A 144,179-nucleotide genomic window follows, 5' to 3' on the forward strand; every position below is an offset into this window, starting at 1 on the left:
AAAAATTATGACTAGTATCGCACTTCAAATGCCAAGTCAAGACTTTCGATCCCAAAGGTCCCACCCACAAAGTGCTAGGTAGGGTTTCGTTACGTTAAAAATTATGACTAGTATCGCACTTCGGATGCCAAGTCAAGACTTTCGATCCCAAAGGTCCCACCCACATTTATGGAATGTTAGCGTTAGCTAAAAGCCCACGTAATAACAATCTAGGGTCCTCACCCTAATGATCGGATGACCAAATGCCAGATTTTCGCAAGGAAATTAAAAATCCTAGGGCCAAACATTGTCGGCCTAGTATGGTTAGGGTTGGCTTGGGTCAAGACGACTCTCAAACCCTACATCTTGACCAAAGGTATTCTCCACCAAGGAGTATCGGTTGATGAAAGAATTAATCCCGCAAGTCAGATGCGACTCCTACGCAACAGGTTGCAACGTCATGGCTTTGTGTTTAAATCACAAGATAAATTTGCCACTCCTTGGAACAAGGTTGGCAGGTTCCAAGTACAAGTTTAAATTGCAAGAAGATGAGTAGTCATCCTGCTACATCACCCTTCTGTGAGGTTGAATTGCCAAGTTAGGGTAACTAAGAATTGCCTAGCAAGCAATTGACCAATCAAGTTAGGGCGATAAGGTTGCCTAGGATTTACTGTCTTAGTTTAAGGAACCTAAGGTGTTTGTTGATTTGGGTTAACAGGGTATAAACCCTAACCCAAAGATAAAAGGGTAAACAAGCAAAGAAACCCTTGGGAATCTTGCCAAGTCACAATTAATCCTGGATAGAATGGTGGATGCATTCGGAGAGAAAGATTCACACCTTAGCAATTGGCCAAATAAATGACCACTGGATTGATTGTGTTTGTATAGTTAGGAGCATTGTTTGTACTTCTTTGCTCAAGGAACTAAAGATGGAAAGATAATTAATGCTTCAGGTTGAAGGCCTGGAGGGAGAGGTAGCATCAGTTAACCCTGACTGTCTACCTAACCCTATCCAAGGGGGTTTTAGCCGCACCGAGTACATGGAACGAAGCCGCCATGAGAGGTCTCTCCGGGTGCTACTTGGAGCAGGAGGATGCTTGGGTACCAGGGGGGCTCTGGTCGTAAATCCCTTGCCTCCGGGTCCTGCACAAGAGGCCGACATGACTCAAGATTGGATCTCAAGGCCCGCATACTAGTCTACGGGTGGAAACTTGGAATAGCGATCCCTGAGGATTGCTGGAATAGCCTTCGAGCGGATTATGGAATTGCCTTCAGGCGGATTATGGATTAGCCTTCGGGCGCTGGATTATATGATGTATTCCAAAGACTGATAAATAAGATCAATTGTTGAAAAGGAACTTGCTTGACATTGTTTTTCTATATCAGTGCTAAGATTACGTGAAGGAATCAGTGATTAATTGCCTAATTAAGAAAGCTATTTTTGTGTGTCAAACTAAATGTGGTAGGTAATTAGATAACTAAAGCAACCTTGAGGAAAGTGTGGTGGATGTGACCATGGGTCCATCCTATGGAAGGGTGGTCCCGGTTGGCTAGGAATGTTTCTCGAAGGAAATTGACAGCAAGGAACGATGACCTTGAATCTAGAGTACTAGAGTCCCGATTTATGTTGTTTCAGGGGAATGGAATGGGACTATGCCTTACGGGTAGAGAGGTCAAGCTTTGCATCTTTCTCATTTCCCATTCTCCTTGAACCAACTGCAGCATGAATGCGCTTCGACCCTGACGTTTCTATGTAAAGTAGTTCGACGCTAGTTACTTCTGAGGAACTTGACCACTAGGAAAACCATGATTCAGGTCGGTCCTAAGTGGGAACGGCCAGAATGCTTCTGCTTCGTGGTAGACTCAGGAAGACCTAGATCGCAAAGCCCGTGAGATCCCGTGGGAGTGTTAGGCGGTGCTTTCTGGACTCTCTTCCCGATGGGTTGCTAAGACATGTCCTACAAGTGAATAGGCAGACACGCTACAGTTGGTATCAGAGAGAACCAACGAGGATCTAATAATTTCATGGAAACTTAATAAGGAGAAGTAGAGCAAATGTTGCTATTAAGAACATTTTCTTACTTACTTATCGATGCTGGCCTGCAGAGTCGCGAAGCATGGAACAAATTCTTGGTATTCCAAGTTATGTTTATGACCGTGATGCATGCCTCGGATTATCGTCAAAGGCTAGATATGATAAATATCCTAGACTGCATCTACAATCCTTCATCCCTGTATGTGGAACGGAGATGGACGGGTGATTAAGGAATTTATTACATAGCTACCCAACGACTTGCATACCTTCAGACCAACTTGAAGAGAATCAAGTGGATGGAGGACTTAAAGATCGTGAAATTGTTCATCTTTGTGGAAGCTCACGCAAACGCAACCCTACATGTCGGCGGTCAAAAGTTCAAGCAGAACACATATGTATACGAGAAAGTGTCCTCAAATAATCCCTGATGACAGAATCAAGGTGTTGGGACGTTATGAGAAGAGCGTGTATCAAAGGAAAGGATACCCCAAGCTTCCTATGACCTATCGATTCCTGAAAATCCATGACCCCAATCCATACTATTACTCAACTCCCGTAGCTGAATGTAACACAATATTATTCTCCCTAAATTAATGTATCAGCTTGTTCCATCTTTCCAAAAATAATTGTACTCGAAAGGGCTATGCCCATATGAATGAAATAGACTTTCTTTATCAATGACTGTCTTGGCTGTAAGTATTGGTAACGGAGTTAAGTGATTAGACCACTTGGCTGAAAGCTGGAACTGGGCATGTAATGTAATGTGAGAAACGTTTAGAAATTTTTAACGTAAAGAATTTCAATGCCCATGCACAACCTCAAGTGCAGATTCCTAGTTCGAACCCTACACCAAGTACGGCTGTAATTCAGGAGAAGAAGTTTTTTCTCAAGCAAATCAAGCCACCAAAATTCGATGGTAAGGGAAGGACCGCCCAAACTAATGCCGAGATCTGGATCGAATCCATGGAGGATTATTTCAAAGCAGCAGGTACTGCACCCGCCAACCAAGCAATGCTTGCCAAGCTGAAGCTTACCAGCGAAGCAAGACTTTGGTGGAAGCAATGGTGCAGAGACCAAGGGATCTCAGAAGGGTCAGTTACTTGGGAGAAGCTTGAAAGAGCTGTGTGAGGGAGATATCTACCACTTGCCTATCGCACGTAGAAGATGAATGCGTTCTATGAACTGAAGTAACTTGCTCTATCTCTTGATGCATACTATTGAAAGTTTGTCTCTCTTTTGAAGTATGTGCCACAAATAGATATGACACATCAGGTGTCAAAGTTTTGTGCTGGATTAAACCCACCTGTAAACACCCGCCTCCAATCAATGCGCCCAACAAACCTTCAGGATGCACTCATTCAAGCTCCGCCCATAATACAGGAGGTGCAGACCATGCCGCGAAATAACAAGACTTGGCCTTACAAGGGTCAGAACAAGGGAGTGTATAAGTCTCAAGCCAAAAGAATGTAGGGACAAAATCCGGGACAAAGGAAGAAAGCTAGGACCAACACTGTCAATAATTTCATTCCTACCCAAGGTAATGGCCGCAATCTCCGTTGTTTCCATTGCAACGAGCTTGGTCACTTTAAAAGGCAATGTCCTAGGCTTAACGGAGGACAACGTCAAGGGCCATTCCCAAGGAACCGTCCATGGACAAGGAGCCACCACCAAGGCCAGAGGAAGAACCTCCAGTATTGCCAACAAGGAGTTGGGTGACGAAGAAGACCCAACCATGGAAGCAGACTTTGACAGGGTAACAGTTCATGCCGCCCTTCACAAGAAAGGCCCAAATCGCCAATTTTCAATGATTCAGACCCCATCGGATTATCAAGGTAAAAGCTTCAAAACCTTGATTGATTGTGGCAGTACGCATTCCTTCATTTCACCAGTCTGTGCAAAAAGATTAGGAATAGCCACAATAGATGCACCTACCTTACTTGTGGAAATAGCAAATGGTCATGAGGTAACTTGTACCAGGCAAACTACTAAGGTGAAATTCCTACTGGGTGGAAAGTCGACTTCGATCAAATTCAGGGTTATGAACCTAGGTGTCCACGAGTGTTTGCTCAGAATGGATTGGCTTAAACCTAATGATGTCCACATTTACTGTGGAAAGGGCCAAGTTTCCTTTCGAAATTCTGAAGGGGAATTGGTCACAACTCAAGGAGAGGCTGGGAAGCTAAAAATTCAACTGGCCAAAGCATCTCGGATAATAAAAGGAGTTAGAAAGGGGCTACCTGTCTATTTGATTAAGCTAAATAAGATAGATCAAAATCAGGAGTCTAGGAAAGAACCTTCATGGCTAAAGGAGTATGCATACGTATTTCCTGAAGAGCTGACAGAACTTCCTTCTCAAAGGGAAGTCAAGCTAGTGCCAGGAGCTGCACCAATCGCAAAGAGGCCATATAGAATGTCCATCCCGGAAGTGATTGAGCTAAAGGAGAAACTCAAGAAACTGTTAGACCATGGCTACATCCGTCCTAGCAGTTCACCATGGGGAGCTCCAGTGCTATTCCAGAAGAAGAAAGATGGAACGCTTCGGTTATGCATTGACTATAGAGAGGGTTGAATCAATCAACCATTAAGAAAAAATACCCCATTCCAAGAATAGATGAACTTCTTGGCCATCTTCAAGGTGTGAAGATCTTTCTAAGATTGATCTCAGGTCTAGATATTATCAGATAAGGATCAAGGAAGAAGATATCCCAAAGACAGCATTCAACACAAGATATGGACACTTTGAATTCCTAGTCATGTCATTCGGGCTGACAAATTCTCCTACTACCTTCAACAGGCTCATGTAGGATATCTTTAGGCCCTATCTCGATGACTTTGTACTCGTTTTCTTTGATGATACCCTAGTCTACTCCAAACAAGAAGAAGATCATGAACCCCAGCTTCTCATTGTTATCGAAACAATGAGCTCACACAAGCTTTATGCCAAGAAGAAGAAGTGTGCATTTTTCAAGCGACAGATTGAATATCTGGGATTCATTGTATCGGCAGAAGGAATTTCAGTAGATCCGGCCAAGGTCAGAGACGTTCTGGAGTGGCCAACACCAACAACTGTCAAAGAAATATATAGTTTTCTTGGATTGACAGGATGGTACAGGGTCTTTATCAAAAACTATTATTTGATTACAGTGCCACTGACCGATCTACTGAAGAAGCAAACATCAATTGTATGGTCACCTGCTGAACAATCTAGCTTTGACAAACTAAAGAAAAGCTTGGTATCAGCACCTATCTTGAAACTTCCTGATCTTAGTAAGGAGTTTGAAGTAATAACTGATGCTAGCACACTTGCCTTAGGATGTGTGCTTATGCAAGAAGGTCATCCTGTAGCATACTCTTCAAGGAAACTGAAGAGCCATGAAAGGAACTATGCTACCCATGATCTGGAGCTGTTAGCTGTCATCCATGCTCTCAAGCTTTGGAGACACTACTTGCTGGGTAACAAGTTTACCTTAGTGACAGATCATAAAAGTCTTAAATGGATTTTTACCCAGAATGAGCTCAACATGAGGCAATGTCGATGGATTGAAGTGCTGGAGGAATATGATTTTGAAATCAAATACTGGCCTAGAAAGGAGAATGTAGTTGCTGATGCACTCAGTTGGAAGGAATTTTTGAATTCTCTGATTTTGCAAGATCCATCAATAGCCAAATCTCTAGCCACAAAAGTATCCATGCCAAACAACCCAATACTTGAGCTAGCTAGAGAAGAGGCATGCCATGATCCAATCTATCAAAAATTGCGAAGGGAGATCCCCATCAAGGATCAAGACCCGAAGCTACAAGCAAAGTATCTTGATTTCTCTATCAATAATGGACTTGTCTACTATAGAACGAGATTATGTATATCGGCAAGCTAGTCACTCAAACAAAAGATACTTTGGGAAGCCCATGACTCCCCTTTCCAGGACATCCTGGCTATGCCAAGACCCTCAATGCAGTTAGAAAGAGCTATTATTGGGAGAGGCTTAAAGGTGACGTTATCAAATATGACACTGAATGTTTGTCTTGTCAACGCATTAAGGCTAAACATGTCAAAATACCAGGGAAATTGCAACCACTTGACATTCCCCAAATGAAATGGGAATTCATTAGTATGGATTTTGTTGTTGGCCTACCCCAAGTTCAGGGAGGATACAACTCCATTATGGTTGTGGTGGATATGCTTACTAAGGTTACACATCTTATTCCTATTAAGACAAACTATAAAGCCTCAGACATCACAATGTTATTCATCAAGGAGATATTCAAACTGCATGGGTTACCCAGAAGAATCATTAGTAATTGTGACTCTCTCTTCACGTCACACTTCTAGAGGGCTATCTTCGAGGCCATTGGGACTCAACTCTATTTCAGTACAGCTTACCATCCCCAAACTGATGGTCAAACAGATCGAGTCAACCAAGTCATTGAGAATATGCTAAGGGCACACTACTGCTCTGAACCCAAAAAGTGGATTCAATATTGGCCATTGGATGAGTTTGCCTACAATGCTTCCTACCAACAAAGCATTCAGATGACCCGTTTTCAAGCATTGTATGGGCACGACTGTCAAAGTCCTTTAAAATTCTCGGATCCAACCTTGAGGGTTGAAGCTTCAAGACAGAAGTTGGAAGATATGGATGACCAAATCAAGTCAATAAGACAAGACATACAAGCCTCCAAGGACAGACAGAAGGCATACACGGATTTGAAACGTCAAGATAGATCCTTCATTAAAGGTGATATGGTCTTCATTCACATACGACCAAAGAAGAGTTCCCTATCCTTGGGTGAATGCAAAAAGCTAAGTCCAAGGTATTGTGGACCCTACAAGATCCTCAAGTTCCTAGGGCCTAATGCCTACAGACTGCAACTCCCTAAGAACCTAAAAGTCCATGACGTATTCCATATCAGTCTACTGAAGAAGTATGTACCTAACCCTAGTCACATGCTTGATGATCAACAAGTTATAATGCCTAGCCAAGGAGTCCTTGAGCTACGGCCTGACAGGATCTTAGATGTTAGGGAGAGGCATTTGAGATCCAGGACCTTGAGAGAATACCTCGTCCAGTGGAAAGATTATCTCGAAGAGGATGCCACTTGGATGGATGGAAGTACTCTCAACCAACAATACCGCCAGTTCCTCTCGAGATGACGACATCTCGGTTCCTCTAAGGGGGAGAAAATGTAATATTTTCACATGAAATATTAACAATTTTTTATCCTACACACACCACGCAGCAAGAGCAGTTTAAAATAATCTCCCCGCAACTAGAAGAACCCTGGGCTAAATGCTCCACCCTCACGCGTTAATAAACTCCAGCCGCGTTATGCAAAAGAGGCCAAAGCTTAAAACCCGTAGGCCACATGAGAACACCCTTCACGGGAAAAGGTAAATGGATAATGGATAAAATTTGTGCAAATTTTTTTACTATTAACCTCTCCCCTTTAGCCGTTGCATGGCTGGGGAGAGGGAGTGGGAGAGGAGTGGTGTGGAGTAGGAGAGCACGGGGGGAGGAGGAAGCACGCAATTAGCCATGTGTATGGCTATCTCCCCCCCTTATCCCTATAAAAACACCCCCTCCCCAAGCTTGAGCGAGGGGGGAGAGAAGAGAGAGAGGATCGTGAGCTACCGTGCTGCTGCCATTGCCACTGTGTAGTCCGCCAGGCTGTGCTTGCATCATCGCCATCGCCATCATCATTATAATCTTCATCCTCATTAACTTCATCGTCATCCTCTCCATCATCACGTTTTTTTTCTTCCCATGACTTCTGGCATGCTGTCCAAAAGCTTAGAAGCTTCTTTGGAAGCTTCCACTAAAGGCTTCCATAGTCCTCGTTCCCCCGTGTTTCCCCAAAAATTTTAAAACCAAGTCCCTAAGGCCTGTGTCCTGCGTAGAAGGAGGAGATAATGGACAGAAGTAGATTCGATACGTAGAGTGACTTAGAGGAGAGTTGCTGGAACGAAATTACTACATCAAATGGCCCGCAAACAAAAGACGTGAGGCGCACACGCGGGAGCTTCCACTCCAAGTTCGTGTGTAGATAACACCCCGAACCTCAATGCCCATGTTGTTAAAATTGATTCCGCATGAAAAGAATGCACTAGGCATGTCCAAATTCTTGTAGGCAAGTTCAATTACATTTGGAAATTTTAATTGATTGCCCGATTTTCAAAGATTTAGTTGCATGAGGTGCATTTGAAATTGCTTGCACTTTCAAGCTGCAATCCTTTTGCATAGGTTAAAAGGTGGATTTGTCTAAATGCATCCTTGATTTCCTCGCGAAAAATAACAGCGTATAATGCATTTAGATATTAATCTCCTAGTTGTGATTCGTATGAGATAATCATTGACATCCATTAGATGTTATCCAAGTAGTTGCATTGCATGAAAGGGGATTTATGTACCTTGTAAATTGCATGCATTGAAAATTACATCCAAGGTTGGGTTAAGTGTCGAAGGATGAATTAATTCAATAATGGTCTCGTCCTATTCGTTCATGCATGGAGTCTTTCCATCAAAGTTTGTATAAGAATGCAATTTCATATTATACCTTGAATTCAATGCATTAAGCAAAGGGTTATGAGCATAATTCTTGATGAAATTCAACGTAGGTTTTATACAAGTTAGTCGTAAAATGTCAATCATTATAGTTTATGCAAGGAAAAAAAATGGTCAATGTACATTTTATAGTTGCATAGAGGGAAGAAGCCTTTGAAACACATACTTGCATGGAATGTTATATCTTGCAATTATTTACAATTTTTAGGAAAAATATTAGCGTCTCTAAGAAAAGATCGCCTCTTGTCGCAAGATAATTAGATCGATTTAGGTAAATCGCTTGTGATGGCATAACTCACATGGGATTCATAAAAGCATAGTGCGAGAAGCACCTCAAAGTGCTAGGTAGGGTTTGGTTACGTTAAAAATTCTACCTAGTATCGCACTTGGGATGCCAAGTCAAGACTTTCGATCCCAAAGGTCCCACCCACATTCACGGAATGTTAGGGTTAGCTAAAAGCCCATGTAAGAATGATCTAGGGTCCTCACCCTAATGATCGGACAACCGAATGCCAGATTTCGGCAAGGAAATTAGAAACCCTAGGACCAAACGTTGTCGGCCTAGTATGGTTAGGGTTGGGTTGGGTCAAGAAGATTCCCAAACCCTACATCTTGACCAAAGGTATTCTCGACCAAGGAGTATCATTTGATGAGAGAACTAATCCCGCAAGTCAGATGCGACTCCTATGCAACAAGTTGCAATGTCGCATGGCTTTGTGTTTAAATCACAAGATAGATTTGCCACTCCTTGGAACAAGGTTGGCAGGTTCCAAGTACAAGTTTAAATTGCAAGAAGATGAGTAGTCATCCTGCTACATCACCCTTCTATGAGGATGAGTTGCCAAGTTAGGGTAACTATGAATTGCCTAGCAAGCAATTGACCCCAATCAAGTTAGGGTGACAAGGTTGCCCTGGATTTACTGTCTTAGTTTAAGGAACCTAAGGTATTTGTTAATTTGGGTTAACAGGGTATAAACCCTATCCCAAGGATAAAAGGGTAAACAAGTAACAAAACCCTTGGGAATCTTGCCAAGTCGCAATTGATCCCAAATCGAATGCTGGATGCATTTGGAGAGAAGGATTCACACCTTAGCAGTTGGCCAAATAAACGACCACTGGATTGATTGTGTTTGTATAGTTAGGAGCACTGTTTGTACTTCTTTGCTCAAGGAACTAAAGATGGAAAGATAATGAATGCTTAAAATGAAGGCCTGGAGGGAGAGGCAGCATCAATTAACCCCGACTGTCTGCCTGACCCTATCCAAGGGGGTTGTTAGCCGAGCCGGGTACGTAGATGGAACCCTCGCAAGAGGTCTCTCCGTGGGTGCTACTTGGAGCAGGAGGATGCTTGGGTACCAGGGGGGCTTGGGTCGTAAATCCCTTGCCTCTGGGTCCTACACAAGAGGCTGATGTGACTCGAGATTGGATCTCGAGGCTCGCATACTAGTCTATAGGCAGAAACTTGGAATAGCGATCCTTGAGGATTGCTGGAATAGCCTTCAGACGGATTATGGAATTTCCTTCAGGCAGATTATGGATTAGCCTTCGGGCTGGATTATATGATGTATTCCAAAGACTGATAAATAAGATCAATTGTTGAAAAGGAACTTGCTTGACATTGTTTTTCTATGTCAGTGCTAAGATTACGTGAAGTAATCGGAGATTAATTGGCTAATTAAGGAAGCTATTTTTGCATGTCAAACTAAATGTGGTAGATAATTAGATAACTAAAGCAACCCTGAGGAAAGTACGATGGATGTGACCATGGGTCCGTCCTACGAAAGGGTGGTCCCGGTTGGCTAGGAACTTTTCTCGAAGGAAATTGACAGCAAGGAATGATGACCTAGAATCTAGAGTACTAGAGTCCCGATTTATGCTATTTTAGGGGAACGAAATGAGACTATGACTTACCGGCAGAGAGGTCGATCTTTGCATCCCTCTCGTTTCCCATTCTTCTTGAACCAAGTGCAGCATGAATCCACTTTGACCCTAACGTTTCTGCGTAAAGTAGTTCATTTGGGGCTCGATGCTAGTTACTTTCGAGGAACTTGACCACTAGGAAAACCCTGATTCAGGTCGGTCCTAAGTGGGAATGGCCGGAATGCTTCCGCTTCGTGGCAAACTCGGAAAGACCTAGATCGCAAACCCCGTGACATTCTGTGGGAGTACTGGGCGGCGCTTTCTGGACTCTCTTCCCAATGGGCTGGTAAGATGTGTCCTACAAGTGAATAGGTGGACACGTTATAGGTCATTCCTTGTAGATATCCTTCGCACTAGCGACGCTTTTTGGACTCTCTTCCCGATGGGCTGGTAAGATGTGTCCTACAAGTGAACAAGTGGACACGTTACAGGTCATTCCTTGTAGATATCATTCACACTAGCCCATGATATCAATTTCAAATCAAAGGTAAGATTGGTATTTGGTGGAATGGCTGGGGGTGCACCAGGTTCACCATAGGCAAGCTCAAAGAAATAATGAAAATAGCTTGCTTTTCAATGCCAATCCTTCATAGGTTCCTCCATATTGTGAGGCCCCATAAGAATGAGGATTTATACTAATTGAATCATCATTTTAGACAACAATGCCCATGAGGTTTGAACAACAACCATCAGTTGAAGATCAATTGTGACTTACATTACAAAATCATGGAATGAGGTACTAGACAGCCAATTATATGTGTGTTACCCTGAAAAATCATTTTGAGTAGTAACCTTGTCAAACTTTGAACATGTTAATCTAAGAAAATCATTAATCATCATTTAACTGTCCTTGAACTTCCACTTTCAATCTTTGCAAATACATTGTCTTGTGTGCTCAAAGGGCTTCAAAACAACTTTGAAATGCCTCATAAGGTTAGCAAAAAAGGCACTTGTAAAAGATGTGGTCCAAATCCACCTTGGACAGTAGCAACAAACTTATCTACAATAGATTCATCACAAAGACAATTACCAGGTACAGATACTACTCATTCAGTAGATAATGCCGGTATTACTTCATCAACTTCTGCTTCATGTATCATTTCATCAACTTCTTCATCAGTTAGCTTCTCCCCAAGATTTGTCATCACATGCCGAAGTTCAGCCAGCTAAAATAAAACCATTTTGATCCTTGTCAAAACATCATGCCAAAGCTTAGTAGCTGAAATAAAACCATTTTGATCCTTGTCAAAGACTTTAAACGCCTCCTTCATCTCTTCTTCAGAGTCAATGTTCTTCATCTTCTAGGTCATGAGGTTGAGAAACTCAAAGAATTCAATGGTGCCATTTCCATCTACATCAACCTCATTAATCATCTCCTACAACTCTGCTTCTATAGGATTTTGTCCGAGGGAACACATAACTGTCCCCAATTCTTGAGCTATGATGCTACCATCTCCATCTTTGTAAAAGAGACTGAAGGCCTCTTGAACTCAGCAATCTGATCCTCGATTATTAATAGCTAGAAATTTTGCATATTCTATTCCAAGCTCTACATAATCTATTCCAAATTTTGCATATTTTGTTCCTTTGCTTGTTTTGTACAAAAGTCCCCTCCAACTATGCTTTCCAACACCAAGGATTTGCTAGAACGAGCTGTGGCTCATCACATGGAGCTCCTTCATTCACACACACGCTTCTTTGCAAAATAGCTGCTCTAGTTACTACTATAGGATTGTCCTCTAAAACTAGTGTACATGTGTCTTCAACAACTTTCCACAAATTCCCTTTTGAAAGTGGAGGAAGAGCTGTCCAAGTTCTTCTTCCATTTTTGCCTCCAAATTTAGAATAAATCTTCAATGCTATTGCCTATTTGTAATGAGGTTGTTAGAGCAGCATAGGAAGTTGCACCTCTTGCAAGCTCAAAATGGCTATCATCACTCCATGAATAATCATCAAGATGGCTGTCTATTAGAAGCTTATGATGTCAAGAATGCATTTCTTGTAGTTATCACCCACAATGAGTAAGTGATTTATATAGTATAAGGGATTTCCTCCGTGAAAGCTTGGAAGAGACCTCACAGAAGAAGAGGAAAATGCATGTTCTTAAAATGTAGAAGGAAAAATAGTCTCCTCTAAGTCCTCTGAAACTCTTCTTTAACCAAGAATCCTAAAATTTACCTTAAAGTTAGTGGTGCGATGCTAAATTCGATCATCCACTACCATATATGTCCCAAAGATCTCCAAATTTAGTTTTCTTCCAAATATAGATGTCCTGCAAGCCACTGCTAATCACTGTCCTTGTCTAGTAGTAGCTGTAGTACTTGTTTGAAATTGGTTTTTATAGTAAAAAATTGAATTGAAATAGAGAAAAATGGATCAAAGACCAATGCTCTAATACCGTTTGTCAAGAAGTGAACTAGAGAGAGAAAGAGGAGAGAGAAGATTGTATGAAGAGAGAGATGAATAAGCGCAAAAGTGAGAGAAAGAGAGTGATGAGGAGAGAGAAAGACATGAAAGAAGAAGAGAGATGGCTGGAAGCCATGAAAGTGTCAAGAATCACATGGTGGGGGGATTTTCTTGAGCTACTGCACCAAACACACACCATACACACAAGAGGAAGCTCACTCAAGAACGCAAGAAGAGAGATGGAGGCCAGAACGTTTTCTTGCTGGTTTCTTCTTCTTCTTTCACACACTATACAATGTACACAAAGTATAGATCAGATACAACATAAAGAATAGTGGCCTACTAAGTCAAATAGTACATAACAGACTATACTAATCGACTGTCGCTATGTCTTTACTAGTTGTAGGTAGGTATAACAAACTAAATATAATAAGTGATAAGTCAATGGCCATGTCACTGTCATAATGACCATTGATGTGCTAAGTGTAGATGTGCAAACCCATCTAGCCAGAGGCTATATATCACCAGTGTCCGCACATGTCAAGCTTTCCATCTCAACACTCCCCCTCAAGCTCAACTCTATCTCTACAACTCCAAGTAATCTTCAAACGTTTTGAAGATTCTCTGCACCCAATGCCTTTGTGAAAATATTAGCTATCTAATCCTATGTGCTGACATATACGAAGTCAATCTCTTCTACAAGTACCTTCTCTCTCACAAAGTGGTAGTGCACCTCAATGTGTTTTGTCCTAGCATGGAACACTAGATTCCTAGCTAATTGTATGCTGCTCATGTTGCAGCACTCAACTTCACATTTTGCTCCAATGATACTGAAAGAGGCATGCATGTTGTCATAGCATACTTGGATAACATATCCAAGCCATACTACCTTTGGGATATCCATATACCATCATCACATCTGATCACCTCAATACCAAGAAAGTATCTCAACTCGCCCAAATCCTTCATCTCAAACTTCTTTTTCAAGAATTCGTTAACTTCAAAAATCCCATTGTCACTATCACCTATAATAATCAAGTCATCTACAAGATGACTATGATGACCAAACCTGCATCTCCCCTTCTCACATAAAGTGAGTGATCAGCATCAAAAATACAAAAGCCAATATTAACAAGATACTCTCTGATCTTGTCAGACCAAGTTGTAGGTGCTTGCTTCAACCCCCCATAGAGCACCTTCTTTAACCTACACACATATGTGGGATGCTCTAAATCCTCATAACTTGCTAGCTGCTCCATATACATCTCTTCTTGCAATTCACCATGCAAGAAGGCATTCTTAACATCCATTTTCTGCAAACATGCTGTCAAGGCAATCACACATCTAACAATTGTCATCCTAGCAACTGGACTGAATGTCTCTTCATAATATATGCTATATGTTTGAGCATAGCCTTTTGCAACAAACCTAGCCTTATACCTACTAATTGAACCATCTACATTATCCTTAACTTTGTAAACCCACTTACAGCCAATAGCTTTCTTGCCCTTAGGCATGGGTACCAAATCCCAAGTCTTATTGCCTTCTAATATGCAGCCATTCCCTCATCTATTGTTGCATCTCAATGAGCATGACCAACAACATCCTCAAAACAAGTGGGCTCAACATCCTCAAATACCTTCACCATATAAGCGTAATGGTGAGCTACATAACCTTCAAAACCAAATCTTTTAACAGGGTATCTGACCCTACTATAGACTTGCGTACCACTAGATCACTCAATGGAGCTTTTACATTACTATGTGCTCTATGTATACATGGTGTCCTAGCTAAAGGAATACCAAGCTCATCATCCAAACTCTCTCAACCACTAGAATCTCCATCAAATCCCAAATGGCTAATAGATACATCATTACCATCCAACACTTTCTTCTTTACTTTGTCTTTACCTGCAACACTTGTAGATCCACCTAAAGATGTGGGGCTACTCCTTAGTCTCCCAGACTATAAGGTGCCTGCTCATTGGCTATCCAGGTATACTTTTAGCGGTCTATCGAGAAACAAATCTAAGCATCGCTGCCTAGCACTCCCATGGAATGTTTTGGATTTTGTCGCCTAGGGTTTTCCGAATCCGCTTCGCAACGGAACGTTCACAGCCAACCCACTAGGATTGAACTAAATTTTGGGCTTCTTGTGGCCAAGGTCTCCTAACAGCATTCTAGCGTCAGATCCTGGATATCCTACTTTACGTGACATTCTTCGCTTGGGAACCATCGTCCGCAAGGAGACTCAAGAGATTAAGAAGTTAGAATAGATTTGAGATGGGAGAGTGTAAGAGAAGATGGGTAAGTTGAGGATTGAAATAGAGGGAATTGAGCTAATTCTCTTTCTTGCAGCCTCTCATGGTGACTCTTCTCTCTCTCTCTCTCTCTCTCTCTCTCTCTCTCTCTCTCTCTCTCTCTCTCTCTCTCTCTCTCTCTCTCAAGCTCCCTCTCACAATCTCTTGGAGGGGTATCCTTCTCTCTACCTCTCTCTCGTAGCCTCTCAAGGTCTCCTTATGCTTTCTTGTGCCTCCATATGCCTCATATTTATAGTGAATTAGAGAAGAGGCTTGTGGTTGAGAAGAGGAGCTCTTTTTGAAGGGGGATCTTGGAAAGATCAATGATGTGATGCTCAGATCATAAATCTGATGGTTTCATTAGCTCTGAAAGGGGGTAAAACCTCCAAGACGCTTAGTTAGAAAGCTCTTACTTCACTCCTTCTTCTTTTCTTTGTTCGAAGTGTTGTTTTCTATCTGTAGACTTCGATCGCGGTGCACACGATTCCGCAAATCCATCTCTTTATTTTTTTTCTTTTTATAAAGTCTCCAAAACTAACTGAAACATCACATCGCCAATTCTTGATGATTCAAAAACCATTGGATTACCAAGGTAAAAGCTTCAAAACCCTGATTGATTGTGGCAGTACATATTCCTTCATTTCACCAGTCTGTGCAAAAAGATTAGGAATAGCCACAAAAGATGCACCTACCCTACTTGTGGAATTAGCAAATGGTCATGAGGTCTCTTGTACCAGGCAAACTGCTAAGGTGAAATTCCTACTGGGTGGAGAGTCGACTTCGGTCAGATTCAGGGTAATGAACCTAGGTGTCCACGAATGTTTGCTCGGTATGGATTGGCTAATACCCAATGATGCCCACATTCACTGTGGAAAGGGCCAAGTTTCCCTTTGAAATTATGAAGGGAAACTAGTTACAACTCAAGGAAAGGCTGGGAAGCCAAAAATTCAACTGGCCAAAGCAACACGGATAATAAAAGGAGTTAGAAAAGGGCTACCGGTCTATTTGATTAAACTAAATAAGCTAGATCATGATCAGGAGTCTAGGGAAGAACCTTCATGGTTAAAGGAGTACGCAGGAGTATTTCCTGAAGAGCTGACTAAACTTCCTCTTCAAAGGGAAGTCGATCATGAAATCAAGCTAGCGCCACGAGCTACATCAGTCGTGCAAAGAGACCATATAGGATGTCCATCTCGGAAGCGATTGATTTGAAGGAGAAACTCAAGCAACTGCTAGATCAAGGCTACATCCGTCCTATCAGTTCACCATGGGGAGCTCCAGTGTTGTTCCAGAAGAAAAAAGATGGGACACTTCGGTTATGCATTGACTACAGAGGGTTGAATCAATCAACCATTAAAAACACATATCCCATTCCAAGAATAGATGAACTTCTTGACCATCTTCAAGGTGCAAATATCTTCTTTAAGATAGATCTTCAAGGCTACATCCATCCTAGCAGTTCACCATGGGGAGCTCTAGTGCTGTTCCAGAAGAAGAAAGATAGGACGCTTCGGTTATGCATTGACTACAGAGGGTTGAATCAATCAACCATTAAAAACAAATACCCCATTCCAAGAATAGATGAACTTCTTGATCGTCTTCAAGGTGCGAAGATCTTCTTTAAGATAGATCTCAGGTCTGGATATTATCAGATAAGGATCAAGGAAGAAGATATCCCAAAGATTGCATTCAGCAAAAGGTATGGACACTTTGAATTCCTAGTCATGTCATTCAGGCTGACAAATGCTCCTACTACCTTCAATAGGCTAATGCAGGATATCTTTAGGCCCTATCTTGATGACTTCGTACTCATCTTCTTTGACGATACCCTAGTCTACTCAAAGCAGGAAGAAGATCACGAACCCCAGCTTCGCATCGTCCTTGAGACAATGAGAGCACACAAGCTTTATGCCAAGAAGAAGAAGTGTGCATTTTTCAAGCGAAAGATTGAATATCTGGGATTCATTGTATCAACGGAAGGAATTTCAATGGATCCGGCCAAGGTCAGAGACGTTCTGGAATGGCCAACACCAACTTTCGTTAAAGAAATACATAGTTTCCTTGGATTGATAGAATGGTACAGGGTCTTTATCAAAGACTATGCTTTGATTGCAGCACCCCTGATGCCTGATCTACTAAAGAAGCAAGTATCAATTGTATGGTCATCTACTGAACAGTCCATCTTTGACAAACTAAAGCAAAGCTTGGTATCAGCACCCATCCCTGAAACTTCCTAATCTTAGTAAGAAGTTTGAATTTATAACTGATGCTAGCACACTTGTCTTACGATGTGTGCTCATGCAAGAAGGTCATCCCGTAGCATACTCTTCAAGGAAACTGAAGAGCCATAAAAGGAACTATGCTACCCACGATTCGGAACTGTTGGCTGTCATCCATGCTCTCAAACTTTGGAGACACTACTTGCTAGGTAACAAACTTCACCTTAGACTGATCACAAAAGTCTTAAATGGATTTTTACCTTGAATGAGCTCAATATGAGGCAACATCGATGGATCGAAGTGCTAGAGGAGTATGACTTTGAAATCAAATACTGGCCCAGAAAGGAGAATGTAGTTGCCGATGCACTCAGTCGCAAGGCATTTCTAAATTCTCTGATTTTGCAAGATCCATCAACATCAAGATCTCTAGCCACAAAGGTATCCATGCCAAACAACCAAATTCTTGAGCTAGCTAAAGAAGAGGCATGCCATGACCCAACCTATCAGAAATTACTAAGGGAGATCCCTATAAAAGCTCAAGACCCAAAGCTACATGCAAAGTATCAAGAATTCTCTATCAATAGTGGACTTGTCTACTATAGAACGAGATTATGTATACCAGCAAGCCAATCACACAAGCAGAAGATACTTTGGGAAGCCCATGACTCCCCTTTCTTAGGACATCCTGGCTATGCTAAGACACTCCATGCGGTCAAGAAGAGCTATTATTGGGATAGGCTTAAAGGTGATGTTCTCAAATATATCATTGAATATTTGTCTTGTCAACACATTAAGGTTGAACATGTCAATATGCCAAGGAAATTACAACCACTTGGCATTCCGCAAATGAAATGGGAATTCATTAGTATGGATTTTGTTGTTGGCCTGCCCCAAGTTCAGGGAGGATACAACTCCATTATGGTTGTGGTGGATATGCTCACCAAGGTTGCACATCTTATCCCTATTTAGACAAACTATAAAGCCTTACACATCACAAGGTTATTCATCAAGGAAATATTCAAACTGCATGGGTTACCCAGAAGAATCATCAGTGATCGTGACTCTCTCTTCACCTCACACTTCTGGATGGCTATCTTCGAAGGCATTGGGACTCAACTCTGTTTCAGTATAGCTTATCATCCCCAAACTAATGGTCAAACAAAACGAGTCAACCAAGTCCGTAGCCATAGGCAACAATCAAGCATTGTAGGCAAACTCAACCCGTGGCAAACTCAACTCCAAGGGGGTTGAGTCCCAATGGCCACGGTTATCACTACGAGAGGCTTGGTCGAGTCCCAATGACCAATCGAACAGGGTCATGGTTATCGCTACGAGAGGGTCAAACTGATGGTCAAACAGTAGCGATATCAAACTCAACCCGTTGCACTCCTTTAAGCTTTTCGGATCCAACCTTGAGGATTGAAGCTTCAAAGTAGATGCTGGAAGACATGGATGACCAAATCAAGTCAACAAGACACGACATCGAATCCGCCAAGGACAGACAGAAGGCTTACATGAACCTGAAAACGACAAGATAGATCCTTCATTGAAGGTGATATGGTCTTCATTCGCATATGTCCAAAGAAGAGTTCCCTATCCTTGGGTGAATGCAAAAAGCTAAGTCCAAGGTATTGTGGACCCTACAAGATCCTCAAGTGCCTAGGTCCTAATGATTACAGACTGCAACTCCCTGAGAACCTAAAAGTTCATAATGTATTCCATATCAGTCTATTGAAAAATTATGTGCCTAACCCTAGTCACGTGCTTGATGATCAACAAGTTGTAATGCCTAGCAAAGGAGTCCTTGAGCTACGGCCTGACAGGATCTTAGATGTTAGGGAGAGGCATTTGAGATCCATGACCTTGAGAGAATACCTCGTCCAGTGGAAAGATTACCCCAAAGAGGATGCCACTTAGATGGATGAAAGTACTCTCAACCAACAATACCCCCAGTTCTTCTCGAGATGAGGACATCTCGATTCCTCTAAGGGGGAGAGAATGTAATATTTTCGTAATGAAATATAAAATGAACCTAGATCCCGCACACCCTGTGAAAAAGCAACCCAAAGTAATCTCCCGCAACGATAAATGTTGGTGGCTAAGTGCTCCCTTCGCGTGCATCAATGAACTCCAGCCCGCGTTGTGCATAAGAGTCATGGCTTGAAAATCGCGAGCCACCGTAGGCCTACGCGGGAACACCCCTTCAAGGGGAAAAAGGGATAATGGATAAATTTTTGGCATATTTTTTTAATGGATAAACTCCCCTCTCCTTTAGCCATTGCATGGCAGGGGAGAGGGAGTGTGAGAGGAGTGGATGTGGAGTAGAAGAGCATGGGGGGAGGAGGCATGCAACTAGCCATGTGTGTGGCTATCCCCCCCTTCAAACTATATGACCCCTCCTCTCAAGCTTAGGAGAGGAAGGAAGGATCGTGCCATGCTGTTGTTGCCTGAGGACCTGCCCGCCACCATCCGCCAGGCTGCCATGCCGCTGTCGTTGCGCCACCAGGCTGCCGTCGTCTCCATCCCCATCATCATCATAATCATTATCGTCATTGTCTTCACCTCCATCCTCATCATTTTTCCAATTATCATTTTCTCTCTCCACGTCATTTTCTTGTAACAGAAGCTTAGAAGCTTCTATTAAGGCTTCCATAAGCCTTTTTCTCCAGTGCCGTCCCCGATTTTTCTAAAAACTGTGACTGCAAGGCTTGGGTCCTACGTGGGAGAGGAGATCTCAGACTGGGAGTCTTCGAAACGCACAAGTAAACCAAGGGGGAGTTGCTGCGATGAAATTCACTGCATAAATGGCTCCTAAGCAAAAGTTGCGAGGCACACACACGGGAGCTTCCAGCTCGAGTATGCAAGTGGACAACACCCCGAATCTTAACGCCCAGGTTCCGATAAATTTCCTACATGAAAAGGATGCATTTAAGCATGTCTTTAATTCACGTAGGTAAGTTTGATTACATTGGAAAATTTATATACTCGCATTGAATTACCAAGTAAGTTGCATGACGAGTACTTGCATGGTCATGGTAGTTGCATTGTTGAACGTATATTGCATAAGTTAAAAGGTGGATTTGTCTAAAGGCATCCTTGTTGCCTTGCAAAAAGAACAGCGCATAATGCACTTAGGTAATAAATTCCTAGTTGTATGAGATAATCTTAGACGCCCATTGAATGATGTCCAAATAGTGGCAATGCATGGAAAATTGCACACGAAGATGGTTACATTTTAGGTCGGGTTAAGTGATAAAAGGAAGGATTAAATCAAGGATGGACTCATGGCATTCGCTCATGCATGGCGTTTTTTTAATCAAATCTTGAATGCATCTTCATTAAAAATATTAAAGCTTTGATTTCGTTGCATCAATGTAGCATAGGGCAAGGAAAAGTAACGATCATTGTAGATCTTATAGCTGCATAGAAGGAAAAGGTCTATGGACTTGAAATCGCATATTTGCATGGAATGATGCATCTCACCTATCTTGCAGTTATTTACATCTTTAGGGAAAGTAATTGTGTCTCTGAGGAAATATCACCTCTTGTTGTAAGACAATTAGATCAATTAGGTAAATCGCTTGTAATTGTGTAACTCACATGGGATTCATAAAGGCATAAATAGTTAGTACGAGGAACACCTCAATGTACTAGGTAGGGTTAAGCTATGATAAAATTCTGCCTAGTATCACACTTGGATTGCCGACTTAATACTCCCAATCTCAAAGGTCCTACCCACATTCACGGAATGTTGGGGTTAGCTAAATGCCCATGCAAGAATGATCTCGGGTTCTCACCCTAAGGATCAATTGACCAAATACTAGACCTCCATATGAATTTAGGAATCCTAGGGCCAAAGCGTTATCGGCCTAGTAGGGTTAGCAGTTGGATTGGGTCAAGTAGACTCCCAAACCCTACATCTTGACCAAAGGTATTCTTAACCAAGGAATACCGTGTGATGGGGGAAATAATCCCACAAGTTAGGTGCGACATTTATCTCGTGAAAAAAGTTGCAACATTGCATTGTTTTGTGTCTAAATCACAAAGTAGAATTGCCACTCCTTAGAACAAGGTTGGCAAGTTCTAAGTACAAGTCTAATTTTCTAAAGGATGAGTAGTCATCCTACTACATCACCCTTCCTTGGGCTGATTTTCCAATCTAAAGAAATTATGAATTGCCTAGCAAGCAATTGACCAATCAAGTGAGGACAACAGGATTATTGATCATAATATATGGAAACCTAAAGTATTTGACAATTTGGGTTAATAGGGTATAAACCCTAACCCAAGGAAAAAGGGGTAAACAAGCAACTTAGCTTATGAAACCCTTGGGATTTTGCCAAGTTGCAATTGATCTCACATCGAATGCTGGATGTATTCAGAGAGAAGGATTCACATCTTACCAGCTGGCCGTACAAATGACCACTAGAATGTTCTTGATTGTACACTTAGGTGCACTGTTTGTACTTCTTTGATCAAGGAACTAATGCTGGAAAAATAATTAATGCTTCATGTTGAAAGCCTGGAGGGAGAGGCAGCATCAGTTACCCCCAACTGTCTGCCTGACCCTATCCAAGGGGGTTGTTAGCTGTGCCGGGTACGTGGACCGAACCCGCCACGAGAGGTCTCTCCGTGGGTGCTACTTGGAGTAGGAGGACGCTTGGGTGCCAGGGGGGCTCTGGCCGTAAATCCCTTGCCTCCGGATCCTGCACAAGAGGCCGATGTGACTCGAGATGGGATCTCGAGGCCCGCATACTAGTCAACGGGCGGAACTTGGAATAGCGATCCCTGAGTATTGTTGGAATAGCCTTCGGGATGGATTATATAATGTATTCTAAAGACTGATCAATAAAGATCGAATGTTGAAAAGGAACTTGCTTGACATTGTTTTTCTATGTCAGTGCCTAAGTTACGTGAAGGAACCAGTGTTTAATTGGCTAATTAAGGAAGTTGTTTTTGCTTGTCAAACTAAACATGACAAGTAATTAGATAACTAAAGCAACCTGAGGAAAGTGCGGTGGATGGACCTTGGGTCCATCCTACGGAAGGATGGTCCCAGTTAGTTGGGAACTTTTCTCAAAGGAATTGACAGCAAGGTAATCGATGACCTAGAATTTTCAGAGCTAAAATCCCGATTTATACTATTTTAGGGGAACGGAATGGGACTATGCCTTACGGGCAGAGAGGTCGAGCTTTTCATCCCTCTCGTTTCCCATTCTCCTTGAACCAAGTGCAGTATGAATCTACTTCAACCCTGATGTTTCTACATAAAGTAGTTCGTCTGGGATTCGATCCTAGCTACCATTCTAGGAACTTGACCATTAGGAGAACCCTGATTCAGGTCGGTCCTAAGTGGGAATGGCCGGAATACTTCCAATTTGTAGCAGACTTGGGAAGACCTAGATCGCAAACCGTGTGATATTCCTTGGGAGTGCTAGCCGGTGCTTTCTAAACTCTCTTCCCGACGGGCTGCTAAGATGTGTCCTGCAAGTGGACAGGGGGACACGTTACACACAAGCACATCTTCTATGTGCTTGAAATGAGACATACTCTTCGTTGGAAGTAGCCATATAAAAATTTTCTTATTTGACATTCTCATGATAGGATATCATCTCCAAATGACTAGCAAAGTGTTGATCTTGAATGTGCTAAAGAGCACAAGTACCAAGAAGCGCTAACTTAGTATCAAGAGATACTATCTTAATGAGCTTGGTGTTGATGATGATCCTCTTGTTGAGTTGGCTCTTTGCTTGGCTTAAGCAGCTTGATTTTTTTCTTCCCTTGTTGATTTGAATGGGGCAGTGGAATAGATCAAAGTGACAGTGGATGTTTTGAGTCTCAAGGAATGAGCAAATGAGGTGGAAGAAGAACTTGATGTAAAGATGAACCTTTTGAGAAGTTGGCTATGGTTGCCAACTCTAGGGTTTCTGGTTTTTTCTTGATTGCAGTAGACAGAGTGAAGATTTTGAGCTCAAAATTCATCAGGAGGAAGCTCACATAGTAGGCTTCAAATGCCCTATATGCACAAGGTAAATTGTAGCATGTAGGTGCAGATCCAGTCATACGACCGTCAGCAGGCGCACTTGAGACAACGACAAGAAATCCACAAAATGCTGAGCTTAAGGACGAGTAATATTGGATTGTGATGGGCCAGGGAGGAGCACCTTGACCTAGGGCAGATATCCCTAGAAGAGAGCTTCAAGTGTTATGTCCTAGATGAGGAGATTAAGAAGCTCCATCACAGGTATGTGTTGTTTTGGCTATGGAAAATGCAAGGTTAGGATGAAGATGAAGTTGAAAATGAAGACTTGAGTTGAGTTGGGCAGAGCTAGGCAAAGATGATCAGAGGTGAGAAGAGACCAGAGAGGCAATGCCATGCTCATTTGATCTCTAATAACATGTCAAAATATGTGGGATCTAGAGCATGGCAGTGGCTATGGTGGATCGAAGATGAAGATTAAGCTCATGATGACACAGACAAGACTTGACTTGTTACACAATTGAATTAGGTTCCAAGATTGAGACTTGGACTCATAAACACAATCTTGTTTATAAGACTGACAATGACCAAGACATATTGAAATGGTAAGCATCATGATATTTCATTCATCATATATGTGAAAAAGCGGTAGTCAAGTACAATGCTTTATAGTTGCTAGATGGGTAGTAGTTTCCCTCTCTATGCATATGGGATTTAGTCTTCCTGCATGTCCTAAGCCCAGAATTGCCTCATACAAAGAGGCTATAGTAGAGGTGTGATTGCAAATATCTCAACAGGAAAGACAGATGGCAAGTTTCTAACCACACTAATGACAACTCCTGTGACATTGTCATTGGGGGAATTGATTAGGCAAAACTCCGCACTTTGGCAAGAATTGAATTGATGGTGGGTAGAACACAGTAAGGAACATAAGCCACAAGACTTCCCAGACCACAATGTTGTGATATACATATTAAGCCTAACACAGAATCCAATGTCTAAGTCCCCACAAGTGAATGCCTTTTGGGAGGGCATTGAGATACACGTAGTCTTACTGGTCATTGGCTTAGGAGATACTACACAAAAGGGGATATTAGACACAGAATCAGAGGTTAGTGTACTTAATCATGCAATTTTGCAAGCTTGGAGAAACCCATAGGTGGAAACCACATGGTCCAATTCTCTATGAAGTTCATAGTTATGAAGAAGGGAGTGGATTATGATATCCTTCTAGGTAGGTCTTGGATGAGGAATGCTAGAGTGATAGAGGACTAGGGTAATGGCGTGATATTTTTGGGCAATAGATCAGAAGTAGTTTTAGAGATGGACACTTGGAAAGCCTCACCAATGGACTCAAATGCTGTCTCTACCTTGCTACAGGGTAACTTGAGGCATAGAAGTGATTATGGACCTCTAATAAGGTATATTCCTTGGCTTGAGGATGAGTGATATTAGATGCACATATTGCCAGCCATTGTTCTCCCATTCTTAGAGGATGAGGATGGATACAAGAAAGCTGTAAACTTAGCTAGGTACCCTAACAATGCCACTACTTCCAACCTAACAGTGGTACCCTTAGACATGATGGCTAGGATTTCCATCAGCCACAACCAACGCCAATCACCTATCGTGTCCTAGCAAACACATTAGAACTTCACAAAATCCTTAAGTACATGTCAAGGGTAAGAAAAGGAGTTTCCAAGGTAGATTGTGATCAAACTTGGCTAGAGTGCCTAGAGGTGGTAGACTATGAGCAAGCAAGATTAGTTCATCCTTGCACCACACCATTATTTGGAATAGAGTCAGCTTTAGAGTTGAGAGCACCAAGGGAGACAACCTCTTCTAGTGAGGATGATGAGTACAACTTCAAGTTAGAGGCGAGCTTTGATAGTGACCCCAAAATACATTGAACACCTGGTATCCATCAACGCACCAAGGGGGACCTTCTAGTCCACCTAAGGTGCAAGAGGCTAAAGGAGGAGAAAAAGAAACATTCAAAGTCGTCAGAAGTTGAACGATAGAAAAAACCCCAAGACTTGCACAAGTGCTTCAAAAAGTATAAAAAGGGTGATAAAATAGTGGTGCTAATGGGAGCCAAATGGAAAGGATAAGCAAGTGAACCCAATTGAAGGACCAACCAAGGTTAAGGAGGTCAACTTGGTGAGAGAGAAGGACAAGCTTTGACCCATGTACATAGTGGATGACTCAATCAAGGAGGAAGATAATGATCTCATGAATCTCTTAAGGGAGTTTGTTGATGTGTTTACATGGTCCTTGGATGAGCTGATGGGAATAGATTCAAACATAGTGACTCACAATATTCCTATGACTCCCAAAGTAGTACCATTAAAGAACCTACCATACACAATGAACCTGATGTATGCACATGCAGTAAAGGAGGAGATTGATAAGCTATTGAAGATATGATTCATTTATGCAATAGAGAATAGAGACTGGGTGTTTCCCATAGTCATAGTCATGAAAAAGAACGGGAAGATTTGAGTGTGCATAAACTATAAGAAGGTCAATGTAGACACCAAGAGAGACAACTATGTGTTACCATATACAGAGCACATGCTAGAGATAGTGGTAAGAAAGGAAGGCTATAATTTTTGGGATGACCTCTATAGCTATAACCAAGTGCAAGTCCATCTGGACGATAGACATAAGACTGCATTCACCACAAAATGGGGGTTGTTTGCATACATAGTCATGCTATTTGGATTGATAAATGCTCATGCTACCTTCCACCGCCTCATGTGTCCCATCTTCAAGGACATGCTCATGAAAGGATTGGATTTTTTTTCGATGATCTGTGCATCCACACCAACTAGGAAGAGCACTTGGAAAAGTTGCAAATAGTCTTCGAACAATGTCAGCAATATAGTCTATCACTAAACCCCCTAAAGTGCCATTTTTGGGTGAAGCATAGTTGTATTTGTAGGGCACAGTGTGTCAAGGAATGGGATAGCCATAGGCTTCTCTAAAGTCAAGGTGATTATAGATCTTCCCCCTCCAAACAATTTCAAGGTGATTATAGATCTTCCCCCTCTGACCAATTTCAAGGGAGTTCAATGTTTCTTAGGCCACACAGGATACTACCCGTGGTTTGTACTGAACTATGCATTGATTGCTAGACCTTTGTATAAGATATTGATAGTACTCAAGTGGACCGAAGAATGCCAATAGGCCTATGAAAGGCTTAAAAAGGCTCTAACTTCAGCTCCTATCTTTAGAGCCCCATGTTGGTCCATTATCTTTCATGTGTACATTGATGCATCAAAATTTGGCATGGGGGTAGTGTTGTGCCAACCTGGCAAACATAACCTAGGCTATCCAATAATCTTTGCTAGTAGACAACTCACTAAGATAGAAATGAAATACTCCACAACAGAGAGGGAAGGGTAAGCCATGGTTTTCACCATAAAGAAGTTTAGACACTATATTCGAGCGACACCCTTTACATTCTTTGTGGATCATCAAGCATTGCTTTATCTTGTAAACAAACCTTGCGCAACATAAAACATTGCTCAATGGTTACTTTTTCTTTTGGAATTTTATTTCTCTGTGGTCATGTGCAAGGGAAAACTGCATTATATGGCGGATCATATGTCTTGCATACCCATAGGAGAAGTTGCAGGAGAAGGAATCAATGATGACCTATCGGATGAGCATCTTTTTAGAATGTCCAATGAATGAGATTTGTTTAGACTAGACCTGACACCATATTGGTCTGATGACATAGTTCACATCCTTGAGAACACATTGATGGAATGACCCATAGAAAAATCTAGGTTAAAAATACTAATATTGAATATTGAACCTTATCAATTGATTGCAGGCCAACTATGTTGGTTAGGATAGGATGGACTCTTAAGGAGATGTGTCTGTGAATAAAAAATGTATGATGTAATCAAAGAAGCACATGGTGGGATTTCTAGAGGGCACTTCAATGGAGACACTATAGCACATGTAAGGTGCTCTAGTCTCAATTGTGGTGGCCAACACTATTTCGTGATGCAGCTAAGTTCATGAAGCATTGTGATGAGTGCCAACAGACCAAAGTTCCTACTCATAAGGACAAAATGGAGTTGACCCTAGTGATCATGTGCCAACCATTTGAGAAGTGGAAAATCGACTTCATTGGTCCAATTAGCCCTACAACACTATACTTCCAAGCCAAATACATCATTGTTGCCATCGACTACCTCACACCAAGTTAGCGGAAGCTCAAGAAATTCACAAAAATAATGCTAGGACCATGGCCAAGTTCCTTTGGGAGCAAGTAATCTCATGGTTTGGTTGCCCAATAAAGTTGGCTAGTGTCCAATGGACACACTTCATCAATGAAGTGATCGCTCACTTGTTATCCACCTTCTTAATAATCCATAAAAATTCCTCAGCATATTATCCTCAAGCAAATGGTCAAGCCGAATCCATGAATAAGATCTTGGTGAGTGTTCTAACAAAAGTGGTCTCTATTTTATGCAATGACTAGGACACCAAGCTCATGGCAGCTTTATGGGCATATAGGAAAACCTACAAAACAACCATAGGACCGACAGACTCCATTTAGATTGACGTATAGAACTAAAGCTATTCTACTAGTGGAATTCTTTATTCCAAGCTTAAGAATAGTAGCCTAGGAGAGATGGGAGGGCCAAGAAGCATGGACAAACCAGTTAGTAGAGTTTAAACATCTAACCGAGACTCATCTCATTGCAACTCATGTCCTAATATGTGAAAAAGCACAATGTAAGAGTTGGTTGGACAAACATGTCAAACAATAAGACTTTCGGCAAGGAGACTTAGTCTTGTTGCACTCTCCTTAGTCTTGTTACACTCTATAAGAAACACAAGCAGAAAATGAAGTTCAAGGAACTAGGACCTTTCAAGGTTTGCAATGTCAATATAATGGAAAATGTGGAACTTGAAACCCTAGAAGGAGAGCGCATAGCTTTTTTCAATGGAAGTTGCATGAAAAACTATTACCCTCTATCAAATCCACTTCATTGTAATATTCATGTCCCTTTGCTTCATATCAAGAAATGAATTCAAGCTTGAGGCGTTTTAAAATTTACTCGTTGAGATGTCACATAAGTGATCATAGTAATTTTCTTAATATCGAGTCTCGCATTAAATTAATTTTGCAATCGGACATGAGAAGACACCTCAATGTTCCTAGCCAACAAAAAGCAAAGACGTCTTGTAAAATAATATTACGACCATATAAATTTTCTCACATTATATTTGATTTGGCATTCCCAATTCCATTTAATACATCGAGGATTGCATTGATTTCGTAACCGCAAGACAAATCACAAAAGCCTTAATAAGTAGAGAAAGAATGTGCAAGAACGAGCATGATATTGAGTAAGTAAGTATCAAAGAGTATGACATGACTTTATATACTAAATAAGTCCTGAAGTAACTAGACCAAAAACTACCAAAAGAAGTCATTTTGAAGAAAAAAAGACGTTTTTGAGAAAATAGGCCAAAATACATTGTGTTTTTAATGCCTAGAGGGAGAGAAAGTATTAAAAAATAATCCCCATACCACCATCCAACAAGTAAGTAATCAAAATGAATATTTAATGAAGCTCAATTGGCCCTTGACAAGTAGCCAAAAGAATCAATCGACTGCATACTCCCCCTCCTCATGCCTATACATACACCTCCTCTCCTTCACAAAAAAAAACAAGAAGGAAGACCTCCTGATGATTGAAAATTTTCTCTACTTCTCTTATCCATTGAAGCTTGAGCCTTGAAAGAGGAAAATACCCCCCTTCTACCTCATTTTTATTTTCTCTACCCCTGCTATGCCTTCGCCCCATATGACCATACCGCTAAGCAAAATGTTGCCAAAAAATTTTCGGATGACCACCAACTCTCCCTGAACTACCACGTCAATTTCGCCTAGGCTTCCCATCATGTACGATGAACCTTTTGAGGACTCAGAAAGAGGGAGTTAAATATACTTCTTTCCATTCTACTTGAAAAGAGGGCTACAACATAGTAGGCTTTTTCCACTCACTTCTAATCCATCTCATGGTTCTAATATTGGATTTAAGGACAAATTATTGTCATATTGTAATATCCCCACCCCTCTGCACATAGGAATCCCCCCCCATAATTTTCAAAGTTAGTTGAAAATTTTTCCCCTCTTCCCCCCTTGTCATCGCTAAACAAGTGGCGAGGGCGAGGAAGAAGTAGTTGATGACGAAGAAGAAAAAGTAGACGTCAACAAAGAAGGAAAAGAAGACGATGATAAGCATGATGAGGGGGAGGCCACATGGCTTACCATCCCCCAGACCACCTTACCAATCCGCACGCCACCTTCATGCATCCGTGAGTCGTGGAGATACCACCACCACCACTCCACTTCCTCCCCACCTCGCCCACTATAACCACCCGCCCCCCATCTGTAATATTTCCGCTCAGAAATATTTTTGAACCTGACTTCCCACACGCCTTGTAAAAACATGTGCAAGGTTATCTCATGCATCGTAATTACCGGCAGCTTAGTTTGTACCCCGCACGAGCAAAAATTAGGCCTTCGCATTGTGAAATTGAGACCGGGGTTGAGACCGTAAAAACCCATGGGAAAACACCCTTTTGGAAGGGAAAAAATGGATAGTGGTTAAAAAAATAGGCAAATTTTTTTATTATTATCCCTTTCCCCCTAGCCGATGCATGGCTAGAGGAGAGGGAGTGTGGGGAAAAATGGACTAGGTAGAGTGGTGTGGGTTGCCGGGGGGGGGAGCCATGCATGGCCACGTGGTGGCTACCATCTTCCCTCCCCCTAAAGCTATAAGAACCCCCCTTAGCCTTGGATTTAGAGGAGAAGGCTACCGCGCTGTGTACGTCCATGGAGGTCACCGCCCAGACCAGTCTACTGACAATGCCACCTTGGGCTGCCATAGTCCATCAGGCCACTGCCATTTCCACTGACATAACCATCATAATATTTCTCCCACCTCCCCCCTCCCCCTCGATGTTAATCTGCCATTACCCTCCCTCTTCCATGTAAGCTTTTGAAGCATAGAAGCTTCCTTGTAAGCTTCCATAAGGGGGCTTCCTTAAGCCTTGTTCTTACAGCCCTTCCCCGGTTTTAAAACCGGGTTCGTAAAACTCCTATTCCTACACGAGGAGAAGGTACCAACCTATAGGCAGTCGCGGAGAGCAAGAGTACAGGCTAGAAGGATTCCGCGGAGTTCAAGTCATCATCGATGGCTCCCAAGAAGACACAAGGTGCACCTGCGGGAGGTTCCTCCCCGAACCTACACGTGGACATCACCACAGATCCACAAGCCCAGGTTCCACGAATTTATTCCCACATGAAGAAATGTTTTAAGCACGATTAATTCCATAGGGACAATGTATTTTATGCTTATTGTTAATGCATGTGGTAGTGATAAAAGTACATTTGATAAATTATCTCTTTGAATGATAGACAAGGGTTGGTGCATGTCATGCAATTGGATCGTTTGCATTTCTAGAGTTGTCTGTCTTAGGAGATTAGCTGCAAGTTGCTATTTTGGTGAATTTACAAAGTAAAGAGTCTAAACGCCTATTGCTTAGGGCAAAGGATGAAATTGTTAAGTGCATTTTTTGACTGGCCATGGAAAGAATAAGCATATGTCGCATTTTAGGCAATATCTTCCTTGTAATGATTCGCATGAGGAAAAGTTTTTAACACCTGTAGGATGTTATCCGAAAAGAAATTGCAGTGCACGAAAATGATTCTATGGACTTACATGTGGCATATGCTTGTAAAATGGAATAAGTCAACACTAGTCCTACAATATTCACTTGCATGAACTTCATTAACTACGTTGTAGTTAGGAAAGGATTGCATGTTGCATATTCGTGGTGCGTAAATTTCATTTTATCGAGTTACATTTAGAAAGGATTGCATGGCTTATCATGTTGAGATATCGAGCTCCACTCGTGATATGCCAAGGTGACCGTTGTGCATTTATGTCACCGACTTGTTAGCTGCAGATCCGGTTGGTACACCGCCCATGAATAATAGCTAGATGACAGCTATCCTTATCTACTCTAGTTCGTGGCTCAGTTAGCATGCCACCTTAGTTAGTTGAGTTTGGTTTGAGACCCATATATAGAGTTCTTCTATTTCTCTGTACTAGAGTTCTTTTTGGCTTACACAACTAAGAAGAGGAAAACTGTTTTTAGCCTCCACCTTTGTGTGTATTCTCCCATTGTGCAAGTGAGAAAGCTACAAGTGAGACTCCTTCCTTCTCTCCCACAATCTTGACATGGTATTAGATCCTGGTTCGTGGTAAGGTCAGATTGAGACGCCCTTCGCTATGTAGCAAGAGGGCAGTATATGCCACAGGCAAGGGCTTTAGCCCTTGCTAGCCTTGTTTTTTTGAATTGAGGCCATTTCGGGGCCTGTTTTGGAGGCGGAATTTTTTCACATGCACTCAGGAAAAGGCCCTGTTTTTTGCTGTGCGACCACTGTTCTATAGGTCGGTGAAAAGTTACCTTAGAAATTGCATCGTATGCCTGTGCGCAAAAACATTGGGAGTTATAGAATCATCCTTGTTTCCTATTGATGCAAAATCGTTACTAGGAAGTGACTGTGTGGTCAAATACCACTTTCGTCAATTTTGCAGATTTGCCCTTGTGAGGCTGAAGCTGTGTTTTTTGCGGTGACAGAATTTTTTGCAGTGTTCTATAATGGCGCCTGATTTTCTTTCACAGATTGTCACTGAAAAGCTTGACAAGAACAACTTCCAAGCATGGAAGTTTAGAATGACGAATTTCCTTATGGAAAAAGGATATTGGGAATTCGTTGCAAGAAATGAAGAACCAGTTCTTCCTGATGTTCCCAATCAACAGCAAATGCAGGCATTTAAAGGATGGCATGAGAGAGCCAGAAAAGTTATGTACTGGCTGTCTATCAGTATTTCAGACTCTATGATTGTGCATATTCAAGATGCAAGTACGCCAAATGAGGCATGGGATACTTTGTCAAAAATGTATAGCACAAATACACAAGCCAGGAAAATGTAGCTCAAGCAAGAGTTGCACAATGTGCAAAGAGAAAGTATGAGCATCAATGACTACCACATGAAGGTGAAGAAGATTGCAAATGCACTTGCTTCCATTGGGTTGCCAGTGGAAGATGATGATTTAGTTTCTGTGACCTTGAATGATCTAGGAAAGGATTATGTACAGTTCCGAACATTGATTTTCGTCCATGAAAGATTTCCTGATTTTGAGGAGTTGATTGCTCTTCTAATTTATGAGGAGCAGAGAAATGGTGGTGCATCTTCTTCAGGAGGAACTTCAAAAGAAGCTGTCTTCTACTCAAATACTAGAAGAGGTAGAGGCAGAGGTAGAGGAGGCCGATCTGGAGGCTGTGGTAGAAATCAGAATATGCAGCAAACTCAAGAAAACCAGTCCTATGGAGGAGGACCTGATAACTCTAGAGGCAGGGGGAGCCAAAGAGGTTGTGGTGGATGGCAAAGAGGTCAAAATGAAAACAACAATGTTGAATGCTACTACTGTGGTAAAGTGGGTCATATGGCTAAAGATTGCTATAAAAAGCAGAATGACATCATGAATGGAAAATTGCAACAAGGAAATTATGCATCTTCTAGTAGACAGGGTGATGACAGAAATGAGCATTTGTTTATGGTGCAGCACATGACCAATTCTGTGACAAGTGCAGAAGAAAGCAACGATGTGTGGTATGTTGACTCAGGTGCATCAAACCACATGACAGGTCATGCAGAATGGATGCAGGATGCAAGGAAAATGGAAAAACTAGGATTTGTGGAGACTGGTGATGATACTCCACATCCTATTGTGCAGATTGGAAAATTTCCTTTGTCTATGCAGGATGGGAAAAAGAAATACCTGTCGAATGTATTTCATGTCCCGAATATCACCAAGAACCTGGTTTCTGTTGGTCAAATGGTTGAGCAAGGCTTGCAGGTCACATTTAATTCTCATGGATGCTTTGTTGAGGATATGAAAAATAAAGGTCGCTTGATTGCAAAAGGAAATAAGAAGGGCAGAATGTTTACATTGGATGCAGACATGCCTGAATTGAGTACAACAATGTTTGCACATGGGACCGGTGTAGTTGCAGATATTGATATCTAGCATAAACGCATTGGTCATGTTAATGTACAGCGACTTAAATCAATGCAAGCCCAAAATATTGTTGCAGGATTGCCTAAATTCAAGGTTGCAGAAATGCATAAGGTATGTGAAGCCTGTCAATTTGGCAAACAAGCAAGGAAACCATTTCCTAGATATGTTCAAGAGAGTAAGAAGCCATTGGAATTAATCCACTCTGATGTGTGGACTACTAAGTTGCATCTATTGGAGGCTGTCATTATTTTGTCACTTTTATTGATAACTATAGCACAAAAGTTTGGGTGTATTTTATGAAAAAGAAAAGTAAAGTTTTTGGGCATTTCAAAACTCTTAAAGCTATGGTTGAAAAAGAAACAGGCCTGCAAATAAAATGCCTAAGGTCAGATGGAGGGGGAGAGTACCTCTCAAATGAGTTTGCAAGGTTCTTGCAGGAGCATGGCATAAAGCAGCAATATTCATGTAGTCATACCCCACAGCAAAATGGAATTGCAGAAAGAAAAAACAGGCATATTGGAGAGGTATCTCGTGCCATGCTCAATGAAAAAGGCCTGCCAGATTTTTACTGGGCTGAGGCAGTTGCTACAACAGTCTACATAATGAACAGGACTCCCACTGCAGCAATACATGGCATGACTCCAGAGGAGAGGTATACTAGTAGGAAACTAGATATTTCTCATTTGAAAATTTTTGGTTGCATTGCCTATGTTCATGTGCTAGATGAGTTGAGATCCAAGTTGGATCCAAAAGCTGAGAAGTGCATCTTTATTGGTTACTCTTTGCAGAAGCAGAAAGGGTATAGATGCTATAACCCTTCTACTCGTAAGTTTATAGTGAGCAGAGATGTTGTTTTTTATGAGATGAGTAGCTGGTATAAACCAGTAAATGTGATTGATGATGTAGATGCACAAAATGGTAATGCTGCACAGAATTCACAGCAACAGTCACAAAATATTAGTGGGCCTGGAGTGTCCTCTAGCAGTGGTTCACATTCTTCGCCATGGACAGGCAGATTGAGATCAGGAGAATCTCCTCAAAACAATGCAGATAATGGTATGCAGGTTTCACGAAAAGGAAAAGAGAAGGTAGATCAGCCCATGTTTGATGTGAATGCAGGTCACTCTTATATGGATGGTGAATCCAGTGGCTTAGAACAGAGCATTGATGATGAGTTGGGTATTCATTCTATTGTTACACCTAGAGTAAGGAAGACCAGGGATGTTTTGAGAGCACCTGGGAGTGAACCTACTTTGCGCAGGTCTACCAAAGCTAGGTATCCTGTGGATAGGCTAAAATATGATGGATTACAGCCATTCACTATGCCTATATGGTCAAAGTGATATAGGAACCAGAACCCACTTCTTTTGAGCAAGCCATGGGAAAAGAAAAATGGAAGAAAGCCATGGATGAAGAAATGGATCCCTTGGAAGCAAATTCTACATGGGAATTTGTACCTTTGCCTAAAGATAAGAATGCAATTGGTTGTAAGTGGGTTTATAAGGTGAAGCACAATGCAGATGGTTCTGTGAATAGATACAAGGCAAGATTAGTAGTCAAGGGGTATGCACAAACATATGGCATTGATTATGAAGAAACATTCAGTCTGGTTGCAAGGATGGCAACTATAAGAGTAGTCATTGCTATGGCTACATCAAAGGGATGGTCTTTAGATCAAATGGATGTAAAGAATGCCTTCTTGCATGGTGATTTGCAAGAAGAGATCTATATAGAGCAGCCACCACGTTATGTGCATGTTGTTCATCCTGAGTTTGTTTGCAGGTTGAAGAAAGCCTTGTATGGCTTGAAGCAAGCACCTAGAGCATGGTCTGACAAGATAGGACAGTATCTTGTCACTATTGGCTTTCAGATTTCCAAGGCAGATTTCTCACTTTATGTGAGAAAAACAGAGAAAGGTATTATGCTGCTTGTCATTTATGTTGATGATTTAATTATCACAGGTAATAGTGATGAAGATATCCTTCATGTGAAAATGCTATTGAAGCAGAAGTTTGAGATGAAGGATTTGGGAGAGCTGTGTTATTTCTTGGGCATTGAGGTGATTAGATCACCAAGTGGGATACGGCTCTTGTAGAGGCAGTATGGATTGGACATGCTGTCCAAATATGGGATGATAGGCTGTAAGCCTATTTCAGTTCCTTTGGAGCAAAATGTGAAGCTGCGCAGATGCAAGTGAGCTTCTAGAAGACCCTACTATGTACAGATCCATAGTAGGAAGTTTGATTTATATACCAGGCCAGATTTGAGCTATGCTATTGGATTGGTAAGTCAGTTTATGCAGGCTCCAAGGAAACCGCATTTGGATGCGGCTAGACGCATACTCAGGTATGTGAAGTCCACATTGTAGTATGGACTATTTTATGAGACTGGGGTTCAGATACAGTTGCATGGATACACTGATGCTGATTGGGCTGGTAGTATTTCTGATAGATGATCTACCAGTGGATATGTGTTCTCTTTTGGGAGTGCTGTAGCCACTTGGAGCAGCAAGAAACAGCATACAGTTGCCTTGTCGAGCACAGAGGCTGAGTACAAGGGTGCAGCAATGGCTGTATGTGATGTAGCTTGGTTGCATAAGCTACTTTATGATATGCATCAGCCTACAGATGAGCCAATTGTCATTTATTGTGACAACATGAGCAGTATACACTTGGCAAATAACCCAGTCTATCATGCTAGAACAAATCACATTAAGGTGCATTTTCACTATGTGTGGAAGAGGGTTTTACTAGGTCTTATTGATCTAGTTTATGTCAGCACAGATGATCAAATAGCTAACATATTCACAAAGGCATTGGGTATAGAGAAGTTGCGCAAGTTCAGAGACCTGCTTGGTATGCAGGAATTGGGATTGAGCTCGAGGGGGAGTGTTGAGATATCGAGCTCCACTCGTGATATGCCAGGGTGACCGTTGTGCATTTATGTCACCGACTTGTCAGTTGTAGATGCGGTTGGTACACCGCCCATGAATAATAGCTAGATGACAACTATCCTTATCTACTCTAGTTCGTGGCTCAGTTAGTATGCCACCTTAGTTAGTTGAGTTTGGTTTGAGACCCATATATAGGGTTCTTCTATTTCTTTGTATGAGAGTTCTTTTGGCTTACACAACTAAGAAGAGGAAAACTGTTTTCAGCCTCCACCTTTGTGTGTATTCCCCCATTGTGTGTCAAGATTGTGGGAGAGAAGGAAGGAGTCTCACTTGTAGCTTTCTTGCTTGCATAATGGGGGAATACATACAGAGGTGGAGGCTGAAAACAGTTTTCCTCTTCTTAGTTGTGTAAGCTAAAAGAACTCTCATACAAAGAAATAGAAGAACCCTATATATGGGTCTCAAACCAAACTCAACTAACTAAGGTGGCATACTAACTGAGCCACGAACTAGAGTAGATAAGGATAGTTGTCATCTAGCTATTATTCATGGGCGGTGTACCAACCGCATCTACAACTGACAAGTCGGTGACATAAATGCACAACGGTCACCCTGGCATATCACGAGTGGAGCTCGATATCTCAACACTCCCCCTCGAGCTCAATCCCAATTCCTGCACACCAAGCAGGTCTCTGAACTTGTGCAGCTTCTCTGCGCCCAATGCTTTCGTAAATATGTCAGCTACCTGATCCTCTGTGCTGACATAAACTAGATCAATAAGACCTAGTAAAACCCTCTCCCGCACATAGTGATAATGCACCTCAATGTGCTTTGTTCTAGCATGATAGACTGGGTTATTTGCCAAGTGGATACTGCTCATGTTGTCACAATAAATGACAACTGGCCCATCTGTAGGCTGATGCATATCATAAAGTAGCTTATGCAACCAAGCTACCTCACATGTAGCCATTGCTGCGCCCCTGTACTCAGCCTCTGTGCTCGACAAGGCAACTGTAGGCTGTTTTTTGCTGCTCCAAGTGACTGCAGCACTCCCAAAAGAGAACACATATCCATTGGTAGATCGTCTATCAGAAATACTACCAGCCCAATCAGCATCAATGTATCCATGCAACTATATCTGAACCCCAGTCTCATAAAATAGTCCATACTTCAATGTGAACTTCACATACCTAAGTATGCGTCTAGCCGCATCCAAATGCGGTTTCCTTGGAGCCTGCATAAATTGACTTACCAATCCAACAGCATAGCTCAAATCTTGCCTGGTAATAGTCATGTAAATCAAGCTTCCTACTATGCGTCTGTACATAGTAGGGTCTTCCAGAAGCTCGCCTGCATCTGCACTCAGCTTCACATTCTGCTCCAAAGGAACTGAAATAGGCTTACAGCCTGTCATCCCATATTTGGACAGCATGTCCAATCCATACTGCCTCTGCAAGAGCTGTATCCCACTTGGTGATCTAATCACCTCAATGCCCAAGAAATAACGCAGCTCTCCTAAATCCTTCATCTCAAACTTCTGCTTCAATAGCATTTTCACATGAAGGATATCTTCATCACTGTCACCTGTCATAATCAAATCATCAACATAAATGACAAGTAGCATAATACCTTTCTCTGTTTCTCTCACATAAAGTGAGAAATCTGCCTTGGAAATCTGAAAGCCAATAGTGACAAGATACTGTCCTATCTTGTCAGACCATGCTCTAGGTGCTTGCTTCAAGCCATACATGGCTTTCTTCAACCTGCAAACAAACTCAGGATGAACAGTATGCACATAACCTGGTGGCTGCTCCATATATACCTCTTCTTGCAAATCACCATGCAAGAAGGCATTCTTTACATCCATCTGATGTAAAGACCATTCCTTTGATGCAGCCATAGCAATGACTGCTCTTACGGTTGCCATCCTTGCAACCGGACTGAATGTTTCTTCATAGTCAATGCCATATGTTTGTGCATACCCCTTGACTACTAATCTTGCCTTGTATCTGTTCACAGAACCATCTGCATTGTGCTTCACCTTATAAACCCACTTACAGCCAATTGCATTCTTACCTTTAGGCAAAGGTACCAATTTCCATGTAGCATTTGCTTCTAAGGCATCCATTTCTTCATCCATGGCTTTCTCCCATTTTTCTTTTCCCATGGCTTGCTCAAAAGAAGTGGGTTCTGGTTCCTGTATCACTTTGACCATGTATGCATAGTGAATGGCTGTAAATCCATCATATTTCAGCCTATCCACGGATACCTAACTCTGGTTGACCTGCGCAAAGTAGGTTCACTCCCAGGTGCTCTCAAAACATCCCTGGTCTTCCTTACTCCAGGTGTAACAATAGAAGGAATACCCAACTCATCATCAATGCTCTATTCTGAGCCACTGGATTCACCATCCACATAAGAGTGACCTGCATTCACATCAAACATGGGCTGATCTACCTTCTGTTTTCCTTTTCGTGACACCTGCATACCACTATTTGCACTGCCTTGAGAAGATTCTCCTGATCTCAATCTGCCTGTCCGCCATGGCGAAGAATGTGAACCACTGCTAGAGGACGCTCCAGGTCCACTAATATTTTGTGACTGCTGTTGTGAATTCTGTGCAACATTACTGTTTTGTGCATCTACATCATCAATCACATTTATTGGTTTATACCAGCTACTCATCTCATCAAAAACAACATCTTTGCTCACTGTAAACTTACGAGTAGAAGGGTTATAGCATCTATACCCTTTTTGCTGCAGAGAGTAACCGATAAAGATGCACTTCTCAGCTTTTGGATCCAACTTGGATCTCAACTCATCTGGCACATGCACATAGGCAATGCAACCAAAAATTTTCAAATGAGAAATATCTGGTTTCCTACCAGTATACCTCTCCTCTGGAGTCATCCCATGTATTGCTGCAGTGGGAGTCCTGTTCATTATGTAGACTGCTGTAGCAACTGCTTCAGCCCAGTAAAAATTTGGCAAGTCTTTTTCATTGAGCATGGCACGAGATACCTCTCCAATATGCCTATTTTTCCTTTCTGCAATTCCATTTTGTTGTGGGGTATGACTGCATGAATATTGCTGCTTTATGCCATGCTCCTGCAGGAACCTTGCAAACTCATTTGAGAGGTACTCTCCCCCTCCATCTGACCTTAGGCATTTTATTTGCAAACCTGTTTCTTTTTCAACCATAGCTTTAAGAGTTTTGAAATGCCCAAAAACTTCACTTTTCTTTTTCATAAAATACACCCAAACTTTTCTGCTATAGTCATCAATAAAAGTGACAAAATAATGACAGCCTCCAAGAGATGCAGCTTTAGTAGTCCACACATCAGAGTGGATTAATTCCAATGGCTTCTTACTCTCTTGAACATGTCTAGGAAATGGTTTCCTTGCCTGTTTTCCAAATTGACAGGCTTCACATATCTTATGCATTTCTGCAACCTTGAATTTGGACAATCCTGCAACAATATTTTGGGCCTGCATTGATTTAAGTCGTTGTACATTAACATGACCAATGCGTTTATGCCAGATATCAATATCTGCAACTACACCGGTCCCATGTGCAAACATTGAAGCACTCAATTCAGACATGTCTGCATCCAATGTAAACATTCTGCCCTTCTTCTTTCCTTTTGCTATCAAGCGACCTTTATTTTTCATATCCTCAACAAAGCATCCATGAGGATTAAATCTGACCTGCAAGCCCTGTTCAACCATTTGACCAACAGAAACTAGATTCTTGGTGATATTCGGGACATGAAATACATCGAACAGGTATTTCTTTTTTCCATCCTGCATAGACAAAGGAATTTTTCCAATCTGCATAATAGGATGTGCAGTATCATCACCAGTCTCCACAAATCCTGGTTTTTCCATTTTCATTGCATCCTCCATCCATTCTGCATGACCTGTCATGTGGTTTGATGCACCTGAGTCAACATACTATACATCATTGCTTTCTTCTACACTTGTCACAGAATTGTTCATGTGTTGCACCATAAACAAATGCTCATTTCTATCATCACCCTGTCTACTAGAAGATGCATAATTCCCTTGTTGCAGTTTTCCATTCATGATGTCATTCTGCTTTTTATAGCAGTCTTTAGCCATATGACCCATTTTATCACAGTAGTAGCATTCAACATTGTTGTTTGCATTTTGGCCTCTTTGCCATCCACCATGACCTCTTTGGCTCCCCCTACCTCTAGAGTTACCACATCCTCCTCCATAGGACTGGTTTTCTTGAGTTTGCTGCATATTCTGATTTCTAGCATGGCCTCCAAATCAGCCTCCTCTACCTCTGCCTCTACCTCTTCCAGCATTTGAGTAGAAGACAGCTTCTTTTGAAGTTCCTCCTGAAGAAGATGCACCACCATTTCTCTGCTCCTCAAAAATTAGAAGAGCAATCAACTCCTCAAAATCAGGAAATCTTTCACGGACGGAAATGGATGTTCGGAACTGTGCATAATCCTTTCCTAGACCATTCAAGGTCACAGAAACTAAATCATCATCTTCCATTGGCGACCCAATGGAAGCAAGTGCATCTGCAATCTTCTTCACCTTTATGTGGTAGTCATTGATGCTCATATTTTCTCTTTGCACATTATGCAACTCTTGCTTGAGCTGCATTTTCCTGGCTTGAGTATTTGTGCTATACATTTTTGACAAAGTATCCCATGCCTCCTTTGGCGTACTTGCATCCTGAATATGCACAATCATAGAGTCTGAAATACTGATAGACAGCCAATACATAACTTTCCTGGCTCTCTCATGCCATGCTTTAAATGCCTGCATTTGCTGTTGATTGGGAACATCAAGAAGAACTGGTTCTTCTTCATTTCCTGCAACAAATTCCCAATATCCTTTTCCCATAAGGAAATTCGTCATTCTAAACTTCCATGCTTGGAAGTTGTTCTTGTCAAGCTTTTCAGTGACAATCTGTGAGAGAGAATCAGACGCCATTATAGAACACTGCAAAAAATTCTGTCACTGCAAAGAACACAGCTCAGCCTCACAAGGGCTAATCTGCAAAACTGAGGAAAGTGGTATTTGACCACACAGTCACTTCCTAGTGACAATTTTGCATCAACAGGCAACAAGGATGATTCTGTAACTCCCAATGTCTCTGCACACAAGCATACGATGCAATTTCTGCAATAACTTTTCACCGACCAGTAGAATAGTGGTCGCACAGCATAAAACTGGGCCTTTTTCCTGAGTGCGTGCAGAAAACTTCCGCATCCAAAACAGGCCCCAAAATGGCCTCAAATCAAAAAAACAGGGTCGCCGAGGGCTAAATCCCTTACCTGCAGCATATACCGCCCTCTTGCTTCACCGCGAAGGGCGTCTCAACCTGAGACAATGCACTCTTGCAATTTTCGACTGTGCTACCTGCAGAGATCTGCTCCCACAAACAGAAAATGAAAGCAACACTGCTCCTCTTACCAGAACACCGCGAGCTTGGCTTGCTTTCTTGAGCTCCTTACCACGAACAAGGCTCTGATACCATGTCAAGATTGGGAGAGAAGGAAGGAGTCTCACTTGTAGCTTTCTTGCTTGCACAATGGGGGAATACACACAGAGGTGGAGGCTGAAAATAGTTTTCCTCTTCTTAGTTGTGTAAGCCAAAAGAACTCTCATACAAAGAAATAGAAGAACCCTATATATGGGTCTCAAACCAAACTCAACTAACTAAGGTGGCATATTAACTGAGCCACGAACTAGAGTAGATAAGGATAGCTGTCATCTAGCTATTATTCATGGGCGGTGTACCAACCGCATCTACAACTGACAAGTCGGTGACATAAATGCACAACGGTCACCCTGGCATATCACGAGTGGAGCTCGATATCTCAACATTGTGCAAGTGAGAAAGCTACAAGTGAGACTCCTTCCTTCTCTCCCACAATCTTGACATATCAAAGCATGAAACTCAAATGCCTAGACAAGAAGGTTGTAGGCATGATTCTTTGATGTAAGTCCTAGTAGGTCCTATGACAGTTATTATGCAAATTATCATGCGTTTTGACTTTTAGCAAGACAAGAGAAGGTTATTGCAAACCTTGTGGTGCGTAGAAGCAATGAATCGCATGTTTACATGTATTGTGACATTTTGCAACTATTTTTCTCCTTTAGATCATCTCTAGGAAAGGGCCATTCTTGTCGCATGACAAGTAGAACAGTTTACCCAAATCACTTGTGATATTATAACTGTTAGGGTTTCGTATAGGCATAACGAGTCGACACGATAAATACCTCAAGTACTATAGCTAGGTCTTGGCACGTTGGAAGTGCTGCCTAATATCGCACTTGGAACACCAAGTCGAAATCCTCAAACCCTAAGGTCCTACCCACATTCACAGAATGTTTGGGTCAATTGGACGCTCATGCAATTAACGATCTAGGGTTTCTACCCTAAGGATCGTTCGACCTAATGATAAAACTCGGATTGAGTTTGGAAACCCTAGGACCTGAACCTTGTCGGCCTAGTAAATTAGGATTGGGTTGGATAAGAAGACACCCTAAACCCTGCTTCTTGTCCAAACATAATTCCTTGACCAAGAAACGTTGTTCAATGGGTGAAATGATCTCATCAAATGGATGTGACACTTGTGCAACAAGTTGCAATGTCGCATGGCTTTGTGGTTTAACCACAAGATAAATTTGCCACTCCTTGGATCAAGGTTGGCAGGTTCTAACGCAAGTATAACTTGCAAGAGGATGGGTAGTCATCCTGTTACATCACCTTCTTGGGGTAATTTGCCAAGATAAGGGAAGTTATGTATTGCTTGGTAAGCAAAGGATCAATCAATTTAGAGCAACATGGTTGCTAGGATTTACTATTAATTTATTAAATGTAAGGCGTTGGTTAAGTTGGGTTAACAGGGTATGGCCCTAACCCAATGACAAAAGGGTGAACAAACAAACCCTTGGGGGAGCTTGCCAAGTCGCAATTGATCCTTTCCTGTTAAGACAAACTATAAAGCCTCAGACATTGCAAGGTTGTTCATCAAGGAGATATTCAAGCTACATGGGTTGCCCAGAAGAATCATTAGTGATCGTGATTCTCTCTTCACATCACACTTCTGGAGAGCTATCTTTGAAGCCATTGGGACTCAACTCTGTTCTAGTACAGCTTACCATCCCTAAACCGATGGTCAAATGGAGCGAGTCAACCAAGTCATCAAGGATATGCTAAGGGCACATTGTTGCCGTGAACCAAAAAGGTGGATTCAATACTTGCCACTAGTTGAGTTTGCCTACAATGCTTCTTACCAACTAAGCATTCAGATGGCCCCTTTTCAAGCATTGTATGAGCATGACTGTCGAAGTCCTTTAAACTTCTCAGATCCAACCTTAAGGGTTGAAGCTTCAAGGCAGATGCTGGAAGATATGGATGACCAAATGAAGTCAATAAGATAGGACATCCAAGCCGCCAAGGATAGACAGAATGCCTACATTATAAATCCGTCACTTCGTGAGGATAAAAACCAATTATAGAACTCAGGATTGTATTGGAGTGTGGCACATGCATCCAGTACTCGTGGCAGCCTACTCAATAACAATAGATATTTTGCAACATTGAGTAGCATGGTACCTTGTCCGAGTCTACTCGCAATACGTATCTCCTCCTCAGCAAGAATCTTATCAACCAGAGAGTTCTCTTAGCTAGTTCCAGCTAAGTCCATACCCCGAATGGCAGTCAAGACTCGAAAGGAAGTTGGTGCCACATAGGTTGGGTCTCTTTGAGACTGCCATTTGGCCAATCACTCATTTGAGACTGTTGTCATAATATGGGCTCCAAGTTTGGCCATTGTAACATGGTTTTCAAAACAATCTTTTTCAAATTGACTTCGACCCTCTGATTGTCGCTTTAGTTGCTCTATCTTTAAGAGATTTGGTTGGCAAAACACATCATTGAATGTCACAGTTAAGCGTAGTTGTCGGGCTTCCTCATCAGAGATGAGTTGCATGCGTTCATGCAGGAGCTTGTCATAGTGCTCGTTAAGATATTCTTGCTCTTCCTAAGATAGAGGATATGGCAAATATTCCTCAAGCTCCCGAGAAGACAAAGAAGAGAGAAATCATCGCTTGGTGCTAGAGGAGCCCTCTCCACAGTCGCAGCCAGAATCGTGACCTAGTTGAAATTGCGTCATTTTTTGGTGGCCATCTCTGTTTGTCTCACGTTCACTGTCATTGTCCTTTCCTTTTATTTTATCTAAGGTTGAAAATCCTTATCACTAAATCCTACTCACACCAATCATTTCTCACACTAAGCTTTGCCTTCATACACACTCAAATAGATTTTATCTTGTTTGCACACACATAAAAAGGTGCTTGAATCCTTGCAAAAACTCATTGAGCATCTATGTCATCGAGTGTCTATCACACTAACACTGCACATCCATTCAATATTTGTCAAAGTATTTTGTAAAAGGGATTAGATACTATCACTGGGCAGAAAATGCCAATCAGTAAGACCTTCTCACATAAAAAATGATTTGATTGCACCATCTTAAAATGACCAATGTAATATATCACCAAGCCATGTATGAGAGAGAGAATCTGATAAGTCTAAACAATGTATTCATGTGTATCCATCTCAAGTTCATTAAGCAGAAAGAATGTGTCAAGAGAACTAGATACAACCCCAATTTCTATGCTTGGCTCATGCGACAATAAAACACTAAGATTATGCGTTGCAGGCCCTTCATTCGCTAAATGACCTGAATATAATAAGTAATGAGTCAGTGGCCATGTGAGATGCATAATGACCACCAACATGCTAAGTGTAGACGTGTGGACCCATCTAACCAGGCGGTCCATCATCAATGTCCGCATGTGTTGAGCTTGTCATCTCAACACTCCCCCTCAAGCTCAACTGCATCTTTGCAACTCCAAGTAAGCTTCGAAACTTTTGAAGCTTCTCTGTACCCAATGCCTTCGTGAAGATGTCAGCTATCTGATCATGTGTGCTGACATACACCAAGTCAATCTCACCTGCTAGTACCTTCTCTCTCACAAAGTGGTAGTGTACCTCAATATGTTTTGTCCTGGCATGGAACACAGGGTTCCTAGCCAACTGTATACTGCTCATGTTGTCACAATAAATGACAACTGGACCTTCCACCTGCACATCCAAATCAGCCAATAGCTTTTGCAGCCATACTACCTCACATGCTGCAACAGCAGCACCTCTATACTCAGCCTCTGTACTCGACAAAGCAACTGTAGATTGCTTTTTGCTGCTCCATGCAACTACTGCACTACCAAGAGAGAACATGTATCTGCTGATAGATCTTCTATCAGACATACTACCAGCCCAATCTGCATCTGTGTATCCAAATACCTGTACATCTGTACCTGCCTCATAGAAAAGTCCATAATGTAATGTGGACTTCACATATCTCAATATGCATCTAACTGCATCCAAATGTGGCTTTCTAGGTACTTGCATAAACTGACTCACAAGACAACAGCGTAGCTCAAGTCTGGCCTTGTAATGGTCATGTAGATCAAACTCCCCACTATCCTCCTGAACATAGTAGGGTCTTCTATCTCATCCCCAACATCAGCACTCAGCTTTACATTCTGCTCCAACGGGACTGAAAGTGGTTTGCATGCAGTCATACCATACTTGGACAACATATCCAAGCCATACTGTCTTTGGGACAGCCATATACCATCATCACATCTGATCACCTCAATGCCAAGGAAGTGCCTTAGCTCACCTAAATCCTTCATCTCAAACTTCATCTTCAAACAGCCCTTGACTTCAGCAATTCCACTATCACTATCACCTGTAATAATCAAGTCATCCACATAGATGACTATGATGACCAAACATGCATCTCCCTTTCTCACATAAAGTGAGTGATCAACATCAGAAACATAAAAGCCAATATTGACAAGATACTCTCTAATCTTGTCAGACCATGCTCTAGGTGCTTGCTTGAGCCCATAGAGTGCCTTCTTCAACCTGCACACATATGTGGGATGCTCTAAATCTTCATAACCTGCTGGCTGATCCATATACACTTCTTCCTGCAAATCACTATGCAAGAAGGCATTCTTTACATCCATTTGTTGCAACCTCCAACCTTTGGCTGCTGCCAAAGCAATCACACATCTGACAGTTGCCATCCTAGCAACTGGACTGAAGGTTTAATCATAATCTATGCCATATGTCTGAGCATAGCCTTTTGCAACCAGCCTAGCTTTGTACCTGCTAATAGAACCATCTGCATTGTGCTTAATCTTATAAACCCACTTACATCCAATAGTTTTCTTTCCCTTCGGCAATGATACTAGATCCCAAGTCTTATTGGCCTCTAATGCAGCCATCTCCTCATCCATTGCTGCATCCCAATGAGCATGACCAACAGCCTCCTCAAAACATGTGGGCTCAACATCCTCAACTAGTTTCACCATATAAGCATAATGGTGAGCTGCATAACCTTCAAAGCCAAATCTTTTAACAGGGTATCTCACCCTGCTAGACCTGCATACCACTGGATCACTCAATGGAGTCTTTGCATTAACGCGTGCTCTCTGCACACCTGGAGTCCTCACTGAAGGAATGCCAAGCTCATCATCCAAGCTCTCTGAGCCACTGGAGTCTCCATCAAGAACTGCATCAATGCCTTCTGACACTTTATTCTTTCCTTTGTCTTTACCTATAGTGCTACTAGATGCACTCGAAGATGTAGAGGTACTCCTTAGTCTCCTAGACCAAGGACTACTAGATGATGTCTCTGGTCCACTAAGAGTCCGTGATTCTTGCTTTTCAGCCTGCACATGAGTGTTATGATCATCATCATCATCCAATGCATCACCACTAGATGCATACCAACTGCTCATTTCATCAAAGATGACATCCCTGCTCACTCTGAACTTACATGTGACAGGGTTGTAACAACGATACCCTTTCTGCTCTAAAGAGTATCCAATAAAGACACACTTTTCAGCCTTTGGATCTAGTTTCTTCCGCAACTCATCTGGCACATGAACATACGCAATGCAGCCAAATACTTTCAAGTGTGAAACATCAGGCTTCTTACCTGTAAAACATTCTTCGGGGGTCATACCATGAACTGCAGTTGTGGGAGTTCTGTTCATAATATAAACAGCAGTATGAACAGCCTCAGACCAAAAATGCTTAGGCATATTCTTTTCAGCCATCAAGGCGCGTGCAACTTCTGCAATATGCCTGTTTTTCCTTTCTCCAACCCCATTTTGCTGTGGGGTATACCTACATGTGAACTGTCTCTTTATCCCATGAGACCTCAGAAAATCACTGAACTCATTGGAGAGGTACTCTCCCCCTCCATCTGACCTCAAGCACTTTACTTTCAAGCATGTTTCTCTTTCAACTGCAGCCTTGAAAGTTCTAAAGTGCTCAAAAGCTTCACTCTTTTCCTTCATAAAATATACCCACAGTTTTCTAGAACAATCATCAATGAATGTGACGAAGTATGAACTACCTCCAAGAGATACATTTTGTGTAGGCCCCCAAATGTCTGTATGTACAACATCAAGAATATTTCTGCTTACATCTCTATCATGTGAAAAGGGTTGTATTGCCTGCTTACCAAACTGACATGCTTCACATACCTTCTGAAATTCTGCAACTTTAAATGTAGGCAAACCTGTAATAACCAACCCTTTGGACTGCATTAATTTCAGCCTTTGTACATTTGCATGTCCAATGCGTTTGTGCCAAATTTCAATGTCTGCAACAACACCTTTTCCTTTGGCATACATAGCAGCATTCATAGTAGGAATTCCAGCATCTAGAGTGAACATACATCCAACTCTACTTCCCTTTGCTACCAACCTGCACTTGTCATTGAAGTCTTCTACAAAGCAGTCCTTTGCATTAAATCTGACTTGCAGCCCTTGCTCTACCATTTGATCGACTGACACCAAGTTCTTTGTAATAGATGGCACCTGTAATACATCTGAAAGACTCTTTGTCTTACCATCATGCAAGGACAAGGGAACTTTTCCAATGTGTGAAATTGGGTGGCATGAGTCATCACCCATCTGCACATAACCTGCATTCTGCAAATCCTGCATCTCTCCAAACCATTCTGCATGGCTGGTCATATGGTTGGATGCACCTGAATCAACATACCAAACATCTTCATGTGTTCCCTTCCCTGTAACAGCATTTAGCATATGCTGCATAACGAACAAACGTTCATTTTTGTCTTCATTCTGTCGTGAAGACGATGCATAGTTTCCTTGCTCCAACTTATCACTGCGGATATCATCTTTCTTAGCATAACATTGGGCTGCAATATGACCTGTTTTGCCACAGTAGTGGCACACAATACCAGAGTTGTTAGAACCTCTGTTCTGCCATCCACCTCTTCCTCTAAAGCTCCCCCTGCCTCTAAATTTACCACGACCTCCTGAAACCTGCATATTGCCAAATTGCTGATTCAATTTGTTTTGATGGTTATCACTACCACGTCCTGTACCACGGCCTCTTGAAGAGAACCTACCACATCCCCTTCCTGAACTGGAGTAGAAAGCCTGGACCTGTTCACCACTTCTTTCAGATGTCTCACTCTGCATGTTGATTTCTTCAGTGATCATTAGAGAGACCAACTCATCGAAATCTGGAAATGGCTTTCTGACATATACGGAAGTTATAAAAGACTTCTAAGCCTTTTCATCATTAAGTCCACCCAAGGTAGACGACACCAAATCATCATCATCGGGCATTGCATCAATCGCTGCCAATGCATCTGCAATGCTTCTTACTTTCAGTGCATACTCATTGATAGACATCTTCCCTTTCTTCAATGTATTCAACTCTTGCTTGAGTTGGATCTTTCGTGCCTTTGTATTTACAGAAAACATACTTTCAAGTATGGTCCAAGCTACATATGAATTCTCTGCATTTCTAATGTGTCCCAGCATATTATTGTCAATTACTACAGACAACCAATACATGACCTTTTTATCCTTTGCATTCCATTCTTTCCGTGCCTTTTTCTCTTCTGCACTTGGAGGATCACTCATCTCTGGCTCCTTTTCTTCACCTGAAACGAACTCGTAAAGGCCTTTTCCAATAAGGAAGTTCGTGACACGGAACTTCCATGAAGGGTAGTTGTTCTTGTCGAGCTTCTCAATGATGGGGCTTCCACTATTCTCTGCCATTATCACAAAATTAATACCAACAGCAAGCAAATCTTCTGCAACCCTCGACCTGCAGTGCACAGCAATACACCAGACAGCCTTTTTCACTGTTTGCTCAACAGTACATGCAATCTGCAACCTGTTTGCAGATAAACCTTGTGTCTACTCACTGGTAAACACCTTTGAACTTACAGATCTGAAATTTGTAACCTGCGCACCCACGTTCGGTCAATACAGTCAAAGTCACAGCGTACCCTGAAACTGCTATCTGCAACCTTGCGGCTCTAAAACGGGCCCTGAAATGGCCTCAAATGCCTCAAATGCCTCACTGCAATCTGAGATTTTTGCTCTGCCCTGCTTCCAGTGCCTCCACAGGCACTATCCAAGAGAAGGAGTGGAAGAATGGGAGAGATTCTTACCCGTAGCTTGCTTGCTCGAACCTTGCTTCTTCTCCTTTGCTTCAACCTTCGAAATCAGCCTCTCTCAGTGGCGCGACTCTGATACCATGTCAAGAATCGCGTGGTGGAGGGGGTTGCTCAAGATGCTGCGCCGAACACACACAGAATGCACAAGGAGAAGCTCACTCAAGAGACAAGAAGAGAGATGGAGGCCAAAACGTTTTCTTGCTGATTTCTTCTTCTTCTTCCACACTCTTTTCAATGTACACAAAGTATAGATAAGATACAACATAAAAGGAAAGTGGCCTACTAAGTCAAACAATGCATAACTGACTACACTAGTCGACTAGCACTATAACTATGCCAGCTGCTGTAAATAGGTGTAACGACCTGAATATAATAAGTAATGAGTCAGTGGCCATGTGAGATGCATAATGACCACCGACATGCTAAGTGTAGACGTGTGGACCCATCTAACCCGGCGGTCCATCATCAATGTCTGCATGTGTTGAGCTTGTCATCTCAACAATAAGTATCTAGGACATCCCCAATGCAGAGGTCAAGGCTAAAAGCCAAGCTAAACCATGCCCTCTTCTCTAGCCTAAGATACAATTTGCTCATGCATTGGATCAACGTGATCGTGCTAGAGAGTGTGGCATCTCAGTCGCTGCATGAAGTGGATTGGAACCGCTGTGTCAAGAAAACCATAGATCAATCAGTGAGGATACTAGACCTTGGAAGTAGATCGGCGGGAGAACCCTCAGCATCAAATGGAACTAACACGAAGAAGCCCTTAGCCGAGGCCTCATCAATAGGGTATGGAGGAGTCTTGACCGCCCTTATATGAGAGGCGATAAAAGAGGTGCAAGATGGAGAAGAGGGATCAAACAAAATGCCTGAGAGGTCGCCTCCTTGTCATAACAAAGAACAATCAAGTGAAAGGACAGTGAGTGAAGAAGAGGGAGAGCAAGAAGCGCAATCCAGTAAGAAGAAGGTGAAGACACCCAAAAAGAAGATGACAGAGAAGAAGCAAGAGGAAGAGAGGAAAAGAAAGGAGGAAGCTGACCTACTAAAAGCCAAGGTTGAGTCAAAAAGAGCTGAGGAAGAGTTGAGAAGAAAAGTTGCCGAACAAGAGGAGGATTTGAGAAGAAAAGAAGAGGAGGACCTGGCGCAAGCTATGCACATGTCCATAGAGCAACAGTGTAGGCAAGAGAAACTAGCAGCAATGAGCCCGCCAGGACAACCAATGGCCAAGCATAAGAAGACTTACCTTCACCCATCCTAGAAGGAAAGGGCAAGGCTACACTCCACCTAACCCCACCTACCCTCTTGTTAAATACTCCAACCATTGTGGTAACGCCAGGTACCCCAACCACACTGGACGCTAGTAACCTCATGGCATGGGTGGAGTTCTTAGTCGATAAAGCATATACCCCAATGCCCACCTCCAATGCGGAAACCCCAATGACAGGAGTGAAAATACAGGTAGATGCAGACGTCAAATCTCAATAGGGGCCCCAGCAACCAAGAATAGATACTACTACCACAAAGCCGTAGCTCACTGACCAAGACAAGCATGTCAGGGAGCTCTACGCTCAATTGGAAAGGGCAAAGGAGGAGAAGATAGTAGTAGTGGCGAAGTTGGAAATGAAAAGGGAAATGTCAAATGCCTTCCAGCTAAAAAATACCCACCAAATGGCCTTGCAACAAAAAGAAATCCATGCACTGAAAGTGGAGCTAAGGGTCAAGGAAGACAACGAAGAATAGTGGCAAAAAATACTGGAGGAAGAGAACTAGGAGCTGGTTGCAATGCAAAGGGAATACAAACTCCTGATTTTGTAGTAGGTGGAGCTCAAAACACAAATGAGAAAACTCCAAGAAAGTATGGAAGAGCTTGTCGCACTGGAAGCAGAGAGAGCACAAGAGCAAGAAGAACGAAGAGAAGAGAGAGAAGAAGCAGAGCGTGGAATGCAAAGACAAAGGGAGGAACAAGCAACACTAGAAAAGGAGACTAAGTGCCTAACAGACGAAAAAGAGAAACTTGTACAAAAATGGAAAAGGCAGGAGCTGTTGATAGTGGCCCTGTCACAAGGCAAGGTGAGGGCTTGGAAGATATGAACAAGAGGACAGAAGAATGGGCTAGCCAAAACGAGCAAAGAGTCAACAAAGCCTTGGCACACCATCTCATTCAAGCTAAAAAAGAAAAGATACTTACTGAAAGCAGAGTGACAACCACCCAAGTAGCTTTCAAACCTAGCAATGTGCCTTCCTGGATACCCTACTAGATGTCACCCAAGCAGAGGAAGGAGAGTCCATAGAAACAATAAAAAAGAAATTGGGATTGGCTCATAGAGCATTGAAAGTAGGACGACAGATGCCATCACAACCTGGTGGAGTTGGCCCAAGCCTTGAAGAGAAATGTCACTATCTCCTATTGGTAGGCCTAGCCTCGTAGGAAGTGGATGCACACAAGTTCATCAAAGAAGAGAAGCATGGGCCAAGCCAGGAGAGGGAGGTGGATGTGAACTTTGGAATGGGATCACATGAAGAGGAGCTAGTCCCACCACCTCCTTCCCCATGGCCTAAAGAGTAGCAACATGCAGACAATTCCACAGAAAAAATGGCGGCAATGAGGGAAAGAAGGAAAAAAACGGTGGATGACACAAGGAGAAAATGGAATGCCAAGGGAATGAGGGCGCCCTAGGCACCTATCCCACCATGCGAGGATGATGTCCGGCGAGCTTCCACATCAACCTTGTAATCTGGGAGAGGCAAGAAAATTCAAGGAGCCCCTTTAACTTTAACTTCAAATTCCCCACCACCTTGCATGGGGTTTTTCCCATCAAGGTGGTGGAGGAAGTGATTAACATCAAAAGCAGGCTCAGACAACAAATACTGGAGGAGAGAGCACAATCCGACCTTATGGGCAATGGAAGATGCTGAATTTTTGCAGAATAAGGTTTTTGAAGTACCAAGGTCTGTGGCTAGCTACGAATGTCAACCTAAATGGAGGAGAAGGGTATGCGACTCCAACCTGGACACTTCGATGGCCTTTTGCAACACTCAACCCTTTGAGCGAAATGACCCAACCTTTATGCCTTATCCTCAAAGGGTGGGAGTGGATTTTGACTCCAATGTCCATGACCACTACAATTTTCCTATATTATATAATCTGCATTGTACCACATATGAAGAGGCCCTTGTCTTCACATCAGAGAACTTGTATGATACTCTAATCCAATTCACTAATGAATTCTCTTCATGCCATGACCCTGCCTTCATTACTACTTGTAATTATCTTAGACTACTTAGGATACTCAGGCAAGACCCCACCCCGCAGGAGCCCGACCTCCCAGTACTCCATTTTGATTCTAATTCTATAGATAGTTGCGCGATTCCCCGACTAATGATGCAAGCTTCTCTATTACGTTCATTTTGCTTAGCCCTTCTAGAGAACATGAATGATAGCCGCTTCACCATTGCAATCATCCATTCCTCTCCACCACCACCAGGGGATTTAAAAAAGCAAGCCCCCAATTTGAAGTTTTTTCACAAAATTTTCCAAAACTTGGAGTTTTTCAATGTATTTGCCAAAACTTGGAGTTTTTTCACAAAATTTGTAACTTTATGAGGGATAATCTTGTTACCCATATTGAAAATTTGTATTAAACAAGCTATTCAAGGGACCATTTTTTTCAAACTCTCAAAATATACCGAAGAGAGAAAAATGAACAAAATCGGGTTTCTACTACACATCTCAAAAAGTACCCTTATCAATCAGACTAATCTCTAAAATTATGAGTCAATCTAAACAAAACACAAAAAGAACTCAATATAGGAAAATATAATTATTTCTCTTGCAACTATTTAGGCAAATTATGAAAGCCACTTATATATAACTATTATATAGTATCGATATGTGGACATGATAGCAACAAATGTCAATATCTTCCTCATCTTTTTTAATAATCACTCCAAAGCTTCTCATATATGCAATGGTTGTAGGGAGCTTTAACTCTAACATATCTACAAGGGATATATCATTTTCATCCTCTTGTTGAAAATTTTGGCCAAGTATTTGTTCAACCTTTCCAATGGCAAAGGTTGCATCATTTATTGACCACTTCTCATCATAGTTTGTAGCTTTTGACAACGAATCTAGTTTACCATTTGCGGTTCTAAAGGTCTTTCTCATGTCTAGCTCCTCCTGTGTAGGTTTAGGCATGATTTGACTCATGTAGAATTTAAAGAAAACCTTGTGCTAAAAATAAAAATTAGTAGAATTGACTATGGAAAGTGGAAGGAAGAGCAATATGCAAAAGAGAAGCAAAGAGTAGAGTTGTTGCATAAGGACGGGAAGCAACCATATCATGGTTTGGTTCAACATCAAACTTGGCCATGGTTTATATCAATAGCAGACTTGCCAATCAAAGGTTAGATGAAACATGGTTTAGATCAAAAATACCCAATCAACAAATGAAAATTAGAAATTAGAACATGGTTTAGATTAAAAACACCTTGATAACGTGATAAGGGGAAGCAAACAATTGAGAAGGTGTAACATGGGAAGGAGAAGCAACCATAATATATATTAGAAATGTGACTAGAGTAGATGATACATGATTAGATTCTATGTAACCATGCTTTCCATAATAGGAGTAAAGGACAAAGATCAAGATTACCTTAAGAAAAAAGTATCACAATCAACAAAAACGAACTTGGAACATCAATACCAGGAAAAATGAAAATGCTTTGCACACAAAATAAGAATGATTTATAAAGAGATATTTCACATATAAATAGACAATCCTCTAAGGGGAATTAAAACGAGTGATCAACAAGCTTTATGAAACAAAATCGAGATTACCTTGAGAAAAAAATTGTCACAACTAGCAAAAATGAACTTGGAGCATTAAAATTAAGAAAAATGAAATTTCTTTGCACACAAAATAAGCATGATTTATAATGAGATCCATCACCTACAAATAGGTACCCCCTCAGTGAATACCAAGCTTTATGGATGTATTCATCATAGCAAAAGGCAAACAATAAACTTGCATACTTTTCATAATAGGAGAAGAGGAGCAAGATCTAGATTACCTTGAAAAAAAAATTGGCTCAACAAAAATGAAGTTGGAGCATCAAAGCAGAAAAAATGAAATTACTTTGCATACTAAATAAGCATAGTTTATAAAGAGATCCCTAACCTATAAATAGATGGCCCCCTCAATGAATCAAAAAAGCATGATCAATAATTCCACTTTTAGATCCTCGTCCAATCATGTCCACAAATGGATAACTGGTCCATGATTAATAATGTCTACTTTTACTAGAGTTTTTATTATGCTCAAAAAGAAAAATACCAAATATGTGGTCCCTTCACATCATGTATCCAAAATGAATGTCCACCTCCACTTCTTCATATGCCCTTTAAATCTTTCATTCAGTATTGCATGGTCCCCATCTCATTGAACAATAGCCAACATAAAACTCTCAAGTCTTTGATTTGCATTTTATGCGTCGCGGAAGGGCAAGCATAAAATTTAAATTAGTTTGCTTAAGGGAAGGTTGATGCATCATCATATGTTGATTTTTGTCCATCCCAAGCACACGAATGTAGACATAATACATGTGCCTGCAGGCCAGGAAGGGTTTACTTTCCAACTCTCTCTTTTGAAAGTCAGGACACGTGCAGAAGGGCTTGGGATTGACATGCACCTCATACAAATGCTCTGACATAACATAAAATATAACTTTCTCATTTGCCACCACTACTTTCTCTTCCATGAAAACTACATCCAATGCCTCAGCCAATGCAATTTTTCTTCCTGCATCCTTAGAAATACCATGTCTCCATTTTTTTCTTCGCTTGCCACTTGAAGAGGTAAGTGGTTCTATCCCATGGGTCGTACTATTTTTGGGGGTAGGTGGAATGCCATCATGCTTGAATACAAAACCTCCTTTTATAAAAATTGAAATCTCCTCTGCAGAAGCATTGGTGCCCTTGTCAATAGACCAAATCCTTGGTCGCAAGGGCACATGCTTAACTTGTTTATCAACATCCCATGTATGCTCCACATCATGACTGCAAAACCAGAACCATTGTGCAATAGGCTTACCTTGAAATTTCCTCTCTGACCAAAATGAAGGGCATAGTAACCCAGGTGATCTACTTTCTATCACGTTGCAGCACTTCTTTCTATTTATAATACCAAAACATTTTCGTTTGCAATGAACAGGCATTCTCGGGATGGCCCACAAACTTCTATGCATTTCCTCCTCTCAGACAATATTAGTTGGGAGATCCATTTCAATCGGTACTGCATGCACCTCATGGTCCATGCCCACTTCTGTAGGTTGGTCATTTCTATTTTGAAAATTTATCTTGTGTGGTCGTCCTTTTTGTTTTCTATCCCTTGACTCCATTACGTAGCCAAGTTTATGAGAGCTACAACTATCTAGAGTTCTTCTTTTCCTTTGAACTGTTTCTTTGTTTCCAGAAATGAAAGGCTCTCCGTACATGGGGGTGCCAAGAACTGCTCCTTGAACTGTTCGAGCTATGAATGCAGGTGAAGGGGTATTTCTTGCAACCACCCTATTAATAAGAGCATCCATGTCGAGACCACTTCCAGAGTATCTTCCAGTTGTGAAGGCCAGTTGCCTTGAACATTGAATATATGAGTTGATCAAGTCAGTGATGCATGCATCATACAAACCAATTTTCTTCTTTCCATCCTCCCCTGCCAACCAACTTGCATGCACGCTCTCAAAAAGATTTGTGTTGGGAATACAAGCCCTCTCCCAAGGACTCAAGGAAGCCTGCAACCCAATAAAAAACTCGGCAATTCCTCTTACATGTCTATTTTGTTCTCATACTTGGGTATTCCCACCCCAATGATATTAGTACATGTGTATGTAACAAATAGAAACAAAAAAAAACATTTACATGTGTAGTACTACCCCAATGGTCTATCCTATTCTCCCACCATTTGATCCATCTCTTCAATGGTACGGTACTATCTCGAGGTAGTCCTACTTGCTGCCACCAATTTTGTATAGCTGTGGCATTCCTCTTGCCCTCTTCAATGGATTTTGAAAGGCGCCACCTCTCACATAAATTCAAGTGATGCTTCCGAAGGTTTGAAGGCACGTATTTTGTTGTGTGCTTTTGTAAGCTTTGTTCCCAATGAAACAAACACGATCGCTCTCTTCCTTCCAAAACATTGTCAAGTCCCGCATTGAAAATAGTGTGGATCGCCATCTAATTTGCACCAGCTTCATCCACCATAAAACCTGCAAAGTCTGCAGGAGGGTGTCCACACTCAAGCATCACATTATTAAGGCATCTCCAAAAAATAATTTGTGTTTTCGTATCCTCTTCCTTTGTATCACAAATAGCAATCACCATGATCCCCTTCAAGCTGTAATAAGAAATACAGTGATTAGCAACTAGAATATGTCAACGAAAATTGATAACAAGTAAGGTTCCCAAACAAACCATGGATCGTACACAGAACAAGACATTGTTGCCCAGTCATCTATTCTGTGTGTAAAGTCAAAGTGAACCCAAGACTTGCAAAGGTCTCCATTTCCTAAGCGTCGCATTTGATTAACCAATTCCACTCCAGAGCTGGGTCCTTTAGTAGACATCTTGAAAATGTAACTTTTTTCACCCACCCCTCCTTGCCCTGGAAATCTACTGCCATGAAAAAAAGGAAACATGTATCTTTTTTTCAACTCCAAAATGTTATCAAAGCCATCTCCAACAACACATGTTTCTTTTTTTTTCTGGCATGTCACGATACTATTGAACCTACAACCTCAACAAACGAAACTAATAACAATGCTACAAACCATAGTTTGCAAACTTGAATAATCGAAACTAACCGCTGATTTTGAACCAGTGGCATCAACTCTTTCAAAAAGTTTGTAAGCTCTTGTTCTCCCTCCACCATTGAACCATTAGTTGTCAAAGATTCAGTGATAATTTATTTTGCTACAATCATTTGAATCTTCCTAGCACCACAGTGTCGATTCACTTGCAAAACTGAGTGAACTAGATATCTAATTTTTTTAATTGCAGCCATTGAAGTCCCTGGTTGCACATTGTGTGTGTGAGTGCCTACATGAAGCATCAATCTCTCCATGCTTGTGTCATTTGGCAAAATGTAATAAACTTTGCAATCATAAGTTGCATAACAAGTGACAACTTTAATACAATAGTGACACGTGATTGAATTTTTTTCTTCACTTGCCAAGTAGCCCCTTGCTCACTGTGCTATTGAGGTAACCATGAAAATACATTTTATTATGTTGATTGTTGCTCTCATAGTAAGGACAATTGACTCAATGACATTGTAAGTCTCCAAGGCAATGGCTAATTCTCGAAGTAGCATCAGGGAAGATATTAGTTGGATGGGGTCTTGTCCAGACATGACCATTATATTGTTGCTGCATCCCATCCATGTTTGAAGATGTGCCATGTGTCGGCAGAAGAACGAAAGCAACAAAACCATTGTACTCTCTTGGAATCTCACTAACAAAAAAAGGGCCTTCACTCATCTGCAAAGCCTTCAACTTCTTTCCTCTGGGGCTATTAGCAATCCAAGGTAAAATCTCTTTCTTTATTTGTGAAAATGAATGAGGACTATCAAGTCCATCATCCGACTCTAAGTCAATATTCGGAGTTGAGACGGGTGCACAAAAAGCATTTGTTATAAGTGGCCAAGAAGTTTGAGATGACGTCTCTGCAAAGGAATCTGATGTAATGTCTACAATAGGTCTTGAAAGTGAATGAGCTTGTTTGCTATTTTCTACAGTGTGTAGTCCTTCATCTTGGTCCATGGTGAAAGTGGTATCACAATGTACTAGTTTATACTGACATAAAAGAGAAGAATCAAGCAAAAATTGCTCCGCACCATTGATGTCCAATTGACCATGAACCGCGATCTCTTCACTGTAAGCATCAAGTTAGAAAATAGCATACAAACCTACCAGCTTCTGGTCAGGGGGTAGAAGTGATTGAAGAAAATAAGAGCTCACAAGAATCTTTCCATCCCTCAGGGGCACAACACGTTCCAGTGATTCCGAGCCGATTGACCATTGAAGAGTAACTTCTGCCATCGTCTCTCACAAAAGCCGGTTTGAAACTCAGCAAACAATGGAGCTATGAAGGCGAAATATTATATCTAATAGCATGCCTATTTTTTATCAATTTCTTTGAACGTAGAAATAATAGTCCGTTACCCCCACCAAATATGGATTAAATGAGCTCTTACTCCATGGGCAAGTTCTTAGTGAACGGTTGAAGTTGCGAATCGGTCCATTAATGAACCAAATCATTTAAAAAAGTCTACATATTGAAAAATCACAAGATTTAGTTAAATAAATTTTAAAAAAAACATGTATTTTCAAAAATAAATCATGTCTTTTCAAAAATCATGTCATGTTGTAGCACATATTTTTATAAGCACGTTTTATTTTGTCAGATGTTAGGTGCCGTCAGCATTTACATTTTTTAGTAAATAATTTTTCGGTGTTTGAGAGAAAAATTCTCTCATGATGGATGTTCAATATGCACGTACCGCTTGCCATTGAAAGTTGTGTGTAACGGTTTAAACATATCTTTTTATTTGTCCTTCTTCTTCTTCTTCTTCTTCTTCTTCTTCTTCTTCTTCTTCTTCTTCTTCTTCTTCTTCTTCCTTTTCTCTTTTGTTTCCCTCTTCTTCTCTCCCATTGCAAGTTGGAAGGCATAAAGAAGAAGCAAGAAGAAGAGTAGCCCTTGCAACAAGCTCAAACAAGATCAACATTCTCCATCAAACTCACCCGGTAAGCTCCACACTCCATCCTTATGGCTGAAAATCTATATTTCAAGTTTCATTTTTCCTCCATGGCTGAAAGAAATGGAAGAGCATGTAGACAATGAGAGGACAACAATGGGAGGGGAGAGAAAGAAAGGGGAGGTAGAGAAGGAGACAGTAAACTGAGAAAATGGGAGAGGAGGAGACCTTTGGGACACCAAGGCTGTCTGCATCAATGCAGACAACTCTCGGGGGTTGGGCGCAGCCCCCTTTGGAGGGAGGAGGAGGAGAGGGAGAAGGCGGGGAGGGGGAACCCTCAGTACTCGCCCGCTGTCTGCGTCAACACAGACGACCTGGTGGGGGGGCGGGGTACCTTATGAAATGGGGCGGGTAGTGCACAGCCGCCCCCCTCTCAGCCCCTCCTCCTTAAACCACTCCCCTCTTAGTCCCTGCTCCCTAAACCACTCCCCTCTCATCCCCTCATCCTTAAACCACTACTCCTTCCTAAACCGTTGGCCCCCCTTGGAACCCCCTGGCCCCCCTTGGAACCCCCCGACCTCCCTTGGAACCCCCCGCCGACACCCCCCCTCCATATAGAGTGGGTGTAAACTGCGTGAGTCCAAGGCATGAAAAATTAAACCATTCTTAAATCTTATGCAAATCATCCTAAAGAAATAAGTGTGACATGATTTGATTTTTTTGGGTTGGGAATTGTCAAACACTCAGCATTGTCTGCGTCAACACAGACAGGAACAAGGGGTTGGGAGTATCCCCCCTTTAGGGGTGCAGGGGTGAAAATGTGGTCAGGAGGTTCAAATGATTAAGAAAATTTAATACATTTATTAAAACCAAATAACAAATGATATTAAAGTGTGTTGTCTACGTCAAATGGTCATATTTTGGTGGAGATTAATTAATAGAACATGTGATTTAGTTGAGTTATCTTCATTTTTAAAATGATTTGTGGTTTGTTTTAGTGCTTCTGAGCATGGCTAGAGGTCGGCATGGTGGTGTAGGAGAGGTCAAAGCAAAAGGGGCTGTCCAAGTAAGTCATTCAATCACTCTTTTAAATTTACATATTCTATTCTTAATGGTTAAGCAACTCTTTTAAAGTTCCATATAAATGTTATATTCTATTTTCAAATTATTTTTGTAGATACTCCAATTACAAGGTTAAGATCCGGTCTATGCAATGGACTAGTAAGTATCAATCAAGAAGCATCCTCCCGTGCATTCTCTGAATCTCCAAATAACAAGGGTGGAAAACCAAGGAAAAAATGTCCTTTCATTAATGATGAAGCGCTTGAGGATAGCATGGATGAAGCAAGCAATGACATTCATGCTGATCCTATGAGCACCCACACTACCACCACAGAGTGTGGTGAAACAACACAGGGGAGGTCTTTAGATTTGCAAACTGTACATAAGGAAAATGAAGAGGTGAATGAGGATGTTGCTAATGAAGAAAAGAAAGAGGTCAGTGAGCATGATAGACACATTGGAGAGAATGTCAAGTTTGGGCTTATGTCAGATGTGTTGGCCTCATTTTTTGTAACGAGGTCTACTTCTCCTCCTATCCCTTTGTGTAGACTTGTGCCCTATGAGGCTATAAGGCTTGCATCTAGTTCTGCTACATGGTTGATTTCATCTTTCGATAATGCTTCGTATATGGAAACAATGGGAAAATTTTTGGTTTCTTTGAGAAGGCCCACTGGTGAGCTAATGGATGTATCTCCCCAAAATTTGGAAGAGTGGGGCCCCCTTTGGAGAGAAGTTAACCAAAGGTTTGAAGATGAATTGACTGATGAGTGGGCTGATTTAAGAGGGCGCAAGTTTTTGGTATGGGACGGTAATCATAGGTTGAAGACATGGATGAAGAGGATAAAGGAAGGTAACTATGCATTGTCTTGCTTTCTCTTATTTATTGTGATGATACTTCCTTCTTTGACTAATTATTTATTTTATTATTTGATGTATGTAGTTTATAATGAAGATATTTCACGACATGTTAGAGTTCTATGTCAATTCATTCAAGTGGAGAAGAAGAAAGAAGGAGAACTATTGTTAGCATTGGATACATCAAATGCGTAAGTATACTTATCACTATTAACTTTTTCAAATGGGTTAATAGATCATCAATTGTGTGTGAATACTGCCAATAGTTTTTATTTATGTGTGAATCTCAAAATATAAAGTTAATTTATGTGTGAATGTCAAGATATTTTATTTATACCAATAGGTTTCATTTACGTGTGAATGCCAATAGGTTTCATTTATTAGTTATGTGAATGTGAATAGGTTTTATTTATGTGTGAATCTTAAGATTTAAAGACAATTTTCAATGTTGTAGTGTAACAAGAGCACATGTCAAACCCAACCTAGGCCATGAAATTTTCATGTTCCAAAAGTTTGGCATCGCTGATAAACAAAGCATTTTGGAAAGGATGAGCCCTTCTCAAAGACGGTGGGCTGAAATAGAGTATGAAATTGAGGGAAAAAGTAACCATGGCAATGATCCATGGTACAAGAACCCATGTTTGCTAATATCGCTTTTAGTGTGGAAGGTGAAAAGTTTGGTATAGTATTTTAGTTTTCAGCATAACAAATTGTGTTATCTTGAATTTAACCATAACTAAGAATAGTGTATTGGTTTTTCTATTTAGGATGACTATAACTTTGCCATACTCAAAGAGGAGGCCCGCCTCAAGGAGCTTGCATTGCCAGAGGCAAATTATGAGGCAAAAAGAAAACAATTCATAAACAAAGAGCAAGATAAATTGAGGGACAAAGGATACAAGTACCTTGGAATAGCTAATCCTGCGCATGGAGAGGATTTCTTTTCTGTTTTGTTTGCATTGAATTGGGATGAAAAGAACATGATGGCTATTACCAAGGACAAATTGTATGCCATTTGTAGTGCTAATATTGCTACGGAGAGGTATGTTTTCCTCATGGACTAATGTTCTCTTATTTTTTGGAATTGAACATAATTTGGTTCAACAATATTGAAGTTATGTTTTGTTCAATAACCAATATATTAGAAAAAGGGAGATTTTACTTCTCATGACTATCACAAAGGCAAAGGACTCCACTATGTCACACTTTGCGGATGTAAGGAGATTTCGTAGCTACATGAAGCAAGAGGTGTATTGGTTTCATATGATTGGAGAATGCTCCTTATTGATCAGGAGCTTACAAGTTGATGGCACTGAGATTCCAGGAGGCTTTGATGTTTTTTTTAAAGGTCAAAGAAGTTTACATATTTTAAAGGCATTTGCAAATATTTTTGGTGAAATGAAGAATGTTGGAGACTCTGAGAAGGTTCCAGAGCTCACACAATCAAGCAAGAGGGTGGTATACAGGTATTTCTAGTATATAGAAACCATAATTTCTAAATACCATATGTACAAATGTATTCTAACTTAAGAGTGCTTTTGTTGTTTGTTCTTATGTTTTTGGAAAAGATGGTTGCGTAGTCTATAGGAAAGTGGAGTGCTAGAAAGCCTCCCTCCTCTAGTGGAGGAGTGGATGGAATTGGGATGTGAAAATTGTATGTTCTCAAAAGCACTGCTTGAGAGGGGTCTGTCGGAATGGAAAATGCATATTTGTCCATGGTGGATAGACTATCCATTGGACGACATTCCACGGCAAGAGATTGAATTAAGAGAGAGTAAGTACTTTGAGAGCCAAACATAGTAAATATGTGGTAACTCTTGCTCTTAGCTATTTGTTTTAGTAATACTTGCCTTATATGCAGGATTTTTGGAACAAAATAGAGTAATTTCTATGCACAAAGAAGAGGATGAAGGAAATGGTACTTTCTAAAAATGTATTTGTTTAACATGAAACTTATCATAACTTTTTAGACTTTTGTGTTTTCTTAACTTTGTTGTTTTTGCAAATTAGAAATGTCCAATACAATAGACATGGTCCCTCATGTTGTGGGGATAAAGGTGACTTGTGGTGGTAGCATGGCAAAGGGTATATTGGATGGAATGCAAATTTTTAGTTTGATCCAACTAGCCTTGTTTCTAATTTTCATGAATATGATATTATATTGTGTTGACTTCACACTACTTAGGTGCCATTAGTGATGCAACTGTTGATACTACAATGAAGAAAAAGTACATGGGAAAACGAAAGAATATCCCCATGATAGATGATGCGTTGAAGCATAGCAAGGGTAAGACAATTTGCATGAATGATAGAGTTCAGGATTTTCATTTGACGAGTCAATTTATTAAAGTATTATTTTGTTGTCTTTATATTGCGTAGGTAATATAAGTGAATCAAATGAGGTTGGTACAACAAAGCGAAGGTCTAAACACAAAGAGAAAGTTGCTTCATTGGATGAAGAATTAGAAGGTGAATCAAGTATCGTTTTTTGGATTATTGGGGTCATGTTAAAAGTACATTTTTATATTTTTTTGAAGATAATATAAAATCTAAATATTAAACACTAAATAATTTGCTTTTCTTCCTATTTTTCTTTACAACTTTAGGCAAAAAAAGATGGTTTTGACATGCATAGCATTTGGAAAGAAAAGGAAAAAAGTAAGGGTCACTTTGAGGGATCTTTGCAACATACTACACCTTCTCAGGCTATGTCGTTCATGACTCAGTCCATCAGAGCCTATACAAGAGTCTTGTAGACGTCCTGCTATACGCAAGACAGGTATGTAGATTTCTAGCTTTACATTCTGAGTCTTAACATTTAGCCAACATCAACATTTGTAAGTAAACTTTATTTTGATGATAGGATTTCAATACCAAACTATCATAGATGGTGTTGGTAGATCTGACATCGATTGACGATTTTGCATTGGATGGGTATATTTTATCACCATTCTCTATATACAAATCAATTGTAATGGCTACTTATGCTTTGTTATTGTGTTTTCAATTTTAGAATTAAGCGCTTCATGGAGGGAAATACCATCAACTCTTACCAGTGTAATGGTGTCCCATCATATGAGGTTGCTAAGTTGTTGTTTGCAGATTTTCCTACGTCTTTGCTTGTTGTTGGCCTTGAGGCAAAAGGTATATGTGCTTGCATTAGTTTAGTTTATAAACTCATGTGATATTGCATGGTCTTATACATCTTTACATTTGAAAGGGATTCCCGAATGGAATACATTTTCTAGTGCACTTGTCAAAGGTGTCATGGACCTAACCCATAGATTCTTGGCAGATGAGGGGTTCTTGGTGACTTTGGGACTTGCACAACACTTTGAAAAAGTGCTAAGAGGAGCTCATGCCATTGGATTGAAGCTCCATCGCACATGGACTCTCGTGTGTGAGGGTGGATATAGACACCCTGATACTCAAGAGGAGGTAAGTGTGTTGAAGACAAACTTGTAACTTTTTAAAATAAAAGTTTAAGTAGCTAACAAGATGATTCTGCATTGCTAGGTCATGGACCTTACTATTGGCTTGTTTTATCGAGGGATGCATGTCCCTTCATATGATAGAGGCTGGCGAGAGGGTTAGCCCATACAGGTTTCCTGCCTCTCGTAGCTTCCTCTTCGAGATAGACCTCCAAGGCACATCATTTGAGCACACTTATGTGGATGATGTAGAGGTTCGAGGGGGTGAAGAAAGATCACTAGTTTTTTATAGGTGCGTTATACACTCTTAGACTGGTTTATACTTTGCATTGAGATATGTCATGCTTTTGTTATGGATGTTACTAAATGTTTTCTTTTGTAGGTGGCTCCTTGCTATGTTCACAGAGGATCTCGACTATGTGCTGGATATTTTTTCAGGTTGTGGCGGCCTTGGTAGAGCATGCACAGAGATACATCATTTTTGCATGTGCCTTGAGGGTGATTTTAGCCTCTACAACTAGTGCTTGGTTGATGTGGCATGCGGACCGCCATCTGTTCATCCTAGTGACGATGATGATTTCACATGATTTGTAGTTGCATTATTTTTAATATGATGCCTTGTATTGGTAGTGCATGCCATGGGGCTTGATGATGCTCGGGAATTATGTATGACTCTATGGATTTTGGATCTCACTTAAATTGGAATTACTTCATAAATTTATAAAATTATGCTAAAACCATGCTTTAGAAGTAGTTGCATACCTATTTTTTGTTAGAGATCAAAGCATTCAATAGTTTGTGATTAGTTTGCAATTCAACATCCTAATATAATTGATCTAATCAGTTTGCAATTGCAAAATAATTAAATTCAAAGCGATAACATAATCAAACAAAAAGCTCCATAAAATAACCAAAAAAATCCAAGTGATGACCAAAAAGCTTCAAGAAGCACTTAAAAAGCTCCAAATGAAGAGCTTGCTAAATAATAGCACTCACCACCACCCTTCAGGTCCCCACCTAAACCTCAAGGGGTATCTCCAGAGCTACCAGTTTCTTAACAAATCTATTAAGCCCCCTTCTCCACCTCACTCCGATGATGAAGATTAAACTTCTGTCATGACTATGTAATTTTATTATTATTTAAAAGAAGAAGAAGAAGAAGAAGAGAAAGAAAAAAAAGAAGGAAAGAAAAAGAAAAAGAAAAAGAAATTCACTATACCTAGGGGTTCTCAAGTTAGGTGCACCCAGTGGATTCGGTCAGTCGACTCCGTCCCTAACCCCCTAGCCTCATTTTGATTCCCCACTTCACGCTTAGGGCACATCAAGGGTAGGACACACCTAGGGAGGTAACACTCGCCTATGGTTAAACCTATCACCCTAAGTTGCATGCACTGTACCTCCCTTATGCACAAACTAAGTCCTCAATTGAGGGACAACACCCAAGCTTGCCCCTAGTCCCACTACCTTGAGCACAATGCACCACATGACAACGGAGCACACCCACAGGTAGTGCACCTTCTTTTCTTTTCAAGTACAAACAAAGGCCCCAACCACCTACTCTGGAGACCCCATCATCCATGCAATGCACTTCCCATCTTATGTGACAATGTCACCATGCAAGCGAAACAAAGCAGGGGCACACTGAGGCAGCCCCAATCAAAAAGTGAATGAAGAAGTTCATTTTAAACAGCGCAAGAGAAGACAGCCGCAAGGGGCTAGGAGACAGATCCATCTAACACCATATTCAATTTTAAAGCTGGATCCACCCATCAGCCTCTCTCCACACAGGGATTCGTCCAACTTTATCTTCAATTCCAAATGCATAAATCCCTCTAGCACACCTTCCACCGGGGCTCATATAAGGGCCTTTCAAGTCCATAAATCCCTCCAAGACCAGGGCTCATTCCAAACTCAAGGACCTTTTAGGTCCATAAATCCCTCCAAGAATAGGGCTCATTCCAAACTCAAGGGCCTTTCAGTTCCATAAATCCCTCTAACAAGTCCATAAATCCCTCCAACATCAGGGATCATATCCAATGCAAGGGCTTCCATAAATCCCTCCAACACCAGGGATCATATCCAATGCAAAGGCCTTCTAGATCCATAAATCCCTCCAACACCAGGGCTCATATCCAACTCAAGGGCCTTCTAGATCCATAAATCCCTCCAACACACCTTCCAACTCGGCTTGTATACAAACTCAAAAAGCCACCTGGCTACCCCCGCAACACTGTCTGACTCACCACCTAGCAGTGCCATGGGACTGGCACTCAACTAGGAGGGGGTAATGTTTATTACAAAGCAAAGGAAGAAAAAAACGAGGCATCAAGAGGAAAAGCGCAAGGAGAAAAAAAGGAAAAGGCGCCCTACAAGAGAGTGGGCCCTCCAGGAGTACAAGACGCAACCATGGAAGGTGCAAGCAAGAAGGTGCACCTTTAAATATAAAGGTGCAGCCAAAACCTTTGTAATAGAGCACCAAGCTCCCCCATGTGCAATTTGTAAAGATGAATGGGTGGTAGGACTAAGCTAGAAAGAAAGGAGGACAATAGAAAAAAGGGCCTAGGCCATGGCCAGCCATGTAAGAAAAAGGGGATAAGGGGATGACCACCCAAAAGGGATTTAGGGTTTTGTATATAAAGTTCAAAAAGTAAATGAGAGCTCATTTTTTGGTGTGTGGAAAAGTGGACTCTTCTTCTTCTCTTCTCTTACTTTCTTGTGAGTGCTTGAGGGAGGAAGTGTCAGTGAGTGAGGGAGTGAGTATGTGAGGGTGAGGGATCTTGGAGGAGAAGCCCTCCTCCTTCTCCTCTCTTCTCTTCTTCTCTTCTCTTCTCTCGCCTTGCATGTGGCTATGGAGGATGGAGCTTGGAGGAAGAGGCTTGAGCTTGCATCACGAATCATGGAGCTATCAGAGTGCTTGAGAGAGGAAGCAACTCAATCGGGCATCAAGGTAAGCTCACTATACTCGTAAAGAGGGATAGCACATCGGCTATGTGAGAGGTAGCCATTAGTGCTCGCTTGAAATGCTTGAACAATAAGCGGTCCGTGGGTCTTGGCAGTTGATCTTGAGCTTGCCTCTACAATTATGGAAAGCCAACTTCTAAGAAATTTTTTATAAAAAAGTTCTAGAGCATGTAAAAGTTAGTATTTTCAGTAGTATCTAAGCTTGTAAACCATATTTTGCCCTTCTCACATGAGCACTATTCAAAATCATGTGCTTCTTATCATTAGCACTCTAGATGTTGACAACCTCAACCACTTACTTACATTATTCCAACAAATTTATAGGGGTTGTATCTTTCTTTATATTTATCTACTTTATTTTGTTTCTAATCAATGGAATATTAAATTGCTTTATAGTTTTCGATGTCACATCGAGAGACTACTAAGCAATGTAGTCTCCATAGCCACACTTATTTGGTACATTATTACCTTAAGAATCAATTATGGTTGAAAAGTCAAAGTCAAATGCTACAAATCAATTTTGAGAATGCATTTTTTTTTTTAAAGGTAGTACTCTTTTTTCAAGTGCACTTGTAATTCAATCTCATTTTTGCGAATGAGATAATATTATATATTTGAAACCCTTAGTATGAGCTAAGCTTGCTTTTGTGCAAACTAGAATATAACTGGAGTTACATCTAGAAAACCTACAATTTCTTACACCATCTTATCCTCTTGTGCACCACTACTTGAGAATGAGAGCTTAAGTGAGGGACTTGGAGAGTGAAGCTCTTGATCTCTTGTTGCTTGCCTTATCTTCTTCCCCTTTTCCTTTTTTAGCTTGGAGGGTGAGAAGTGAAGTGAGAGGTTAAGAGAGCGGGAGTGTGTTTAAGAGAGTGAAGGACTGATTGGAGAAGCTCTTCTCCATACATTTCTTCTTCCTCCTCTTCTCTACATCTCCTCTCATCGGCAAAGCCATTTGAATATGATTGAATGTGAAGGAGTAGTGGAGTGGGTCAAGAAGCACTACTTGAATGATGAGACTACCAATGAATCTTTGATGGCATTTAGACTACAATGTGGTAGGTAAGTAGGTGAGTCTACTACACTCTATAGAGCTATTTAATTTTCTTTCATGCGTTAAGAGTGTGATAAGAGAGCATGATGACTTGGAGTAGGGAGTGTGAGCAAAATAGGTAAGAAATAGTCGAGCCATGAAAGTGTTGAGCTCTTAAAAGAATAAGAGTTTCTATCGAATGTCTCACTGTTGAGCTCTCATAGAAACCAACATTTTGGTTTCGCTTATTGAAACCTCTCATTATAGCTTAACCTTTTACACAAAAAGATTGAAAAATTCATAATAAAACATGAAGCATGGAAAAAGAAATAGGAGAGTGCATGGCACTAATATTTTGAGAGGGCCCTCTTTAGTGCACATATTTTAGTGATTTGATTATTCTTATGCCAAAAAATAGCCCTCTTTACAAAAATAGTGCAAGGTTTTACTTATTTGCATTGAAGCTCTCTACTTTTTTTTGCATCAAATAAATGCCGTAATAATTGTCCAATGCGAATGACATTATGGTTTACAGTTAATGGTCAATAAAGAATATAGGTAACACCATAAGAATAAACATACCCATTGGCATTCCTTTACAAATAAATACATTTGATGACATCCACAAATAATTCTGAATAATCTAGAATTGGTTGATGCTCAACCCAACATCATTGTGGAGGTATCTTTGGCTGCCTCTACACATAAATTGTGTCAAGATTGTGGGAGAGAAGGAAGGAGTCTCACTTGTAGCTTTCTCACTTACACAATGGGGGAATACACACAAAGGTGGAGGCTGAAAACAGTTTTCCTCTTCTTAGTTGTGTAAGCCAAAAGAACTCTAGTACAAAGAAATAGAAGAACCCTATATATGGGTCTCAAACCAAACTCAACTAACTAAGATGGCATACTAATTGAGCCACGAACTAGAGTAGATAAGGATAGCTATCATCTAGCTATTATTCATGGGTGGTGTACCAACCGCATCTGCAGCTAACAAGTCGGTGACATAAATGCACAACGGTCACCCTGGCATATCACGAGTGGAGCTCGATATCTCAACACTCCCCCTTGAGCTCAATCCCAATTCCTGCATACCAAGCAGGTCTCTGAACTTGCGCAGCTTCTCTGCGCCCAATGTCTTTGTAAATATGTCAGCTACCTGATCCTCTGTGCTGACATAAACTAGATCAATAAGACCTAGTAAAACCCTCTCTCGCACATAGTGATAATGCACCTCAATGTGCTTTGTTCTAGCATGATAGACTGGGTTATTTGCCAAGTGTATACTACTCATGTTGTCACAATAAATGACAACTGGCCCATCTATAGGTTGATGCATATCATAAAGTAGCTTATGCAACCAAGCTATCTCACATGCAGCCATTGCTGCGCCCCTATACTTAGCCTCTGTGCGCTCGACAAGGCAACTGTAGGCTGTTTCTTCTGCTGATCCAAGTGACTGCAGCACTCCCAAAAGAGAACACATATCCACCACTGGTAGATCATCTATCAGAAATACTACCAGCCCAATCAGCATCAGTGTATCCATGCAACTGTATCTGAACCCTAGTATCATAAAGTAGTCCATACTGTAATGTGGACTTCACATACCTGAGTATGCGTCTAGCCGCATCCAAATGCGGTTTCCTTGGAGCCTGCATAAACTGATTTACCAATCCAATAGCATAGCTCAAATCTGGCATGGTAATAGTCATATAAATCAAACTTCCTACTATGTGTCTGTACATAGTAGGGTCTTCCAGAAGCTCACCTGCATCTGCGCTTAGCTTCACATTCTGCTCCAAAAGAACTGAAATAGGCTTACAGCTTGTCATCCCATATTTGGATAGCATGTCCAATCCATACTACCTTTGCAAGAGCCGTATCCCACTTGGTGATCTAATCACCTCAATGCCCAAGAAATAACACAGCTCTCCTAAATCCTTCATCTCAAACTTCTGCTTCAATAGCATTTTCACATGAAGGATATCTTCATCACTGTCACCTGTCATAATCAAATCATCAACATAAATGACAAGTAGCATAATACCTTTCTCTGTTTTTCTCACATAAAGTGAGAAATCTGCCTTGGAAATCTGAAAGCCAATAGTGACAAGATACTGTCCTATCTTGTCAGACCATGCTCTAGGTGCTTGCTTCAAGCCATACAAGGCTTTCTTCAACCTGCAAACAAACTCACGATGAACAGCATGCATATAACCTGGTGGCTGCTCCATATAGACCTCTTCTTGCAAATCACCATGCAAGAAGGCATTTTTTACATCCATCTGATGTAAATACCATCCCTTTGATGCAGCCATAGCAATGGCTGCTCTTACGGTTGCCATCCTTGCAACCGGACTGAATGTTTCTTCATAATCAATGCCATATGTTTGTGCATACCCCTTGACTACTAATCTTGCCTTGTATCTATTCATAGAACCATCTGCATTGTGTTTCACCTTATAAACCCACTTACAACCAATTGCATTCTTATCTTTAGGCAAAGGTACCAATTCCCATGTAGCATTTGCTTCCAAGGCATCCATTTCTTCATCCATGGCTTTCTCCCATTTTTCTTTTCCCATGGCTTGCTCAAAAGAAGTGGGTTCTAGTTCCTGTATCACTTTGACCATATAGGCATAGTGAATGGATGTAAATCCATCATATTTCAGCCTATCTACAGGATACCTAGCTCTGGTAGACCTGTGCAAAGTAGGTTCACTCCCAGGTACTCTCAAAACATCCCTGGTCTTCCTTACTCCAGGTGTAACAATAGAAGGAATACCCAACTCATCATCAATGCTCTATTCTGAGCCACTGGATTCACCATCCACATAAGAGTGACCTGCATTCACATCAAACATGGGTTGATCTACCTTCTCTTTTCCTTTTCGTGATACCTGCATACCACTATGTGCATTGCTTTGAGAATATTCTCCTGATCTCAATCTGCCTGTCCATGACGAAGAATGTGAACCACTGCTAGACGATGCTCCAAGTCCACTAATATCTTGTGACTGCTACTCTGAATTCTGTGCAGCATTACCATTTTGTGCATCTACATTATCAATCACATTTACTGGTTTATACCAGCTACTCATCTCATCAAAAATAATATCTGTGCTCACTATAAACTTACGAGTAGAAGGGTTATAGCATCTATACCCTTTTTGCTGCAGAGAGTAACCAATAAAGATGCACTTCTCAGCTTTTGGATCCAACTTGGATCGCAACTCATCTAGCACATGAACATAGGCAATGCAACCAAAAATTTTCAAATGAGAAATATCTGGTTTCCTACCAGTATACCTCTCCTCTAGAGTCATCCCATGTATTGCTGCAGTGGGAGTCCTGTTCATTATGTAGACTACTGTAGCAACTGCCTCAGCCCAGTAAAAATCTGGCAGGTCTTTTTCATTGAGCATGGCACGAGATACCTCTCCAATATGCCTGTTTTTTCTTTCTGCAATTCCATTTTGCTGCGGGGTATGACTACATGAATATTGCTGCTTTATGCCATGCTCTTGCAAGAACCTTGCAAACTCATTTGAGAGGTACTCTCCCCCTCCATCTGACCTTAGGCATTTTATTTGCAGGTCTGTTTCTTTTTCAACCATAGCTTTAAGAGTTTTGAAATGCCCAAAAACTTCAATTTTCTTTTTTATAAAGTACACCCAAACTTTTCTGCTATAGTCATCAATAAAAGTGACAAAATAATGACAGCCTCCAAGAGATGCAGCTTTAGTAGTCCACACATCAGAGTGGATTAATTCCAATGGCTTCTTACTCTCTTGAACATATCTAAGAAATGGTTTCCTTGCCTGTTTTCCAAATTGACAGGCTTCACATACCTTATGCATTTCTGCAACCTTGAATTTAGGCAATCCTGCAACAATATTTTGGGCTTGCATTGATTGAAGTCGTTGTACATTAACATGACCAATGCGTTTATGCCAGATATCAATATCTACAACTACACCGGTCCCATATGCAAACATTGCTGTACTCAATTCAGTCATGTCTGCATCCAACGTAAACATTCTGCCCTTCTTCTTTCCTTTTGCTATCAAGTGACCTTTATTTTTCATATCCTCAACAAAGCATCCATGAGAATTAAATCTGACTTGCAAGCCCTGCTCAACCATTTGACCAACAGAACCCAGGTTCTTGGTGATATTCGGGACATGAAATACATCCGACAGGTATTTCTTTTTCCCATCCTGCATAGACAAAGGAATTTTTCCAATCTGAACAATAGGATGTGCAGTATCATCACCAGTCTCCACAAATCCTGGTTTTTCCCTTTTCCTTGCATCCTGCATCCATTCTGCATGACCTGTCATGTGGTTTGATGCACCTGAGTCAACATACCACACATCGTTGCTTTCTTCTGCACTTGTCACAGAATTGGTCATGTGCTGCACCATAAACAAATGCTCATTTCTGTCATCACCCTATCTACTAGAAGATGCATAATTCCCTTGTTGCAATTTTCCATTCATGATGTCATTGTGCTTTTTATAGCAGTCTTTAACCATATGACCGTAGCATTCAACATTGTTGTTTGCATTTTGGTCTCTTTGCCATCCATCACAACCTCTTTGGCTCCCCCTGCCTCTAGAGTTACCACGTCCTCCTCCATAGAAGTGGTTTTCTTGAGTTTGCTGCATATTCTGATTTCTACCACAGCCTCCAGATCGGCCTCCTCTACTTCTGCCTCTACCTCTTCCAGCATTTGAGTAGAAGACAGCTTCTTTTGAAGTTTCTCCTCAAGAAGATGCACCACCATTTCTCTGCTCCTCAAAAATTAGAAGAGCAATCAACTCCTCAAAATCAAGAAATCTTTCACGGACGGAAATCGATGTTCGGAACTGTGCATAATCCTTTCCTAGACCATTCAAGGTCATAGAAACTAAATCATCATCTTCCACTGGTGACCCAATGGAAGCAAGTGCATCTGCAATCTTCTTCACCTTCATGTGGTAGTTATTGATGCTCATACTTTCTCTTTGCACATTGTGCAACTCTTGCTTGAGCTGCATTTTCCTGGCTTGCGTATTTGTGCTATACATTTTTGACAAAGTATCCCATGCCTCCTTTGGCGTACTTGCATCCTGAATATGCACAATCATAGAGTCTGAAATGCTAATAGACAACCAGTACATAACTTTCCTGGCTCTCTCATGCCATCCTTTAAATGCTTGCATTTGCTGTTGATTGGGAACATCAGGAAGAACTGGTTCTTCTTCATTTCCTGCATCGAATTCCTAATATCCTTTTCCCATAAGGAAATTCGTCATTCTAAACTTCCATGCTTGGAAGTTGTTCTTGTCAAGCTTTTCAGTGACAATCTATGAAAGAGAATCAGACGCCATTACAGAACACTGCAAAAAATTCTGTCACTGCAAAAAACACAACTTCAGCCTCACAAGGGCAAATCTGCAAAACTGACGAAAGTGGTATTTGACCACACAGTCACTTCTTAGTGACAATTTTGCATCAACATGCAACAAGGATGATTCTATAACTCCCAATGTCTCTGTGCACAGGCATATGATGCAATTTCTATAGTAACTTTTCACCGACCTGTAGAACAGTGGTCGCATAGCAAAAAATAGGGCCTTTTTCTGAGTGCGTGCGGAAAACTTCCGCCTCCAAAACAGGCACCGAAATGGCCTCGAATCAAAAAAATAGGGCAACCGAGGGCTAAAGCCCCTTTCCCACAGCATATACTGCCCTCTTGCTACACCGCGAAGGGTCTCTCAATCTGAGACAATGCACTCTTGCACTTTCCGGCTGTGCTACCTGCAGAGACTTGCTCCCAAACTCAAAAAATGAAAGCAACACTGGTCCTCTTACCAGAACACCACAAACTTGGTTTGCTTTCTTGAGCTCCTTACCACGAACCAGGCTCTGATACCATGTCAAGATTGTGGGAGAGAAGGAAGGAGTCTCACTTGTAGCTTTCTCACTTACACAATGGGGGAATACACACAAAGGTAGGGGCTGAAAACAGTTTTCCTCTTCTTAGTTATGTAAGCCAAAAGAACTCTAGTACAAAGAAATAGAAGAACCCTATATATGGGTCTCAAACCAAACTCAACTAAGGTTGCATACTAACTGAGCCACGAACTAGAGTAGATAAGGATAGCTGTCATCTAGCTATTATTCATGGGCAGTGTACCAACCGCATCTGCAGCAGCTAGCAAGTCGGTGACATAAATGCACAACGGTCACCTTGGCATATCATGAGTGGAGCTTGATATCTCAACAAATTGAGCATCAACTAATTCTACAATATAAAAATATAAATGGTTAAATATTAGTTCTCACAAAAAAAGTCAAAGGATACTCTAAAAGCATTTGACTAGTAATATCCCTCAATATATAGAAGAGAATCATCTAACTAATAAATGCTAAGGGCCAATAAATATGCCTCTTATGGGTGTATGCCTATTTAGTGATGCGGTAGTGTGATAATAACATGTGATATAGATATGGAGTAGGTGATGTGGGTGCAAGATAAGAAGTTCAAGGTAGTTGTAAGGGTTGGGATTGTGCAATTTCTAGTGGGCAAAAAGGATGGTGCACTTGTGAGGTGCATAGTAAGTGGTCGTGCATATGCTTTTAGCACAAAAAGTCATGGTATGAATGGTGTATGATATCATGTGGTCTGCATATTATTGCACTACTTAGTCAACTTTAGGATGATCTCAAGATGAGTACTCAAGTTCATGAAGCTCATTGGTCCTACATAAGGAATAAGTTGTTGCCAAGCTTCCAAGCATACCTTGCTTGTATATGACCAATAAATAAGTTAAGAAATACATAGATATTTAGCATTTCCTGTTCTTTGCTCAATTCTACTATCCTATCACAATCTCTATCCAAATCTACTCTAATATCTATCTAATCTACTTTTAAATCTCTAATCAACTCCTCACTAAATTGGTTTCCTTACTAGACACAAGTGTTTTGGAGTAAGCAAGATGCATACACATGAAATCACTTCCTCATTATTCCGTCTCTTTGATGTATGCAAGTCTCCTATTTAACCACATGGTTAGAATATGAGCATCGTAAGTGAATTTATTCCATCATTGATCCTGCGATGGAACCAACATGTTGGTCTCTACAAGAGCTCAACAATGGGACATCGGATGGAGACTCTTATCCTTTCAAGCTTGATACTCTCGTGACTCAACTGTCTCTCATCTCGTTGGCTCACATTCCAAACTCCAAGGCATCTACTTCTCTCCTCATACTCCTTTTGCAAATGCAAGTAAGAAAACCAAATAACCTTAGAGGTATAGTAGACTCACCTACTTATCCTCACTATATTGTAGCTTGGATGCCATTGAGGGTTTTATGATGACCTCATGATGTGTGTGATGCTCCATGATCTAGATCCCTGCTCCTTCATATCCAATTTGATCCATTATGGTTCCAATGATGACATGAAAGATAGACATGAAATAAAAGAAGAAAGATATGGAGAAGCACTTTTCCAACTGGTCCCTCACTCTCTCACACACTCTCCCTCATTCACACACACACTCTCAACCTCTAGCTCTACTACTCACCTCCAAGACATGGAAGCTAGAGGGGAATAAAAGAAGGAAAGGAAGAATAGAATATGAACTTCACTCTCCAAGTCCCTCATTCTCACACTCTCTTTTTCTCTTCCTCACTCTCAAGAAATGGGGCATAAGAAGATAGCCAAAAGCAAAAAGAGTGGAAGCTCCAGGTTGCATATACAAGGATGGTCTCTCTATTCAAATTTACATATTATATACATGGTAAATTTTTAGGGTTCGCACTTAAGTTGGGAACCCTCCCCCTTTTTCTCCCCTTTTCCCACTAATCTCATGGTAGGTTCTTCTTTCTTTCACATATGCTTTGGATTATATGGACATGTTTTATGTGAAAAAAATAGAGATTTCCCACAACCTTTGCATCCATCACATGTCTTCTAATGGGAGTGATCCCAACTCTCTTTTTTACCTAAACTTTGGATTTTGGGCACACATTTTTTGCCAAAAGAGGATAGATATTTTCCACAACTTTCATATATTGTATAGATCTAATAAATGTAACATCAGGTGTGAGAGCGGAGTTTTGATGCCGAGAAGTGCTTACAAATAGCTAAAAATTATGAATATCAAGGGAAAAATATTCAACATCGAAGGCGGCGGCTCGATCTAGGACGATTTTAAGCGTCAAAGTACTTTAAAGGCGCCTGAGTGACACTTGTTGATTTTTCATAATTTTTCAGACTATCGTGCGGGTTGACAAGAGTTACCGGCCAATGCGGGATGCCGAGCTAGACGCCCAAGATTTTTCAGAGCTCAATTCGGAGTTCGGACGAGAAGGAGCCAAGAAACCGGGCAAGATACGAAAAGGTGGACATTAGAGTGGCCAAATGTAAGTGACTTTTGGGGGGAGGGGGCTTGGGGCATTTTATGCCACATGAAATTGTGGCATCAAAAGGAGGCACAAAACGTGGGAAGAAGGTGCCATCAGAGAGCGCCAAAATTTGCGCTTGGGAGATGGAGATGCCATCCCCTGCCTGCAAACAACCCATGCCACTGATCATTGCCCTTCATTTCCCCCTGGATGCTGATCATTTCGCCGTGCTTCGCTCCTCCAATGGCAGTCTCTATGAAGATCTCTGATTTCCGTCTTTCTCTCTCCTCCCTCTCTCTCTTCTAAGGGCAGATTCATGTGGTGAAGAAGAAGAAGAAGAATGGATGATGGATGCTTGTCTAATGAACCCGGATTGCTCCGTAGTTCAAGAGGAATGAAGATTGCTGATTGTGGACTGTCATGAGCATTAATGGCTACTAGAAATCAGTCCCGAGACATGGCAAATAAAAACCCGCAACCCGCAAAGAACAATAATTCCATTTTTACAAAGGAAATTGATGTTTTATGCAATTTGCTTCATGAATATTTGTTCCCATGGGATGATTATACATTATGTTGTTGTTTGCTATGAGTTTGATCACTTTATGCTCAGAAAATCAGAAAATCACAAGTGTTGTGAATGAAATTAATGGTGTAAAACCCGTAAAACACGCAAAATATGGGGAAATTGGGTGTTTTTGATATATAAATGGAAAATTTAATAAGACACACCAACTAAATTTGTGTTTTTGCTACAAGTGAACCTAAGGGCCACATCCCACAACTCATTTTGTATTTTTAGTTATTTAATATTGTGAAAAATATAAGAAAAATAGGAAAAATGGGAAAAAATAGGGGAAAATGGATTTGAGTGCCGAAAATTAAGGAAAAATAAGATTCATGTTTTTGTATGTATAGGGGGTCTGAAGTATGAGGTTTAGCCTCAGTTCAGCCCTACCTTTATGTTCTAGTGAGTTTTTATTGCTTTTTATACAATAAAAACATGGAAATGAATCCTAAACCGATCAATAATGCACAACCTAAACGGGTGAGGGGGTAGAGTGTATAGAAGGTGTTTAAATGCTGAATGAAATGATGAAAAGCTTGCTGGTTTTTATGCATACCATTTAGGTTGGTCGATAATTAAAAATTAAGAACCTAGTAGCACGAGGGTTTCTCGATGCTAGGTACATGCAACGCCATATACGAGCGATAGTCAAATTCATTGAAAGAATGCTTTTGCACTAAGCACAATGCTGATTTTTCTTTGTTTGAGCACATGGATATTCACAATTTGCATGAAGTATAAAATGATAAAGGGTATCAGACAATACCTCCTGGATGCATAGCACCTGTATTCTCTAGATTGTGACCAACGTTGAGTGAGTAAGGTTATCCCAAGCTGTAGGCTAGGCGTTGGGTCTAAGGGGAAAGTAAAGTGAGAAATGGTATATTCCTAGATAGGCTCAATTGGTACCTTGAGTGGAAATATGTACGATATTGTGTTATATATGTTTGTGACACATCGAGGGGCCAATCCCCAAGGTGTAGGAGAGTCGCAGTGAGGTAGGGGCAGTCAGCCGTGGGAGGACTTCCTATGTTTGTGCTTCGTGCTATTTGGCAATGTGTAGGGGCTCCCTCTCAGGAGTGTTAATTGGGTTAGAGTTGGACTACGAGACGTGATACAAACGCAAGATGTTTAGGAAGTTGATGTATGTGTCATCCACGCTCCTGGCGGCGAGGCCGTCGGGTTGTTGAGCGCATGATAGAGGTCTGGCTAGTGCATGAGCCAGTGCCAGCCCGTTTTAGGTCCTATCAGTGGTGCGTCTGCCGGGAGCCACTTATAAGTGGTGGTTTTCGGATCTAGGGTTTCTAGGGACCAAAAGAAAGTTGTTTTATGTCCTCTACCAAGGACAGTCAAGCGGAACTCCAGAAAGCTGAACGTGCTGAGAGGGCTAGATGGCGGTTAGAGATCATAAGCCGTTATTCTCCTCAGAGGAGTAGTCCAGTACGTATACGAAGCAGTGGTCTTAGTCATTTAACTACTCCACCTATTCCCTTAGGTGCAGGGGGAAGCATAAGTTCTTCCTCATCTCCACCAAGTCTACCCACTTCAAGTGGGGGTATGAATCCGTCATTTCAAGCTCCTATTGCTAATCCAATTGTCACCATGGCATAGCCTATTGCGATTCCTACAGGGACACCGGATTTACCAGCCTTAGGAGTTCCCTTGCCCATTTTTAATGGGTTAGCGGAAGAGGATGCAGAATTTCACATTTGTGAATTTCAGAGATTGATGTTCAATTATCGCATCCAGGACGAGGGACATCTCATGATGTTCTTCAATATGACGTTAAAAGGAAGGGCTGCGGTTTGGTATCACAGCATTGAGTCTGGAACCATAGCCACCATTGATCAATTCTATGCAGCTTTTCGAGCGGAATATGCCCCTGAAAGAGGTGGCCAATTTGGTTGCGGGTCTTGAATGTAACACGTCAAGATCCTCACAAGAATGTGAAAGCATATGCTAAGAAGTTGAAGGAATTATTCCGTAAGTTGCAAACTTACATTCCCATTCCACCATCTGCCCAATTGCAATACTTTTTGCATGGGTTGGATTTTAATATCCAAGTACAATTGAGCAGTGTGGCCTTAGCAGATATAGATACCGCTATTACGCTGGCAGAGGGAGTAGAAGCACGATTACAAATGGCCTACTCCTCTCGAATGAATGTTAATGGGGGTTTAGTACCTAGTGGCAATCCATCATTGACGAATGGAAGTCAAGGGATGCCCATGACTAACCCTATTGGGAGAGGGAGTATGGTTTCGAATGTACCTCTATTACCGGCTCCTCCCAGTGTGACTATGCCCATGGCAAGTCAGTTGGCTCCATCTAATGCTGGAGGCCAAGTTTCAAATTCGAATGTTGTTCTTGTGGGTTAACAGCCAATGCCAAATCAGATTGTTAGGCCAATGGAACGACGGGTTGATGATCGAGGCTACGAGTCGAGTGCATCTAATGTCCTTGGCGAAAATAAGGACATGATGAAGCATTATACCGATATGATTTCCGAACAATATCAACAAATAGCCGTCGACATTAATTTCTTAAAGAAGCAACAAAATTCGATAGGGAGTCGACGCCCTGAAGAGGGTGGACCCTCTAGATTTAGTTGGACACTTCCCCAGGAACTGTCCAAATGTGAAATGTGACATTTGTGGAAAGTCAGGCCATCTAGCTGCTACCTGTTGGAGTAAGATTAGCTCTCTCCAACAAGGGAGTAAACAGCCAGGCCCAGTGAATCATAGAGCGCAAGGAAATAACTTGCAGCAGAATGATGCACCTAGGCAGACAAGAGGCCAAAAGGCTAAAGAGGTTGACAAAGATAAGGAAAAACCAGTTGAGGCAAACCCTAAACAAGGGGATGCAAGTCCAGAGTCCTAGCATGGAAGGTGGACCGCTAAGACCGGTTGACAAGAAAGTTGACCCTAAGAAGGATGAGGCAGTGCCAAGAAAGAAGGCAAGAGCTAAGAAAGAAGCATCAAAACGGGTCCAAAGACCAAAAGAGAGGATGGTTTGGCGAGAAAAGAGAGCTTTGGCTACTTATCATGACTTTGATTTAGCAAGTTTTCTTTGCGAAGTTAACCAGATATGAACCTCTTGCAATTGATCAAATTATCTCAAAGAGTGCGCAAGGAATTTAAGAAGATCCTGCGTATCGGGTATATTGTAGAACCTTTGGGCATAGCACGAGTAGGGGAAGATTGGTTCGACCATGCTGAAAAGAATTTCCCTAGGGTTCCAACTTATGTGGATGGAATATTAGTGGAACATGCCATTGTAGACACTGGATCCTCCATCAATATTACGAGTTCAGAATTGATGGAGAGGCTGGCTCTAGGCATCCAAAAAGACAGCTCCACCCTTCTGAGAATGGCTGATGATAGTTTAAGACAACCAGAAGGTTGCGTTACTAAGGTCCATGTTACAGTTGCAAGTGTAGAATGTTTCTTGGACTTTAGGGTGATAAGATTTGTAGGACGCCCTAGCTATCGAGTGTTGCTAGGTAGGCCTTGGATCTTACGAACAGACTGTTAAGTCAATATACCCGCCGGTCGAGTGGTTCTAGGTACAGGTGCTAATCGACTAATAGTTTATGCTTATCCTGAGTCTCCTCAAAGTGAGAGAGCTCATTTATCTTCTACTGAATTAGAGACAGCAGATGATCCATCTGGTAGTGAGACGTCATCTAGTGATGAATCTAAAGAGGGGTCCACTATAGAGGATATCTATCAGATAACTCTAAATGAGCCGATAGAACCGCAAGATAAGATAAGAGATGCGGATGTGATTGAGTTGGACCTTGGCACGCCGAATGATTCGCGACCAATTAAATTAGGTTCCATGCTCAGTTCAGCAGAAAGGGAGGACTATGTGTCCCTAATTCAAGAATTCCGCGATATCTTTGCCTGGAGTTATGATGAGTTGAGAGTTATTCCTCCTAGCCTGGCTATTCATACTATTCCTGTAAAAGAAGGCAGTCGTCCTGTGCGTCAGAAGGTAAGGCGTATGCCTTTTGAATTGAGGGACGGGATGTTTAAAGAGTTGCAGAAGTTAAGGAAAGCTGGGTTAATCTTCCCTGTACAACACACAGAATGGTGTTCACCCGTTGTTATCAGGAAGAAGAAAAACAACCAGATCCGATTATGTGTGGATTTTAGAGAGTTGAATAAGCAGACAATTAAGGATTACTACCCGTTACCATTTATTGACCAGATTTTGGATCAATTAGCGCGTAGGGAGATATATTCATTTATGGATTGCTTTGCAGGATTTTGTGGGTCCTATCACCCCGTCGTCTACTACCCAGAAGAGGTATATTATAGTAGTCACTGATTATTTTACAAAATGGTCAGAAGCGTGGGCGACGAGGCAGGACAATGCAAAAGAAACTGCAAGTTTCCTGTTAGAGCAGATTATCTGCCGCTTTGGTCCACCAAGGGAATTAGTATTGGACCGTGGAACCCATTTTCTGAACAAAGTGATCAAAAGCTTGATTGAGGCTTGGCAAATCAAGCATAATAAAACGACTCCTTATAATCCGCAAGCGAATGGGCAAGTTGAAAGTACTAATAAATAGCTTGTGGGTATCTTGTCTAAGATAGTCTCTGAGAAGAAATGAGACTAGGACAAGAAGCTGTATGTGGCAGTATGGGCGTATAATACCACATTCAAGCGAGCTACCGGCTCACAAGAAATGTGAGGTTTTCTATGCCTTCATGGTTGCAACAATGCATAATATTTGCTACCCATCCCAAATTTTGGAGTGCAGCTTTATCATTTGATTGCTTTTTCAAACCAAAAGTTGGGCATTTTGGAGCTTTGTTACAGCTATTTAGAGAAGATTTTATTGGTTGTGGTATTTGTTGTCAAGATGTTTAAAAGTTTAGACATTATATTATTTATGAGAAGGTGGTGTTTTTTAGCAAGGCTGAGGGGTTACGCCTACTATTGAACAAGCTTCAATCCCCTTGATCACCTAGCCAAGTAATTAATCTCTTTGCAAGCGTTTCACTATGAGATTTGGAGAAAGACACTAAAATTACAAGAAATTATTGAATGTTTAGTAGATTTTGGTGAGCATATGAAAGAGTGGCCTAATATCAATGATTGTGAGATTCTATGTATGATTGATGTAGTCTCAATCCTACCATGGAATGTGTCTATTAGGCATTACCTATTCACATGAAACCTAATAAAGACTCTTTCTAATTTTGAAAAGAGAAAGATTAAGCAGCAACACTTGTCTTTTTATTAATAGCTAGTGTCTTGTATAGAAAGGGCATGGATGAGGTTTATCACTATTGTGTGGTGCGTGATGAGGTACCATTTATTTTAGAGAAATGGCATGAGTGGACATATGGGGGTTATTTTTTTGGACACTGCATAGAAGGCTTTATGTGCTAGATATTAGTGGCCGATAGTTTTCCAATATGCTTTTGACTATGTAAAGAATCATGATATCTGTTAGATGCATGACGTTAGGGAAAATTGTAAGAGGACACTTAATCCCATTCTAGTGACCTTGCCCTTTGAAAAGTGGGGCATTGATCTCATAATACATGTGCATCCTTTGTCTACAATGTGGAAGCATTATATCATTGTAGCAACTGACTATTTCACAAAATGGTTTGAAGCTCATGCTAAGATAAAGGATAATGCCAAGAAAACAACTAGTTTCATTCTTGAACAGATGTTTACCATTTTGGTCCACCCAAAGAGCTTGTGTTTGATCATGGGACACATTTCTTCAATAAGGTATGGAAGCTTTGATTGAAGCTCTTAAAATTAAGGGAAATAAAACTACATCTTATAATCCTCCAAGAAAAAGGATAGATAGAGGGAAACAATAAGCAGCTTGTGGGGATTTTATCCAAGATTATATTAGAGGGAAAGTGTGATTGGAATAAGCAACTTTATGTGGCTATTTGGGCTTACAACATGACATTCAAAAGAGTGATAGGCCACACCTCAATTGAGTTAGTATATGAGGAAGAGTGTGTCTTGCCCTTGGATATTGAGCTATCTACCATGAGATTTTTTGTAAATCATTATTTAGACTAGACAGAAGTATTGCAAGAGTGGTTCACTTCTTTAATGATAGCTGTAACTAGTGAACTAGTTGACATTCATGTCTTTTAATAGTTCAAAGCAGTGTGTCGATAGCGGTATAGCACAAAGGAGTGATCTTACCATGGCAGCATACCTATCTATTCTCGAACTCACATCAAAGAAAAATGGGTGGAGACCCTCCTCTTCAACTACTTTCTTTTGGTTGAGAAGTCAGAGAAGCAACCATAAGTAATTACAGGTTATCATGAAAGTAGGGTTTGTACAGGATGAGAAATCCTCTATGAACCACTTGAAAGAAGAAACATAAGGCTATCTTTTAGTTTTTCTACATTGACATTGAATATGAAAGGGAAATCGTACCCACCATGCTTTTTATATTTCTTTGTATACAAACTACCCTAACCACTATTGAGGAATTAAAGATAGCCACAATGAAGTTCTCATAATTTATTGGTATCCTATTTTGCTTCACCAAAAAAAGAAAAGAAATGGAAAAAAAAGAGCTAGAGCCCACACATAATCACAACATCTAGGGGGCCTTAATCATTAGCCCTTCCCCACTTCATAAGCTTAGGGCATCTTAAGGGTAGAACATCTTGAGAACATCGGTAGGCTTGTCACCTTGAGCTTTGTACCACACCTCCCCTAGTACCAAGTGGATCTTCAAGTGTACCAAGCTAAGTTATTATCTTTTCTCTCTCATCTTTGGGCTTCAGCAAGGTAGTATTCATGGGGAGAAAATTAATTGAAAGACACATAAAAAGAAGAGAGAATAAAAATTACATGTCAATCATCATAAATAGGAAAAATCAATTGTACTAAAAGCAAGATACTTACTTTACTAGCACCATTATAGATATGTTCCTCTAAGAGCAAAAATTTTGGAGATTAAGGATCAATTAACTTGCACTTAATCATGTCGAATTTTAAGTAGGATAGAGATGATATAGGGCTCCCTTTTAGTAGACTTGTAAGGTGTAGAGTTTAAGACTAAAGTCAACTTCAACAAGCTAAAGCCATATTATGTGTAGGGGCTAACATAGGACTTGGTGCCTATCTGGGGCCAGAACTTGGGCTCCAAACTAAGTGTCCTTGCAGAGTGGGATACCTTGATTGCTAGTTTCTTTCTTGAAGGTGCTCATAAGATGATCTTGGGTGTCATCCTTGTCAACTTTATGGTCAATAGGTGGCCGTCTTTCTTCTGTAGGTAGCTCACCTAGTTAAGAGGATTTACTTTGATTGCTTGTCATGACAAAGTTCCCTAGTGTGTAAGGAGTCGTATTTTGAGTGTAACCTATGACATGAAATTTGTTGCAAGTCCCATCATAAAGAAATAAAAGGAAAAAGTTATGCTAGAGAATCCTTGTCACCTTGCAGGGCTTGGTATGTTCTTGGGTTTGAGTTAAGGCCCAAGGCCAATGCCTTGTCCTCCTTGGAATAAGACCTAGTTATGGGATTAAAAGAGAAAGAGGAAATAGAAAATATTACATCTATATATGCCACCTTGCAAGGTTTTGGTAGGTTTTTGGGTTGGAGTCAACCTTGATCGCCTTCAGACACTACAGTTAGAGAAATGGATGATGAGCCATTCCCACTAAAGGGGGGGGGAAAAGAGAAACCACTATTTGATGTCGGACTAAAAGAAACTTTCTCAAGGGTTAATCGGCTTATTATTTATTTTCTTTGGTATTAGTGGGTCCTAAGTGATATGGAGTCAACTTGGGCCTCTTGCTAGTGCTTATTATGAGCCTTATGGGTGGGTTGGTTGTCCCCTTGGTGATTATCATCCAACTAGGTTAGGATGTCATTTGGGTCATCTTGTGAGTATTTGATAGCAAGGATAGTTATTGCCAGTGTCATTTTCTTAGGGAAACCCTCATTTCTTAGTCCTAGTATTGGACACTAGATCCACGATATGTGGGGCTAAATGTTTTATCCTTTCTTTATCCTTTAGTTGTTTTTCTTCATGTCCAGTATGCTTTCATGTTTTATGTTGTGTTGGAATGTTTGGTTCATGGATTTGATAGGCCCCACCTTGTCTTATGGTCACCAATGAGAGATAGATTTTAAGTCTCACTTTGCAAAAAATTAGAGTATTTTTCATAGATCCTTAAGGTGTTTTCAATAAAAAATGAATATTTAAAGCTTTAAAGTGGTTGTTTATGCAAAGTGTTTGAGGTGCATGATGCAAGTCATTTTAAAGCTAGAGGTGAAGCGGAGTATAAAGTCAAGTTTATGAACAAAAATAAGCATCCAACCATCATTTTTGGACATTAATTCAGTGTGTTTGAGGTAGAATTTCATATCGAGAGATTTTAATTCACAGAGGAACAAAGTGTGGGCAGGCAAGGAGGTTGAAAGTTAGCCAATATTTGAAGGGGGGTGAACCAATTTTGAAGGAGCATGGCCAAAATAGAAAGGGCACATGAAGCTCTGCAATTTTTCAAAGATGAAAAGAGAGGGAAGTACATAGAAAAGTGGGCACCAATATTTCTTGGGTTTTTCAATTGCTACTACGCGTAGATTATGCGATGATGTAACTTTCATGATATGAAGAAATAAGATACTAGATTTTTAGTATTTCTCTCTCCTTTGCGTTTTATTATTTCTCTCTCCTCCCTTTCTATGCACATAATGGAAATTCCTATGAGAGAAATTGGGTTGGGGTGCAAGTGTAATATTTCCAGCCAATAAAAGTTAGTTGGTTAGTTCAATTAGTTAGTAAATTAATAAGTTAGTAAGGTTACTAACTAAAGTAAAAAATTTAACTAACGTTAATAACTAACTAACATTAAAATAAATAAATAAATAAAATCGAGAGTCGTAACTCGATATTTTTTACGAATTAACAAGGACCGTAGCCACCCTTCATGGAAGTTACAACATGAACAAGAGAGATGAGCTATATTAATCACTAATGTCAATGCGTATAGCAAGGATGGTCTAAAAATATTAGATTTTTGGACAAGACTAAAATATTTTAAATATTTTAGATATTATCCGTTTAAAAAAAGAGAGAGATATGGAGATTTCTAGAACTAGATGTCATTTAAAAGAGAAGACAAGTGATGTGTTAGTTAGTTTGAAGATTTTATTTTTTTAAAAAGAAAAAAAGAAGAGAGAGAGAGAGAGAGAGAGATTGGTGAAATCACGCACGCTACAATCGCAGTCTACAGACAAAAAACAACACTTCAAACATAGAAAAGGAGTGAACTGAGAGATTTCTAAGTAAGTGTCTTGGAGTTTTACCCCCCTTTCGGAGCCAATGGAACCATCATATTTCTGATCTGAGCATCAGATCACTGATCTTTCCAAGATCCCCCTCCACAAAGAGCTCATCTTCTCAGCCACCCACAACCCTTCTTCTCCAATTCACTATAAATAAGAGGCATGGGAGGCAGTTAGGGAGACATAAGGAGACCCCGAGAGGCTGCGAGAGAGAGGTAGAAGGATACGCCTTCAAGAGGCTACGAGAAGAAGCTTGAGAGAGAGAGAGAGAGAGAGAGAGAGAGAGAGAGAGAGAGAGCTCAATTCCCTTGTCTCGATCTTGAACTAAGCCATATTCTCTTATGCTCTCTCATCTCAAATCTATTCGACCTTTCCTATCTCTCGAACCACTCGTAGACGATGGCTCCAAAGAAACGAAGTGGAAAAATGGGGACCAACGCAATTGGTCAAGCAACGGGTATTGACAATGAGACAAGAGTGCCTGAGGTTGCAGGAGTTGCCACTACCAATGGAACATCCGGTGTGGCTAATGCAAGTGTGAGTAAAGACAAAATTCCTAATGTCGTCATGTTGCCAAACCAGTTTATTCATTACTAGATTATTATTTTGCTATATAAGATAATTACATAAGATATTAGCTTCCATATTCTTCACTTACACAAATTGATAACTCGTCTAGAAAACATAGTAGTATAAGCATAAACAATTAATCGCTATGATTTGCAGCTAGATTAATTGAGATTCTAAGTCATAGAATCATGTTAGAATTAATTGCCAAAGGTTATTGTACATATGTCTTTATGCACATTCGATATAGTTATGGTCAAATGTGACAAGGATAAGAGTTGACTAGAGATGGTTATAGAAACTGATTGTCTATTTAAGAGTCCTATAAGTCATCTCATTGAGTTATTGGCGCACTATATTTCTTTAAGGAATTTTGCTTATGTTGGGTAAGATAGCCCAAACAAGAAATTCATGCCTTGCTTAACATGTTATAAGAGATGTACTCAACACTTCTTTATGGGGAGGAGAATCCTCATTAAAATGTAAGGTTACCTTAGGGTAAGGTCTACCTTGGCTATGTGAAGCTGTGAATTGCATGATGGGATAATTGTCATTGCATCATTTGATATATATTTGAAAGGACTGTTTGTGTTTGCTAGAACCTAAATCTCTGATTGAAATTATTGTCAAACACAATAAAAGAAAGGATCGCACTAGGCTACCCCCAAGGTAGCCGCAAGACCCTACTCCAAGGGGGTCATGATTATCACTACGAGAGGCTTGGACTAGCTTTGTAGGTGAAAGGTCTCTCAGTAGGTATAGTCACGGACAGTAGGAAATGTAGGTGCCAGAGGGGGCTCTAGCTGTAAATCCTGCATTGTTCCCAGAATGTGATGAGCCCCTTCGTGACCCAGGATGGGATCCTGGAACCCTAAATGCTAGTTATGAGGGTGGAATCTTGGTGGATAGAATATCCTCATGGAATTCTGTGTATCTTTCGTTGGGATGAAAAGATGGAAATTGTAATAAGCTTCCAATATAATAAAGAAGTTTGCTTTACTATTCGAATTGTATGCATGTCGGTGAGATAAATTATGTGAAGGAACCTGTGACTTAATGGACTAATTAAGGAAGCTGGTTGTATATGTTCCAATAAATGTGTTGTAGGTAATTAAAAAACTAAAGATGAGCCATCATCAAAGGAAAGCGAGTGGGCGTAACCCCCGATGGCTCTGTCCAATTGTAGGGTGGTCACGTTTAGTTAGGAGCTTTTCCAAATTTGCAATAGAAATAGGAAGACAGTAAATTGACCAACTACTCGTTAGGTAGAATCGACTTGCATTATTTTAGGGGGCAAGAATGGGATTTTGCCTTATGGGTAGGAGGGTTGATGTACCACACTCCCCTCCGTCTCCCATTCTCTTTGGACCAATTGCACTTGCAATTCTGCTTCAGATCGAGTAATCCTGTAAAAGTGGGACTTGAAATTACTGATGCTAGCTAGTTTCTAGGAGACCCATTCAATTTTAGGAACCCAAAACTTCAGGTCAATCCTACTGGGTTCAGCCGGAACTCTCCCATTGCGAAGTGGACTCAGTAGGGCCTAAGTGACAAACCCCATGATGTTCCAAGGGAGCACCGGGTGGCATCATTTTTAGAAAACCTATTGATGGACTACCAAAAGGTGTGCCGTGGATTGAGACTACCAGACACCTCATAGTTGGTATCAGAGTGCACATTAGTATAGATTACGACGTAAGCTTAAGAAAATTATTTTTTCTAAGCATAGCCTAGGACATGTTTTCTTCTCTTTATTAATGTATGTTTTTGAATTATGGCAGAGTAACGAAACTTGGAAATGATTCTTGATCTTTCGAGTAATGTTTATGGCAGCTATGCATTCATCCAGTTTTGCCTGGAGATTTCAGATGATGCGGGTACCATATCAATTGTACAACCTCTCGCCTCTATATCGTGAAAAATGGTGGATGATTATCAAAGGATATTGCTATATCGATGCAAGTCGTCTAGCTTATCTTCAAAATAATTTGAAAAGGCTAAAATGGATGGGAGATCTTAAAGTTATCAAGATCTATCTATTTCATGAGGCCAGTGTAAACTCAACCCTGTATACTAGAGGCAAGAAGATCAAACTAAACCAGTATATCTATGAGGAAGTTACGAAGATCCTTTCGGCTCACAGAATAAAAGTCGTAGGTTGCTCTGGCTGCCACAACTACAAAAAAGATGGATTTCTTGAACTCACTCAAAAATATAGATTCCTAGAAATCTACTCTCCGAATCCAAGTTACTTCATAAAGGATGTATCAGAGTGTCATACTTAGATTGTAGTAGGGAATCCTTTTCTCAAAGAAAATAAGATGAGCCTGCGAGCTACCTGAATAATGTATTTCTTACCATCTAGTTACCTTATACATCTGTTGTAATAAAAGATTGATTGATACTTTATCAATCAGAGAAATAATGCAACCTTATTTTTTTCTTTTAACCTCTGAAATTGCAATTTAACTTTAGCAATGCGAAGAGAGTTTTATTTGAGAGTTGTTTCAATAAACTAAGCGAGAGATCAATTGAGTATTGAATTCTATTATTGACGCTATATAAACTTTGTAAAATTTAACTTGCGAATTCCTGAAAATTTCCCAAAATCTTGCACCCACAATAATTCCCAACAAAGCTCAAGAGAAAAGGAATCTTTTGAAGCAAGTCAAACCTTCGAAGTTTGACGGGAAATGAGAAAATGTCGAAGCCGATGCAGAGATTTGGATCAAATCTATGGAATATTATTTTACTATTGCTGGATTTATCCCATCCAACCAAGCCATGATAGCTAAGATTAAATTAATTGGCAAAGCTCAACTTTGGTGGAAGCAGTGGTGTGGAGATCAAGGTGTCCCTGAAAATACAATTACTGGGGATTTGCTGAAAGAAGCCGTAAGAGTAAGATATTTACCTCCAGCTTATCGCACCCAAAAGATGAATGAGTTTTTCAATTTGAAGAAAATGGGACTGACCTTGGAAGCATACTACTCCAAGCTTGTTTCTCTTCTTAAATATGCAGCCCCCATGGATATTGTTCCAAGTTCTGCAATTGGCTAAATTATCCTCTGAACACTCATTTGGAATCAATGCGCCCCATAAACCTCAAGGATGCTTTGATTCGAGCTGCTCCTATTGTGTGGGAAGTACAATCAAAGCCTAACAACAATAAGTTCTAGAGCTACAATAACCAGAACAAAGGAGGATTCAAAGGTCAAGCAAAAAGAACCCAAGGCCAATTTTACCAAGGTCAAAAGAAAAAGGAAAAATCCAACGTAGTTGGAAATTTTGTTCCTACCCAGGGAAGGGAAACAAGGATGATCTTAGGTGCTTCCACTGTAATGAGACAGTACATTTCAGAAGAGATTGTCCAAAGCTTGCTAGGAACCATCACCAAGGCCAATTTTGAGGTCAAGGCAGAGCTATCCAAGAGCGTGGTCAAGTAGCTACGGCAAGAGGAGGAACGTAAATATTACCCTAAAAGAGACTAATGAGGAGAAAGACCCTAATATGGAAGAAGATATTGAAATAGCAATTGTTTATGCTACATTCCACAAGAAAGGACCAAATCATCAATATTCGATAATACAGACACCGGCTAGTCACCAAGGTAAATCATTTAAAGTTTTGATTGACTGTGGAAGTACACATTCATTAATTTCACCCAAGTGTGCTAAGAAGATAGGAATAGATATAGTAAATGAATCAAAGCTTCTTGTGGAATGTTATGTGTCCCCCTATTCACTTGTAGGACACGTCTTAGTAGCCCATTAAGAAGAGAGTCTAGAAAGCGCTGCCCGGCACTCACAAGGAATTTCACGGGGTTTGCGATCTAGGTCTTTCTGAGTTTGCCACGAAGCGGAAGCATTCCAGCCGTTCCCACTTAGGACCGACCTGAATCAGGGTTTCCCTAATGGTCGAGTTCCTAGGAGGTAGCTAGCGTCGAGCCCAGACGAACTACTTTGCTTAGAAACATCAGGGTCAAAGCGATTTATACTGCACTTGGTTCAAGGAGAATGGGAAACAAGAGAGATGCTAAGCTCGACCTGTCTGCTCATAAGGCATAGTGTTGAGTGTTGAAATGACTTGTTTTTTGGCTGATTTTTGTTGTTTTTGAGAGCTGAATGGTTGATTTTAAGGGATGATTGATTGATTTGGAAGTGGATTGAGAGTGTTTTGGATGATATTGATTGTGTTTTGGAAGATTATGATGTTTGTTGGTGGTTTTGTGATGTTCTGATAGGTTCTGAATGGTTCTGTATACCTTCTGTTTTGCTCTGTTTTGGTCTGTTTTGTTCTGATTGTCTTCTGTAAAGAGGGATGGAGTATTGATTGATGAAGAATGAGATATTGTGAAAGCTTATTGAATGTTTTGTGAGAGTTTGAAATGGTTTGAGAGTGAGTTATGTAGTTCTGATGACCTTCTGTAACCTTCTGTAGGTCTTCTGTAGAGCTTCTGCTTCTGTTCTGTTTCTGTTCTGCTTCTGTACTGTAGCTGTTCTGGTTCTGTTCTGTAGACTGTTCTGTAAGTGTTCTGTGGAATGTATGTGTGACTTTGGGAAAGTTTTCTAGCCTTGGAAAGAGGTGAATACAAGTGCAAAAGAGCTGGAGGAAGTGGAAGAAGTAGCTGTTGAAGACTCAAGAGAAGACTAGAGTGAAGTGACAGTAGTGAGCTGTGAAGAGACACTGTAGTGGCTCTGGTGACCTTTCATATCAGACATACCTCTTGGGAGGGGTATCCACGACCTAAGAGTGATTATTGAGAGTGATTTTTGAGAGATTGTAGTGAGGATATGATGTATTATTGATGGAGTGTGTGAGAGAGAGTCAGAGATAGCCAATTCTATTGAAACAGAGTGATTGTATATGAGAGATTGAGAGAGAAGACTATGAAGATATTGAAGATGAATACTATGTGATGTATTTCCATTCAAAGATGGTGTATTTCTTTGCTTTCTTTGTGATATTGATGGATTTTGTGAAGATGTTGAAGAATATGGTTGATTCTATTAAAAACCGTGGGAGATTTACATGATGCTGCATGAAGATTTGTTGTGCCTGGTGTTCTTTTCTTCATTGTGATCATATGAAACATGATAAACAAGCTTGTTGATGTTACAAGATAGATTTTCTTGCAAGAGAATTCCCTTTTCCTTGGTGTTCCTCTCGGGGCTCCATGTTTTTGGTGCGCAGCCGGGGAATCTTGCCAACAACAAGCACCAAAAGAGGCTGAAAATGAAGGAAATGGCATTGCCAAGAAAAGAAGAATTCAATGGATGTTTGTAAAGTTCCTTCTTCCACTGAAGAGTTGGAATTTCTCATAATCAAAGCCACTTTCCATAAGAAGTTCATCCCACAATGGCGGAAACACATCACCATCATGATGCATGCTCTATGTGGTGGACAGTTTCCTCTTCCTATTGAAGCAGCAGAAACTTGCATCTTGGTGGCAAACTGTTTGGAAACAAACTGAAGAGCAGAAACAGAGAGAATGAACATCCATGGAAGATTTGGCATTCATTGAGAAGTTTCCAGACAACATCAAGTGGGAGATTGTGAAGAAGCTTCAGGAGTCTTGGTCTGTAGAGGTTCACAAAGACAAGAAGGAAAAGAGTTGGAATTTGTTCGTGGATGCTCAACAGCAAGATACATGGGATGCTTGGTGTACTGATAATCTTCTGTTTGTTCAATTAGCAACCCACTGGAAGTTGGTAGACAAAGTGTTTTTCACAACATACACTGTTGAAACCATCAGAAGCTGGCATTACTATGATGATGGCACCACCACAATGCTCAGACGTATGCATTATGACACCTTCAGAACCGAATACCTTCCTCTGTGCAGTGGCATGAAAGCAGAATTTAGGGACGTTGAAAAGAAAGAAGTAGAAGAAATGTTGGCAAGAGAGTCCTCTAGAGACTGAAGCCTTCTGTTAACCCTCTGTGGAGCACTAACAACATAGTGGAGTCAACCCCCTGATGAATGACGCAATAAAAAGGCAAGCGTTAGAACGAGTCCAGAGGAACGTGAGAAGAGAGAAAGCAAGAATCAGAGCCGAGAACGAGCTCGCAGCCGAAGCCGCCTTTGACGCCCTTGCGGAACTCTTTACAGAAGTCCCAATGGCACATCAAGCCCTTCCTCCTCCTGCTGGAGGTCCACTTCCAAGCCAGATCCGTCCTGGAAATATTGATGACAGACCAGCGAATGTAGTTCCATTGCCAGTTTTTAAGGGAGAATACAATGAAGACCCCGATCTTCATGTAGCAGAGTTTATGGTAGCATGTGTGGCTAACAATGCCAGAACCCCTGAGCATTGGTTAGCAATATTCCCCGCCACTTTCAAGGGCGCGGCGTTTCAGTGGTATGAGAGACAAGCAGCAGGAACTTTTGGCACATGGGATGACCTGAAGTTGGCCTTCCTCACTAAATTCAGGCGTGAAGGTTTTGAAGAGCGGATGAGAGAGGAATTCATGAACCTAAGTCAGTCCTCTGGAGAAAGAGTAGAAGCCTATGTCTCACGAATGGAATCCATCTTGAAGAGATGGACTAACCATAATCTAGATGATGGCATTCAGAAGGGAGTGTTTCTCAGAGGATTACAACCAGAAGTCCGTAAGTTTGTGGAGCTACAAAGACCAGCCACCCTGCAAGCTGCAACAGAAGGTGCAAGACTATACGATGAAGTGGAAGCTAGATTAGCAATGAATACAGGAAGAGGAGTCCTACCTCCTCTAGTGCCAGGAATGATGTACCCACCAAATGCAGTCCCAGGGACTGTTCCCTACTCCTACCAACAGATGCCCCCGGTCTCACAGTACAGTGCACCAAATCCACAGTGGCCACAATCCATGCCTCAAATGATGGTTCAACCACAACAACCATGGTCTCAACCAATTTCCTCAATGACAAGTCAGCAGCAACAGTGGAATCCTACCAACTGGAGTCAACAGCCAACAGTTCAAACAGGAGCACTGAATCAGAACCAGAACAGAGACCCCGCTGTACCAACCCAACCAGTTTATGCAGTGATTACAGAGACTCCTCAAAATTCTCCTGCCAGTACGTCAGGAGGAGAAAGCTTGAAGGATTATTTATCCAACTCAGTTGCAAACATAAAAAAGGAGTTGATGGATGTGATTACAGAGCAACTACAGACGCTCAAAGTGAACACAGCAAGCATATCCAACGTTGCAGGAGCAGGAAGAGATGTGATGCGGTCAAATACTTGGTGTGGTAAGTGTCATCAAGCAGGTCATTTAGCCACTGAATGTACACGGAAACCAACCATCCCTGGAGCCTTCTGTTCCTACTGTTTGCGGAAGAATCATACAGAGGACATTTGCTCACTGAAGGAGATGCATGATAGGAGAAGAAAGGAAGAAGACGCAAGATTTAACTTGCTGGAATCCAAAATGACAACACAAGATATTGGACCCAAGCCTAGAGAGTTTGGTCCTAATTTCGGACCCAGAAGATTTCCTTCCCAAAGTTACAGAGGAAGACAGTCTGGCGGTGGTCAGAGATCAGAAGTGGAGTGTTACAGATGCGGAGAAAAGGGACACATTTCACCAAATTGTCCAAATCCTCGAAGGTCAGTGGATTACAAGCCCTTATGCAGTCGATGCAAAGGAGAAGGCCACACTGCAAAAGACTGTCCAAGCCCAGCCCCAATGAAAAATAGTGCTACTGATAGTCCATCTAAGGCCCAAGAGCCTACCTCCAATTTGGTAGAATTGGAAGTTGCTGCCATCACGCGTGCAAAGCAGAAGGAACCACCTACCCAGAAAGAAAATAACCCTCCTGCCAGAACAGTGAAGTTCAGTCTTCCGCCAGAAGAACAGAACAGAACAGAGCCTAACAGTGCCGTACAGAGCCCTACAGAGCCACAGAGAGTTACAGAGACAGTTACAGAGATAGGACCAGAGGTCCAGGATACAGAAGAGGAGGAAGTGCCAGAAGTGGCAGAAGAAGTTTCTGTAATGCCTCTGTTGGAAGAAAGAGGGAAAATGAAAATGGGTGTTGCCCCATTCCCTAACCGATTAGAAAAGCCAGTGGATCCTATTAAAGAATACGATCTAGTTAGAGATCTAGATACCTTTAAACCAAACCTCACATTCCGACAATTATTGATGTTGTCTCCCAGTTGCCGGAAAAGATTCAAAAGCATACTGACAAAAAGACGTGGTTTAAGGATTGCTCCCTCCACAGTGACAAAGTCCAACAAGGCTCCAGAGCCTGTAAAAGAAGTGGATGTGGCTAATGCTTTTCTAGATCCGGGTACTCCAGAGACTGGCGTGTGGATAGAAGGCTGCTTCATTGCAAATGCACTGATTGATGGTGGTTCATCAGTAAACATTATGATGGATGTGACGATGAAGGATTTAGGCCTACAAGGTGTACAACCAACCCAATGGCTCATCAGACTGGCGGATCAGAGTAGAATCAAGCCTTTGGGCATTCTCCCATATGTGAAGACTACAGTGGCTGGAAAAGATTATTGGTTAACCTATTTGGTGGTGAAGCCAAACTCTTATGGTACATCCTATCCTCTGTTACTGGGCAGACCATGGCTTTTTGAAGCCCGAGCAAGGACGGATTGGTTTAAAGGAACTTTGACCTTGGGCAGAGGACCCAACAAAGTGGTGCTGAAACTGTATGGTTCTCAAAAAGGACATGGATCCACCTCCTTGGAATTATCTTCTGACTCCCCTAATGAGGTTACGGATGGAACATCAGCAGACGAAGATGCTGTCAAACAGATCCTTCCCAAGAAAACAATGGCACATTCCTTAACAGTGGATACTGTAAGCCGACTTCCAAAGGATGCAAAGCCATTATCAATGGGTGAATACTTCCTGCCTGAACCAGGCATGACTTCTGAAATCACTTCTGATAGTGAGATAGAAGCATGGATGTACTGCTCTCCCTGTTACATCGCCACAGCAGAAGCAGAGACAGAGGCAGGAGGGGAACCAGAGAATCTGTTCTTCTGTTACAGAGCTCCTACAGAAGCAGAAGCAGAAGCAGAAGCAGAAGCAGAAGCAGAAGCAGAAGCAGAAACAGAGACAGAAGCAGAAGCAGAGACAGAAGCAGAAGCAGAAGCAGACGCAGAAGCAGAGACAGAGACAGAAGAGGATGGATATGATATGGACGAAGAGGATTATGAAAGTGAAATAGAAGAATCTATCCCACCTGAAGAGGATACATTTGAGGAAGAAGTTCCAGAAGTATCAGAAGCCGACGAGCTCATGCTATGGGACAGAATGGCAATGGTACCATTTGGTTTGGTAAATGGATCTTCTCATATGCAAAACCTTTATAAGAAATGGATTAAGAAGAGCAAGCCGTCTTTTAGCAGTGGCTCCTGCCGTCCTAACCTATCCTTGCCAAAGAAAGATGATGATGATGCACCATGCCAACAAGCACCAATCCAACTAACCCAACAGGCATCAGAGGGTCCCTGTTATGTGACGTTCCTGGATGTATCATCAGAAGATGAGTCTTCAAGCCAAGAGGTAATTAATCTTGAAACCAAACCCGGAACGGCTTTAATCCCATTCCAACGTCTTAAGGAGCAACCTAAGTCTCCACCAAAAGACGAAGTTGGTTCTAGTGGGACATCAGAAGAGGATACCACTCCCTTGAAGGAGTCGGATCTGTATCCAGAAGCAGTCCGCGGGACCTTCATCCGTGAAGTAGAAGGTGAAAGGCAGTTAACCTTTGTGGATTTAGAAGGCACTGAACGTCACTTGAAGGTGGGTAGTAGTCTCCCAGAAGAGGAGTTGTCAACCTTGTACAACTTGTTGAAAGAAAATTTGGACGTGTTTGCATGGTCTTACAAAGACCTAAAGGGGATTGATCCCACAATATGCCAACATCATATTGACTTGGAGCCTGATGCCAAGCCAGTACGGCAACGACAGAGGCGAATGAACCCGAATTATTCCACATTGGTGAAAGCGGAGCTGCTGAAGCTTCTGGAGGCCGAGTTCATTTATCCAGTGGCAAACAGTGAATGGGTTTCACCCATCGTGGTTGTACCCAAGAAGAATGGCAAATTGCGCATATGTGTGGATTTCCGAAAGCTTAATTCCAAGACAAAGAAGGATCATTTTCCTATCCCTTTCACAGACCAACTGTTGGACACAGTGGCAGGACATGAACTTTATTCTCTTCTGGATGGGTTCAGTGGATACAACCAAGTGCAGATCGCAGAAGAAGACCAGTCCAAAACAACCTTCACCACAGAATGGGGGACCTATGCTTACCGAGTGATGCCATTTGGGCTCTGCAATGCCCCTGCTACTTTCCAACGAGTCATGATGGCCGCATTTCAAAATCATCTGCATGATTTTATTGAGGTATATTTGGATGACTTTTGTGTCTATAGTTTGATCCGTGAACACTGGGACCACCTGGAACAATGCTTTGATCAATGCCGGGAGTATGGGATTTCCCTTAACCCCGACAAATGCATCTTTGGGGTCTCTTCTGGAGTTCTGTTGGGACACATTGTCTCAGCACAAGGGATATCAACAGACCCTTCAAAGATCGAAAAGATCTCAGCTCTGCAAGCACCCACCAACCTCAAACAGTTGAGGGGATTCCTAGGCCATGTGGGTTACTACAGAAGGTTCATAGCCCATTTTGCGACAAAGGCAACCTCCTTGCACAAGCTCCTGAGGAAAGATGCAGAGTTTACTTGGACAGAAGAATGTGACAAAGCCTTCCACACTCTGAAGCAGTGTCTGATAGAGGCACCCATCCTGCAACCTCCTGATTGGACGAAAGAGTTCCATGTACACACTGATGCATCAATTGAAGGCTTAGGCGCAGTCCTTTGCCAAAAGGGCTCCTCGAAGCTGGATCAACCGATCTATTATGCAAGCCGAAAAGTCACTGATAGGGAACGGAACTATACAGTGACCGAGTTGGAGTGCTTGGCAATGGTGTTTGCCCTGGAGAAGTTCCGCCATTACCTCCTATCTACCCACTTTAAATTTTATGTGGATCATGAGGCCCTGTCCTTCTTAATGAACAAAGCAGATGTGAAAGGACGAATGATGAGATGGCTCCTTTTATTCCAGGAGTTCGACTTTGAGGTGATTACTAAGCCTGGTCGTTCCCATGTTCTGGCTGATCATCTGTCGCGTATCCCACAAACTGCAGACGAGGAACGAGATGATCCAGACCTCCCTGATGCTTCCCTATTCTTGGTAGAAACTGTAACTCCCTGGTATGCAGACATTGCTAATTTGCTGGCAACCCAACAATACCCTCCTGGTATTTCTAGTCGGGAAAGGAAGAAGCTCATGCTAGAATCAGCCCCATACACCCTGCTAGGTGGTGCACTGTACAAGAAAGGCAAAGATGAAGTACTCAGAAGATGTGTTGCCGGGGATGAGATTGGGATTGTTTTGAAGGCTTGCCACGACGAGCCATGTGGAGGTCACTTTGCAGGAGAAGCTACAGCCAGGAAGGCTCTGCTAGCAGGATATTGGTGGCCTACCATTCACAAAGATTCCTATGATTACTGTAAAAGATGTGATGCTTGTCAAAGAATGGGGAAACCCACGAAGACAAGTGCCATGCCATTGCAACCTATCCTTCCTTTAAAGCCGTTTGAGAAGTGGGGCATCGACTTTGTAGGTCCGATCGACCCTCCTACCAGAAGGAAACAGAACAGATACATCCTCGTATGTACAGATTATGTCACAAAGTGGTGTGAAGCTAAAGCCCTCAAGCGGGACGATGGTAACAGCGTGGCCCTGTTCATGTATGAGAATATCATCACCCGTTTTGGCAGTCCCTTAGAGCTGGTAAGTGACAGAGGCACGCATTTCCTTAACAAAGTCATGGAAGAGTTGACAGAATTGTATAAGATCCGCCATCGCAAGTCCACTCCTTATTACCCCAGAGCTAACGGCCAAGTCGAAGTCACCAATCGCATCCTCTGCTCGATTCTGACAAGAACAATTGCCGCACATCGTCGTGATTGGGATGATCGACTTACAGAGGCCCTCTGGGCGTACAGAACCTCCCATAAAGCAGCAACGGGACAAACACCTTTCCAGTTGGTGTATGGTACAGAAGCAGTTTTCCCTGTTGAACTGGAGCTACCCTCGTTGAGAGTGGCTATCAAAGAGCGTTTGGGGGATGATGATTCACTGCAACGCCGTCTCCTGCACCTGGAATGTTTGGACGAAATTCGTCGGATGGCTCTACAGTGCATGGAAGCCACGCAAGCCCGACGCAAGGCTTACCATGACAGCTTCATCAAGCACAAGGAGTTCAAAGAAGGTGATTTGGTCCTAGCCTATGATTCACGATTTGGCAAGTTTCCTGGCAAGCTCCAACAGCGGTGGATGGGCCCCTATAAGGTACTTGCCGTCAACCCTAATGGTTCTGTCCAAGTGCAGACCGTTGATGCCTCTGATGATCCCTTTCTGATCAATGGATATCGCCTGAAGAAGTACTTCCCTCCTTGGGAATCTTGACAATTACGGTCACTTGATCTTTTCCCTCGTTGTCGCGGCATTGTACTTCTTATGTTGACACTTTTGATAGCCGTTCTTCAGTCACTCCTGATGAAGTGGACGCAACCCTCTGTCCCCTCCAAACCCCCTTTCAGCCTTGATCTCTTATCTTCTATTTTCCACCAGCGACAATGGCGAGGTGGGTTCTGACACATGGTCTTTCTACCATTCCCTTGTTCAATTTGAAGAAAAGAGAAAAAAGAAAAAAAAAGAAGACAAAAACCAAACATATCGGTCATGGGAGAAAAGGACTTAGGTCCCTGTCATGCCGACCTATTCTTCGAGAAAAGGTGGAAACACCCTCGGGAATAGGGGAAAATAAGGAAAAGAAAGAAAAAAAAAAAAAAAAAACCAAAAAAAAAAACAAAGAAGAAAAAGAAAAAGAAAAAAAACAAAACAAATCTGTTATGAGAGAAAAGGAAGAAATTCCCTGTCATAGCAGGCCTCGTTCCAAGAAAAGGTGATAAACACCCTTGGGCGAGAAGCTGGCTGTGGAAAAGGTGGTAACACCCAGCAGCCCAGAAAGTGGATTCATTAATTGATATCCCTCGGATCCAATTCCGAAGCTGCCTCCCTTGGTACGCTGTATCATGGGTCTTTCTGCAAAGTGAGTACCTGTCCTCTAGCAGATGACATGTCCTATTCAACACAATGTTCGATTTGATGGCTACCTCCCTGGGTATGCCTCTTCAACAACTGGTGACGCGATCTTCATCGACAACCCCTTGAGTGATGTGAGCTTTCATCCTAACCGGATGGGGACGTGAGTATGGTTGCCCTCTGTATCTATCAACAGAGAGTGAGACAGAGGGTGGGGCGAGAGACCAGTCTTTTCCCTTCCAATCGAATGAGAGGTGAGAAGTGTGAATGGAGTGTTGCACGCACGGGATGGGCCTCTCAATGCACAAAGCACGATTTGTTCTGTACACTGCACCATAAGGCTCCCTGGCCTTCATTCTCGCACCGTATGCCGGCACAGGGCGGGATACACTGTTGCACCATCAACTGCGCACAAGGCATACACCCTTTGCACAAGTGATTGTGAGGATTACATCAATGGGTTTCAGGAAAAGGCTGCCCTCCTGTATCTATCAACAGAGAGTGAGACAGAGGGTGGGCTGAGTGTGACTGGAGTTTCTTCAATCAATTACCGAGAGATGAGATTGAGGGACGTTACGACACTTGGAGTCAGGTATGTTCCCGTTTCCCTATGCACCCACGGGATGGGTCTTTACCGTCAACACAAGACACATCACCCTGTTTTGTACACTGCACTGTAAGGCTCCCTTGCCTTCCTCCTTGCACCTATGCCAGATGGGTTGGACGCACTAATGCACCATCAACTGTGCACCCTGGCATACTCTTTTTACACCATTCCCCCCTTGTCGATTCCTCAACCGGGTATGAGATACGGGTTTCAATCCTTTTTCCTTAAGTGATATTAGTCATGGGGCGAGTGACTGATCTTTCATCTCGTTTGAGTGATTGTGAGTTGAGTGTAATATCCCTTATCATCGACGAATTTCCTACGATTCCTTCCATCAGCTACCTCCCTGGGTACTGCTGCGTGGTCCCTGCCATGACGGACGTGTGCCAAGAAGATGCCTTGGTTCCTCCAGCGCCAACAACCACATTGGACGTGCCATCGATACTCAACCTTGATTCTTGACGAAACGGGCCAAGTTTTTCTAACCCTACACTTTGGTTTCTTCGTGCTGGTCATGTTTTAAGTGTGGGGAAGTTAGTGGATGGTCTGTGGCATGGTCCTAGGTCCCTGTTGCTCGGTTAACCCTATCCGTTAAGGTTTTAAGTGTGGGGACGCGTCCCTGCGCGTCTACATTACATACCCATTTGCATATGCCTTATCTTGCTCATGCATGTATACCATGACTTGTTTTTACCTTCATGGGATCCCTTCCCACCCACCCGGTTATGTTCCACCCACCCTTGGGGCTGTTCCCTTGCAGTTTTCCTTCATTCCCTGATTTTGAGGTCCTGCTATGTAAATGCACCCTACGTTCACCAAGGTCCAAATCCAACCTTATAAGCCTTGTTCCTCTCTTTGAACTGACTATTTTTCCTTTTTACCTATCCCTGTTCCGGTGCACGGTTTTTGAGTTATTAATTTTTGAAGCATTTTACGCAATTTAGACGGTTTTCCATGTGAACGCGCTTTTCTTGCTTCGGAACCGTGATCTGATGTCATAGCCCTGACCAACGCTTTTCCTCTAATACTTTTCCTTTTTATTCCGCATCATTCTGATCCACGGTTTGTCCGTTATTAATTTTCCGGGGTTTTCACGACTTTTTCGTGCGTATTTTTGACATTTTTCCATGTGAACCTGCTCTTTTTGCATCGGAATTCCAATTTGATTTGACAACCGTGTCCCCTGTGCCTTCCCCTACCTTTTTCCTTTTTCCTCCACCCTTTTTCGACGTTCGGATTTTTACTTATTAATTTTTAAATGAGTTTTCGGGAGTATTTTTGGAGTTTTTTACATGCGAACCCCTCCTATTTCCGCTGGAACTGCGGTTTAACGTGATAACCCTGTGCCACCCCTTCCTGCGGACATTTTTTCTTCTTACTGCATGTCATTCCGGTAAACGGTTTGTCAGATATTAATTTCCGATCCCATTTTCGGGTTTGTTTTTTGGGTTTTTCCCATGTGAACGCGTCTTATCTTAGTCGGAATTATGTTTTGACATGATAGGATTGTCGGGCACATCTTTTTGCACCGTTTTCCTTTTTGCTGCACCTCATTCCGATGCACGGATCTTTCGATATTAATTTTTAAATTGCGTTTTTGGTTTGTTTTTTGTGTTTTTGCACGTGAACGTCCTTTACCCCTCCCGGAACCCCCGTTCCGTATTTTCCCTGTTTCCCTCCTGTCGTCCTGCCCACTTTTCGTTTTTACGCTATTTTGTTTTGACATCCGGATTGGGAGTTATTAATTTTTCTTTATTTTTACGTTTTTTCTCGCGCTCGTTTTGCGCGTGAACGCGCCCGTTTTTGATTTCACGCGTCTCCGCGCGCCCCGGTCGTGTCCGCGTACCTCGTACCGTCCTCCCCGTGTCGTTTCAATCCCGTCACGGCAAATTTTTTTACCCCGCCCCGCGCACGTGCGCGGGACGGGGATCCGTCCCCTCTTGACCCCGCCCATCCTCCCTTCCCCCTGCCCGCCCACCTTTTATTTCAAAAACCAAAAACAAAGAAAAATAATAAATATTTCAAAAAAAGAAAAAAAAAAGGGGTACCTCTCCCGCCTCAACCGTCTCTCTCTCTCTTTCTCTCTTTCTTTCTCTCTCTTTCTCTCTCCCTCTCTGCACGTCTTCTCCCTCTCCCTTCTTCTTTCCTCTCTCCCCTCTCCTCTCTCTTCTTTCTTCTTTCTTCTCTCTCCTCTCCCTTCTTTCTCCTCCTTCTCTCCTGCCCGCCATCCCTTCTTCTTCCTCTCTACCTCCTTCTTCTTCTTCCTCCTTCCCTCCTCCCTCGACCTCCTCCACTCCCTCTTCTCCTTCTCTCTCCCTCCTTCTCTCCTCCCTCTTCTTCCCCTTCTCCTTCCTCCCCTCTGCGCCGCCCCGCCGTCTGCACAGTCGTCGCCCGCAGCGCCCCCGTCGGCCGCACCCGCAGCGCCCTCGTCGCCCACTGCAGCCGCCCTCGTCGCCCACTGAAGCCGCCCCCGAGCCCCGCAGCGCCTTCGCCGTTCCGCCGGCCGCCGGCTCCGCCCGCCAACACCCGCCAACGCCGCGCCCTCGTCGCCGCCCGCCGCGTCCGCCGCCACCTCGCGTCATCGCCGTCTCCACCTCCCCTCCCTTCCACCTCCCACCTCCAACTAACCTAGGTTAGTAACTCACTAACCTCAGTTAGTCACTAACTAACCTAAGTTAGTAACTAACCTAACTTAGTTACCACCATGACTAACCTAACTTAGTTAAAACTTAATTAACTAACTTAGTTAGTCAGAACTAACCTAGGTTGATTTCCATGACCACCATGACTAACCTAACTTAAGTAACTTAAGTGACTTAAGTGACTTGTGACTTATGTGATTTATGTGATCAATGTGACTTACTTAATCACAACATTCATTTTTTCATAAAAAAATTTCTAAAAATTTTCTAAAAATTCCTTCTGTCTTTTGTTAATTTTTGGACCTTTGTCTGCTAGGAATTGCCTTTCCTATAATTTTAGAAAAATCCATCTTTCCTAAAATTACCCTTAAATTACCAAAAAAATAGGAAAACTCATTTAAAAATGGTAAACAATTGTAAAAATTTCTAAACACATTCTAAAAATTTTCCCTCACCTCCCTTACTCATTTTCCATTTATTCAAACATAAAAAAATTACAACTAAAAATACAATCAAATAAATAAAAATAAAAACCCAACATCAATCAACTTAATACATCTGCTAAGGTGTTATTTGTTGTTTCATCAGTGCTTTTTGCTTTTCCTTTCCTGGGACTCTTCCGTGCGCATTCCTGCATTTCATACACACCCTGCCAGGTATTTATTTTCTGTTATTTATTTATTTATTTTCCCCCCTTAATCACAATTAATTGTTAAAATAAACCCTTTAATCCACCCACCGTTTCCACGCGCATTCGCGCTAAATACACATTTTTTTTTACTTAAAATAAACCAGCCGTTCACTTCGCACGCGCTACGTGCGCTACAGAGGCACTCTAAAATTTTAAATTAAAATCAACCAGCCGTCACATGAGCACGCGCTGGCAAAAAAGCGCTCCACATCACTTTAATTATAATCAATGAATTGCATTTAGAGACCCAGTCGGGAATCGAAGTCCGGGAATCGTATAACTGCACCGTTTAACCTAATAATTGGTAATTAAATTTGTAATAAGGAACCGCCGTTTTCTTATTAAGGTTTATCACCTAATAAAACTTCACCCATTTTTAATAATTGATTAAAATCAACCCTTCATTAAATTAATTCCCCCCTCACTGCACTTAATCCCCTTTTTAATGAAGCGTTTCGTGGGATGGGTATACGCAGTTCTTAGTGATGTTTTCCATGGTCCAGTCTTGGTTCTATCATAGATGTCGTATTGATAGATGTTGGATATGATATGGTTTTGGTTTCCTGTTTTCGTTACGGTTACGGTTACGGGTACGGTATGTAGTTTTTTCTTTTATTGCCTGATACGGGGTTCCGGGTGTTTGTTTGATGCATCGCATGAAGTTTTCGGTCGCATTTGTCTCGAGGTCATGTTAAATTTTTTCTAGGATGTGGTTTGCCTGGGGTTAGTAGGTCGAGTTACGTTTGATTGGTAATTCTCTTATCCTTGGTTTTTGTCTGTTGGTTTGCAGGCATTCACCTTGATTGTCTGTGTTTGTGGTGTGTGTGTAACCATCTGAATGGCGCCTTCTCATGCTCCTCCCCCTATTCAGTACGTTCCATTAGTTAGTAGGGATTACTCGTCCCTACTTACTTTTGAGCCCCTCACGAAGGCAGGACTTGCTGCTTTTGTGGCCACTCCTTTTCCATTACTTCCAGAGGATCCGTCCGTATGTGATGAGTTCCTGGCCTCTTACAGCAAGAAGACAGGAGTAGTCCAAGGCATGTCTATGACATTGACGTCTCGCGGCTTAGGAAAGGCTCTGTCCTTACCCTTCAAAGGAGAACCTTTTGTGACCACTCGACAGCTCTTCTCTACTGAAGAGATTCTCAAACTGTTGCAGAAGCAGACAAGGGAAGTCCTTGATGTTAAGAAAGTGATAAACTCTTCAGGAGTTTCGTTTTCGATGATCACTGATCCTGTCTGGAAGACGATGTGCCAGTTCCTTCAGGACAGGTTCATGCCTGCCAAAACGCCGTCACACTATTTGTCCAAAGAGCTTTTCACAGCTTCCAGGATGGTGCTAAAAGGAGTTGCCATTGATTGGAGCACATACCTCCTTACTAAGATGGATCAGCATTTTGTTAAAGTCACGAGGGGTACTGTTACCAATGTTACCTACGGATCCTATTTGTCTGCCTTCTTGACCTATTCAGGTTTACAGAAGACTGTACCTCCACCTCCTCCTTCAGATCCAGTACCTCCTCCTCCACCTTCCGAAGAGTCAGCACCTATTGACATTGAGGATGATGATTCTCCGCCTCCCCTGGTCATACAGCGCAAACGCTTGAAGAGGGTAGCGGATAAAGCCCCTGCTGTACTTCCCTCAGTACCTATCCCTGCTACTTCTGGCAGTGACCTCCCTGGGTTTCTCACTTGCAATAACCTATTCAGGGCACATAGAGAAGGATCCTTGGAGATCTCAGTTCCTTCCCTGAACAGTCTCGTTTCAGGAGATGCCATTCCTTTCCTCTGCAAGGATATTCAAAGTTCCATTGAGTTGTCCGTGACAGCCTGTGTTCAACAGCTGTACGCATCTTTCTATGAGGAGCTCATGCAGTCCAAAGACCAGTTGCATAAGGCAACATCTGAATTAGCATCTACTAAGGATACCCTAGCAGATCTATTCAAGCAAATGGAACAGCAAACCCAACTGGTTGCCACTCAAACTGATGAGATTTCTTCATTGAAAACCCAGTTACTCGAGGCTCAGTCACAGGTTACTAGCCTTTCAGCAGAGAAGGAGAGGATGTCCAACGAAGCGAAAGAATTCCAAGTTCAATTAGATGACACGCTTTCAGCTTTACAGATGGCTAATGACACAGTGGCCAACCAAGCCTCCCAAATCCAGCAGTTGCAGGATCAGCTTGCAAAGTCCCGCTCTGTTCCTCCAAGCCCTTCTGTTCCATTATTTCCTTCTCTTTCACAGCAGGACTTGGCTGCATTACAGAGACAGGCTACTTTGTGCCCTTTATTCCAAGACAAAGTGGAAAGATTGCAGTCCCGAATGGACTTATTATGGTCTACCTTTGAACAGTTTCAGGAATATGTCTTACCTGACCATTCTTTCTTTGTCCACTACCATTTACAGAAGCTGGTCTTCTATATGAAGCTTTCCACGATGGATTTACCTTTTCCAGAGGATGGCTGGAGTGGGGCTTGGTCTGCTGAGTTGTTGACAGAGGTAGTTAGAATGCTCTTTGAAGATTCTGTCACGCCAGACACCATGCTGATGTCATACATGTATCTCCGAGGAGATTTGTTAATTCCAGATGAGGTAGATATGGCATGGTATGTGGGGGATGTGGTCTTACAGGCTGTTCTCTATGTCAATCATTTGGAGTTGCGCATAGCTGATATGTTTCAAAGTTATTCCTCCAAAATGGCTGATTGTCAGGATAATTCGTGGCATCCCATGATTGAGTCAGTGGTCCTAAATCAAAGACAAAACACAGCTCCTACCTTTGTACAGAGTACTAACCAACTGAGGATGGATCTCTTAACCTATCTTTCCAAACATAATCCATTTGATGCTACTTTCTTTGATGCCTATCAGAGACGATCTCTCTTGGGACCTTCTGTTCCTACCCTCCTTTATTACCAACAATTGGCTCACCGTTATGCTATATATTTTTCCCTTTGTCAAACTCATTCCACAGTAATTTTACCACTTCTTTTCCAACCTTCCAATTTCCCTCAAATTCCTATTTTCACTTACTGTTCCTTTATTGAGGATAGGGTATTTTCCCCTTCTCCACCCTGTCCTTCACCCCTCATTAATGTACCCTCCACATTTCCTATTTATCAATTAACACCTTTCCTTAGTGATTCCTTACAAATTTCTGCCACTCCTTCTTTAACCTTTTCTTCCTTTTATGATTTTTCCTATCCTTCCCTACATCCACTTTCCCTTATTCCATTACCCTCTCCTAACACTTCCATATCTCAACCACCTCAGTTGGTTAGTGACTGTGCCGGTTTTGATAATCAGATTTCCAGAAGAAGGGGATGGAGTTCGGATGATTGCCTTACAGGACCGCAGATTAATTGGCCAGTAATTCCAGGGGAATGGACAGTTTCAAGTCAAGCTTATCAAAACTATGTTCATTTTGCCCAACAATATTCACAGTCTGCAGATCCCTCAGTGAGATTAACTGCTCACTTTGCTTGGTATCTGGCGTATATCCATAGGCATTCTCATACTGATTCAAAGCCTATCCCAAAGTTGTGCATGAATGTCAATGTTAGCATTGATTCTCAACAGCTGGAGATATTGTATTTTCATGCCCTCTGTTTGCCTAGCAGATACCTAGTCCTGTTGGAAAGGATGTGCTGTCTCCAATTTTTCCAAAATCCTCCTAAAAACTTTGTAGATGAATCCTTATCTATGGATCGATTCAGACAACATCAATCTTTTAAGAGGGATCATCTTCATTGATGCCTTTCCAATGTATGGTGAAAGCTTTTTAATGCCAAACTCTTCTTTTTGAGAAAGTCATTCAGATGGTTGGGTTGTGTATTAGTATTTGTGTTGTGAGTTCATGTATGTCCTACGAATGTGGTGGTTTCCTATTGGATCTTGTGTACGAGCTATGTTTTGGAGATTTTTCGAGTTGGGGTCGTGGTTGGAGAGTTGAAGCTGATGCAGAAGAAGAAGAAGCAAACTCTTATATCCTTTACAAATTTGTGGTGATTTTTAGTTTGATAAGAGGTGTTAATATGTAAAAAGAGTTTTCCTTTCTTTGTATTTTTATATCAGAAACAGGTTATAAGTTGGGGTCGTGGTGGATGGATTCTTTTTGAAAAGATATTGAAGATCAAAGTGAAGCTTTTCCTTGAACTTGTATTACCTTTTTTCTGGGTCGCGAGGACGCTTCCTTATTAAGTGTGGGGATATGTTGAGTGTTGAAATGACTTGTTTTTTGGCTGATTTTTGTTGTTTTTGAGAGCTGAATGGTTGATTTTAAGGGATGATTGATTGATTTGGAAGTGGATTGAGAGTGTTTTGGATGATATTGATTGTGTTTTGGAAGATTATGATGTTTGTTGGTGGTTTTGTGATGTTCTGATAGGTTCTGAATGGTTCTGTATACCTTCTGTTTTGCTCTGTTTTGGTCTGTTTTGTTCTGATTGTCTTCTGTAAAGAGGGATGGAGTATTGATTGATGAAGAATGAGATATTGTGAAAGCTTATTGAATGTTTTGTGAGAGTTTGAAATGGTTTGAGAGTGAGTTATGTAGTTCTGATGACCTTCTGTAACCTTCTGTAGGTCTTCTGTAGAGCTTCTGCTTCTGTTCTGTTTCTGTTCTGCTTCTGTACTGTAGCTGTTCTGGTTCTGTTCTGTAGACTGTTCTGTAAGTGTTCTGTGGAATGTATGTGTGACTTTGGGAAAGTTTTCTAGCCTTGGAAAGAGGTGAATACAAGTGCAAAAGAGCTGGAGGAAGTGGAAGAAGTAGCTGTTGAAGACTCAAGAGAAGACTAGAGTGAAGTGACAGTAGTGAGCTGTGAAGAGACACTGTAGTGGCTCTGGTGACCTTTCATATCAGACATACCTCTTGGGAGGGGTATCCACGACCTAAGAGTGATTATTGAGAGTGATTTTTGAGAGATTGTAGTGAGGATATGATGTATTATTGATGGAGTGTGTGAGAGAGAGTCAGAGATAGCCAATTCTATTGAAACAGAGTGATTGTATATGAGAGATTGAGAGAGAAGACTATGAAGATATTGAAGATGAATACTATGTGATGTATTTCCATTCAAAGATGGTGTATTTCTTTGCTTTCTTTGTGATATTGATGGATTTTGTGAAGATGTTGAAGAATATGGTTGATTCTATTAAAAACCGTGGGAGATTTACATGATGCTGCATGAAGATTTGTTGTGCCTGGTGTTCTTTTCTTCATTGTGATCATATGAAACATGATAAACAAGCTTGTTGATGTTACAAGATAGATTTTCTTGCAAGAGAATTCCCTTTTCCTTGGTGTTCCTCTCGGGGCTCCACATAGTCCCATTCTGTTCCCCTAAAATAACATAAATCGGGACTCTAGCTCTATAGATTCTAGGTCATTGTTACCTCGCAATCAATTCATTTGAGAAAAGTTCCCGGCCAACCGGGACCACCCTTCTATAGGATGGACCCAGGGTGGTGTCCACTGCACTTTTCTCGCACTGCTTTAGTTATCTAATTACCTACCACATTTAGTTTGACAAGCAAAAACAACTTCCTTAATTAACCAAATTAATCATTGGTTCCTTCACGTAACTTAAGCACTGACACAGAAAAACAATGTCAAGCAAGTTCCTTTTCAACATTTGATCTTTATTTATCAATCTTTGGAATACATCAAATAAACCTGCTCGAAGGCTATTCCAACAATCCACAGGGATTGCTATTCCAAGTTCCGCCCATTGACTAGTATGCGGGCCTCGAGATCCCATCTCAAGTCACGTCGGCCTCTTGTGCAGGACCCGGAGGCAAGGGATTTACGGCCAGAGCCTCCTCTGGCACCCAAGCGTCCTCCTGCTCCAAGTAGCACCCACGAAGAGACCTCTTGCGGTGGGTTCGGTCCACATACGCGGCGCGGCTAACAACCCCCTTGGATAGGGTCAGGCAGACAGTCAAGGTAACTGGCACTGCCTCTCCCTTCAGGATTTCAACCTGAAGCATTAGTTATTTTTCCTGAATTAGTTCCAAAGTGCTAAGGTGTAGTTCCTTCTCCCGAAATGCTTCCAGCATTCGATCCTGGATCAATCGCGACTTGGCAAGATCCCGAGGGTTTCGTAAGCTAAGTTGCTTGTTTACCCTCTTTCCTTGGGTTAGGGTTTATACCCTGTTGACCCAAATTGTCAATACCTTAGGTTTCCCTATATTGAGGTCAACAAATCCTGGGCAATCTCATCGCCCTAACTTGGTTGGTCAATTGCTTCCTTGGCGAATTCATAACTCCCCTAGCTTGGCAGATAAGTCCAAGAAAGAGTGATGTAGCAGGATGACTACTCATCCTCTAGAAAATTAGACTTGTATTAAAAACTCGTCAAACTCGGTCTAAGGAGTGGCAATACTGTTTTATGATTTACACACAAGACCATACGACGTTGCAGCTTGTTGGACGAGATAGGTGTCAGCACCTAACTTGTGGGGATTATATCTTTCTTCGCATGGGATTTCTTTATCAAGAATACCTTTGATCAAGATAAGGGCTTGGGAGTCCTCTTGACCCATTCCAAACCCTAACCCTACTAGGCCGATAACGTTTTGGCCCTAGGGTTCCTAAATTCCTTGCGGAGGTCTAGTGTTTAGTCAACTGATCCTTAGGGTGAGAACCCTAGATCAATCTTGCACGGGCGATTAGACAATCCTAACATTTCAAGAATGTGGGTAGGACCTTTGAGATCAAAAATATTAGATCAGCATCCCCAGTGCGATACTAGGCAGAATATTATCATAGCTTAACCCTATTTAGCACATTGGGGTGATCGCCATATACTAACTAATCATACCTTTACGATTCTCCTGTAAGCTACTCAATTATACGCGAATTACTTAGTTGATCTAACCAACCCACGATTAAAGATTATCTTCCCTTTTAAAGGTGCAATTACTTTCTAAAAGGTGTAAGTAACTGCAAGACGAGCGAGATGTATCATTCCATGCAATTTCAAGACCAAAGACCTTTTTGCATTTATGCGACTAAGGATCTACAGTGATCTTCATTTTCCTTGCCTTATAGTGTTTGACATTCAGAGCTAACTCTTATAAACTCTACGTTGATGCATCGAATTCAAAGCTCTAATATTTTTAATGAAGCTGCATTCAAACTTTTATAAAAGAACTCCATGCATGAGCGAATGCCATGAGTCAACCATTGATTTAATCCTTCCTTTAGCACTTAACCCAACCTAGAATGTAACCATCATCGCATACAATTTGCAAAAGTTCATAAATTATTTCCATCCATTGTGACTATTTGGACATTACATAAGTGCATTACATGTTATATGCCATGTCCTTTGCCCAATGCAACAAGGATGCCTTTGCACAATTTTGTCTTTTTACTGATGCATTATATGTTCAGAATTACAATTACCCTTGACCACGAAAGCGCAAGCAATTGCAAATACTCGATATGCACTAAACTTTGTAAATTGAATGAGTAAATGCATTTAAAACTTCCCTATGAGAATTAAACATGCTTTATGCATCCTTTCCATGGGGAATTAATTTTCAGAACCTGGGCATTCATTATCAGGGTGTTGTCCACTCTTGTACTTTGGGTGGAAGCTCCTGCATGTGCTCCTCTCGGCTTTTTCTTAGGAGCCATTGACGCAGCAGATTTCGACACATCGAACTCTCCTTGCCCTTTATCTGATTTCCAAAACTCCCTACTGCCCGCGAATTTACTTCACGTTGGAGGAATCGGGCCTTGCAAACTTGGTTTTAAAAACCCGAGAGGTATAGGTGAACTATGTCTATGGAAGCTTTAGTTAGAAGCTTCCAAGCTTCTATGTACAGGGATGACGTGGAGAGAGAGTGATGATTGAGGATGATTATGGAGATGATGATGATGGAGGTGAAGATGACGATGATGATAATGATGATGATGATGATGATGATGATGATGGGGCGGCAGCCTGCTGGCGGCATGACCAGGGCAGCGGTGGTAGCTTCCTCCACAGCTGCAGCAATGGGCAGCACACGATCAATCAATCCCACCTCAAGCTTGGGGAGGGGGGGTTCATATAGCTTGAAGGGGGGGGGGGGGGGGGGGGGGTAGCCACACAAGTGGTGGGCTACATGTCTCCTGCCCATGCCCTCCACCACTCAAGGTCCACACATACTCCCTCTCCCTGCCATGCAACGACTGAAGGGGAGGGAGTTAATACATAAAAAAATTTGCAAAAATTATCCCTTTTTCCCTAGAGGTGTGTTCCCATGGTGAACTACGGCTTTTGAGTCATGGCTCCCTATACATGACATGGGGCTGGTGTTTGTTGATGCGCGAGGGTGGAGCACTTAGCCCAAGGTTTTTCTGCAAGAGGTCACTCAAAATTGCTTATGCACGAGATCAAGAATCGTTAATATTTCGTTGCGGAAATATTACATTCTCTCCCCCTTAGAGGAATCAATGTCCTCTTCTCGAGAAGATCTGGGGGTATTGTTGGTCGAGAGTACTTTCATCCATCGAAGTGGCATCCTCTTCGGGGTAATCTTTCCACTAGATGGTATTCTCTCAAGGTCCTGGATCTCAAATGCCTCTCCCTAACATCTAAGATCCTATCAGGCCATAGCTCAAGGATTCCTTGGCTCGGCATTACAACTTGTTGATCATCAAGCACGTGACTAGGGTTAGGCACATACTTTTTCAATAGACTGATATGGAATACATTATGAAGTTTTAGGTTTTCAGGGAGTTGCAGTCTGTAAGCATTAGGCCCTAGGCACTTGAGAATCTTGTAGGGTCCATAGTACCTTGGACTTAGCTTTTTGCATTCACCCAAGGATAGGGAACTCTTCTTTGGACATACGCGAATGAAGACCATATCACCTTCAACGAAGGATCTGTCTTGACGCTTCAAGTCTGCGTAAGCCTTCTGTCTGTCCTTGGCGGCTTGGATGTCTTGTCTTATTGATTTGATTTGGTCATCCATGTCTTCCAGCATCTGCTTTGAAGCTTCAACCCTCAAGGTTGGATCCGAAAAGCTCAAACAACTACGACAATCGTGCCCATACAATGCTTGAAAAGGGGTCATCTGAATGCTTTGTTGGTAAGAAGCATTGTAGCCAAACTCAACGAGTGGTAAATATTGAATCCACTTTTTGGGCTCGCAACAGCAGTGTGCCCTAAGCATATCTTCAATGACTTGGTCGACTCGTTCTATTTGACCATCAATTTGGGGATGGTAAGCTGTACTGAAACAGAGTTGAGTCCCAATGGCCTCGAAGATAGCCCTCCAGAAGTGTGAGGTGAAGAGAGAGTCACGATCACTAATGATTCTTCTGGGTAACCCATGCAGTTTGAATATTTCCTTGATGAATAACCTTGTGATATCTGAGGCTTTATACTTTGTCTTAATAGGGATAAGATGTGCAACCTTGGTGAGCATATCTACCATGACCATAATGGAGTTGTATCCTCCCTGAACTTGAGGCTGGCCAACAATAAAGTCCATACTGATGAATTCCCATTTCATTTGGGAAATGTCAAGTGGTTGCAATTTCCATGGCATTTTGACATGTTCGGCCTTAATGCATTGACAAGACAAACATTCCGTGACATATTTGAGAACGTCACTTTTGAGCCTATCCCAATGATAGCTCTTCCTGATTGCATTAAGGGTCTTGGCATAGCCAGGATGTCCTGAGAAAGGGGAGTCATGGGCTTCCCAAAGTATCTTCTACTTGAGTGATTGGCTTGCCGGAATACATAATCTTGTCCTATAGTAGACAAGTCCACTATTGATAGAGAATTCTTGATACTTTGTTTGTAGTTTCGGGTCTTGATCTTTGATGGGGATCTCCCTTAGCAATTTCTGATAGGTTGGGTCATGACATGCCTCTTCTCTAGCTAGCTCAAGAATTGGGTTGTTTGGTATGGATACCTTTGTAGCTAGAGATCTTGCTGTTGATTGGATCTTGCAAAATCAGAGAATTCAGAAATGCCTTGCGACTGAGTGCATCGGCAACTATGTTCTCCTTTCCAGGCTAGTATTTGATTTCAAAGTCATATTCTTCCAGTACTTCAATCCATCGGCGTTGCCTCATATTGAGCTAATTCTGGGTGAAAATCCATTTAAGACTTTTGTGGTCCATTACTAGAGGGAATTTATTACCGAGCAAGTAGTGTCTCAAAAGTTTGAGAGCATGGATGACAGCCAACAACTCCAAATCGTGGGTAGCATAGTTGCTTTCTTGGCTCTTCAATTTCCTTGAAGAGTATGCTACGGGATGACCTTCTTGCATGAGCACGCATCCTAAGGCAAGTGCGCTAGCATCAATTATCACTTCAAACTTCTTACTAAGATCAGGAAGTTTCAGGATGGGTGCTAATACCAAGCTTTGCTTTAGTTTGTCAAAGCTGGACTATTCAGGTGATCATACAATTGATACTTGCTTCTTTAGTAGATCAGTCTCAGATGTGCTGCAATCAAAGCATAGTTTTTTATAAAGACCCTGTACCATCCTGTCAATCCAAGAAAACTACGTATTTCTTTGACTGAAGTTGGTGTTGGCCACTCCAGAATGTCTCTTGGCTGGATCTACTGAAATTCCTTCCACTGATACAATGAATCCCAGATATTCAATCTATCGCTTAAAAAATGCACACTTCTTCTTCTTGGCATAAAGTTTGTGTGCCCTCATTGTTTCAAGGACAATGCGAAGCTGGGGTTCATGATCTTTTTTTTGCTTGGAGTATACTAGGGTATTGTCAAAGAAGACGAGTACAAAGTCATCAAGATAGGGCCTAAAGATATTCTACATTAACCTGTTGAAGGTAACAGGAGCATTTGTCAACCCGAATGACATGACTAGGAATTCAAAGTGTCCATACCTTGTGTTGAATGTCATCTTTGAGATATCTTCTTCCTTGATCCTTATCTGATAATATCCAGACCTGAGATCTATCTTAGAGAAGATCTTCGCACCTTGAAGACGGTCAAGAAGTTCATCTATTCTTGGAATGGGGTATTTGTTTTTAATGGTCGATTGATTCAACCCTCTATAGTCAATGCATAGCCAAAGCATTCCATCTTTCTTTGTAACGTGTTCCCCTTTCCACTTGTAGGACACGTCTTAGCATCCCATCGCGAGAAGAGAGTCTAGAAAGCGCCACCCGACACTCGCAAGGAATGTCACAGGGTTTGCGATCTAGGTCTTCCCGAGTCTACCATGAAGCAGAAGCATTCTGACCGTTTCCACTTAGGACCGGCCTGAATCAGGGTTTTCCTAATGGTCAAGTTACTAGAAGGTAGCTAGCCTCAAGCCCCACACGAACTACTTTACGGAGAAACATCGGGATCGAAGCGGATTTATATTACACTTGGTTCAAGGAGAATGGGAAATGAGAGGGATGCAAAGCTCAACCTCTCTGCCCATAAGGCATAGTCCCATTCCGTTCCCCTAAAACAGCATAAATCGGGACTCTAGCTCTATAGATTCTAGGTCATTGTTACCTCGCTGTCAATTCCTTTGAGGAAACTTCCCGGCCAATCGGAACCACCCTTCCGTAGGACGAACCCATGGTCACATCCACCACACTTTCCTCGGGTTGCTTTAGTTATCTAATTACCTACCACATTTAGTTTGACAAGCAAAAATATCTTCCTTAATTACCCATTTAATCACTGGTTCCTTCACGTAACTTAGGCACTGACATAGAAAAACAATGTCAAGCAAGTTCCTTTTCAACATTTGATCTTTATTTATCAGTCTTTGGAATACATCAAAATAAACCTGCCCGAAGGCTATTCCAGCAATCCACAGGGATCGCTATTCCAAGTTCCGCCCGTTGACTAGTATGTGGGCCTCGAGATCCCATATCAAGTCACGTCAACCTCTTGTGCAGGATCCGAAGGCAAGGGATTTACAACCAGAGCCTCTCCTGGAACCCAAGCGTCTCCTGCTCCAAGTAGCACCCACGAAGAGACCTCTTGCAATGGGTTTGGTCCACGTACCCGGCGCGGCTAACAAACCCCTTGTATAGGGTCAGGCAAACAGTCAGAGGTTACTGATACTGCCTCTCCCTCCAGGCTTTTAACCTGAAGCATTAGATGTTTTTTCGAGATTAGTTCCTTGAGCAAAGAAGTACAAATTGTGCACCTATGTGTACAATCAAGAACAATCCAGTGGGGTCGTTTATATGGCCATCTGCTAAGGTGTGATTCCTTCTCCCCGAAATCTTCCCGCATTCGATCCTAGATCAATCGCGACTTGGCAAGATCCTGAGGGTTTCGTAAGCTGAGTTGCTTGTTTTACCCCTTTTTCCTTGGGTTAGGGTTTATACCCTGTTGACCCAAATTGTCAATACCTTAGGTTTCCTTATATTAAGGTTAATAGATCCTGGGCAACCCTGTTGTCCTAACTTGGTTGGTCAATTGCTTACTTGGCAATTCATAATTACTCTAACTTGGCAAATCAATCCCAAGGAAGAGTGTTATAGCAGGATAACTACTCAACTTCTGGAAAATTAGAGTTGTAATTAAAACTCGCCAAACTTGGTCTAAGGTGTTGCGGTACCATTTGTGATTTAGACACAAGGGCATAAAATGTTGCAGCTTGTTGCACGAGATAGGTGTCAACACCTAACTTGTCAGATTATTTTCTCATCACATGGTATTCCTTGGTCAAGAATACCGTTGATCAAGATAAGGGCTTGGTAGTCCTCTTGACCCATTCCAAACCCTAACCCTACTAGGCCGATAAATGTTTTGGCCCTAGGGTTCCTAGATTCCTTGCGGAAGTCTAGCATCTTTTCCATGCGGAAATATTTTTAGAACCTGGGCATTAAGAATCGGGGCATTGTCCACTCTAGTACTCGGGGTGGAAGCTCCCGCGTGTGCTCCTCTTGCCTTTTTCTTGGGAGCCATTGATGCAGCAGATTTCGATTCAGCGAACTTCCTGTTGGCTCTCTTACGCGTTACGAAGTCAATTCTGTCCGAGATTACTTCCCTTCCGCGCAAGAATTTGGGCCTTGCAGACATAGTTTTGACAAAACCTGAAAGGCATGAGTGAACTGGGCTTAAGAAAGCTTTAATAGAAGCTTCCAAGCTTCTATGTACAGGGAGATGATGTGGATGGGGGAGATGATGAGGATGACAATGATGATGATGATGATGATGATGATGATGATGATGATGATGATGATGATGATGATGGTGACGATGAAGGCGGCAGCGGCAGCAGGTGGGTAGCACGATCCACAGGGCGATGGCAACAGCTCACGATCCTCCTCTCTCCTCCCTCTCCCCTCAACCTTGGCAGGGGGGATTCATATAGTTTGAAGGGGGGGTAGTCACACAAGTAGCAAGCTGCATGCCTCCTCCCCATGCCCCTCCACCACTCACTCATGCTCATACTCCCTCTCCCCGCCATGCAACGACTGAAGGGGAGGGAGTTAATACATTAAAAAATTTGCAAAATTTATCCCTTTTTTTCCGATGAAGGGGTGTTCTTGCATGGGCTATGTATTTTTGAGCCACGACTTCCTATACATGATGTGTGCTGGTGTTTGTTGATGCGTGAGGGTGGAGCACTTGGCCCAAGGTTTTTCTGTACCGGAGGTCACTCAAAATTGCTTATGCACGAGATCAAGAGTCATTAATATTTCGTTGCAGAAATATTACATTCTTCTTTTGGAACAGCACTGGAGCTCCCCATGACGAGCTGCTAGAATGGATGTAGCCTTGGTCTAACAGTTGTTTGAGTTGCTCCTTTAGCTCAATCGCTTTTGGGATGGACATCCTATATGGTCTCTTTGCAACTGGTGCGGCTCCTGGCACCAGCTTGATTGCATGATCGACTTCCCTTTGAGGAGGAAGTTCTGTCAGCTCTTTAGGAAATACGTCTGCGTCTTCAGGAAATACCTCATGTATTATTGGCGCAGCTCGAATGAGAACATCTTGTAGGTCTGTTGGGTGCATTGATTTCATGAAGGTGTTTATGGGTGGGTTTAACCCGGCACAAAACTTTGACACGTGTTGTGTCGTATCCATTTGTGGCGCGTACTTTAAGAGAGAGACGAACTTTGAATAGTATGCATCCAGGGATAGTCCAAGCTGCTTTAATTCATAGAATTCATTCATCTTCTGCGTGTGGTAGGCAGGTAGCAGATATCTCCCTCGCACAGCTCTTTTAAGCTTCTCCCAAGTAACCAACCCTTCTGAGATCCCTTGGTCTCTGCACCATTGTTTCCACCAAAGTCTTTCTTCGTCGGTAAGCTTCAGTCTGGTGAGCATCACTTGGTTAGCGGGTGTAGTTCCTGCTGCTTCGAAGTAATCCTCCATGGATTCGATCCAAACCTCAGCATAAGTTTGGACGGTCCTTCCCTTGCCATCGAATTCAGGTGGCTTGATTTGCTTGAGAAGGAACTTCTTCTCTTGAATTACAACTGTATTTAGTGTAGGGGTCGAACTAGGAATCTACACTTGAGATTGTGCATGGACAATAAGATTCTTTACGTTAAAACTTACTAAATGTTTCTCACATTACATTAATATGCCCAATTCAGCTTTTAGCCAAGTGACTTAATCACTTAACTCCTTTACCAACACACACAGCCAAGATATGCACTAAACTTTGTAAATTGAATGAGTAAATGCATTTAAAACTTCCCTATGAGAATTAAATATGCTTTATGCATCCTTTCCATGGGAATTAATTTTCAGAACCTGGGCATTCATTATCAGGGTGTTGTCCACTCTTGTACTTTGGGTGGAAGCTCCCGCATGTGCTCCTCTCGGCTTTTTCTTAGGAGCCATTGACGCAGCAGATTTCGACACAGCGAACTCTCCTTGCCCTTTATCTGATTTCCAAAACTCCCTACTACCTGTGAATTTACTTCCCTTCATAGGAATTGGGCCTTCCAAACTTGGTTTTAAAAACCCGAGAGGTATAGGTGAACTATGTCTATGGAAGCTTTAGTTAGAAGCTTCCAAGCTTTTGTGTATAGGGATGACGTGGAGAGATTGTGATGATTGAGGATGATGATGGAGATGATGATGATGGAGGTGAAGATGAGGATGATGATGATGATGATGAGGATCAATCAATCCCCCCTCAAGCTTGGGGAGGGGGGTTCATATAGCTTGAAGGGGGTGGGGGGGGAGGGAGGGGTAGCCATACAAGTGGTGGGCTGCATGCCTCCTCCCCACACTTGTGGGCTGCATGCCTCCTCCTCATACCCTCCACCACTCAAGATCCACACATACTCTCTCTCCCCACCATGCAATGGCTGAAGGGGAGGGAGTTAATACATAAAAAAATTTGCAAAAAATATCCCTTTTTCCCTAGAGGTGTGCTCCTATAGTGAACTACGGCTTTTGAGCCACGGCTCCCTATACATGACGCGAGGCTGGTGTTTGTTGATGCGCGAGGGTGGAGCACTTAGCCCAAGGTTTTTCTGTAGAGGTCACTCGAAATTGCTTATGCATGGGATCAAGAGTCGTTAATATTTTGTTGCGGAAATATTACATGGAATTAGCAAATGGAAAGGAAGTACTTTCTACACAGCAAACTGTCAAGGTAGAGTTTAACCTAGGAGAAAACCTTTCAAGTATGATGTTCAGAGTAATGAGCTTAGGAGCCTATGAATGTTTACTAGGAATAGTTTGGCTGATTCCCAATGATGCTCATATCCATTGTGGAAAAGGTCAAGTCACATTTTAGGATTTGAATGGTGAAATAGTAACTACACAAGGTAAAACAGGGAAACGTAAAGTTCAATTAGTGTAATATTCCTGTTTGAAAAATATTACTAAACCAACCTCCCGCTCTCACCGTAAACTCGTGCGAAGATTATCACCAGTACCGGCAGCTAATCTATAACCGCACACGAGAAATGGAGAAACTCCGCCTTGGCAAAATAAGACCGGAGATTCAAACCCGCATAGCCGCGGGGAAACATCCTCTTGGGAGGAGGTTAAGAGGATAATGTTGAAATCAATTTCAAATTTTTTTACTATTCCTTCTCCCCAAGCCGATGCACGGCTGGAGGAGAGGGAGTGTGGGGGGATGGGCTAGTAGGGCTGCATGAGGAAGGGGGGAAAGAGACCCATTGAAGGGGGCCACGTGGGGGGAGGTCCCCTCTCCCCCCTGGACTATAAAAACCCCCCTTTGGGGGGGTAAGGGGAAGGTTGAAGGAAGGAGAGACTGCATCAAGCTGCATCAGGTCATCATGTGAGAGGAGGCCGGAGCTAAGGCCAACAACGTGAGAGAGAGAGGTCGCCACCGTAATCGCCGCTGGTCATTGCCGTCGTCCAATTCGCCAAGATTCTGCCACCTCAAGCCACCGTCGTTTCCTGAGAAGGCCGCCATAAGCTTTCTCTCTCCACGTCAATCCTGACTAAAAAGTCAGAAGCTTCTTAGAAGATTCTTCTAAGAAGCTTCTAAGCCACCGGGCTTTGAAGAAAACAAGGGGAAGCCTATAAGGCCCTTCCCACCAATCATCTTTTCCCCCGGAATTTAAAGCCCCCTTCCCACTAGATTTCCCACCAATCATCTTCCCCCCCCCCCCACCCTCGGGCTTCGAAGAGGAAGCCTATAAGGCCTTCCTACCAAATCTCCCACAAGCCCTCTAGGCCCCGGGTCTTGTAGAGAAGAAGAGGGTTTCCTTAAACCCCCCTTCCACAAGATCTTTACCCCCGGAATTTTTATGAGAGGAAGGAGAAGTTCATAAGTCCCCATTTCCGCAAGGCCCCCATAAAACCATTCCTAGCTCGAAATTTCAAGGAGAAGAATAACTCTCTGTAATATCTCCGCACAATAAAAGTTAGTTGGTTAGTTCAAAAGTTAGTTAGTCAATTAATAAGTTAGTAAGGTTATTAACTAAAGACTAATTAAGGTAAAAACTAATTAACATTAATAATTAAGGATTTTTATTTAAGTAAAAATATTTTATTTAGAAAATCGAGAGTCGTAAATCTGATATTTCTCTTGGATTGAAAAGGACCATAGTCACCCTTCACGTAAATTACAATGTAAACGAGACTTATGAGTTATATTAATCACTAGGTTAATATGTATAGTTTGGATGGTTCAAAAATATTAGATTTTGGACGAAACTAGTATATTTTAGATATTTTAGATATTATCCTAAAAAAAGATATGGAGATTTTTAAAACTGGATGTCATTTAAAAGAAAAGACAAGTGATATTTTAGTTAGTTTGGAGATTTTATAAAAAGAAAAAAATATAGAGAGAATTTGTGAAATCGCGCGCGCTGCGATCGCAGTATACAGGCAGTGGACAGCACTTTGAACAGAGAAAAGAAGAAGGAGTGAACTAAGAGCTTTCTAACCAAGTGTCTTAGGGTTTTACCCCCCTTTCCGAGCCAATGGAACAATCAGATTTATAATTTGAGCATCAGATCACTGATCTTTCCAAGATCCCCCTCCACAAAGAGCTCCATTTCTCAACCACAAGCCCTCTTCTCTAATTCACTATAAATATGAGGCATGGGAGAGGCATAAAAAAGCATAAGGAGACCCCGAGAGGCTGCGAGAGAGAGGTAGAGAGAAGGATACCCCTCCAAGAGATTGTGAGGAAGAGCTTGAAAGAGAGCTTGAGAGAGAGAGAGAGAGGAGTCACCCCGAGAGGCTGCAAGAAAGAGAATTAGCTCCATTCCATCTATCTCGATCCTCAACTTAACCATCTTCTCTTATGCTCTCCCATCTTGAATCTATTCCACCTTCTTAATCTCTTGAGTCTACCTGTGGACGATGGCCTCCAAGCAAAGAATGTCGCATACGGATGACAATCCTGCAACCAACAACAAGGCTTCGGGCAAAGGCATCACTGTCAATCCAACTGCGGTTCCGGTCGTAAGTAATGTATTTTCAAATTGATAGATGCTTGCTTTGATTCTCGTATGAGATACGTTAGGCCCCATACGACGGTATACGAGTATAGGTCATGGGAAAGGATAAATTTCATCTCACCTACTCGAAAGAGGGAGTTTGTGAAGTGCATATATACATATAGTAGAGCAATTAGAAGAAAGAATTAGTCAAGCGTTATGAATGGCATAGTCGTCAAAAGAACGACATTAAAAGATTGTGAGTACAAGTGCTAGATTAAAGTATAGTCAAGGGTTACAAATAGCATAATTACTAAAAGAATACGACATTGAGAATCATGAATAGAAAGTACTAGTTTAAAGTTTAGATACTTCAAAAGTACTCAGCCCAAGAGCCCAAATATTAAGAAAAACTAGATTCTATCTCAATGCAAGACCTGTTGGAGTCTAATTACTTGAGATCGTCTCGCACTTATCTTATCAAGTATTTACACGTTATGCCTATAACATGTTTGATAGATGAGGATAATTTTCTAGTTGCCTCATAACTTGACGAAGAGCTAGTACAAGAAATTAGTCATAAGGGTTGAAACTAAGATGTCTTGAGATCCGTCGAATAACGATGACTTTTGCCAATCCAAATCTAGGGTTGGGTTATCAATCAAGGTAAGTGACCTATAGAACTTACATCATGAATAGTGTTTGAACCCTTAACATATGCCCTAGCTGAAGGAAGGAAGTGTTAAGAACATTTTTGCATAGTATTGCTCTTAGATCCCAAGGAGGAGAGCAAATATGCAATGGGAAATATTATTTCATCTAGTCTGGCATTGTAGAACAATATCCTAAATGCTTTTACATTCAAATGGTTGTTAGTTGTTGCTTGGATGATTATTCCAAGTGCTTGTGCTTTATGATAAATGCATGGCAAGGGTCTGTGATGACAAGTCACCATGGGAATAAAGGAATGTTTTCTTGGAGAATGATATTAGGGCTAAATGCCTTCTTTGTGCTTGATTCTTAAAGGATTTAATTAAGGAAGGATATATTGCACGGGTGGATCGCCTCCATGATCGCACCGTGTATTAACCCGAGAGGGCACTACTCGATTCATGGGCCGAAGGTCGAGTGGTGAAAAGGCCAACCACGGGAATGATGTTTTGCTCCTAGCCAGCTTGCAGGTCAATTGGAGCTCTGGACACCCCTTGCTAGGTCTAGAATGGAGTTGAAGACCTCTATGGCCCCCAACATCTGGGTATGTTGGGAGATCCTATTCTAGATAAAGGATTGAGTTTGTGGTGCCATGTGAATTGGACCAGTTACTTCTGTAGGGCAGAAGGGATACTTCTATTGGACAGAAGCGATACATAATTTTTCCTATATGGGCGGGAAACAAAGATTAACTTGAAGATAAGTTAAGGAACTTGTTTGAACTTGTTTGTCAATAGACTGCTTTGCTTTGTTTTCATGTCTATGCTATAAGTTATGCGAACGAACCCTGTTCCCTAAAAGGCTTAATTAATGAAGCTGACTTTAAGTGTCACACATAAATGTGGTAGGACCTAATTAGAAAACTAAATCTATTAAGGGAAGCGGGTGGGTGGAACCCCCGATGGGTCCGTCCTACGGTAGGGTGGTCCCAGAGAACTGGGAGGCTTCTCACAAGTTTTTTTCTCATCATTCGACCTTTAGCTATTGATAGGTTAGAACCTGATTCATGCCGTTTTAGGGGACCGGAATGGGACTATGCCCTATGGGCAGAGAGCTTGAGTAGCACATCCCTCTCATTTCCCATTCTCTTTGAACCAAGTGCGGCATGGGTCTACTTCGGATTGGGTATCTCTACATAAAGTAGGATGTCCAAGATCCGACGCTAGAATATTGTTAGGAGACCTTGGCCACTAGGAGCCCAAATTTCGGGTCGATCCTAGTGGGTTCGGCCGTAAACGTTCCGTTGCGAGGCGGATTCGGGAAACCCTAGGCAACAAAACTCGAAACATTCCCTAGGAGTGCCGAGCAGCAACGCTTAGATTCATTTCTCGATAGATAGCTAAAAGAGTGTCTGGAAAGCCGATGGGCAGGCACCTCACAGTTGGTATCAGAGCGAAACTTTGTAATGATATGTGATTGATTAATGTATGGTTTGTAGACATATCCTAAATAAAATAATCTAAGCGGTATGGCTTGATTGTTAGGCACCTTCTACACCCGTGAATGTTGACATGCAAGAGAAGAAATTCTTTCTCAAGAAAATTAAGGCACCCGAGTTTGATAGAGAAGGGATAGATATCACAGCAGAGGCAAAGATATGGATTGAGTCGATGGATGACTATTTCTTTGCTTCGGGAACTGCCTCTACCAATCAAGCAATGATAGCCAAACTTAAGTTAGTTGGCCAGGCTCGATGATGGTGGAAGCAATGGTGCAAAGATGAAGGTGTTTCTGAAGCCGCTGTAACTTGGGTTCAGCTGAAAGATGTTGTACGCAGACGATACCTTCCGCCAACCTACCAAACATCGAAGATGAATGAATTCTTCAAGCTAAAGGAACTAGAATTAACTTTGGAAGCTTACTACTCAAAGTTTGTAACCCTACTAAAATACGCACCACCTATGGATATTGCGCAGCAAGTATCCAAGTTTTGCCATGGCCTAAACACTCCTCTGAACCACCATCTTGAAGCAATATGTCCAACGGACTTGCAAGACACATTACTCCAAGCGAATCCAATCGTTCAAGAATTTAAATTGGGAAATTGTAGTAAAGATGACTCTCAAGATCTAGGTAAGAGATGCCATACATGTCGAGAGATAGGGCACATCCGTAGGAGATGTCCCTACCGTCAATGTTTCCATTGCAATGAACTAGGACATGTCCAAACAGACTGCCCTGTGACTTAAGTCTAAAAGATATGGAGCCTCCAAGAAAACGAAGCTACACAAGTGCAGTCTTTGGATATATAGAGGAATCAAATGAAGACGAAGACTTAGAACCTACTACACCACTTCAGGATTATTAGAAATCCTAGAAATTTTGTCGACATGAAATACAGCTTGTATCAGAATAAACTTTACTCTTGTAACTATAGTTAACTTGAGTAATATGAGTTGCATCTATTTTGAGCCTAGAACTTGCAAATGATTAGAGATACTCTAGCAAGGAATGATAGTTATAATGTGCAATGAATTTCTCTTAAGTCATTTCTTCTCAACTAATATAGATTGGGTCTTACCAAAATGTCGAAGCTTGGAAGTATTCTTTAGTATTACAAGCAAAGCCAATTTTCCATGGAGCTCAGTCCCGAACTAAGGACAGGACAATCTGGGAATGTAGTTTCCAAGATAAAGGACCACTCCAATCTACTAAAAGAATCCTAGGAAAATTTGGTCTAAAGAAGAAAATCCTACCAAGGACAACCAAGAATCTTGTGACCACAAGCGATAAAGCTCCGTGATGTTTCTATTGCAGGAAGTTAGGTCATTTCAAAAGGGAATGTCCAAAGCACCCTAAACACCGATGCTCTGAGTGCCACAATATTGGACATAACTATATCAATTGCCCCAATGGAACTCAAAGAGAACTCGAGCTTACAAGAAATAAAGTTGTACAAGCTCCAATGATCTAGAATATACGAAGTGCTTAGGACAAACCTAAAAGATATCCATGAGATGTAATTACAATAAATTTTCTCTTGTAATCAAGACTCGGATATATCAAATACAATAGGTTGTTTTTTTTCAAAAAACCACATGTGTGTGAGTGATTAGAGTAACACAATGAAAGCATGGTGAGACCATAACCCACAAGTTCCAAAATGATACCCCCGGTTTCTCTCAAGATGAGGACATCTCGATTTCTCTAAGGCGAGGAGGATGTAATATCTCCGCACAATAAAAGTTAGTTGGTTAGTTCAAAAGTTAGTTAGTCAATTAATAAGTTAGTAAGGTTATTAACTAAAGACTAATTAAGGTAAAAACTTATTAACATTAATAATTAAGGATTTTTATTTAATTAAATATATTTTACTTGGAAAATCGAGAGTCGTAAATCCGATATTTCTCTCGGATTAAAAAGGACCGTAGTCACCCTTCACGTAAATTACAACGTGAACGAGACTTATGAGTTATATTAATCACTAGGTTAATGTGTATAGTTTGGATGGTCCAAAAATATTAGATTTTGGACAAAACTAGTATATTTTAGATATTATCCTAAAAAAAGATATGGAGATTTTTAGAACTGGATGTCTATTAAAAGAAAAGACAAGTGATATTTTAGTTAGTTTGGAGATTTTATAAAAAGAAAAAAATAAAGAGAGGATTTGAGAAATCGCGCGCGCCGCGATCGCAGTATACAGGCAGTGGTGGATAGCACTTTGAACAGAGAAAAGAAGGAGTGAACTAAGAGCTTTCTAACAAGTGTCTTGGATTTTTACCCCCTTTTCCAAGCCAATGGAACCATCAAATTTATGATCTGAGCATCAGATCGCTGATCTTTCCAAGATCCCCCTCCACAAAGAGCTCCACTTCTCAATCACAAGCCCTCTTCTCTAATTCACTATAAATATGAGGCATGGGAGAGGCATAAAAAAGCATAAGGAGACCCTGAGAGGCTGCGAGAGAGAGGTAGAGAGAAGGATACCCCTCCAAGAGATTGTGAGGAAGAGCTTGAAAGAGAACTTGAGAGAGAGAGAGAGAGAGAAGAGTCACCCCGAGAGGCTGCAAGAAAGAGAATTAGCTCAATTCCCTCTATCTCGATCCTCGACTTAACCATCTTCTCTTATGCTCTCCCATCTTGAATCTATTCCACCTTCTTAATCTCTTGAGTCTACCTGCGGACGATGGCCTCCAAGCAAAGAATGTCGTATACGGATGACAATCCTGCAACCAACAACAAGGCTTCGGGCAAAGGCATCACTGTCAATCCAACTGCGGTTCCGGTCGTAAGTAATGTATTTTCAAATTGATAGATGCTTGCTTTGATTCTCGTATGAGATACGTTAGGCCCCATACTACAGTGTACGAGTATAGGTCATGGGAAATGATAAATTTCATCTCACCTACTCGAAAGAGGGAGTTTGTGAAGTGCATATATCAAGGGAAGATAATTGCACCTAGTTACATATGACTTATTTGCTAGTAGAGCAATTAGAAGGAAGAATTAGTCAAGCGTTATGAATGGCATAGTCGTCAAAAGAACGACATTAAAAGATTGTGAGTACAAGTGCTAGATTAAAGTATAGTCAAGGGTTACAAATAGCATAATTACTAAAAGAATACGACATTGAGAATCATGAATAGAAAGTACTAGTTTAAAGTTTAGATACTTCAAAAGTACTCAGCCCAAGAGCCCAAATATTAAGAAAAACTAGATTCTATCTCAATGCAAGACCTGTTGGAGTCTAATTACTTGAGATCATCTCGCACTTATCTTATCAAGTATTTACACGTTATGCCTATAACATGTTTGATATATGAGGATAATTTTCTAGTTGCCTCATGACTTGACGAAGAGCTAGTACAAGAAATTAGTCATAAGGGTTAAAACTAAGATGTCTTGAGATCCGTCAGATAACGATGACTTTTGCCAATCCAAATTCAGGGTTGGGTGTTAAGAACATTTTTGCATGTATTACTCTTAGATCCCAAGGGGGAGAGCAAATATGCAATGGGAAATATTATTTCATCTACTCTGGCATTGTTTTGGAAAGAATGCAATTGGTTTTGTTGATTGATCGAACAATATCCTAAATGCTTTTACATTCAACTGGTTGTTAGTTGTTGCTTGGATGATTATTCCAAGTGCTTGTGATTTATGATAAATGCATGGCAAGGGTCTGTGATGACAAGTAACCATGGGAATAAAGGAATGTTTTCTTGGAGAATGATATTAGGGCTGAATGCCTTGTTTGTGCTTGATTCTTAAAGGATTTAATTAAGGAAGGATATATTGCACGGGTGGATCGCCTCCAAGAGGGCACTGCTCGATTCATGGGCCGAAGGTCGAGTGGTGAAAAGGCCAACCACGGGAATGATGTTTCGCTCCTAGATAGCTTGCGGGTCAATTGGAGCTCTGGACACCCCCCTTGCTAGGTCTAGAATGGATTTGAAGACCTCCGTGGCCCCCAACATCTGGGCATGTTGGGAGATCCTATTCTAGATAAAGGATTGAGTTTGTGGTGCCATATGAATTGGACCAGTTACTTCTGCAGGGCAGAAGGAATACTTCTGTTGGACAGAAGCGATACATAATTTCTCCTGTATGGGCAGGAGACAAAGATTAACTTGAAGATAAGTTAAGGAACTTGTTTGAACTTGTTTGTCAATAGATTGCTTTGCTCTGTTTTCATGTATGTGCTATAAGTTATGCGAACGAACCATGTTCCCTAAAAGGATTAAATAATGAAGCTAACTTTAAGTGTCACACATAAATGTGGTAGGACCTAATTGGAAAACTAAAGCTATTAAGGGAAGCGGGTGGGTGGAACCCTCAACGGGTCCGTCCTATGGTAGGGTGGTCCCAGAGAACTGGGAGGCTTCTCACAAGTTTTTTTATCGTCATTCGACCTTTAGGTATTGATAGGTTAGAACCCGATTCATGCCGTTTTAGGGGACCGGAATGGGACTATGCCCTATGGGCAGAGAGGTTGAGCAACGCATCCCTCTCGTTTTCCATTCTCTTTGAACCAAGTGCGGCATGGGTATGCTTCAGATTGGGTATCTCTGCGTAAAGTAGGATGTCCAAGATCCGACGCTAGAATATTGTTAGGAGACCTTGGCCACTAAGAGCCCAAATTTCGGGTCGATCCTAGTGGGTTCGGCCGTAAACGTTCCGTTGCCAGTCGGATGCGAGAAACCCTAGGCGACAAAACTCCGAACATTCCCTGGGAGTGTCGAGCAGCAACGCTTAGATTCATTTCTCGATAGACAGTTAAAAGAGTGCCTAGAAAGCCGATGGGCGGGCACCTCACACTCTCAAGCCTCCATTTCCGCAAGGCCTTCACAAGAACCCTCTCACGAATCCCCTCTTTTCCTGAAAGAAATAAGGCCCAAGCTCCCAACCCTAAGGCCTTCCAAAGCCAAATTCCTCAAGTCGGTACTTCTATCAAGGAGCCGTACTTCAAGGGGAATTTTTGCATACGAGGGAGACAGCCTAAGATCATAAAACTGCGAACCAAGACAAGTAGTTCGAATCCACGAATGCAAACCAAAAGCTGAAATCACGATGGCCCCTAAAAAGTCACAAGGCGCACCTGCACGACGATCATCTCCTAATATTCATGTGGATATTTCACTGAACCCACAAGTCCAGGTTTTCTTTCTATTTTTTATTTATTTATTTACATAGATGTATTGTAGTTATGCATGGTTATTTTATGGAATTAGGATGCACTTATGCGTGTCAAATCCACCTAGCTAAATGCGATTGAAATAAATTGGATAGTTGAAATTTACTTAAAGTAATTCACAATACGAAGTTGGTTGTTTGTATTTTCAATGGAATGAACGAAAAGAACATAAGATGTCTATGCATTTTAGTTGCCTTTTGGTGCATTGCAAAGTGACAAGTCTAGAACAACTAATGACTATCATTACAAAGTCAAAATTATTGTAGTATACCTTTGATTATTCATGCAAAGATTAAATTGCATACAAATCTCATGGAAAAGATTCTAAGGGCTACATAAAGTAGGTTAACTCTAGCTTCAATTGGCATAAATCTCATTTAACGACGTAGTAGTTAGGAAAGGTTTCATAATGCACATTCATCGTAAGAAGAATTTCATTCATCAAGAGATGTAGTTAGGGAAAGGCTACATGGTTAATTTAAGCGTAAAATCTTAAAAGCTTAGTGGCATGAATCGTGAATGCATGTCCTAGTAGGATCAATGGAAGTTATGCCGAAATTTAACATGTGCTTTGGTCTTAACAAGATTTATTGTTAATAAAACCTAAGGTAATTGGTTGAGTTGAGTTAATAGGGTACGGCCTTAACCTAAGGACAAAAGGGAGAACAAACAAACCCTTGGGAATCTTACCAAGTCACAACTGATCCCAGATCAAATGTTGGATGCATTTGGAGAGAAGGATTCACTCCTTAGCAGTTGGCCAAATAACGACCACTGGAAATGATTGTGCTTGTAACAGTTTAGAGAGCATTGTTTTCTTTACTTGCTCAAGGAACTAAAGGATGAAAAGATATCTAATGCTTCAGGTTGAAAGCCTAAAGGGAGAGGCAGCTTCAGTTACCCCCGATTGTATGTCTGACCCTAATCAAGGGGGTTGTTAGTCGCACCGAGAACGTGGACCGAACCCACCACGTGAGGTCTCTCCATTGGGCACTACTTGGAGCAGGAGGACGCTTGGGTGCCAGGGGGGCTCTGGCCATAAATCCCTCACCTTCCAGGCCCCGCACAAGAGGCCAACGTGACTCGGGATTGGATCTCGAGGCCCGAATACTAGTCTATAGGCAGAATCTTGGATTAGTAATCCCTGTGGATTGCTGGATAGCCTTCGGGCGGATTATGGATAGCCTTCGGGCGGATTATGGTTAAGCCTGCGGGCTGGACTTTATGAATGCATTCCAAAGATAAATATGATAACCAGTTGAAAAGGAACTTGTTTGACACTGCTTTTCTATGTCAAGTGCTAAGATTACGTGAAGGAACCAATGTCTAACGGGCTAATTAAGGAAGCTGCTTGATGTATGTCCAACTAAATGTGGTAGGTAATTAGACAACTAAAGCAACCTTAAGAAAAGTGCGGTGGATGTGGCCATGGGTCCGTCCTACGGGTAGATGGTCCCGGTTGGCCGGGAAATTTTCTCAATCATAATGGACAGTAAGGAGATCTTCTCAAAGGAAATGAATAGCAAGGGCCCTGACCTAGATTCTAGGTTATAATAATCCTGGTTTATGCTATTTTAGGGGAACGGAATGGGACTATGCCTTATGGCAGAGAGGTCGAGCCTTGCATCCCTCTCATTTCCCATTCTCCTTGAACCAAGTGCCGCGTGAATCTGCTTCGGCCCTAGCGTTTTTACGTAAAGTAGTTCGCTTGGGATTCGACACTAGTTGCCGTTTAGGAAATGACCATTAGGGGAAACCCTGATTCAGGTCGGTCCTAAGTGGAAACGGCTAGAATACTTCTGCTACGTAGCAGACGCGGAAAGTCCTAGATCGCAAACCCCGTAATATTCCATGGGAGTGCCGAGTGGAGATTTCTAGACCTCCTTTCTGATGGACTACCAAGATGTGTCCTAAAGGGAACAGGTAGACACGTTACAATTAGCAAAAGCTTGTCAAATTATGAAAGGCTTGAAGAAGGGATTACTTGTTTACTTGATCAAGCTTAACAAGATAAATCAAGATGGTTAGGCAGAAGAAGAACCATCTTGGTTAAAAGAGTACACCGACATATTTCCTGAAGAGTTAACTGAGTTACCTTCGAAAAGAGAAGTTGATCATGAGATCAAACTTATTCCAGGAGCCGCTCTAGTGGCAAAGAGACCTTACAAAATGTCTATTCCTGAAGCCATCGAACTAAAAGAGCAACTCAAGCAACTTCTAGAACAAGGGTATATTTGGCCAAGTAGTTCACCATGGGGAGCCCCAATATTATTCCAAAAGAAGAAAGATGGAACTCTCTGTCTTTTCATCGACTTACGGAGGGCTAAACCAGGTAACAATAAAGAATAAGTACCCAATCCCGAGGATAGATGAGCTTCTTGATCATCTACAAGGAGCAAATATATTTTCTAAGATTGATCTTCGGTCAAGATATTATCAAATTAGAGTCAAGAATGAAGATATTCCAAAGACTGCCTTCAACACAAGATACAGTCATTTGGAATTCATCTGATGTCATTTGGGTTGACAAATGCTCCAGCTACCTTCAATAGGTTAATGTAGGACGTTTTTAGACCTCATCTTGATGATTTTGTTCTCATATTCTTTGATGATGTCCTAACTTATTCTCAGGAGGAAGAAGATCATGAACCACATCTTTGCATTGTCCTAGAGACAATGAGAACACACAAGTTGTATGCCAAGAAGAAGAAGTGTGCCTTCTTCAAAAAAAAATTTGAATACTTGGGATTCATAGTGTCTGTTGAAGGTATATCAGTAGATCCTGCCAAGGTCAAGGATGTTCAAGATTGGCCACCCCCAACCACTATCAAGGAAATGAGAAGTTTTTTGGGTCTAACAAGATGGTATAGGATATTCATCAGAAACTATGCTTAAATTGCAGCACCTCTTACAAACTTACTCAAAAAGCAAGTTGCCATTAATTGGACGACAATTGAACAGTCTAGCTTTGAGCATAGTTTGGTAACTGCTCCTAGCTTAAGGCATAGTTTGGTAACTGCTCCTAGCTTAAGGCATAGTTTGGTAACTGCTCCTAGCTTAAGGCTACCTGACTTAAGCAAGGAATTTGAGGTTGTCACAGATGCTAGCTCTCTTGCATTGGGATGCATACTAATGCAGGAAGGATATCCTATAGCTTACTCTTCAAGAAAATTGAAAACCCATGAGCAGAAATATGCTACTCACGACCTAGAGTTGCTAGCTATGATTCATGCACTCAATTATGGAGACATTACTTGCTTGGAAATAAGTTTTCCTTAGTCACAGATCATAAAAGTCTTAAGTGGATTTTTACTCAGCCTGGTTTCAATATGAGGTAACGACATTGGATCGAGATTCTACAAGATTATAACTTTGAAATTAAGTTCAAACCCGGTAAAGAAAATATAGTACCAAATGCCGTTAGCCGTAAAGCCTTCCTTAATGCTCTTATCAGTGAAGAACCATCTAGGGAAAAAACTCTGGCTACAATGGTATCAATACCAACTAATCCTATCATCGAGTTGACCAAAGATGAAGCAAATAAGGACCCAAACTATCAACAATTGTTCTGGGAAGTTCAGAATAAGGAACAAGATCCCAAACTCAAGTCTAACTATCAAGAATTCTCTATAAATGAAGATGAAGGGCTTGTTTATTTCAGAATGAGACTATGCATTCCTTCAAATCAGACTGTCAAGAGAAGGATACTTTGGGAAGCACATGATTCTCCTTTTTCAAGACACACAGGGTATGCAAAAACCCTTAATGATGTCAGGAAAAGTTATTACTAGAAAAAACTCAAGGGTGATGTACTTAAGTATGTCATTGAATGTCTAAATTGCCAAAGGGTAAAATTTGAATGTGTCAAGTTACTAGGAAAACTCCAGCCACTTGACATTTTCCAAATGAAATGGGAATTTATTAGCATGGACTTTGTAGTTGGGTTACCTTCTGTACAAGGAGGATATAACTTAATAATGGTGATAGTAGACATGCTAACAAAGGTCACTCATCTTATTCCAACAAAAACCAATTACAAAGCTTCAGATATTGCTAGAATTTTTGTAAAAGAGATTTTTATGTTACATAGGTTACCTAAAAGAATCATCAGTGATCGTGATTCTCTTTTCACATCACACTTTTGGAAGAGTTTATTTGTAGCCATTGGAACCCAACTTTGTTTCAATATTGCTTATCATCAACAAACTGATGGGCGGACAGAACGAGTTAATCAAGTAATTGAGGACATTCTGCGTGCATATTGTAGCAAGGAACCTAAAAGGTGGATTCAGTATCTATCCTTAGTGGAATTTGCCTATAATGCATCCTATCATCGAAGTATTCAAATGACTCTGTTTCAGGCACTATATGGTCAAGATTTCCGTATCCCATTTAACATTTCCGATCCTACTCTAAGGGTAGAAGCCTCGATAAAATTGTTAGAAGAATGGATAATCAAATCAAGATTATCCAACTGGATATTCAAGCTGCCAAGGACCGATAAAAGGTGTATGCTGATCTAAAAAGGCAAGAACGAATCTTCAAAGAGGGAAACATGGTCTTCATCTGTGTCTATCCAAAGAAGAGTTCTTTGTCTTTAGGAGATTTTAAGAAGCTAAGTCCAAGATATTGTGGACCCTATAAGATTCTCATGTGCTTAGGACCAAGCACTTACAAGGTACAACTCCGTGAGAATATAAAAAACCACAATGTATTTCATGTTAGCTTATTGAAAGTATACGTAGCTAACCCTAACTGTATCCTTGATGATCAAGAAGTTGTAATACCTAGCCAAGGAGTCCTTGAGCTACAACCTGACATAGTAATTGATGTAAGGGAGAAAAAATTTAAGAGTAGAACCCTTAAAGAATACCTTGTCTAGTGGAAGGATTATCTTGAAGAAGATGCTTCATGGATAGATGAGAATGCTCTCCATCAACAGTACCCATGGTTTCTCTCGAGATGAGGACATCTCGATTTCTCTAAGGTGGAGAGGATGTAGTATTTCCAGGCAATAAAAGTTAGTTAGTCAATTAATAAGTTAGAAAGGTTACTAACTAAAGTAAAAAAATTTAACTAACGTTAATAACTAACTAACATTAAAAATAAATAAATAAATAAAATCGAGAGTCGTAACTCGATATTTTTTTATGAATTAACAAGGACCGTAGCCACCCTTCATGAAAGTTACAACGTGAACAAGAGATATGAGCTATATTAATCACTAATGTTAATGTGTATAGTAAGGATGGTCTAAAAATATTAGATTTTTGGACAATACTAGAATATTTTAGATATTTTAGATACTTTCCTTTTTTTTTAAAAGAGAGAGATATGGAGATTTCTAGAACTGGATGTCATTTAAAAGAAAAGACAAGTGATGTGTAGTTAGTTTGAATATTTTATTTTTTAAAAATAAAAAAATAAAAGAGAGAGACTGAGATTGGCGAAATCGTGCGCGCCGCGATCGCAGTCTACAGACAGAAAATAACACTTCGAACAGAGAAAATGAGTAAACTAAGAGCCTTCTAATCAAGTGTCTTGGGGTTTAACCCCCCTTTCGGAGCCAATGGAACCATCAAATTTATGATTTGAGCATCAAATCACTAATATTTCCAAGATCCCCCTCCACAAAGAGCTCTTCTTCTCAACCACAACCCTTCTTCTCCAATTCACTATAAATAAGAGGCATGGGAGGCACTTAGGGAGACATAAGGAGACCCCGAGAGGTTGCAAGAGAGAGGTAGAAGGATACGCCTTCACGAGGTTGCAAGAAGAAGCTTGAGAGAGAGAGAGAGAGAGAGAGAGAGAGAGAGAGGGGGAGGAAGACATGAAGAGAGTTAGCTCAATTCCCTTGTCTCGATCTTTAACTAAGCCATATTCTCTTACGCTCTCTCATCTCAAATCTATTCCACGTTTCCTATCTCTCGAACCACTCATGGATGATGGTTCCAAAGTGATGAAGTGAAAAAACCATGGGGACCAACGCAACCGGTCAAGCAACAGGTATTGCCAATGGTACGGGAGTGCCTGAGGTTTCGGGAGTTGCCACCACCAACGAAACATCGAGTGTGGCTAATGCAAGCGCGAGTAAAGACAAAATTCCTAATGTCGTCATGCTGCCAAACCAGTTTATTCATTACTAGATTATTATTTTGCTATATAAGATAATTACATAAGATATTAGCTTCCATATTCTTCACTTACACAAATTGATAACTCATCTAAAAAACATATTAGTACAAGCACAAGCAATTAATCGCTATGATTTGCAGCTAGATTAATTGAGATTCTAACTCATATAATCATGTTAGAATTAATTGCCAAAGGTTATTGTACATATGTCTTTATGTGCATTTGATATAGTTATGGTCAAATGCGACAAGGATAAGAGTTGACTAGAGATGGTTATAGAAGCTGATTGTCTATTTAAGAGTCCTATAAGTCATCTCATTGAGTTATTGGCGCACTATATTTCTTTAAGGAATTTTTCTTATGTTGGGTAAGATAGCCCAAAGGAGAAATTCATGCCTTGCTTAACATGTTATAAGAGATGTACTCAACACTTCTTTATGGAGAGGAGAATCCTCATTAGAATGTACGGTTACCTTAGGATAAGGTCTACCTTGGCTATGTGAAGCTGTGAATTGCATGATGGGATGATTGTCATTGCATCATTGGATATACATTTGAAAGGACTGTTTGTGTTTGCTAGAACCTAGATCTCTGATTGAAATTATTGTCAAACACAATAAAAGGAAGGATTGCACTAGGCTACCCCCAAGCTAGTGGCGAGACCCTACTCCAAGGGGGTCATGATAATCACTACGAGAGGCTTGGACTGGCTCCCTAGGAAAAAGCCCTATCAGTAGGGATAGTCTCGAACAATAGGAAATGTAGGTGCCAGAGGGGGCTCTGGCTATAAATCCTGCATTGTTCCCAGAATCTAACGAGCCCCTTCCTGACCCTGGATGGGATCCTGAAACCCTAAATACTAGTTATGAGGGTGGAATCTTGATGGACAAAATATCCTCATGGAATTCTGTGTATCTTCCGCTGGGATGGAAAGATGGAAATTGTAATAAGCTTCCAATATAATAAAGAAGTTTGCTTTACTATTTGAATTGTATGCATGTTGGTGAGATAAATTATAAGAAGGAACTTGTGACTTAATGGATTAATTAAGGAAGCTAGTTGTTTATGTTCCAATAAATGTGCTGTAGGTAGTTAAATAACTAAAGATGACCCATCATCAAAGGAAAGCGGGTAGGCATAACCCCTAACGAGTTCATCCAATTGTAGGGTGGTCGCGATTAGCTAGGAGCTTTTCTAAATCGGCAATAGAAATAGAAAGACAGTAAATTGACCAACTAGTCGTTAGGTAGAACCAACTTGCATTGTTTTAGGGGATCGGAATGGTATTTTGCCTTATGGATAGGAGGGTTGGCATACCGCACTCCCCTCCGTCTCCCATTCTCTTTGGACCAAGTGCAATGGCAAGTCCACTTCAGATCGAGTAATCTTGTAAAAGTGGGACTCGAAATTATTGATGCTAGCTGCTCGAAGACCCATCAAAATTTAGGAATCCAAAACTTCAAGTCGATCCTAGTGGGTTCGGCCGAAACTCTTGCATTGCGAAGTGGAATGAGTAGGGCCTAAGTGACAAACCCCGTGATGTTCCAAGGGAGCACCGAGCGGCATCATTTTTGGAAAACCTATTGATGGACTACTAAAAGTTGTGTCGTGGATTAAGACTAGTGGACATCTCACAGCAAGACAGGAAGAGATGGATGAAGCATGGTAAAGATTGATCATGGAGCATTACTAGAGCATGTGAGGAGGCTTTAAAGAGCATTAATGGCTTTGGATAATATCAACAACCTTGTTCTTCACACGAGACATGTTCGTGAGATGGTGAAAATGATCTAAGCATAAGTACTTTAATTTCATTGCAAATGAAATCCAAACAAAAAAATAGTTTAGTGGTGGATAAGGAGGGATTGAACTTAATTTTTAACACTTCACATTTGATTTTTATTAATTCTCTAATTTATCATGAAATAAATAGAAAAAATTTAAAAATTGAGAAAAAATAGCTAAAAATTAGATAATTACTAATAATCATAAGCATGCTAGGAATGATATAAGAAACCAAAAATATAAAAACATCTCATATTCATCTTAAAACTATTTTAAAAACTAAGGTTTTTATATGCAAAATAAGCATTTCCACTGGTGTCGTTTGTTGTAAAATGAACGAAACAATGCGTCACAAAACTAAAATATCTTAGCAAAATGTTTTAAAATTTGATGTATTTCATTAGTACGATGATCATTTATTATCTGTTTACTTGGGGTAGCATGAGTTGGGATACTTACTGCCTACGAGTTTGTGTAGCAATGCCGTATATCATTAGAGCATATTCATGAGAAAATATGGAAAGATTGTTTTCTCAATATACACATTGCTTTTTGCATTAGTAATGCATGTGCTTCTTTCCTTCACTTTATGCATGCAAGCATTATTTTGCACATACCAATGCACGACAAGTGTCTTTTCTTGGTCAAGTGTGTGATGATCAACCAAGCTACTAAAATTTAAGGTTCACAAGGGTTAAGTGGTGAGAAAGAGTGGACAAAGTATTATGATCTATACAAAGAGAAGAGGGACCTTCTAGGGTTTGGACAACTTGGTGAGATATGTCCCTTTTCTCTGTATCTATAACACTCTGCCTTTGATCTCTGGCCATTGCCAAACTCTCGTCCTTTGTAACTCTGAGAGGGAAACCTCTTTGGGCCAAAATTAGGACCGAAGTCTCTAGGCTTTGGGTGATATCCTAGGTGGTCATCTTGGATTCCAACAAGTTGAATCTTGCTTCTTCATCTTTCTTCCTCCTTTCATGCATCCTTGTTATGTATTTTTCTTTGTAATAGCTTGATGCCCTTTATGGTTTTTGTATGTGTAGATCAGTTCGTGGATTCGATGAGCTAAGTCATCCTATCTCATGGGCCACTAATGAGAGTGGGATTTTACGATTAAAATTAGTAAAAAATGTGCCAAATTTTGTTATTTTGAGGCAAAATTTGAAGCTTGTTGGAAGTGGTGGATATAGTTTCAACGATTTTAAGTAGTGGTAGAAGGTGGGACTTAAAAGTGCTTTAGAAGACAGATCTTGTAGCAGTCTTAGATTTTTAATAAAAATTTCAGGTGTTGAAATAAAGTGGCACAAGCTCCACATAGTGCAGGACTCTGAGATGGTTACTTAACAAATTTTCTAACTTGAAATTGGATGCTTAAAATTGGAATTGCCAAAGGCTGGACAAATGAGGGTGAAACATGAAGTGCAAAGTGACTTGTGGAGGAAGGGGTGTGCCCCTTAGGACCTTTAGAAGACAAATCTTGTAGCAGTCTTGGATTTTTAATAAAATTTTCAGGTGTTGAAATAAAGTGGCACAAGCTCCACATAGTGCACGACTCTGAGATGGTTACTTGAAAAATTTTCTAACTTGAAATCGAATGCTAAAAATTGGAATTGCCAAAGGTTGGACAAAGGAGGGTCAAACATGAAATGTAAAGTGACTTGTGGAGGAAGGGGTGTGCCCCTTAGGACCCCCCAAAACCTAAAAGCTGACTTGACGGATCGGCTTCTTAAATTTTTCACTCTGTATTATCTATCTCACCTTTGGAAATGGTGGCCTGGTCGTGGAGATGCAAATCATTCTTTCTCTCTCCTCCCTCTCTCCCCTCTTGAGGGCAATTCATGCAAGAATTATTTAGAGAAAATCGAAATGGGGATCAATTGTCTAGCTTGAACTAGATTCATGTGGGACCATGCTGGCACTGAGGAGTGATGAAAACACTATTTGGAGACCAATGGCGGGTTCAATCACTCTCCATAAAATCAATTCTTGAGACTCGAAACATGAAAAATGGCGGTAAGCCTTTTTTTAAATAGAAATTTGGATTCTTTTTTATATTTTATGGTACAAACCTTGTTCACATGTGATGAAAATTTGTTTGGAGCTTGGTTGTGACGTCTTTGAGGGTTTTGAATCATAAAATGCAAAACTTGTGTCTGTGCATGTGAGTTATTATTTTTTGAAAACCTAAAATACATGTTTTAAGTGAAAATTCGATGTTTTTCATGGTTTCAAGTGATCAAATCATGTTCATATGAGATGATATTAAATGTAACGTATCAAAAAAATAAAAAAAATACAACATTTCATATCATGAATATGAGAAAATTATTTTAAAAATGATTTTGGGATAAAAATAAAAGAAAAATAGTTTTTGTATTTGGAATACTATGAAAATTAGGATTGTGTTTGTGCAAGTAATGGAGGTAAAGAACAAGGATTTGACTTGATTTACCCCTATTTGTATATTTTAGTGCATGTTTATTGCTTTCGTTTTAAAGAAACATACATAAAAACACCTCTTAACCTTCCTAAATGGTAGGAGAAAGGGATGTTGATTATGGTTCAAAATCTGATTTACTTACTATACTTATCAAATATGCTTCAATTTTATGTTAAATATTAAGGGCTACAGTGATACAGAATAGTCAGCCACTACCTTATCTTTGCAACAACATCTTTGGTGGAATAAAATCATGGAAAGAATGTTTGAGCACATGCGGAATGCTGATTTCATTTAAGTAAAATATTTTTCCACTCAAAGTCATTCACTTTACATTGCATTGCATCGGCATGGTATAAAGAGAACTATCTCTTGGACGCATAGCACTTGGTTTCAAACAATTGACCCATGATGAGTATGAGGCTTCCCTTGCTATAGGTTTAATTCAATCATTTCCTTGGGGAGACTGATTTGGTAAGCAATATACTATTTCTAGGAATGAATATTATGAAGAGTGAACTTTGTGCGTATGTGTTATATGTTGAGATGGCACATCTTGGAGCTAACTCCTTGGGGTATAGGAGAGCCATAGTGGACTTTGTATATATGTGTTAAGACAGTGCATCCTAGGGCTAATCCCTAGTATATAAGACAGTTGTAGTGGAGCCACAATGATAAGTTGGGGGATGCTCCCTTTGTTTGTGTGATGAGGTGCTAGCCACTGATATGTTTGGGCACTCCCTTTGCTTGGAGTCAAAAAGGGCATCATGTTGGACTATAATCTAGAGACTATATTTACAAATGCATTATTTTGATAAATCAGTTCATAGTGTTTATACACTCTTGGCCACGATGCCATGGGGTTGTTTAGGTGAGTTTAGGAGGCCTGTGGCTAGAGTCCTAGAGCCAGTGTCGGTCCATTTTTGGTCCTAACATACTGACCAACATACGACTTGTAGCTAAACTTTGGTAGACCCATATCATCAAGCTTCCTAGTGCCCACTAAGTTTTTCTAACATTTGAACATCCATAGCAATCTACCATTATTGTTATGTGATCATATCAATATAATGTTTCATCATATATATGCTTGACTTTCTCTATAATATTGAATAACACTATATTAGGAACTTTTGGAATTTTCATGCACTTTGGGAACTCCCAATACCTTTATTATTTGATCACATGGTCAAATCTTGTTGTCTTACTTAAAGGTGGAGTCTACCTTAAATGCTATATAAGCTACCTTCCTAAAACCCACTTTCAAATATAGATCAAGATTTAGCTACATGGTCAAATATTTATCACTTATTTGAAATTAAAACTTGAAATTTTCCTGAATTCTCTAATATTATGGTGTTGAATGCAAAGTGTTCATACCCTGAGGCCTTAGGAACCACCCCTACACTAGGTATTACGATTTGCAAAGGAGGTGCTACTTGTACAAGCCCTTGATTTGGGACAAGGACTCTCGCAAGGACTTGCCCATTGCTCATAGATATTGTAGGCCTTGATTGGGGCCACATTTGGCACTCCATGGGCAAGTAATTGGAAAAACCATTGATTTAGGGCTCCTTGACTTTGAACCACTTTGTTACTAGGCAATGTGGATAATAGTGTTGGAGGCAAGAAACCAAGTCATCCCCAGTATTTTCAGTCAAATCCGCGGCCAAGGTTAGAATTAAGCGCCACTCATAAGAGGGTCTAAGCCCTGTGGGTGGTTGAGGCTTGACAGAACTAGAGAGTTCAGCAGCTAATGATCACAACAACATGGTTTGCTCCTTAGGTTATAGCTTGGCCTCATGTATGATGGATTGGGTTGTAGTTGTAGTTGTGGTGCTATTAGATGCATCTGAGGTCTGAGGGGCACCATCGGGCTAGATTTGGGTGGTTTGTTAGTAGTAGCAGGCTGCAGTTTTGGGTGATAGATTGGTTCAGGCTGTGCTGAGCTAGGCTTTGGAGGTTCTATGGACTTAGCGGCCTTATTCTCTTGTTTTTTGAGTGTCTCTGGCATGATGTTGTAAAAATTACACGGCGCAGTGAATAGAATCTAAGAAAGAGATAGAGATAGAGAGTACACAATAGATAAAAGGAGAATTATAAATTTTCTTTAGCTCCAAACAACTTATATAGAGATGGCTCTGTCCACTCGTGCACTTCCATAGTGAAGCTTAGATGGTGATCTAGACAGAAGATAGGTGAAGAGCTTAAGGCTAGCTGGAACAACTCTGACTGGGTGAAAGATAGAAAAACGGTGCCTTTGAAGGCTTTTATAGCCCATAAAGGCGGTTAGGTCAGCATGACTACCGACCTACCATATGAGCCTCCACTAGTCAGCCCATCAGCTTAACTACTCAGTCCAACCCAAAGATTAGACCCACAATGGACACCTTTTTGCCATCCGGTCACATAGACCTCATCTGATATACAAGTCAGGACTCAACCAATATCCGGGCTCACATTTGGCTTCTCCTCATAATGGGGGCCTTACAACTTTGAGCACCATGGATCATTGGTCACACCTTATGAGGGTGGGGCATTGAGCATATCTAACACCCCCCCTCAATGTCCACCCATAGGTGAACTATCTCCTTGGCCCAATGCCGAGTCTCTAAAGATGAACTTGAAGCAGATCCTTCATAAGTACCTTGGTGAAGATATCCACTCCATTCTCCTCTGTTGGACAGTAGACCAGTTCCACTATCCCATCCTCCATTAAATCACGCACATAGTGATATTGGATCTCTATATGTTTGGTGCGCGCATGAAACACTGGATTTTTGGCAATGGCGATGCAACTCTAATTGTCACATCTTAGCATAGTTTGTTCTTCATCTTGCACCCCCATATGCCATAGGATCCTTCTCAACCATACTTCTTCACATGCAGCAAAACAAGGTGCCTTGTACTCTGCTTCAATAGAAGATGATACCATTGTTGGCTGCTTCTTACTAATCCAAGAGAAAATTCCTGAACCCAAAGAGAAACAAGAATCAGAAACTGACTTCTTGGATCACTGTCTCCTGCCCAATCTGAGTCACAATTCCCCACAAGAGAAGTTCCCGAACTGTATGTGATACCATGGTCAAGAATTTCCTTCAAGTATCTGAGCACCCGCATCCCATCCTTCCAATTACTCTCATGAGGTTTGCTTGAGAACCTGCTCAAAACACCAATAACAAAATTGATATCTGGTCTGGTATTACACAAGTAGATCAGACTCTCAACCATCCTCATGTACCTCCCAATGTCTGCCAGTACCTCAACAGATAATTTTGCATGCACCTTCATAGGTGTAGCTATCTCCTTGCACTCGATCATGCCAAATGCCTTCAAGATCTCCCATGCATACATCTTCTTAGAGATGAAGATCTTTCCTGGTTCTTGCCAAACTTCGATTCCCAAACAATAGTGCAGCAAGCCCAAGTCTGTCATTTCAAACTCAGAACTCAAATCCTTTCGAGTTTGGTTGATCATATCTTCATAGTCACCTGTAATAAGAAGGTCGTCCACATATAGGACAATCACTACAGACTTTTCACCATCCCTGTAAACATACAAGTTAGCATCTGAGGCACATCTTTTGAAGTTTAAGCTTAAAAAGAACTTAT

Source organism: Lygodium microphyllum, chromosome 7 (genome assembly GCF_053477565.2).
Source record: "Lygodium microphyllum isolate KBCC chromosome 7, Lygodium_microphyllum_v1.1.10, whole genome shotgun sequence".
NCBI lineage: Eukaryota > Viridiplantae > Streptophyta > Polypodiopsida > Schizaeales > Lygodiaceae > Lygodium > Lygodium microphyllum.